This window comes from Ctenocephalides felis, unplaced genomic scaffold (assembly GCF_003426905.1).
Source record: "Ctenocephalides felis isolate EL2017-DRISC unplaced genomic scaffold, ASM342690v1 CF-g0.4_SCAFFOLD_03571, whole genome shotgun sequence".
In the NCBI taxonomy this organism is placed as follows: domain Eukaryota; kingdom Metazoa; phylum Arthropoda; class Insecta; order Siphonaptera; family Pulicidae; genus Ctenocephalides; species Ctenocephalides felis.
Genome location: NW_020539725.1, coordinates 58,073,152 through 58,217,330, shown reverse-complemented (window position 1 = coordinate 58,217,330; position 144,179 = coordinate 58,073,152). Strand labels below are relative to the sequence as shown.

Sequence of the window (144,179 nt, the reverse complement as noted above, 5' to 3'; positions counted from 1 at the left end):
TTAGTAAAGTGTAGTAATAATGTATGGCAAGTTTCATCAAAATCGAATTATGTGTTTTTAAAAACGTACAATCTCTCTCAATACTAGTATTGAGTGCATAGCCAGCCACCCATCAATCTCGCATATCTCAAAAACTAGTGAATGTCCCAACTTCAAATTTTTGTCAAATATTTAGTAAAGTGTAGTGATAATGTATGTCAAGTTTCATCAAAATCGAATTATGTGTTTTTGAAAACGTACAATCTCTCTCAATACTAGTATTGAGAGCGGAGCCAGCCATCCATCAATCTCGCATATCTCAAAAACTAGTGAATGTCTGAACTTCAAATTTTTGTAAAATATTAAGTAGAGTGTAGTAACAATGTATGTCAAGTTTCATCAAAATCGAATTATGTATTTTTGAAAACGTACAATCTTTCTCAATACTAGTATCGAGAGCGGAGCCAGCCACCCATCAATCTCGCATATCTCAAAAACTAGTGAATGTCCCAACTTCAAATTTGAGTAAAATATTTAATAAAGTGTAGTAATAATGTTTGTCAAGTTTCATCAAAATCGAATTATGTGTTTTTAAAAACGTACAATCTGTCTCAATACTAGTATTGAGAGCGGAGCCAGCCACCCATCAATCTCGCATATCTCAAAAACTAGTGAATGTCCCAACTTCAAATTTTTGTCAAATATTTAATAAAGTGTAGTAACAATGTATGTCAAGTTTATGTAAATATAAACTATGATAATGTTTATCATGATTCATTAATTCACATAATTAACTACTGACTTATTGATGAATTTTATGAGAATTTTCATTATGATTCAGAAAAGCTCAAATTTCTTTAAGAAGAATGAATCATGTTATTCTGATGTATGAATTTAAAGCATTATTTTACACATATATTTTTCAATAGCATCTCAGTTTATTAAAATTAATTTTTTTGATCAATTTTTGAAATGTTTATCTACATTGGAAAGATCATTTCGAATATTCTTAGGGGTACTTGACCCCTGAATTTTACAGCTATTTATTACATAAAAATTAAAATTTATCTTATTAGACTCATTGTCAGTTTCTGAATATCATTTCATGCTATTATTCTTCAGTTTGTATATTAAGTGTGCATAAATACTCTTCTATAAAATATGACATACTATTTTTTTATTCAAGTATCATATTATTTATTTCACTTTGTATATGAACAATACGCCATTGTATAATAGCAAAGAGCTCTTTCTCGGGTATAATACCCACGATATACATTTTAATGAACTTCATAGAAAATCTTAAAAGTGATCGTTAACTTTAATGACAGTAGGTTTTTCCATGAATAAGTGTTCTATCCGAGTTCTTAATGGTACATTTTGCATCTTGATAGCCCGTAAACAGTAAAGTGTTACAAAATATTCACTTTTTGTTTCTACTAAGGAATAATGCATTTTTACAATTTAGAATGATATTAAGAGATTTTCTGACGAGTCATTAGATAGAAAATTTTATATTATCCAATAAAGTACATAATGATTAAAATCAAACAATCATATGCGTACCTTGAAAAATATGTTTTCTAATAGTGGATGGAATGGAAACGTTTCATATTATCCCAGAAATCAATTTTAAACATCTCTGTGAAATTGAAACGTTCTCTGAAAAGCTTTTACTAGACGCAATGAATTGCAAATAAGTTTCCATATACGTTCATTCTGCAAATTATTTGCTTACCCCAAACTGACCAATAACTCATGTATTCAAATGTGATATACGGGTATGCATATGCTAGTAAATAGTTGTACTATATTCGAAAACTATTTACAGAAGCATTGAAACACGCATTGCATTACATTTAGTAATAGACCAAAAGCTGGGAAGGAATTTATCTTGATGAGGGTAATAAGGACACAGACGTACTTAGGTCCCAGACAAAACATTAAGCCAAATCATTTTTAATTTATATCCTTTTCTATTAAATTTGGCTAAATTTTTGAAGACATTTATCAATAATTCTACCCTTTGGATTATATTTGAATCTTCATTAGCACCATTAAAGATTTGCAGAACAAAGTTTACATGGGGCGGTACTTCTGATGAAAATTCAGAAGCTCTGTTCAAACATTGCTGACTTTTTTCTCAAGGAAAAATATGCAAATTAAAAGCCATCACAAACGAAAAAAATACATACAATATAACTAGTTAGAAAATAGACACGACAAAAGTAAAGTTGTTTTAAATAAATTGTTGAATAAAAATATGAATTTATCCTTCTGTTGCTATACTTTCTAGTAAGAAAACTTCAAATTTTTCATTTGGTTGTTTCCAATTTTTAAATTTCCTCTACTGATGGATAATTTTTTAAGGATTCCACTAGCGCTCCTCTTACTACATCACACCAATGTTGACCCCATATGAACTTATATATGAAATAATGCATTTTGCACACGAAGTATAACGGAAATAATGAATATGAACTAAATTCGCTTTATTGAATACTTGTAGTATGGATGGAGTCATTATGGAGTTACTTGTTTCATAATGTCGAAATCACATGGTTTTCTTTGGTCATATTTTAAATTATAGAAAATATTACCTTGGGCGAGCATAAAATGAGATTTAACTGTTTGGGTAATATTTCTTTATATCTATATTTTTAAATTTATAATATATTCATGTCATCCCTTATTTACAGTGATCCATTTTATCTGTAATGATGCATATCAGAACAAACAATTCTATCACTATTTTCTATACTAATTACTATATCATTTTGTAAAGTGCCAATATTATTATAATCATAACTAAAGCTAACTCTTGAGAATTTATTGCAAAAAAATTAACTATAAATAGTAAGATGAAAAATTGTACATCTGCCATATTTTCATATTAAATAACAACATAAAACTAAAATGCATGCTTAAAAATGTCTAACTTAATTTTCATATATAAATCGTTGAACTTTTTTCATTGTGCATTCTAATATAACAGTATCGAAGTTGATTCAATATTATTTTCCAATTAAAGTTGGACAGCTGCAGATTTTCTTAGAAATTTTATAGCTTATCTGTGGCTTTGTGATGAAGGCTTTGGTCTTCCAACCCGAATTTCCAGGCTATTTTCTCTTTTGGGGAACCTGATATCAAGCAGTTACTACGTAGTTTTTTCTTAAAAATATACATTTAAAACATGATTAGAGGTAAAAATAAGCGTTTCGTGTGTGCAAAGTAATAATAAAATATATAAAATATGGATAGTCCAATTGTTGCGTTTTCTTCTCAAAATCTACATAGTAAAAAACCGTCAACAAAGCTTATAGAACAAAAAAATAATTTTTAGAAATGTAGATAAACTAAAAGATGAAAAACGTGTTTACATACATATACACACACTCACACACACATACTTCTGCCAAATTTGGACTCATTCGATTCGAGAAAACATAAAATTAGCGAATCAGATTTTTCATATAAACCTCTCCTTCGAGAAGTTAAAAATAAGCCATTAACTATTTAACTATGCACAATGACGATTTAATTAAACAAGTTCCAAACAAAAACACGAGAATTCAACTGAAACAATGTTTCCATATTTAGAAATTAAAGAAAAAGTCTTTCAAAAAATTTAAATTTCAAAATAAAATTTTCAAAATTTAATAGTCCTGCTGACTTAAATTATTATTTTAACTGCGTTAAAAATGTTGATTCAAAATATAATATTCTGCATTCAAACTATTTTATTCATAATTATTTGTAATTTATACTTTCTTGAATTTTTTTGCAGTTATACTAGTTTGTGTTCATATAATTAGGCATCCGTGAATGAAAAATTGTTCTGTACACTTTCTTTGTCAAAAGTTTCCGAAACTGATCTAGTAATAATTTTAATTATATAAAAAAATAAAGCAATATAGGTTGTAAAACGAGTTCGATTTTGTTGAAAAATTGTAAAATAAAAGATAAAATTATATATTTACGAATTATTGCTAACTGTTGATTCACTGTCTAAATTCACACAGTGCCAATTTATTTGGCTTGGCTTACTCTAAGCATTCAGCCACCTACAAGATTTTTATTTATTTACATTCTATACCCATTTTTATATCATATTTAATATATATATATATATATATATATATATATTATATCCTAGTCTATATTCTTATTTTTCTTAATTTCTTAAATTTTTTATGTTTTCTATCAAATTACTAATTCTATTCTATCTTCAATCTATTTTTTCTTCTTCATTCTTCTTTTTAATCATTTTAATCTTTTTAATAATTTTTTTTCTTACTCCTAATACAATTTAGCTTTTCCAATTCTGTAATTCCTGTTTTTGTTAATTATTATTCAATTTCTACTTAAATACAATTTTTATTAACTTCCCGTAGGGTAAGTTATTGTAATGGGCCGAAAATCGGAATTGAAATTTTTTACATTTCTCGACGTTTTGAAGGTTTCTGAACGTTTTGGCATAACTCAGAAAAAATGGATGTGTGTGTGTGTGTATGTGTGTGTGTGTGTGTGTGTGTATGTATGTATGGATACAAATTTTCGCCCACGTTTTCGGGCGTACGGATCAACCGATTTGAATGGTTCAAAAAACATTCGATTCCTATTGATAAGGAAAAGAGCTGATTAGTTTTTGGCAAAGGCAGGTCCAGCCGTTCCGGAGATACGGAGCGAAGAGTGCAGAAAATAAAAATCAAATTTTTGAGAGAACGGAGTATCCGATTTGAATGATCTAAAAAACATTCAATTAGTAATGATTGGGAGAAGTGTTTATCAGTTTTTGGTAAAGGCAGGCCCAGCCATTTTGAAGATACGGAGCTAAATATGTAAAAAATGGCAATTTTTGAGAGAACTAAGCGCCCGATTCAAATGATTCAAAGAACTTTCTGCTTGTCTTAACAAAATAATTGATTTTGAAAAAAAAAATTTTGTTCCATTTTTTTTTTTTGTTTTTTTTTTTTTTAGTTTTTTGTATATCGAAAATATTTCAGATTTTATTTTTAATTCTGACTATAGTTCTTATATACTTTACAAATAATTTCAACTCTGCAATTCAGTTTATATAATTCTTATAAATATTATACAATATTACAATATTTATAATAATTTATTTGAAAACATTCAGTATTCCACGGTACGGGAAGTTCCAGCAATTTGACTTAAGGCACGATGCCATAATTGCCTCAAGACAGAATTCCACTTACAGCTAGTTTAATTTCAAATTAACTACACATATTTTTGTTCATGAATTTTAAGTCAATGACAGTATTTGATCCAAAGACCCCTGTCGTGTAAATGGAACACGCTACCAAGTGAGCTAAGCTCGCAACAATTTAACTAGAAATAAGCTCTGAGAATAAAAACCCACGATTCAAAATATACAGGGATATCAATTTGGCTATTGTGATAAAAATGTTATAATCCTCTTTAAAAAAATCTCAAAAACATAGTTTTTATGGCTAGTGTGTCTTTGCCACTATGAGTGCCACCAGGATATATATTGGCATGGCGGATTGTTGATGCCAAACTATATCAGTTGGGAATTGATCGAAGTCCTTTATTTCAATATTACCGTAATCTCTACATCTACACATGAATATCAATACACACAAATTGTATATTTCACAAATTTGCATTTTTTACAACCCGTTACATAAATCTATTCCCAACTTGCATCGAACTCATCGAAGCCTTCCGCACGCAGGACCTTATTATTGCTGGCAACTCGCAACCTATCTAAAGTGCAAACGGTACCTCTGTCGACCGACGGACCACATGCGCGCTCCTCATAGTAGGCGCTCCTGCCTGATATCGGTGTTCGGCCGCGAGCGTCACGGCCTTCAGTAAGCAGCCGACTTTTGCCCGCGTTAGACCGGGTTGACGGGGTTGGAACGGATACGCGAGAGAAATCGCGCGCGAAATATAAATATAATTGAAATTTGAAATTTATGAAATTAATATATTCAGCAAATGGTGATTGAGATATGATAATGATGATATTATCGTTATGCAGTGATTTAAATTAAAAAAAATCTAGACAATTAAAAGAGTACTGTTTAAGTAGTCACGACTATCTATTACTTTACACTGGAAATTTTATTCTGGAGATTCTGAGATTGTCGAATAGTGTTCTGAAAATTCACAAAACCATTGCATAATTACTGGACAGAATTCGAATTGCATTGATACAGCAGATTTTAATTTCTGCTGTATTTACAATAGGTCTCATTGTACCTATATTGGAAGTTTTATTTCAGAGAATTTGAGATTTACCAGTAGTGTTCCTAAAATACACAAAGCTGTTGCAGAATTACTGGACAAAATTCAAATTGCAGAGATACAGCAATTTTGAATATCAGACTGTGTCTAAAATAAGTCATATTGTATCTACTGGAAGTTGTATTTCAAAGATTTTCAGATTTTCCAGTAGTGTTCTAAAAATTCACAAAGCTGTTGCAGAATTACTAGAGTGTTCTAACGGCAATTTATAATTTACTGGACAGAATTCAAGTTGCAGTGATACAGCAATTTTGAATATCAGACTGTGTTTAAAATAAGTCATATTGTACCTATACAGTGGAAGTTGTATTCCAGAGATTTGAGATTTCCCAATAGTGTTCTATCAGCAATTTTCAGTTCACTGGACAAAATTCGAATTGCAGTGATACAGCAATTTTCAATATCAGACTATTGGACAAAATTTGAATTGCAGTGATACGGCAATTTTCTGTGTTTAAAATAAGCCTTGTATCTATACTAGAAGTTTTATTCAAGAAATTTTGAGGTTTAACAGTAGTTTTTTTTAAATTAGAAAGAAACTGTTGCAGAATTACTGAATAAAATTCGAACTGCAGTGATATTGCAGTTTTATATATTGAACTGTGTATAAAAGTGGAGACTGTGATTTGAAGTGTTTTAACCAAGAACAAAATAAGTGGGAAATTTTTTTAACTATAAATTGAAGAAATAAAGTTTCAAATATTTTTTGCTGAAAATTCTGACGAAAATTAAATAACATTAATTTTGAATTTTATATAAAGAACAATCGTGAGTGTCAAATATTAGTAAATATTTTTGACTTATTTTGACTTATTTAAATTGAAATCTATTGACTATTGTTTGCATAAAACAACATTAAATTTACTATTATTTGCATAAAAATCAAAGCGACTAATAAAGTGAAACTATAAATCTCGCAATAATAAGTGATTCAGTACAGGATTATAAAAAGTGCATAATTTATAAAAAATAGTGACTATTTTTAAAGAAAAAAATATTATAAATTTTTTATATCCTTGTAAGAAATCCCTCAAGTTTTTATCATAAATATAATTTCCTAAATATATGACGTGTTATATTATTGAGGTAGGTCAGAGAACAGAGACAAATTTAGTATTGCAATTCAAAATAATCTTAAATTTTTAATCGTTAAAATTTATTTCTATTTAAATTTAGATTATTAATATATTAGATTTGGATATTTTGTATCCACGTAAAAAAATTATGAAAGCATTATATTTGAAACCAAATCCCTATATATTATTATATCTAACATTTATAATCAATTTTATTTTTTTCTAATTTATTTCTGTGTCATTTATTACAATAAAACTATTCATTTTAATTGTATCAAAATTGGTTTTCTTTGCTGTTTTTAGTTAAAATTGTCTGTTTCATTTTATTTAACTTTTAGCACCGCTTTTTGATTCTAAATTTTATAATGCCACATCTGATATAAATAATAAATTTGAATTTTTGCTACATTGTGCGAACACCAAAAAATAAATAGTTCCAATATAATTTCTCATAAAAAATAAAAAAAATACGTTTTATTATAATCGCATCAAGAATAGATGCGATTTTGATTCCTTGAATCAAAAATGGTTTTCTTTGTTAGAATTGTCTGTATCGTTTTATTTAAAAGTACCTGCTTTCTGATCTTGAAAATATCCAACAATCCTTCAATTCTATACAATAAATAAACGCAATAACTCTCAATTACACTAATGATTTTTATTTCTATTCAATTCCTTGACTTTTTTACTATTTTTATTTATTGAAAACTTATGCAAGAGAATTTATCGTGCATAAAATAAAGTTTTCAAATCCACTTTTACGAGAAAATTCATAAAATAATTAATAGAGCTGCTTCATTAAAATACTTCATATCGTATTTACAGTCTGTGTGTGATATAAGCAAACATTAATAAAGGAATATTAAGGTTTTATGAGTAAAATTTAATGTCGAAATAGAGTAGGGAGATCTTATTTGAAATAATTTTATATTTTAATTACAAGCCCAAATATCAAATTCATACTATTATACTATATTAGGTGAAGAACTTTAATAGAGCAAAACGTTACTGCCCTATTTGAAAATAATTCGATTCATAAAATTAGTTCCATTCAAATGAAAGTTATTAGAAGGAAATATTGTGCTTTTGTATTTTTGAATAAATAACCACAAATTCAAGCAGTCGAGACAAAACGTCCCAATTTTGTTTAAAAACTGATTATTTTGAAAATATTTTTTCTAATAAGATTTTAAAATTCTGCACCGGCTCTGCAAGTTAATTTGCAATGCAGAGTCATGCAACGAACAACTGCGACTCTATGATTTTTTTCTTTATATTTTTTGTTTTCGTATAAGAACTGGAACGACTGTAGTTTTAATTTGATTTATTCAACTTTTTTATTTTAGTAGTTCAAGATCAGTTTGCAGTATTACTTTTGTAGAGTTAAAAATATGGATGGAAAATATTATTGTGCCAATTATTATAAATGATCTAAAAATATGTACTTGTTTGTGTATCGGAATTTATAATTGTATCATTCTAATTAATCAGTTGAAAATGTTTATAGAATTTAAATTATTTTACCTACAAATGTTTAACAATAAGAATCTAGGAAAAACCATATCGTTCAGATTTTTCTGGTTACCTTACATTCATTTCGAAAATTTTCTTCAATAGAGGAAAGCAATTTTCATATTTGAGTGAAAAAAACCTATTGACAGGGCACAAACTTGATTTTGAGCAATTATATTATGAAAACCAAATCAATTATATAACAAAAAAGAACTCATATCTAACAACAATTTGTCACTTGGTCCTAAAATATTTTCTCGATTTATTTATATCTGAGTATCATATAATTATACACTTTTTGTGAATAGGTATTTAAAATCCCAAAAACTAAAATATGTAGAACAAAAAATGTATGTTGCAATCTTTAAAAATTATCAAGACATTTAATTTAAATTACCTACAACTGTATAATAATTAATAAAAAAATCATTTTTTCTGACTAATTTTATATATAATTATTATTTGAAAGTTAATTATCTTGAAAATTATTTTTTTTAATGTATTTATATATTAATTTAGCAACAATACTTGCAACTCTAACAAATAATATTTGATTTATGCAGAATAATATCGTTATTTAGATATTTTGTTCAAAATTACTCCAAAATCGTTTTCTAGGTTAATAAAGGTGAACTCACAGAAACAAATTTAAATTTTTTTTTCAACTGCATTAATTAATTTTGTAAATGGTAGACATGACAATTGATTATTTGGTTAGTGATAACAGTTCAAAACCGACCATTCTATTTTAATCAACTTTAACTTGATGTCCAGAGCATTATTTATCTTTGAGTGAAAAAAACCATCGAAGCAAAAGTTTTGACACTGTAGATTTTAAAGCCATCATCATAAACTGTCATTTTAAACCATCATTTAAAAAAAAAATAAATAAAAAATGATTTTATATTCAAATAGCCTATTATCCAATAACAAATCGTATTTTACACCTGGACTACTCCAGCAAACCTAAAAATTCAATTAAAATCACCTAAGCTCAAAACTGCACTTACTTAGTTGCCAACCTGCTTAATTTGTCATTATTATTAGATAAAAATTAGTACTTGTTTATGTTGCATCAGTATATCAATAATACAAAATTTATAAATAAATATTACCATATCTATATGGTTTTTATTTAATAAATATTGGCAAATTTTATCAGTTAACAGAGAGAACAGTATCAACAGAGTTTAAATTGAGAGATTACGAAACATATAAAGAAAATAATATAAATTAATAAAAAATCAATAATATCGACATTAAGCATTATTTCATATAAATTTTAACGTTGTTTTATACAATACAACATATTTTTTTGTTTATTACTGTTTTCACTTTTTTATTTGAAAAACATCAACATATAAAATGCATTTCAACGACAGCACTTTAGTTTATTTTATTGTGCGTTAACTTGCACAATAAATCAATGTAGCACCCATAACATAAATTCAAATACAAAATCCTCTATTTAGATATGTCCATTACAAAAATGGCCAAAAATCTTCCTTTTATCTAGTTCTCTTTATGTTGGCATTATTTTTTCATTGTCACACAGAGTCCATTTTTATTCCAGTGGATCTAATTCGTATGATCGATGAAGTGTGTGATTGAGTTATGACCAGTGCAGCGTACAGTGACACTTTGTGAAAAAAAACTGAAAATTCGAAATAAAAATAGAGAAATATAGAACAGGAGAAAATAATAATACATATATTCGAAATATGGCTGCAGACAAATATATCAAGCTGGCGGCGCTGTTCGGCCTGATGCTGTGTGCGATTCCAGGTAAATATTATTTGTTTCAGCAGGTTTAATGGTTGATGGAAAAATGTAATAGTTTGTGATGGAAATATGAATTATGGTAAATGTATCATACTATGTTGCATATATCATATTGTAAAGGTATCCTATTATCAAAGGTTGTAATTATAATTATATTATATTACACTGTACCGAAGTAAATTTGAATTTTCGTAGAATAGTGAATAATATAATTTTTAATATGGATATTAAATTTTATGATCAACACAGTAAATAAATATTCAGTAAAACGCGTAATAAGCATTTTCCTACAATACATATGACGATATATATAATAAAAATATAATTTATATAGGTACTATATAAATTGTATGAAAATATTTCCCTCGAATATAAAAAAATATAATTGAAAATTTATAGCAATCTCTATTAGGTACAAGCCAAAAAATAAATAAAGTTTATAATAGGTATGGTTATATAAGAGTTTAGAAAATTAATTCTCATATTTTTAAGACTATTTATTATATATATCTACTATATATTATTTTCACCCTTTACAAGAATACATACGTGGATTTTTATAGAAATTTATTTTTTATAGAACTCTATAAAATTACTATTATTTTAAAAAATCAACCAAATATTTTCTTATACTCTTATTCATTATCTTGGTATTGAAAATAACTTTAAATATTTTCAAATATTTTACATATATGATTGAAGATTTTTAAGACAGGTCTCGAATTTCAAATCACCTTTTTTAATATTTCTATTACATCAATGCTTAAGATTTGTTTTTCTAGAGAAATACTCTAACAACAAACAATCTGGACTTCTATGTGGCAAAAAAGTTGTTTCATCGAGAAATCTGATTTTTTATAGAAGACTTTTTTAAAAACGACCAAAAAGTCGTACAAAATTGCATAGTAGACAAAATCATGTAGTTTTGGCTCATTCTAGACTCTAGAATCTAGAGTATCAAATTTACATTCAAACTAATTTCTGTTCTACTTATAATTTATCTCCATTTATCTCAAAGAGATAGCAAAAAAGTTTTAATACCAGATTTAAAAAAGCTGAAAAATTTATTTTACATGTTTATAAATCATTTTGAAAGTTTAAAAATAATTTAAAATATTCAAATACAAACCGCATTCATCCGAGAGAGAAAACGAGCGGTGCACTCATAAATAACTACCTGTTCTAATAACGTGGGATTTAACAAATAGGAAAATGCTTTTCTGGATAGAGAATGGTTCATGTGTTCTGCATGTGAAACGAGGAAAACTTTTCACTTTTAGATATTTCGAAATTATATGACTATTTGAATAAGAGCTAGTTAAAAATTTACATACGTACTGTTCAAATATAATATAATACGAACAAACTTAAGGACATTAATAATTTGAATTGGAACTATTTAATGTAGCACAGTAAACCTCGAAGGCATATTTATGGTTTTACTAATAATTACAAAATACTCATTTTTTAAAGTAATGAAGTATAAGTATATGTTTTAATCAGAAAATCTGATTAGCTAAATGATGTTTTCTCAAAGCCATTCTGAATCATTTGATCAAAATTGATAGGCTGCACCGATTTCAAAGTTTAAAAGCCATTTGAAGCAACGAATATGAAGAATCGTATGCTATCTATTATTTGAGAAACTATTAAGTGGCTGAGTTAATATTAAATTAAAATAATTAATTTATTATTTTTCTACAACAAATATTTCCAATTTACATCCCAGCCCTCAGACAATTCCAGCTTTTGTGTGTTTTGAAATATTATGCTATCTCGTTTTGTGAAATTGCACAGGAACTGTTTCCTGAAAAATTGTCGTTCGTAACTTTTATAATAAATTACAATATTTAGTTTGAACTCGGTGTTCGGGATGCACGAATCACACATAACAAATGTTCTGGTTTTCCGAGTTGCCGGATATTTAAAAATATTTGTGAACCAGAATTTTTTGTTATTTGTTTTGTAGTTAAATACTGATTTTTAAAAATAATGAATGCGATACTTAAAATAATTTATAGAATGCATTATTAAAAAGTTATGTGGAATAAATATCGATAAACTTTGTTATGTAATTAAACAGAGTGTGAGTCTGACTCAACTGACGAATTATACAGTGAAGGTGTTATTTTTAAATTTTGTATACATTATATTATATTTTTTACATATTATTATCTATAAATAAATTAACAGTCAATCACATTTTGTCAAAACATTTTTTTTATTAGTTTATGACATTATTTAGTTTACCATTTATTGAGAAAACGAAGTAATAAAAATGTCTATTTATCATTCATATTTCCCAATATAAGAAACACTACAATCATAGCAATGACATTATAAATTAAATCAGCAATTTCATCGGCAAAAATTTTAGAAGTTGTACTGGTAAATTTTTTTTTAAATAAAGATACTACCTAAATATAGCGAAAAAATATTACCCTAGATTGACCATATAAACTAAAAAAAATTTTTGTGACAGAAAAGTAACTAATGTTTGAATCTATTTTTAACTTCCCGTAGGGAAGTTATAGTAATCGCAAAAAAATAAAAAAATGAAAATTATGGTATGTCTTTACGATTCAAAGGTTTCTGAATATTTTGGCATACCTTAGAAAAAAATGGATGTATGTGTGTGTTAGTATGTGTGTATGTGCATGTGCGTACGCGTGTGTGTGCGCTGATACAAATTTTGTCGAGGATTTTGGGAACACTGATCAACCGATTTGAATTATTCAAAAAACATTCGATTTGTATTGATAAGGAGACGTACTCATTGGTTTCTGGTATAGGTAGGTTCACCTAAACATATTTAAACAACGTCGTCTAATCTAATAAGTTTCCACATTTTGTCTACAAGAAACAAATAATAAAAATTCAAGTTTTTAAATATTTTTTCATAGGCATTTTTGTTGAATGATTATTTATATTTTTCGAATGCTATTTACTGTCCAGGAAGCTCCAGCAATTTGCCTTAAGGCACGATGCCATACACCACTAGTTATTCTGTTCTATACTCAGTAAAGTTTCATATTCTTCACATTTAGATCTTACTGTTAAATTTTCTCCAAAATAATTGGACAAATATTTCAGTGGCAAATTCCAGCGATTTGTCTTACTAAATTTCAACAAAGTTCAAAGTTCTAAATTCTCATAAATATAATACAGATTGAAATCAAATCTCTTTGCAAGAAAAAAAATATATACTATAATAATTTTTTTTAGTGAGAATCAAATTTCAGAATTTTTGCAGTTCATTTGATAAGAATGAAATTTCAAGATTTTTGCATTTGCGTACACCACTGTTTATGACTAACTCTGTCTATTTCTATTATTATTAATAATAAGTAACCAAAAATATAATATTTTGTTCAATTCGCTCATATTATCCTAAGTAGCATTTTGGTGAGGTAGTGGCATTTTGACAGAAGAAAATGCACAAACTTCCTAAGTTTTATAAATAATCGTCCTAATCAACGAGGATTCAGATTTAGCATTTTCTAATATAGTGAGTTTGATTCAATTTTAAATAAATTTTCATAATTTAAAAAAATAAGGCTCCCATGTAAGCCGCTAATATTGTAGAATTATTTACACTATGAAACAATTATAATATTTTAGGATACGTTCACATTTTGAACTCAATGACTCTATTTCCCGTGCTTTATCAAAATCGTTATCATTTTCAACTATCAGGTTCACCATTACCATATAACATATTCCGAATTGCTCTTTAATTTTGAAAATTAGTTGAGTATTTTTCATCTGCCAGTTATGAAAAAAAAAACAGCTTGAAGGCTCATCGAGCAAAACTAATCAACGCCAACCCAGATTTTTAACTGATATCAGTGCAGATGTTTTTGAAAAAAAAATTCCAGATCAAATTGTGGTTTACATAATGCACACACATATTTATCAAATTTTATTAAACCGATCCAGAATGACATGGTAAAACATATAAACCAACAGATGGTATTTTTGGACGTTAGCATGAACTTCTCCTTCGTGAAGTCAATGACAACGTCTGCGGCCTTTGGTCTATTGATCTAGATTCTAGAATGACATAATCAGCAGATGGCATTTTCTGTCTACTACGTCCCTGGCCCTCGGTCTATTCCACAATCCATTTCACAATTCTGTCTCTACAATCACAACATTCTGGTGCAGAGTTTGTACAATTACTAGTAACATCGAACCAATGGGGATTGTTCAAAGGGTGCGCGATCAGCTTTAAATCGTCCTCTCAATATTAGCAATATTCGTGTGGCGTCCGACCAAAAGCAAACACAACAGACGGCAATATATTTGCATCAGAAATGACAATAACATATCTGAACAGGACGATATTGCCAAAGCAATGCCGTCGGCTTTTCAATAGTCGACCAGTCAGCCCCCAGCCAGGCTGGACGACTGGATCATTGAATTGTGCAGAATACTATCTATCCTCGGATTCTATAATAGTTGTACATATACAAGAATAACCGACAATGGGGATAGATAACAGATACTGGGAATGGGCCATTAAATTATAGTGTCAATTATGTGATACGGTGACTATGCGATGGATATGTCATGTCTGCACAAAATCAACTGTCTGCATAGGACGAATTAATTTTGAGTAGGCACTTAATGTAAGTTACGAGCCGGATGTGTGAGTGATCTAAAATTGGCCCAATATTTATATCAAAGATAGTTTATAGTTTACAATATTCATTTTTCAAAAAATATTCAATCATTTTTAAACTCTTTCGAATTATAATTAGTTGTTAGTTGTCCACAAAATAGAACTAGTTCAAAATTAGGGGTCAAATTGCTAAAATCGGAGAAAAATATAAAATAACGACAAAATCCCCGATTTAGTAATTCTTAAAGTAAAGTAAAATTCTTTAGTAACACTTAAATTGTACTACTCCGATTAAAATCTTATAATTATAACTTCCCGAAGGAGAAGTTTATGTTTTCATAAAAAAATTCGATTCGCTAATTTTATGTTTTCTCGACATTTCAAGCCATTCTGAATCGAATGAAACCAAATTTGGAAAAAGTATGTGTGTGCGTGTGTGAACAGATTTTTGATATAAATCGGCGTTTTCTCAAAAACGGCTGGACCGACTTCAAAAATTTAAAAGCCATTCGATGTATTTCGATGAATACTAGCGTTTCTCAGTTTTATGTGACGATTGGCCGAGCCGTTTCTTTGTAAATCGCAAAAATGAAATTTCGTCCACGTTTTAGCCCGCGATTCTGAATCGATTTTGAAAATTCAAAAACTGTTCGAAAGATATTGGTAGGGAATCGACCTGATTAGTTTTTGGTAAAGATCGGCCGGGCCGTTTTCTTGTAATAAAGTGCTAAAAAAATTTTTTCGACGATTTTAATAAATTTTTTGACGGTAGATACCATAGTCTTATAGATCACACTAAAATATTACGGTCCTACGACAAGTCGTTCAATTTTAACGTCAACGTTTGCAAAAATTAGTATTGTTTTTTTGGCGTTTGTCAAAATTGAAACTTTCATCGACTTTTGTTATAGTGATAGTGATATTTTTTTTATAGTGATAGTTGTTGGTGTCAAATATAAGATTGTATCCTCTACTAAAACTAAATAGCTGGTTACTATGTATTATAAATATAATATTGGCATACCGGTAAAAATAATATTATTTCACAATAGCAAAAAATGCATATAATGAAATAACTGCGCAATATCCGCCAATTAGTATCATCGAAAACAACATCAAAATGCAGGTTCGGTTGAATAATCGAATCCTATTCCAATGCACTTTATCCGTACTCGTATTATAACACTAATTAGACGGAATCATTGATATTGATTGAAAATAATGGCGTATTTCCCATAATTCTCTCCATTTTGTCAGTAGTACCGACCGACCGCTCTGTTGCTGTTTCATTATTATATCGAGAGGATTAATGCTTAATGAATTCCGAGCAATTATATAATATTAAATCCCATTCAGTGTATCTATGTTCTGCGGCTTTTAGAGAACACAAAGTCCACGGATATCTGTACATTCAATAGCCATTCAAAAGCCGGAGGCATTTTGCTTTGTCAATATCGGTTTAAATTTGGATGCAATATAGTTGACCGTTTTTGGTACTGATTTGATATACAATAGCATTAGCATATAGAAATTTCAATGTGAAATGTAATGCAATGAGTTAAAAGCTCTCGTTTGATTTGTCAGTATACAACTAATGCAATTAAATTTACATTTAATATCTAATAAATGCTATACGATTTTCAAATACCCAAGAGAGTTTAAGTTATCACCGCAAAACTACTTTTACAAAAAACAGATTTTTTCAAAAAGACCTAATCCATATAATTAAATTATCCCATGTCAAACCTTTCATCATTTCTTTTCATTCCTACTTTTACTGACGTACCCAAACATACCATAAACAATACAATAACATATATTTTACACCTCTTTTCACCCTGCACAGATTTTTATTTCATTCTTCCGCCAACTGTCGTATTGATAAAGAAAAACCCTTTTTCCAAGTTTTTCGTGTTTCTTATGTACGTTTTCATGTATAATTCTGTTTCAGTCTCGCCAAATAATTCTTGTAGCCCTTTTGGAAATAAAAACTAAGAAAAAACAACATAGAGAAGCGACTCGCCCGGGCTTTTGGCTCGGCGGTCGTAAAACGCGACACGGAACGCATTCAAATGAACGCGCCAAGAGTTTTTTGCCCGAATGCAAAAAGTTACGTGAAAAAAAAAATACTGGATCCGTATTTATTGAGCATAGATCTGAATAATCATACATCTGTTCAACCTGGTTATAGCAGTAATTCAATAAAATATGAAAAATATTAACTAGTTGGTATTGGTATTTTGTCTTGAGGCAAGTTACATAAACTTCAGGATATGTGTAAATAAAAAATAAATTAATTTATGAGTGATTAAAAGTATTCCGAGTAGATTTATTACACATGATTTAAAACGAATGAACACGTTAACTCGGAGTATTTTCTAAAAGCAAATTTTCAAAAATCATTAATTTTTATAATTGAACCAGTTTCCGTAGGACTTTCATGGTTTAGTATGTTCATTAAGATCAAGGACTCTATCGTTGTGCCAAGTAAATCGTCTAATTTTGATCTTAACAAACGTCAAGAAAATACTCATTTTCTCAAACTTTGATGAATTTTTATCAAACTACTTGCCATAAGGTCGTAATATTTTAGTAAGCTCTATAAGACCATGATATATATCGCCAATAAAAGTTCCATAAAAATCGGCTTAATTTTTTTTTAACAGTTAATTACAAGAAAACGGCTCGGTAGATTTTCACCTAAAAGTAATCAGTATCATTCTTAACTAATATCTTTCGAACAGTTTTTGATATTTTAAAATCGATTCTGTAGTATGGACTGAAATATGGACAAAAAACTTAACACTTTTTTCCAAGTTACAAAGAAACGGCTCAGTCGATCGTTACACAAAACGGAGAAAAGATAATCCAGATGAAAATACATCGATTGGCTTTTAATTTTTTGAAATCGGTCTAGCCATTTTTGAGAAAATATCGATGAAAGTTCTAATTTTGACAAACGCCAAATAAAATATACCAATTTTTGCAAATTTTGACGATTTTTTAAAAATAAACGGTTTGTCGTAGTGTAGGACCGTAATATTTTAATATGATCTATAAGACTATGGTATCTACCGTCAAAAAAAATCATAAAAATCTTCGAAAAAAAAATTTTAACACTTTATTACAAGAAAACGGCTCGGCCGATCATTATCACAAACTAATCAGTACGATTCCCATTATCTTTCGAACGGTTTTTGAATTTTCAACATCAATTCAGAATTGCGGGTCAAACGTGGACGAAAAATGTTTCGGTTTTCTGCTATTCACAAAGAAACGGCTTGGATGATAGTTGCGTAAAATTTTTAAACACTAGTCCTCATCGAGATACATCTAATGGCTTTTAAATTTTTGAAATCAGCGCAGCCGTTTTGGAGATAACGTCGATTTACAGCAAAAAATCTGCTCACAACACACACATACACACATAATTTTTCCAAATTTGGTCTCATTCGATTCAGAATGGCTTGAAACGTCGAGAAAACATAAAATTAGCGCATCGGATTGTTTGATGAAAATATAAACTTTGGGAAGTTAAAAATAAAGTAAATACAAATAGCGTTTCATATATAAACATAGTTGCAATCATACAGTACATGGGAATGTAGTAAAAATTATAGGTTTTACAATTGAGCATTAACAGGAAATGGTCTTGATCTTATTTATAATATATATATTTTAAAATTATTTTTCGACAATATAATTTAGTAAATACATTTATTCCTAATTTGTTGATTTTTATTTTAATATGAATAAATTATGTAGAAAATGCCATTTGCGGTGGAGCGATCTGATACATTTGTCAAAGCTGTGATGGATTCGATTTGGTGTTGGGAACTTCATCAAAATATTTTAGGTTTTTGTAATTAACTTCCGAACACCTTATCATGATAATTCAGTAATCATAAAAAAATGTCATATACTGTAATTGAATGTTCTCTTTCAATTGTAAGTTTAGCACATACTAAATTTTATATAGAAAAAGCTAAATCCTAACACAACTTTTTAAGACTAAATTTTAGTAAAAATTTCCACTGCAAAACTTGATTCTTTTATGATTCCTTTATTCTTGGCTAAATATTTAGCCTCGTACATCCCGTATCCGTGTGCTTTAGCTTGCAACGTGTATTCGCGCCGTTAACATACGGCAACATTTTACGACGGCAGGGCTTAGGGTCGGCCCTTGGTGCGCGCTCCGCGACTCTTATCTGCTAGATAATAAATTAGGAATGAAGTGTGTGACTACGAGGACGTAAATCATAATAATGCTGTTTTGTCGCAATTTCGTGCACTCACGCAAATCCAACAAGTATAAAGGTCATGTGCAACCAAAATGTGGGTTAAGATGGAATTAGGTAATACAATATAAACAGTTGCATTGTAAGAACAATAATATTTGATTGCATAAAATCCTATTTGCTAATTTTATGTTCACTCGATATTCCAAGTCATTCTGAATCAAATGAGATCAAATGCGGAAAGGTATGTGAGTCGATTTTTCGCATTTGGTCAATTTTCAAAAAGGGCTAGATAGATTTAAAAAATTCAAAAGCCATTTGATGTAACTAAATAAGAACTAAAATCTATCAATTTTGCGCGACGATCATCTAAGTCGTTTCTTTGTAATTAGAATAAAAGTGTGAAGAATTTCGTCTACGTTATAGTCCATAATCATAAATCGATTTAAAAAATTCAAAAACTGCTCGAATAAATTGGTTGAAGATCGTGCTGTTCAAATATACGTAAAGATTGGCCAGGTGGTTTATTCGTAATTAAATGTTATTTTTTTCTGACTTTTATGATGAAATTTTGTATAAAGATAGATTTCGTAGTCTGAAATAACATACTAAAATATTATAAGCCTTCGAAAAACGGTTGAATTATGAAAATTCCTCAAAGTTTAGAATTCCGAATGGCGCTTAAGCAACTCTGATCTCAAACTATAGAGGGAAAAATGTAAAACCAACTATTACATTGATTCTTACATTGCTATCAATTGTTATTGTGCCCCGCACTACCCCATTCATACAACTCAAAAATTATGAAGGACTTAAAAATATTCTATCTAGTGGCTTCATAATTTATGGTCGAGAGCACACAGATACCCATAAGTAAATAAATTGGCATTCTGTGCTAACACTATACTGATTCTTTTGAGGTACTTTTACTACAAAACTTTATCATTAAACAAATGTGTCCTTTACACGGACCTGTATTTGGACATCTCTGTTCGATCGCGAATGCAGTATGCGTACATTTTCCCACTCTTGCCCATCGCCGCCGTTGGTGGCTTCGCGCAGAGACAATAAGTTTTCAGTGGCGGGCGCGACGAATACTAAATTATTGTTTATGATGCCCATTTGAAAATTTGTAGCCCAATTGTCACGTTATACTGGCATCATATTTCAAGCCGCTAAATGCTATATGGAATTTATGATATTAGACACTGTGGAATGGATTGATGCATTGTTTTCATAGTGTGTGGGTAATTGAAAACACAAATCATATGAATAAGGTAATTGGATACATTTGAAATTCACGAAATTATCATTTTAATTTACTGAGTATGATTATAAAATAAAAGTAACATTATTCCTATTACCATTGCATTTGTTGTGTTATAAAAATGTGCTCCATGAATCCTTTCTCATCCTAGGTAATGTAATTTTCCAATCCAAAACCATTCGGAGAGTACATTCCAATCGACATAACATAGAACCTAAAACGCGAGCACTTCTTTGCTGTCAGCCGCATAAGCCTTTGAATCTGCACCGTCTTTTGGTTCTCCGATTTTCAAAGTGTCTTTGTTAGAAAAATACTCAATAAGCTGAAGGAGCTGCCTTAGAAATCGCCTCCTCCGTCGTACATTTCGAATAATAGAGGCTACTTGATTGTTTTGGGATCTTAATAAAAGGTTAATACGGAATGAAAAGGTTTTCTTACAGAATCGTCCGAGCTATCTGGATTATTTCTGATTGAGGTCGCGCTGACTTAATTGAATTGTTTGCATTGGAAATATTGCCCGAGGATGGGCGGATGAGGTTTTCTGTCTAGTGATTATTTAGAAAAGGTTGTTCATTTAGGATTAGGAGCAATTAACAGAGGAATTTAACACTTGTTTGTGATAGTAGAAATGATTGCGTTTCAAAAATATTTCTTTAGGAACTAGGTTGTAGTATAACTGCAAATAAATAAATTTATATAAATATTCAAAAAAATCTGTATTATTTACTTAAGCTTTGGCATTATATAATTCCTCAGCGACCTTATTATTTTCGCCAGGGTGTGTATGTATTTATATATCGGAACGTGTTTTTCTTAAGTTTCTAAATAAAAGAACTCGAAGGAGCAAACTGAACAGAAGGAACAGTGTAAAAAGTTCCTTTCCTTTTATATTTGTTTGTCCCTAGGAAGGAGGAACGAGAAGCCATTCAAAAAAGAACTCGGATTATAATGATGTGTATTTTATAAGTTGTCGCTTAATAATGGGAAAGAAACACATTGTTTTGTTTTACTTTGCAGATTATTGTAACATTATTCCAAAGCAAATAATGATTTTGATCATTTGTATTTTTATAAACAAGAACGTAAAAAAGACGTAGGGTAGAGTGTGGCTTGAAGGTTCGAAGGTAAAAAAAGACACCGATATCTCAAAAACAAGTAAAGTTATAAAAAATTCAACAATAATATTTGAAAGTAGAGGGAAAATATATATTCAGCCAGCACCTTGAGTCTTACGACGCTGCTATTAGGAGATAAACGGCTATGCTGCAAAATTCATAACAAAAGTATTTTCTTTTGTTGTTAGTTTTTTTGGTTGTGAGCACTGTTGTTTAGTTTACGAGACATTAATAAACTTTTAGATATACGTTATATAATTATCTTATAAGATAAAATGTTATTTTTACCTAGATTCTACAGTTTTTTATATAATCTCTATAAAAGTTTACACGAAGATGAGGTAAAAAGGATAAACTGAGCTTTTACCCTAGAAAAAAGTAGTTTTAGAAGACATAAATTAGTTGAATAGTTATTCTAACTCTGTTGATGAATATTTCTGACAATATACCAGATCGAGGTTACCTACGGTATTATTTTTGTAAAAAAATGTATCCTTAAAATTTATATTTTGCATTAGTTAAATAATATAGCTATTATTTCGTAAAATTAAAAATAAGCGATTGGATCTGATCATATGGGGTAAAAAGAGCCACGTGACAAATTTTTGAGAAACAGCAAAAAACACATTTCTACAAAGATGAATCAACTAGGACTGATCAAATAAACAACTTTCACTGAACATAGTCAGATAGTTGTTTATTTGATATGTGTTATTTGTTGTGATGCCACTGTTTTAGTCTTCACAATATAATTACTCAAAGTCAAATTGGATTTCTGCACTGAGCCCTACCCTATATACATTGTGTATATATTTTACAGCTATCATCAAATTATCTGCAAATAATAGCAATAAATTATTATGATTTTAAAATAGATCCTTTACCACAACCTCAATTTTAAATTCCAAGCCATGCCAGTAAATCAGTAGTAGCCACGTCACAAAGTTAAAGCCAAACCCGACCTGCTCCATTCTTCGTGGCGACACTCCAAGTCCCATTCGAGATGAAATAAAACGACAAAAACTGCTCCAATAAAAATCAACCGTTAAATCATATAAGAGCGTATAAAGCAGTTTGCCGTACAATTTTATTAGTTCTTAGCACATGCTCCTTTGGCATGGACCATGGACTGACTCCCCCGTTTAACGGTCGTTTAACGCAGAAATTATTAAATAAGTGCCCGAGCCAGAACTTTCTATATATCTCAATAAACGTCAACTTTCAACTTTTAGGTTCACGGAATGCACGGAACTTTACTAGATGGAGGATAATGATAAGCGGTTTTGGGGAAAGTTTAAATTTTTGGGAATTGACGAAGGTCAAGATTGAAACTGAATAACTGATGAATAGTTTCTGTAAAATAATACTATTTAAAGTATTATAAAATGATAATAAAAAATAAATATGAAATATATAGTAATATAATAATAAAACTAGTGGTGCATGCCATCGTACCTTAAGAAAAATTGTTGAAACTTCCCGTACCGTAATAAAAAATTCGAGAAATTTTAAATTGTTTCAAACAAATTATTATAAACAATGTAACTTTTATTATTAATATTTTGTAGACAACGATACAAAAAACAAATAAACAAAACTTAATCAAGCGGTGTTAGAATGAAGGACATTTAACATATTTCTAAGATTTATATAAACTGATTTGCAAAGTAAGTGATATTTATTTCTAGAATTAAAATTAAAATCCGAATCATTTTCAATATTAAAAAAGCATTGGAAATCAATATAAAAGTTTTTTGAAATTTTGAAATAATTATTTTTTACCTTCTCCAACAACTAATCGTTCCTTCATACTTTCAGCACAAATAAAATGCTTTTTGAATCATTCGAATCGGATACTTCGTTCACTCTAAAACTGCCCTTTTTTGCACTTATAGCTCCGTAACTCCAAAACGGAGTTTATAGGAGGAAAAAAATATTGTTTGAGTCATTAGGATCGAATGTTCCGTTTTTTCAAAAACTTAATTTTCATGTTCTGTACTCTTTGCACCGTATTTCCGAAACGGCTGGTCCAACCATTGCCAAAAACTAATCAGCATATCTTGTTATCATAGTAATCGAATGCTTTTTGAATAATTCAAATCTGTTGATCCGTGCTCGCGAAAACGTAAACGAAAAGTTGTATCCACACATATATAGATGCAATTGATTTTTTAAAACTTTTTTTGTGGATCCCGAAACTGCTGGACCTGCCTTTGCAAAATTTCAATATAACCTTTATTTAGTCGATACAGTTGGAACGATTTTTGTATCATTTAAACCGGTTGATTCGTGCTCTATTTGACTAAAATTTGTATTCAAACATACATACTTACATACATATATACTTATTATACACATACATCAATTTTCGCTAAGCTATGCCAAAATGTTCAGAAACCTCTGAAACGTAAATATATGCAAAAATTTTCATTTGCTTCTGATAAATATTCAAATTGAATAAGCAGGCAATTTGTACTTTCATCAAGAGAACAAATGCAAAATATGAAAAAAGATCGCTTTTACCACTAAGGTATGAGGATGGTCAAAGTTCATAATTTCGACCTTGTATTGGTTTTAGTGAACATAATAATAATAAATGGTAGTTTACCCAAAGGCAGGTCCATGGTGTGAGAGCCACAATATATAAATGATTGCCTTACCATTTGTCGTCTATCAATCACATTACCACTATCCCCCACCCTCTTTTTTAACATTTTTTTAAAGTATTTTCCTTTCTCTTCGGCTGTCAGTTCCCTGTATTTTCTCTTCTCGCGTGAACATAATCAATACTAATCAAATAAATTCCATCACATTCGAAACTAACAGGTAAATCTGCCCCCGAAACGTTGCCAACCCCTTACTTTCTTGCTCCACAAGTAGTGGCACTGCTCCGTTAAAGGTCGTTAGTTCTGCGTTGATCCCGCGCACGGCGCTCAGTTCGCTGCTAATTACTTTGTTAACTTCTTCGCAGGCAATACGAGAAATGAAATCAACGCGAATCGGGTTGAATATACTATATATAGTATATATAGTAGACGAGGAGCTACTTTAGAGGAAACTTTGACTCTCGCTCTATACAAATACCAGGAAGCGAACATGGATCAATGTACTTTTCAACGGATTCCGTTGAAACGGTGAATTATTGGAACGGATATGTTACTTTTGCAATTGTATATATGCATGGGTTATAGTCAGTAAGAATAGTATTGTTAGAATAAAATGAGTGCCAATACTTTTTTGCCTACATTGAGGTATTAATAAATCTCTAGCTTTTGTTTTAGGCTTCTCCGATACCTAACCCATTTTTCTTTGAGTTTGTATGAAGTAGTAATGCACATAAAACCGAAGCTTATAAACAAAATATAATCTAGTTGTATGTAGTATTTTGCCTTAAGACAAGTTGCATAAGCTTCCGAAAAGGTATATATAATCAAGGTAATAGGAAAAATTAAGATTGAGTTATTTAGGTAAAAAGTTTAACATGTATTTCAAAAATAAGAAATTTTACAAAGAAAAATATTACTATTTCTAACTGATGTTTAACACATTTTATTTCACATATTTCGTATTTTAAAAATGTACTCTATTAATCAACTGTAATCAGTAGATATATACAAAACAAGGTTCCAACACGAAAGATATAGATTCTGATTAGAATCGCCTAAGCGCGTGGCAAAATTATAAACTTTGATTTTTTTTATAACTCCAGCAATTATCGTATGTCTTTAATATTTTAGTATGTTATTTCACACTACGAAATTCATCGTTGTTCAAAGTTTCATCAAAATCGTGCAAAAAATTCAACTGAAAAAAGGCATAGATTCTGATTAGAATCGCTTGGGCGCGCGACGTAGTTATAAATTTTGATGATTTTTTATAATTCAATCGATTATCGTAGGCCTTTAATATTTTTATATGTTATTTCACACTATAAAATCCATCGTCGTTCAAAGTTTCATCAGAACCGTAATAAAAATTTCAACATTTAATTATGAAAAAGGACCTGGCCGATCTTTACCAAACACTTTAAAGAAATTTTCAACCAATATCTCTCAAACAGTTATTGAATTTTTAAAATCGGCTCAAGATTGTGGTTAAAAACTTGGGCAAAAATGTATAGACTTTTATTACAAAAATAGCTCGGCAACAACTCTAGTCCTTATCGAATAATATGATATGGCTTATAAATTTTTAAAATCGGTACTGTTTTAGAAAAAGGGTCTTTTGTTGAATAATCGACACATACACATACTTGTCTCATTCGATTCAGAATGACTTGAAACCTCGAAAAAACATACAATGAATCGAAATATTTTGCGAAAACAAACGTTTCCTTCAGGAAGTTAATAGATGATAAGAAAAATATCAGTCGGAAAATGGTCTGGTTAGTTTTTGGTAAAGATCGTCCGAGCCTTTTCTTTGTTGAAATAATTTTTCTTGACGATTTTGATGCAATTCTTCATGATGATAGAAGTTATGGTCTTCAAAAAAGCAATTTTCACATTATGGCTACTGTAGGACTCACGAGTAGAACTTCAAGTTCACTTTTGTGTCCATTTTGATCTACTTTTCATAGGCCTATAATATTTTAAATTGTTCGACTACTACCTTTATCACCATGCAAAGTTTCATCAAAATCCCAGAAGAGTGAACTCGAGATGCTCCTTGTTAAAATATGTAATTATATATTTCGTGGTGAATATAAATTCCGAATATCGAACAAATTATCTCCTTTAACCTTCCTGGCATTAAGAATACAGGTCATATTCAGGTTCGTGACAAAGAGTATTTATATTAGAGAGAAACATCGAAAACATCTGCCGGTATCTGGCGACATTGTTAGTCTTTCGAATAAGTTGCTTCTTCGCATAAGTATTTGCCACGTGTCAACATGACGCTGTTTGCATACGACTAATTCGTGAATTGAATAAACAGATACTATTTCAAACAGAAATTCATCATTCGCTTTAGCTTTTCTTTGGAAAACATCCATAGAGAAATAGATGAAATATAAACTACTACTGGAGATAAAGATTCTACATCTGGAGCCAATTGGTAGTTTCGATAATTATTAAAAATTTATTAATTGAACACAAGCTATAAATTGAGTTCAAATAAATAAGCAAATAAAATTTATAACTCAATATTTCACTTCGAGACGTCTTTCTCACAAAATAATTTAGACATATGTCTACCGTATTTTAATACATTATAATCAAATAAAATTCTTTGATTTTCCTTACCACATGATTTCAAATTTCACGTCTAGACATTCATAATAAGACTTTGCAAATTATTTGATATTCCGAATGCCTTTGGGATATATGAAACCAAAAATAGATTGAACTTTAATATGGTTTGGAAATGTTCACAAAAAATTGAACATTTTCTTTACAAGGGTACTCGTGTATGAAATTTTTTCACCCGCCTTCTTTTAACTTTATTTAATACGGCGTTTCTTGTCACAAGCAGTCATTTCCTTTGGTCTGAGATAAATATAATTTTAAATTAATGCAGACACAAAAGATTTGCCAGAAAAGTGTAAAAAAGTTACAAACAAAATAATGGAAGGTGTGATAGAAATATTGTGAAATAATTTGGTAGATTCAAAATTAAAAATGTTGAAGGAATGGGTACTTAAATTTGATCGAGCAAAGATAAATCAGTTAAAAATTAAAAGTTTTTCCATATTATGAATATTTTTTGTTCAAAATCCTGAGATGTAAATATTAGAAAATTGTTTATATTAGTTAATTTGAATTCTAGCAGATAATGCAAAAGAATTATTTTTCAATAACATTTCAAATTGTTACAATATCAATATTGTAATATTTTGAATATATAAATGTGTGTTACTACATACATTAATATTTATGATTGATTGGATTTACACAATAAAATCTTTTTCGCATTTTTTTTAAATTCATGCAGATTTCATAATTTCTATGATTATTTAACTTTGAAAGATTTTTTTGAAAAATAGTTTTTTTTGAAAATTTTGAATTTTTTTTTCTGTTTAAAATAAAATTAATTATTTTTAAGTTAAAAAGTTTTGGACAAGTTAAATGAAGTAAGTTATAGACATTTTTATATGCTCTTAAGAAACAAAATTAGTAAACATATACGCTTGAGAAAATAGTACAATGACCATTTTCTGAGGATTATTATTGAAAAGGGTAATTCCTATTATATAATTTTTACAGAGATGTCTTGGCTTCGTTGCCAGAACGTGGCCTAAGAAACATTTTTTCGGGGTTCGATACCCATCTCGGCCAACTTGATATCAGGCTGTAGTAATACAAGATTTTTTACCAAATATGGAGACAATACAGTTTTTACTGCGTTTGATCAAACACCTAATAAAAAATGGTCAACCAATGGGTTGCGCTCTGGTTATAATTTGGTTGGAGTTCGGACCATCTTAAAGTTAATATCAAGAACCAAAACTTTCGGAAATTTTTTTTTCATCAATTTGGAAGCATTCGAGCCCCTGGGAGTTTGAAAACATCCATATTAAGGACCACCCTAAAATACACATATACCTTTTCCACATTTGGTCTAAAATGGTTCAGAATGGATTTAAACGTCGAAGTAGCAAATTGTATTTTTTAGCAAAAACATTAACTTATCATTCGAATAGTTAATAATATAATCATTTTCACAATGCATGTGATATTGAGATGCGCCTCAGAAGTGCCCTCAAAAACATTCAGTTTTCATAGCTTTGCCGTAAATAAATAATGCAAGTAATTCAAACAAAAAACATAAGCAACAAATAATTTCCTTCTCCATTCTTTCGAGTGGTAAAAATGTGTTTTCGTTTCCTGAAATGCCTGAAATCTTCTCCCAGTATCACATCGAGTTGCCAACTTAATGTGATTCCGCGAAGGAACTGTCACCTCAGTTACAGGATTTCATAAATCCCACCCAAGTAAAGCGATTTTTCTATTCCGTGAGCAGAAAAATCATGCAATACTTCTTTCAGCAAAGAAAGATTACTTTTCTTTCAAGTATAGAGTGAATTATAAAAGTACTGTCTGCGTTTGTATTGTATTATGTCGTTTTAAAAATACTTAAGAATTCCGGATCTAAGAGATAAAGCGTTTGGAATGTCGGGATGAAGGAAGAATACTCTGTTGGTGGAAGTTGTTATGTGGAATTTGCAGATGTGATGTAAAATTCCTTATGAGAAAGTTATTGAAATCATAATAAATTAAAAATATAAATTTTTGATATGCCTATATATAAACTTTTGATAATTTTAGCATACCTTGGCAGAATAGAATTATCAAGCAAACTATTTCCCATAAGTTTCCGCATTAAATTTTGTGGATGAACAATTTTGAAAACAATCATAAAATATGTTAGTAATAATAAATAAAATATACATGGAGAAAGTAATAAAAAAAAATTACAAATATTTTTTTGCATGCTTTGAAAAATTATTTTTATTAGTAGGTACTTCCAATATTTATTGTGCAATTTTTCAAGAAAAAACAAAAACTGCAATATTTATGATTTTCATTAAAATAGTATTTTCGATAAGAGTCTGGATATTTTTTTGGTAAAAACAAACTCTCAGAACTTTTAGAAATAATCTTTTTGATTTATATGATTATATTGTAAACCCATTGGTTGACCATTTTTGATCTGAAAAGATTTTTGTCATGTGTATTGCCCCTTAACCACAACTTTGCTTTAAATACCAGAATTTATTATCAAATTCTATGCATCTATTAATCTCTTTTCATATTTTGTTATTTGAAATTATAAATACCAAAATAATTTCATATCAAAATTATTTACACCGCAAATATTTATTGATTAAATGGTAAAAATAATGAACAATTTATATTTAAATTCCAGTTATTATATTAATTTGATGATTGTAAATACTCGAAATATTGTAGTTTTGAATAAATCAATTTAAATTAACTGCATAAACAAAAATGCGAGTAATAAATAATTTGGTGAGATTTTGTAGTTTTGGCATAGGTAAATATTTTGATATTAATTTATTCTAATAATTGAATATTTGGTAAAAGCTATGAAGCTATGAATAATTTGTTGAAATATGCACTGATAGCTATCTCTATTAAATTAAATATATTTAAAATATTTTGTGAATAAATTTTGATTTCTTCATTTTGTTTCTCAAAAAAAAAAAAACAGAAAAGATCGAGTTCAAAAGAAGATAATTTATGAAAGACAAATTCAGTGATAAGTATAATATTTTGTTCAGTGAAACAATTTTCAACACTTTGTTATAAATTAAAATTTAATATGATTCCAAATTGTTAGAATAAAGTCTTTTGTCCTTATGATTATATTTTTGAAATATATAAAACTGTGCTAAAATTTCAAAAATGTCGAATATATTAATATTGTGAGACTGAGTCCATAAAAAAATTGATATGCAAAAATATACCAGTGATGGAAATATTTACATATGACCTGATTTAGAAGCTGAAAGAATATAAAAAATAGAAATAATATATAGATATCATAGAAAGATACAAACACTAATATTGAGAATGACTAAAAATATTAGAAACACATAAAATTGTCAAGTTCTATTTGTTGGCGAAAACATTAACGGGAGTTAAAAATTTATTAAAAATTATTATTATTTATGTTAAGTATTCAAATACGCCATTTGATATATTATAGCACGTATATTACTTATACTAATTAAAAGTAATGGTATTTAGATAATTTTGTAAACAGTCTATTAAAAAAAAGCCACTTATAGTCTAATATAATTCATTTTGACTCAAAATTATATATAAATACATCCTTATATAATTAAGTACAGCTAAATTGTCTTACACATTATTCTCAGAACTTAATTTTATACACCGATATGAAATTAATTAACTGCAAGTTTATTGATATTCCAGTCTATATATTTTAAGCATGATAATCAATTTAAAATGGTTGGGAAATTAAACTTTCCAATTATTTATAAAAAGGGCCATAAATATTAAACAAGGTATAAATTACCAAATGAACCATATCAAGCATCCCCTGTTCAGATATATAAATCTTCCTGAGCCCCTAACCCAATATAAAACCCGCTAATACAAATAATGGTCAAAGTTCTCCGGCGACGGTAGAGAAAGTCTACTGTATTATTCAGAAGGTCAACGAAATTCTTTTTCTGCCGTGGAATAATTAATTACGCTTGGCCAGAGAAAACGACGAGAAATTCTGTTAATTAATTAATTATTAAAAAGATGTAAGAGTTATCCGATTTGCCAAGAACGCTCTCTGTTTCCTTACTCTCTGGTCTTTGATGCGAGAAGAAATTGTCCAGTGAACGTGACGAGGTGGAAGAAATTAGGTCGATCTAAATAAAAGTTTTCAGAAATACGTTTAGAATGCATTAAATCATTTTTCCACTTCCTACTTTTCCATCCATATATCTACAGAATTATTTATTATGAATGCGAACTGTGCTTTGTCCGGTTCAAATTTCAAATGTGTAGTTAGGTATGTTGGAATAGTTTTCGGAACTCGCTTCTAGTTTTCGACTGATGACCGAAATAGATGCTCAAAAAGTTTTACTTTGCAGTCATTGATGGTAATTTTAATTACAGTGGCGGTTGCCTCTGTTCCAAATGCTGGACTTGCTAAAAGTTGCCGACGTATGTGTTGGAAATATTATGAGAGAAATATTTTTGGAAGATATTGATTTTATATATATATATATATATATATATATATATATATATGTGTGTGTGTGTGTGTGTAATGTCAATTATTAAATTTGTGCAACTGAAATTTCATCATACATCCACCATCCCGGTTCCTTACTTTTTCTAATATTTCCTTCTCCTCACAATGGGGTTCCTAGTATAAATCACATCAGGAACATTTGTCTTAATACCGACTGGGCTAATAAATATTTCATTAACGCGCCCGCGTTATACGTTATACGTTATACGCCTTTTCCACTGATAATATAACTTCGGAACATAGTAGTTCTCTGCACTACGAACAGGCCGCGTGTTAGATTATATATTATAATTTGTTTTCGAACTAATTTACTGCTGCGTAATAGGTCTACTATGGAGAAAAAGGAATTATAGAAAGAAAGCTGGTAGGATAGTTATTCAAAATGAGACAATTTTAATTTGTTGTCGAAGTGATAATTTTAGGCAATTGCTTGCGACGTCTATAAAAGTAGATGATTTTTTTACAAGCAAAGTGAGGTTCTAATCAAAAATATGTGGCCATAAAGTCAGGAAGACATCATAAAGTAATTCTGCTGATTTTTGACTATATATGACTTGATATAGACCTACGTAATGTATAAAGATTTGTTGGTTTTTAGAACTCGGTTTTTGGGATTTGTATACCGGCTTACAGTAGAAGATACCGGTTTTCAATTTGTGAATATCACTTAAAAATATTAAAATGACAAATGTATCCAAATGTAGCCGTCCTTTGTTTCACTATTACAAAAATGTTTACGCACAATTATATTAGTATAAAGTTTTGCATGAACAAACATATAATTAATTGTTCCTCAAGTAATTTGATGCTGCAGGATTATAATATTTTTAGGATTCGTATACCGGTTTTACAGTAGAAAATATCGGTTTTCAATTTATGGATATAGCTAAAAAATAAATAAAATGAAAAATGTATCCAAATGTACAAGATTGATGAAAATGCTGTTGCAAATCGACAGATTGTCTTCGTTTCACTGTTATAGAAATATTTACACACTTTTTTATAAAGCTTATGCATAAACAATAAAAAAATAATTGTTATTCATATTGTTATTCAATCCTAGTCAATTTCTGTTTGTTTTGCTAAATTGTATAAAAAATTATTTTCAGTGAATAATTTCAGCCAAACACTGCTTTTAAACACTCAAAATTTTCTGTTAAAATTTTTTGTTCTAATTATTCGAACAGATATTTTTTTTAAAAAAAGTCTAACCAGCTGAAACCGGTTTCTTTGGAAAAATATTATTTATAATACCGGTATACTATTTCTAATACGTTTTTTAAACCGGTTGTCTAAAAAGTCAAACAAAATTTTGACTGATTTGAAATAATTCTATAAAAATCCAATTTTCAAAAAAAAATTAATAGAGATTCATAGAGTTGGTGACATGTAGAATTCCATAATCATATAGATTCAAAAGGACAGCACGTTGTAGAAACTTTATGACTCAGACTAGTATTATTGGCAAAACAATTGAGTTTATATAGTATTAGAGCTTTAAAATGAATTTTAAGAAGTGTTTCTGAATTCAAGAATGTATCATCAAATTTCAACAAATGATAAGATTTCATCAAATCAAATATTTTTACGACGCTACTGTAATTATAAATAGCAAAACTTCTTGAATTATCATTTTACTAATATAAATAACGATATATATATATATATATATATATATATATATATATATATGTGTGTGTGTAAATTTCTGACATATTTCTAAAGTAATTTCTTGTAAGATAATTATGTAAGTACTCACATTGTAATGAGATGACCATTCAGATAGCTCAATTGGATTCTCTGAAACAAAAAATAAGAATTTAAATTAATTAAAAAAATAACAAATAAATTTGCATTTAGAATTAAAATTATCTGTATTAAATATGATTTAATTCAATACATATAGGTAAGACTATCGGAGTCAACTTCAAATTTGTATACAAATTAAATGAAACAGTTTTCAAGTGAAAATTATGCATAAAACCAGAAAAATCCTATTTTTCTATTATACCTCAAATCTTATTTGAGTTATAAGAAATTCACTGCTGGCAAATCTATAAAGTTTTAAAATTACAGAGACAAAGGTTAACAATTGGTTTTTTAATGTTCTGATCCCATTCGAAACATAATAAATTCATCACTAGCATATCTAAAAAAAAAAGATTATTTTTATAATTTTAAACGCAAAGATTAAAAAAACATAAATTTCCAATATTTTATAAATAAGTCACATAAAAACGTGCAATTGATATAAAGTTACACCAAGAGAGCAATTTTGTGCTTCTAAAATTTATAAGATTGGTAAAATATTATTATTACAGCCTTAAACTTTTAATACACTTTTGATCACCAGAAAAGGTTCAAAAACATCTTTAGAATCTACTAAAGAAAAAGTTTCCCATTTTTTTCATATTCAAGGATTGCCTGTAGGTGGCAGCGAGTGGACATACAATAGAAGAAACCCATATTTTATTTTGCCAACGTTCGATATTTACATCTCTTGGCACAACTTGACAAAAAGTAGAAGGCATTTTCAACTTCTTACAGAAAAAACTGATTTGATGTAGTTGCTATCTAGCTATTTTTGAAACAGGAGTAGATAGTTAAGCCAAAATCATCGAAACATATTAAAGAATTCTTAAAATCTGATTGCTGCTCAACAGATAGAAGCTTTCCTAATCATCTGAATTGAACTCATGTGAAAATTTCCAGTGTCGGCTCCTTTATTAGGTACCTGAGAACGGTCGCAGGTATGTATATCTCTACGGGAACACTATTTAGTGTTAAATAACAGGATTAACATTGCCGAGATTGGCTTGAATAACAAACAAGTTTTGTTGTTGTGTCCGCACGGCCGTGCAGTGAATGTCGTTGCAGAATATTCCATGTCCCTGCTTAAATTATTGCGTTCCGGTAGATATTTGCAAATGTATGATACTATAAAGTAATATTTCAAATACTTGTTTAAATGTAATATAACTGATAAATGATTGCATGCTAGAGTTATAGAGATACATATTGATAATCTTGAATTATCAAAATTATCATATCTAAAAATTAATTTGGCTTTTCAAGAAGAAAATGAATCACGTAGAGACGTGCGATTTCATATAAAAACATTTTTCTAATAATTCGAATTGTGTTAAATATATAAAAATATATTTTGATATTGTTTAAATTCATAATAATAGTTTGAATATACATTTTGATACAAAAATCTCATGAATACACGAATTTAAGTTCAGGAGCGACCAAACTTTAAGCGACCCTCAAACGGCACTTCTTTTCGGGTTAAAAACACAAGCTTGGGACTCGCAGGAGCCAAAAATTAAAAGATCAAAAATGATAATATTTATGATTATGAATCAAAATTTACGTATGATATGTTTTATAAATACTTTCATTTTTGTTTACTTTAAAAATATTTTGACAGTTTATTGAAGTAGAACTTACAAAAAGGACATACTAATATATGTATATTGTATATCAATAACATTTTTGTGGTTTGATGAGGATTTAATGTTACTACTAATATTTATGAAATATTATTTCAAAAGAAGAAAGATTGTATTTTTACATCGTTTTAATTGCACAGAGACAAATAGCAATTTAGTGCAAAAATAATATTTCTTTTTTATTTCTGTGTAAAGTTTTGTATATACTTCAGTACCTATTTCGGTTGATTTAATTTTTAATGTTTTGCTGAAAGATTTATAAAAAAAAAAATTATGTAATGATTGGTAATGAACATCAATCTCTCTAAAGATAATGCATATTTCACAAATCACCGTATAAAACGATTAAACAAGTAATTTTCAAACAAAATTTTCATTTATAGCATGACTTGTATAGATTGCAATTAGAAATTCATATATCTCATGCAGTTGACTTTATCAGAGGAGATTGAATTAACGGCAAAATTCATTAAATTTTGGTTTATTACTCTATCTGTGATTGACTGTGGTTAATGGAAGTCATTTACTTGGTAGCTTTGCAATTTTAATCGAAAATCAATAAGCCAGCTATAATACTCATAGGCTAATATTCCATAAATACTAATTAAAGTCAAAGGCACAATGTAATGATTGAAGTCAGCTTTGTTGAAAACTGTAGCATCACTATATGAAGAGAGTAATTGTTTGAATTTGTGTTTAGCTTATGGTGTTAGTTTGATTTGTATTTCCTTTTTTAATTTTATTTTTTCAAATAGCATTCAGAGAATATCAAAACTTATATGCTTATGGAGTCTAGTTGAACTCAAATATTTGAGTTCGTATAATATGGATTCTTTAAGTGAATTTTCAATGAGAGCCACAATTGTTAAGGATTATTTTCCATCCATTAAGTTGTCCATAATATTATTTATATCGAGCTGTTTGTAAATATTTATATTTTAAATTCGTTCATATCCAATTTCTGTATGCACGTTCACATGTTATAGTAAAAAATTATTTTGGATCCAGACAGCTAAAATATCGTCTAGGGAACCATAATTTTGATGAAACAAATTTATCAGAAAATATTTTGAGTTCGTGTTATCATCCACATTCATCATTTGGTATATGAAGAAAATTGCTATTCGTATATGACTAACGTGATCAAAAGTGATAATTTATTATTTAAAAATGCCTAGTATAATATATATACATACATATATATATATATATATATATATATATATGTATATACCGGAATTACAAAAAAATATTATAATAACTTTAAGCAACATTTATTATACTATGAACCATATTAATCATACTGTTTTTTATAAATAATTATAAATTTAATCAGATAGTCTAATAAGACTATTGTCGTAAAGAACATCTTGATGCAGTTAATTAATTCATTTCTTTACTTTCTGAATAATTTAACGACAACAATAAATGTATGATCGAACCAAATATATAATAATATATATCAAGGACTGATTATTCACAATAAATATAGTAGGTATTCTCAATACTGATATTATGTTACAATTAGTGACAAAGATGGCAATTTACAGTTTCCTTGAGAAGTTATTAATTCTTCAATATAATTATATGAATATTTAGGAAAAATTCAAACGATAATTGCCACCTATTGTGTAATAAAATTTGCTAGTTCAGCAGTTTATCAATACTATTTATGTCAAATTACGTTGGCAGTAATCCAATTTCATTTATTCATGCAAGTAATACAGGTTATTCAAATAAGTAATTATTTTAAATTACCCTAATCGATCAATTCGACGATAGCTTTAACGCATATTGTTATTTTCCGAAAAAGTGCGTTTATATTTCATCCATATATCGCGGTCGGAAAAATATTACGACGGCGACAAAAATGTTTTATACAGGTCGTGTCGCTCGCCCGTTATGTGTTTTATTTATTCATGGCCAAAAAAATAATGGAATATTTTATTAGCCACGATATATATTTGTGCGGGAAATAATTTGTTACGATGTGTTAATTCTCTGTTTTTGGGGAGTTCTTTGCGATATTTTCGAATGGCGGTACTGAATTTAATCGAGTATTCAAATAAAATATTTAAAATGTTACTTTACTTTTTTTTTAATTACATACTTCTTTTGTACAGTCATAGCCTCAAAATATTCAAGCACCTTCATATTTCAAAATAAATTTAGCTTTCTTAAAAAAAAAATTCAATAGCAAATAGTTACTGTTTTAAGCGCACACAAAATTCAGCTAGTTTTTTGTGACGAGTATATTCATCAGTCACAGTTCAAGGGTTAAAATTACCGAGTTCCAAAAATGCAGCTCTCACAAAATTCTACAAATTTTAGAATACATTCTCGCGAATCTAGTAATGCTAAATTTTTGAATAAATCCGGTTTCAATTATTACATTATGCTTATGACTTTAATTAGTATTTATTAAATTCAATGACCTATGACCTATATTCATAACCTATATCTTATGACCTATATTTTCAAATATATATATATATATATATATATATATATATATATATATATATATATATATATATATATATATATATATATATATATATATATATATATATATATATATATATATATATATATATATATATATATATACGAGTATATATATATATATATATATATATATATATATATGACCTATATATATTTTCAAATGCATATCAACAGGCAGATAAAAGGTACCAAGTGATTGGTTTTCATTAACCAGATTTTAATAAATTTTGGTATAAATTCTATCTCCTGTGACAAAGTCAACTTCACTAACTGCATGGAATACATGAACTTCCATTAAACCAACAATCGCAATAATCTACAAAATTCAAAACACAATCACTCTCCCGATCTGGAGCTAGAGCTGAATTCTTCTTCTGTCTATATTTTCTCTCGTCCGGTTTCCAGTGAAATAATAATGACAAAGTGATATATAACGATGTCGAGTCTCGGAATCTAATTCGCTGCCGTTGCAGCTCCACAGCAGCGGCAGCTGTAGTTTTGCCGCCGACGCCGCCGGCTACTCGCAGCTCGCCACTCGCCTGCAGCTGCCCACGCTATTTTAAAGCTATTTTTCTTCGCCCAGGGCAGACGCTTGACTGTAATTGCTAGAAGGAGGAATCGACACCTACAAAACTCACCAGGGGAAAGGATAGTTTTAAACGTTAGTAAGGGATACTTTGTATTAGCTAAAATTTCAATAACAAATTTGACATGGAGTAGAAAATGAGAGAGATACTTTTGCAAGTAGTGTGCACAATCTTTCTTGTGTCTTGTAGATTTTTTCATTTTAATCAAGCTGATGAATATATCATATTGCAAGTTTTAGTACTATATTTCAGTAATTATTACCAATGATTTTTGTGATTAATCTTCATATCATTGACTAAATTGAAGTAAAGATTATATGATATCTTCCTAGCTATCTTTTATCCAATAGAACGTATGTGTCGAGAACTGTAAAGCCCAAAGATAGAAAGCACAGAATAGATTCGAGAAAAAAGTTAAATAAAAAGAAGCGATAGCACAAGTAAAGACGTGGGAATACAAACACACAGAATACAATACAAGTCCTCACATTTGCGTGGAAATTGCAGAACTACTTTTCTATTGAAAACGAGTCAACTAGCGCTTTTACCATATTTTAAGAAATTCTGCGAGATAAACATCACAAAGTTTGCAAATAAAATATTTAGATCAACATTCTAATAATGTCAATTTTGAGGTAAATGCAAATTAAGAAGATGCACAGTACAATCATCAAACTAAAATAATAATAATCGGCATTGCTTTACAATTCATTTAAAAGTATATAAAGAAAAAATAAGTAGTTAGTCAATGATTTATAAAATGAGAAACTAAAGTTTTTTGCATAATTTTTTTGAGAGTAACATCAACTTTAGAAAAAATAGATATGTGTGTGTGTGTTTTGTATGTCCGCATTTGTTCGTCCATGTTTTCGGGTGAATTAGAATGGTTCAAATTTTATTCGACTTCTATTGATAAGGAGATATGCTGATTAGGTTTTGACACAGGTCCAGCCATTACGGAGATATAGAGCAAAAAGTGCTAAAAATGTCAGTTTTTAAGAGATTCGATCAACCGATTTGAATGATTCAAAAATTAAAAAAATCTGTTTTTGAAAGTTCTAGCAATTTGCCTCACGCCACTAGTTTCGTTTTTATTCGGAGCTTAAAAGAGGGTTTAAGCAGAGTTCCCACTATCATTATTAACTACTGAATTTGGAACTTTAATTTGAAATCACTTGAAAAATAGAAACTATACATCTACAATTTTTTAAATCAGGATATCATCAGCTCATATCCCGAAACTATCATTCCTATACCTTAGCCTCAAAAAATACTCAGATATGTATTTACATTACAAAATTGCCAAGAACCATTTCCTCGTGTTTTGTATTAGCGTTCTCGAGCAATCGCACATATATCTCGTATATTGTTTTTTTGCACATTTTTTCATCTATTCGTCTTATTCTTTGCTTCTATCTCTGGGTTTACGGCGTGGAAGCACATACGTTTTGCTCGGAGGAGATCTGAAAGAGAGTTTTTCCGCGGCTAATACATTACTTCGATAGTGATGGAAACCTGAATGGTTAAAACGACAGACGGGGATTTACGAAATAGCGCAGCGGCAGCATCCAGAGGAAGATTAGCAGTGAAAGATTCTTGTTTGGGAGACGTGATTTTACGAGATTAAAAATATAAATGGAGTGCATTTTGTTTATGCGGGTTTAAGGTTTTTTAATCTTGCTCAAATTGTGGTATAAAGCAGGTTGATTATAGATATACTTTCATATAGGAGCCAATTCTTGGATAAAATATAATTGTTTTGGTACTACTATGTTAAGGGTCTATTTTTGTATGAGTTGGTAGTCACAAACTGACAAAAATGTATTTCCTGTTCGATCCGGCGTTTTACACTCAAACCCTAACTTCACGTATGTGTTATAAAAAAGGCATCGGAAGGTTGCACTTACAATAAATTAATTATATAGCAAAAAATACAAGTAAAACTAGTGGGGTTTATGGCATCGTGCCTTAAGGCAAATTGCTGGAACTTCCCGTATCGTAACGAAATGTTCGAGGAATACTGAATGTTTTCAAATAGATTATTATTAATATTGTAATATTGTCTAATATTTATAAGAATTATATAAACTGAATTGCAAAGTTGAAATTAGAACTATAGTCAGAATTAAAAGTAAAATCTGAATTATATTCGATATACAAAAAAAAATTATTGAAAAAAAAAATTGAAACAAATTTTTTGTTTCCAAAATCAATTATTTTGTTAAGACAAGCAGAAAGTTCTTTGAATCATTCAAATCGGACGCTTAGTTCTCTCAAAAACTGCCATTTTTTACACATTTAGCTCTGTATCTTCGAAATGGCTGGGCCTGCCTTTGCTAAAAACTAATAAACACTTCTCCCAAGCATTACTAATTGAATGTTTTTTAGATCATTCAAATCGAATACTCCGTTCTTTTAAAAACTCGATTTCTATTTTCTGCACTCTTTGCTTCGTATCTCCGTAACGGCTAGACCTGCCTTTGCCAAAAACTAATCAGTTCTTTTCCCTATCAATAGGAATCGAATGTTTTTTGAACCATTCAAATCGGTTGATCCGTGCTCCCGAAAACGTGACTGGAAATTTGTATCCATACATACATACACACACACACATCCATTTTTTCTGAGGTATGCCAAAATGTTCAGAAACCTTCAAAACATCGAGAAATGTAAAAATTTTCAATTTCAATTTTTGGCCCATTACAATAACTTACCCTACGGGAAGTTAATAAATCGGCACCATCTTTAGATCAGAATTATATTCAACAATTAGACATGTCACAAATAATAATCTACAAAATGTATAGTAAACGGTTCGATAATTTCTTTTCTAGTAATCAAAATTAAGACATCACTATGAAGTTTTGTTCGCAAAATAATTACTTTGCAATTTTTTCTATAAAAGCTCTAAATGAAGTGAAAAGTAGAGAAATTCTAAATACAAAACCACAATCGTTTTATAAATTATAAAGCGCGACTCTTTTACCACAAAGTGGAACAAATCGATATCGTAATTAAGCGGTTGCGATATCAGATTACAATTAAGATAATTTTTGCCGACGTTGTAGCCGATCGCCTAACAAGAGATTTTGAAGTAAATTATGGGTTTCATTATCACAAAAGACTGAATTAGCTCGAATCTAATTTTAAATATGGGAAATTATGAATATATCTACATAAAACATTCTGTAATATATTCTGAGTTTAATTTTATGTATTTGAAAATAAAACTTGGTAACTTTTATTAGCCATGTTTTGTCTTTAGTTTAGTTTAATATTTGTATATCTGTACCAATTGGGACCCAAGTAAACCCAACATTTAACTATACTATAAATGTAGTGGCAATTTTCCGTGGCTCTTTGGTGATAACCTTGTTCTTGAAACCCAAGATCTCAAGAGAGAACACCTTACCCATCTTGAACAGCCTGCTATCAAGCAGTAGCAAAACAAAAATAAAAATGTTCATATATATTTATGTTTCAAAGGTTCCAGAACATTTTAGCATACCTAAGAAAAAATTGATGAATGCGTGTGTGCGTATGTGTGTATGCGGATACAATTTTTTGCCGATGATTTCGGGTACACGGATCAACCGATTTGAATAATTCAAAAACCATTCAATTCGTGTAGATGGGGAGACGTGTTGATTAGTTTTTGGCAAAGGCAGGTTCAGCCGTTTCGAAGACACGAGACAAATTGGTTTTTGAGAGAACGGATCAACAAAATTTTTTTTTAAAATATTTGATTCCTGTTTATAAGAAGTCGTTCTATTTGTTTTTGGTAAAGGTCGGTCTAGCCATTTCGGAGTTACGGTACAAAGAGTGCAGACAATCGAAATTGTTCCAGCGGTTTTGGAGATCGAAAAAGAAACTTTACGGTACGGGAAGTTTCAGCAATTAGCAATCGGCCTTAAAACGCGATGCCACGCACCACTAGTTACTCATTACATGATGTGATTTAAATTTACTCTACAACATGGTGGTTTAAAAAAACATTCTAGACAATATAATTTTTTTCCAAAACCCTCAACTTCGTTTTCAGGAAGCATTGAAAACCGTCTACCGAGGCAACAATATATATATATATATATATATATATATATATACGTATATATATTTGATAGAGCTCCTCTTTGCACCATCGGAGTTAAGTCGCGTGTTCACGACTTTCTATTCGATCGTGTTGCGGAGATCAGGAATCTAAAAATGACACGTCACGCTCTGGCCATAAAATAAAAGTGTTCAATTACGTCGTAAAAACGTAACAGACGAATGGGTACGTGTTTAACAGGAAAACTGTATCATCTGTACACCATGCCACCTATATATTGGATTCGGAATTCGGCTGCACGTGTGAGAGAAGGCGTTTGTAATACGTTTAAGAGGAAATTCGCATTTGATGAATGGCACCAAGGAACATTTCCTTTTCAACGAAATGTTCGTCTTGGAGGAAAGTAAGAGCTATTGCATTTCAAATAGATACTGATCAGAAAAATTTAACTAAATATTCAATAGGTGATGAAAACCCTTGAACTATTTTTTATAATAACAGAAAATACAATATAATGCATCAATCTTTTTAGCTTTCCGTAGAGAGAGTTATAGTAATCGCAAATAAATCGAAAATGAAAATTTTTGATATATCTTTACGTTCCAAAAGGTTTCTGAAATTTTCATTTTCAAATTTCAGACGATTACTATAATTCCCTACGGGAAGGTAAATCTGGAAAATGAAAAAAAAACTGTATTAATCGATAATCGAATAATCAACATCAATAATAAACTAGTTGTAAATGGAACTCTGTCTTAAGGCAATTAAGGCATCGTGCCTTAAGGCAAATTGCTGGAACTTCCCGTACCAAAAATTATTATTTTTTTAAAAACGATTAACATTTTTGAAAAAAAAATTACTTTGAAAAAATAAGATTTTTGAGAAACTATAAATTGGACAAAAAATTAAATTTTTTTTTAATTTTTTTTTTTGAAAAAAATTTTTTTTCTTTATTTTGACATATTGTGGAAGATCTGAACTTTTGTTTCAAAGCAATCGTACTGCTTTAACTGCATAGGGACAAAATATAAAGCGCGTAAGCGCCGCGTCGCTGTCTAACGCATAAGCATTGGTACGGAACCCATAGGAATGTTAACAAAATGTATACTTATTGTTAAAATCTCTATAAAATATCTGATAATTTGATGTGCATATGTCTAATGATCATTTTTGACCGCCAAATGGCTCATTTTTTTACTTTTTCCTCCATATCTCCGAAACCGCTAGACCTACCTTCATGAAAATTTTATCGATTCTTCATCTTATCATTAAATTATTTAAATCGGACACTCCGTTCTCCTAAAAACTGAGTTACCGTTTTCGGCACTTTTTGCCCCGTATCTTCGGAACGGCTAGACCTGCCTTCGCCAAAAACTAATCAGCACGTCTCCTTATCAATACAAATCGAATGTTTTTTGAATTATTCAAACGGTTGATCCGTGTTTCCGAAATCGTCGACGAAAATTTGTATCCGCACATACATACACACACGTACATACATACATACATACATACATACACACACACACATACACACACACACACATACATCCATTTTTTCTAAGGTATGCCAAAATGTTCAGAAACCTCTGAAACGTAAAGATATATAAAAATTTTCATTTTTGATTTTATTGCGATTACTATAACTTGCCCTACGGGAAGTTAATAAATGTTTCAAGACCAAAGCTCTTACCAGATGTGACGTTGTGCATCTTAACCTCAATTGAAATAATCAATCCAAATAAATGATTTTGGAAGAATCATATTATATCATAAAATTGGCACTAAGAATCCACTTCTAGGAGATAGTATCTAACTATTGCATTTAATTGGGAAATGAATGCAGTTGCGAATATTTTTGAGTTACATATAAAATATCAACCAGCTCCTTTATTACCATCATCTACATTTATAAATCAAAATCGCGCAACTTCATAAAAGAGATGTTCATCTTTTAAGCTTTCGAATTGAACTTGATGAACGACGTAAGAACTCTATTTTCCGTCTTCGATAAATGCATCAGTCCGCCTTCTCAAGAAGCCGTTGGATTAATTCTGGTTCGCTTAAGGCCGATATCAATCACTATCCAGCCAGGATATAAATGCATCTTAGTTAGCTTCCGGCTCCTTCAGAACTGTGATAGTATAGTTGATTGCAATATGTTGATAGGAGGAGGATCGATAACATCGAATTATCCTTGATTACAGATGATTTTGAAAATAGTATATTATGCAGAATTATGAAAAGACATCTGGAAAATGGAATGATAGAAGAAATGACATGAATAGATAAAACTATTTCGAATTATATCATTAAAACTACAACCTTTATCTCCCTGGTGCAAAATTTTCCTACTACGTACCTCGTATCATCGTTATCCAAGTTGCACATTTCACTTACGTGGAATATTTGAGGCAACAGGTCCTGTTGTTATTCCATACAGTTCTGTAATATTATCTTGGTACGAGAAGCACTGTTTGCATTCATGCTTCTATGTTGTATCCATTTACAGTCATGTTTACGACACAGTAAGGACCTACATATACTTGGATGGCGATTTTCTATATGAAGTGGCGGTAATTTTGATCTATATACAACATTTATGCGTTGAACTCAAAGTCCTAATTAAAGTTAAAATTGCTTGGAGTAATTTTTGAAGTGTGTTATTATAGTGTTTTACAGAACTGCTATAATAATTAGTGTATTTTGGTTATTCCGTCGCGTCTAGTAAGAGCTATGGTCTTGTGACATTTATTTATTTTTGATGTTGAGGATTCGATTATCGATTGATGAAGTAATTTTTTTTTGCATTTTCCAGTTTCAACTTCATGTAGGGTATGTTGAAGTAACCGTCTGAAACTTAAGAACTAGTAGCTTATAAATATCTCAAAAATAGAACATGTAGTGCTGACTGATCGCTTTTGATACAAAAAAATGTCATAGAAGTTTTATCGTGGTTTAATAAAAATGGCTTATTCCTTACAACAACAGGTTGCCAAATTCGTTACTATGAGAGTCTGATATCAACTAGACAGTCTGATATCAAGCAGAAGTTATGCCGATTTTGACTTCAAAATATAGATAAAAAATATGTTTTTATGTGTAAATAATTTCTCGTCAGCATTGTTGTATTAAATTATAAACAGCTCATCTGTGTTAGAGAAATTTTAATGAAAATATATTAAATATACAGTAATCGTCCAAAAATCGATAATAATTTTTTTTTGCACATTTCTGAGGTTTCTGAACATTTTAGCATACCTTAGAAAAAATTGATTTGTATGTATGTATGTGCGGATAGAATATTATTCCACGTTTTCGGAAATATGGATCAACTGATTTGGATTATTCAAAAAGCTGCTTATTAGTTTTTGGCAATGATGGGTCCATCCGTTTTGGAGATACGGAGAAAAGAGTGCAGAAAATGGAAATTAAGGTTATGAGATGACGAAAAATCCGATTTGAATATTTCAAAAGTCATTTTACAAGTATTGATGTTAAAAAAAAATTCTAAAAATGTCAGCGTATCAAAAATTTTTAACTTATTCGAAAATTTTTATTATTTTTTACAATTTTTTCAAAAACTATTCAAATTTTGCAACTGTTTTCAAGAATGTTCGAAAGAATTGAAAAGTTTCAAAACACTATTTTTTTTCAAAGCCTTTAAAAATTTTAAATTTTAAGTTGGGATATAGAAAGTTCAAGCAATTTGTCTCAAGGCACGATGCAAGATCTCATATGTATCTAACCAAAACGCTTTAGTTATAACCTTTTCAACTTAGTCAATGCAACATTAAATCCTTTCAAATTATTAAATCTCAAACTAAACGATTCACTACGACATCATCATTTTAAGGCAATAAATAATTCTCTTCTTCAGCGCTCCATCCATACAATCTTGATTATACGCTTTTCAGTATTTATTATACGTATTAATAACTGAAGTCAAGAAAACACAAGCCTTATACGATTTCGTATAAAAGAGATATTATTAAATTTTCTGCGAATATTAATCCAAGCTAGAGGCACAAAGAAAATTTCTGACATCCGTTTATAAATCTTATGATTCTGTGTCGCTTCTTAATGAAACTATCAAAGAGTAAAAGACTAAAAGACCCAAGATATAACAGAGGCAGGGGAGAGGAACATTCGCGATTGTTAATCTTGAGAGCGCTAATGAACACTGAGTCGCAGTATTTAATTACTTCCTTTAATGACAATTTTCTTTGCTTCACTGAATGCATCATAGAATCGGAGAGCAAGCTTACATTTCGTAATAATAGAATTATAATAAGTTTTCTTCTCGGGTAATAATGCACGCGCTTTTAGAAGTAGAAGTAGATTTGTAGGTTGTCGCTAATTTTGCAAAATTATGTAATGTATTTTAACTTTTTCGAAGGAGCAGTTTATGTTTTCACGCAAAATCCTATTTCCTAATTCTTTTGAATTCTTTGAGGAATGCAAATTTTACAAAATGTTTCGTCCAAATTTTAGTCAAAAATCTTGAGTTTATTTTACAAATTCTTTAATAGGTAGGAAGATATTAGTAGAAAATCAATAGCTGCTTAGTTTTTGGTGAAGATCGACAATGCAAATTTTTTCTAATATTTTTTTTGACAATCACGATAAAACTTTCTGTGGTGATAGGTATGACGGTTATGAAGAACTAATTGAAATGTTATGGGTCAAAGACAGTGGTTTCAAAATTTTTCAAACAATTGACCTTTAGTAGACGTTTTCTCAAGTCATTCTGATTTGGTTGAGGGATGCAAAATTTACAAAATGTTTCGTCCAAATTTTAGTCAAAAATCCTGAGTTCATTTTACAAATTCCTAAACAGTTAGGAAGTTATTGGTAGAAAATCAATGCCTGCTTTGTTGTAGGTAAGGATTGACCATGCAAATAATTCGTAATTTTTTTTTGACGATCCCAGTAAAACTTTCTATGATAATAAATATTCTGGTCCTGAAGAACAAACTAGAATGTTATAAGTCTACCAAAATTGTTTAAAAAATTCAGCGAATTTTAGGAAAAATTAGCCTTTAGTAGACGTTTTCTCAAAAGAAAACAGCCATAGAGTAATAATTAGAAACATAGACTAGCAATTACTAGCTCAGGAGCCAGCTTGATATCAAGCAGCATGATAGCAGATTAGATAGTTAGTTTTGCGAGACGATTCCCTAAGCCGTTCTAGTAAGCCGTTCAGGTTAGAAAAAGAAAGAATTGGTAGAAAAGTGCGAAATTTTTTGACAAAATTTTTGCAAAAAATTCCGGACCAATTTTGAAATTATGTGATTTTTTAAAAGATACAATTTGGTTACAAAATAGTAGCTACATTATTCAACAAACAGAAAATATAAATTTTATGTATGCATTTTTCACGGAAATAGCATTGTATATAACCTTGATCTGATATTTTGTCAGAAATATTCATCAGCAGAGTTATTTATTTTTCGTAAAATTGCTTTTTACCTTAATTTACTTTTATATTTACTATTTTTCATTGTAATCTTCTTTTCTTAAAGGTTCACTTTTCTGGTCTTTTTTACCCCACCCAAGTGTAAGCTTTTATACAGGTTATATAAAAAACGGTTGAATTTAACTAAAAGTTAGCAATTCATCTTATAAAAAATTACCTAACGTAATCTTAAAAATTATATTAAGGTCTCATAAACTAAACAACAGTGCTCACGACCAAAAAAAATACAGAAAAAAAACTTTTGATATGAATTTTTTATATGAACATTTTCGTCGTAAGAAGACTGACTTTAGCCTCCTACTTTAAATATTGTTGTTAAAAAACTCCATTAAACTTTACTTGTTTTTGAGATATTAGTGGTGGACTTTTAAGCCCCGTTCTACCTATATAAGACTTATATTTACCAAATGCATACAGAAAATCTAAATAATTTATTTTTCCAAATAAATTGTTTTACAATACTTTTTCCACCTTCAAAATTCAACAAAATATTACGGTACAACTTTGAACACACTTGAATTATTTTCCACCTTATTTTTATATTTATATTATGTAATTATTTTTGTAAACTGTGTGCTTCAAAAATTTCTGATCAGCTTATGTTCGAAACAACGACGTAGGGCAAAACACGAATAACTTATTTTTCCATCAAAAAAATAATAATGCAGATACTTTGGAAAAGATTTGAATGAAAAAACAAAAAAGAAATTATTTAACATAACAACGTCTAAAAATAAATATTAAGACTTTCGATATGGCAAGGATGGAAATCGATGAACTTTAAGAAAGATTCATAGAAAATACAAGTTTTTGAAATTTGAAAATAAATTTGAAATGATTTTATTAACTTCCCGTAGGGTAAGTTATTGTAATCGTTCAAAAATCGAAATTGAAAATTTTTACATATCTTCACGTTTCAAAGGTTTCTGAACATTTTGGGATACCTTAGAAAAAATGGATGTGTGTGTATGTATGTATTTATGCATACAATTTTTTGTCTACGTTTTTGGGCGCACGGATCAACACAGATCGATTTCTAATGATAAGGAAATGTGCTGATTAGATTTTGGCAAAGGTAGGCCCAGCCGTTTCGGGGATAACGAGCGAAGAGTGCAGAAAATAGAAATCGTATTATTGAGAGAACGGATCATCCGATTTGAATAATTCAAAAAGCATTCAATTCGAAATGAATGGGAGAAGTGATGGCAGGTCCAACCGTTTTTGAGGTACAAAGCTAAACATGCAAAAAATAGAAGTTTTTGAGAGAATGCTTGAGCTTTCAGCTTGTTTTGACGAAACGATTGCTTTCGTCGACAATTTTGGGAACACGGATCGACCGATTTGAATAATTCAGAAAACATTCGATTCGTATTGAAAAGGAGACGTGCTGACTAGTTTTTGGCAAAGGCAGATCTGGCCGTTCCAAAGGTACGGGGCAAAAAGGGCCAAAAACGGTGGCTTATTCTTCAAAAGAACGAAGCGTCTGATTTCAATTATTCAAAAAACATATTACTTATATTGACAAGATGAAGATCTGATAAATTTTTGGGAAGACATGTCCAGCGGTTATAGACTCTTAATAAAAAATAAGTTTAAAAAATGTCATTTGGCGGTCAAAAATGTTTATTAGACATAAGCCAATCAAATTATCAGATATTTTATAGATATTTTAATAATGTGTACACATTTTGTGTAATTTTTTTTTTTGGTTCCGTATCAATATTTTTAATTACGGTACGGGAAGTACTAGCAAATTGCTTCAAAGCACGATGGCATATACAACTAGTGTAATTCTTATTCTTGTATTATAAATACATAATTTTAATGCTTATTGAACTGAATCAGAAAAAACTTGTTGTAACACAAAACCCTCTTGATTCTAGACATTGTATAGTACTTGAATTGTTATATTTCCTTTACCTATAATGGACATAACACAAACTCCTCACGTATTTGAAATGAAATCCTCATATTTATTGAGTGTAACTTCTAGGTAACAAGCACTTAGTGACAATTTCTCTCTTTTATTGTAAAAGTTACACAAAACTCGAGCTGACTCAGACTCAGTCAGTCTGCCTGTCTCTCCTATATATCGGGAGACACCGAGATACGAACAAACTTATAAAAAAAAGTAATTGGTTGTATATGACACCAATCTGGAAAAGTGGAGAAACTCTTAAAGACTTACTTCATGACTGAGTTATTTTGCGGAAACTTTTAAACAGAATTCCATAAGTCACTACCTAGTTAACGTTGGAGTTTCTGTTTGAAAATGGTAAGAGTAAGAACAAATATAGAGGTTGTGCAATTTAAAAGTTTAGAAAAATTATACATAAACTTCATGAATGTTTTAACTATAAATTGAGAAAAATTTTAAATAAACAAATTTAACTGTAAAAAACTACATATAAGATTCTATTTTTTAAATCAAAATATTTAATACTTTGTGATCTCATTAACTTTCCGTAAGGTAAAAAAAGAAATGTAAAAAAAATTAATTTCTATTTTTGAACAATTACAATAACATACCCTTCAGTATGTTGCAGCTAAAGCAGAGCGATTGCTCTAAAAAAAAGGTCAAAATTACAAAAAAGTATTTTTTTTTTTCAAAATTTAAAATTTCTCAAAATCTATTTTTTTGGAACTTTGAAAAGCTTTTCAGCTTTTTTTTCAATTTAGTTTTTGGTACAAAAATTTTCAGAATTTGCCTTAAGGCAAGGTTTATTTAATAAAATTTCATAATTTGGCGGTGTTAGCAAAATTCTAACTAGGTGAAGTGAATTTTTGCCTTAAGACAAATGATAAAAAATGAATTAATATAAAAAATATTTAGTGATTTAAGTATACCTAGTTGATGTAGGGCTTTTTAATATCAGAAACTTATGCAGATAATTCATAAATTCAACTAGTTGCAAGTAGCTTTTGCCCTGAGGAAAGTTGCTCTAACTTTGCGGTTTAGGTAAAATATTTAACTGATATTTTTTATACCAAATTTGGACTCATACAATTCAGAATGAAGTAAAACAAATGTTTTTTCTTAATTTGTTAACTACTTCAACATCTGGTTTAAATAGAGATGTCAGAAACCTGTGTTTAGATGTGTCTCTAACACATCTATCCCAAGTTATAAAATAAAATCTATATCCCCCGACCAGTTCCACAAAATTTTAAATAAAATAAACTGCTCTTATATGCGTACCCAACTGAATAAAAGTGCAGTTATACGAGAGATTACTAAAAGAATTCTAGTTTCTGCACTATGCAGGCAAGTTTTGAATAAAAATACAAAAGTCTCGTTCTTGGCAGGATCTCAGTTGTGAACTCTCATCGCGATGCAAGAGGACTCTAAACCGCTGCACGATATAAGTTTATACTTCTGCACCACTAAATTTTAAACTTATTTTTATTTCACCGCTATTTTATTGCTGAAACGAAGCTTATTTTAAAACCTCTGCAAGAATATGGCTCAGTAACAAGGTTTCTCGAAGATACCGGGGGAATGGAGACATGGTTATGCACCGAGAGTTAAGTTTTATATTTTAACAACAATTCTTCTCTGGGTTATTATTAAGACTTCAAAGGTTGTAGAAATACAATGTTGCCAGTTTGTCATAGTTGATTTTGTCATAACCTGGTTAGTAAAAACTTCCTGAACATACTATATAAAATCTTACTGGATTATATTGGCAAAAAATTGTCTACAAAACAGTACAAATTGATTTTAGTTTCCGTAGTGGATACTTGGGGTAACATGTTTTAAAGTACTAAGACCCAAATTGAATTTAAGCAATTATATTTTAAAAACTAAGCCAATTACATCACAACCAATAACCTATACCAAACAAACAACCATCTGACTATGTATAGTAAAACTCCCAGATAATTCATCATTGTAGAAAAATGTTTTTTCTAATTTTTCAAAAAAATGTCACCTGGACCATTTTACCCTTTTAGTAGGCAAACAAGTCTAACGTCTTATTTTTAATTTCAAAGTGATTTTACAAAATAATGGCTACTATAATGGCTACTACTCTATATAAAATTCATGGATACATTTTTACAGAAATAACGCTGTATATAACCTTGATCTGGTAATCCATCAGAAAAATCCGTCAGCAGCATTGGAATAACTCTTTATGTAATTTATCTCTTGTAAAATTGCCTTTTCATATACTATGTTCTTGTTGTTATATCTTGTCCTTGTGAAGGTTCAAGTGTTCCTTTTCACCCCAACTACGTGTAAGCTATTCCAGGGGTTATATAAAAAATCATTAAATATAACTCATAAATAACCATTCATATCGTCATCAAAAATGTAGATTTTATTATCATTATTAAAAATTGACAAATGGGTTTAATTCTTGCACATAGTTTTTGACAACTCTTTACATGATTTATATAGTGGGTCTTCGTGCCCGGGTCATATGTCATTTATTATCTTTATTTCGAACATATCCCGACTAGTATTATGAACCTTTTATGATGATAAATAAGTTACTATGGCCTGGCAAAATTTAGAAGGAGAGCCAGTGCACATTCATCTCAATAGTGCTTTTTGGACTATTGAATTTTTTTTAAATTACACATTTAGGAACTTTCAAATAATTAACATTCTAGAGAATAAAAATAAAAATATGAAGCTTACTAAAATCATCTATCAGCGAGAGTGAAAAAAAAAGTGATTTATTTTTAGAAATAACTTATCCCAGTAATAATTGTTATGGTTTAGGTATTTATCTAAAAAAGAGGGAATATTGAATTATATATTTTAAATGTGGATTTTGAGTGTTTTTTGATATTTTTTTTATTTTCTCAGTTTATAATTTTTCAAGCAGTATTTCTACTATCAAGTGGGTACCTCTAAATCTTCTGGTATAACTTTCTTTTAGGAAGCCATGAAATTTGTTCAAAAAAGAAAACCTTTGTTCGAAACCTCGTATTATGGAAATGTTTAACAATTTCTTTTAGGCTGGAATTTGCAAAAAAACAATGAAATTATATTTAAAATAGTACACGTTTTGTCTCTAAACAGCCTGAATGTTTTTAATCTATTTTTGAAATAATGAATAAATTTTTTTTATATGATTTAAAGACATCTATATATGTTTTCAAGTTTAAATTAGACCAGCATATTACCGAAGTAAGTCTTTGTTTCTGAAAGAAAATCCGATTTGTAAATTTTATATTTTCCCGGCTTGAACTTTCAAGCCATTCTTAATAAAATGAGACCAATTATGAAAAAAATGTGTGTGTGAGCAGTTCGATCAAACTCTTTTATAATTAGCATAAAAATAAAAATTTTTGCCCACCTTTCAGTCCACAAATATAATTGAATTTTAAAAGTTCAAATACTGTTCCAAAGATGGAAATCGTGCAAATTAGTTTTTATTAGAGATCTGCAGAGCAAATTCTACGAAAATATTTGTTGATTTTTTTTGACGATTTTGATACGATATTTCTTATAGTCTGAAATAACATAATAAAATATTGTGAGTTCACAATAATCGGTTGAATTATAATTTAGTATAAATTTTATTACTTTAATTGTAATCTCATGAAGAGTTAGAAGAAAAGTCTACATTGATTCAAATTTTCAATTAAATCATTTATACAGAAATCATTTTACCAACTTTCATAATTTTATTGTGATTTAATAAAATGAAGTTTAATTAAATTTTAATACTCAGTTATTTTCTACCGGCTTTCCCACATTTTCTCTCGATATCAAAAAGTCGTGACTCAAAATTCTCGCACGCATATGGCGTCCACACGGCCGTGAGTAATGGCCCGGGGTTCCGCTACGAATACGGCAAATGCTTTTCGAATTGATATTTAATTTTAAATAATATCATATCCATTTTATTTATGCGAATAGTAGATAAATGGTTTAACAAAACTCGCGAAAACCCTGCGCGGATTTTAATGATAGTATAAAAATTACTTACAAACCACTGAAATGCATCTATGCTTATCTGGGGTAAGCAAAAAAATTAAATTTGTTTTATGTCATCCAAGACGACATCCACAACGAGAATATTCGACAATTACTAGATAATTTGCGTTGCTAAGATTTTGGATACAAACTTGGGTTTTTGAAAGAAAATTGAAAAATATTACTGTATTTTTCTTCTTTGAACACACATAATGAACAAAAAAAAAAACGGATGAAAACCAGTGACAATTTTTTTTATTTATGCAATTTAAAAAACTGAATAAACTATTATTTACATAGCTGTATCTTAATTTGTATTGATTTGGTTTATTATTTTGAATTTTCAGAAAGCTTGCCTTAAGGTGCCATTAAGATTTTATATAAAGTAAAAAAAATAAAAATCCATAGAAAAAAAATAGACTCAAATATGTTTGAAATTTTGTATAACTAATATATGAACATACTTGATTCATTTTATCAATAATTGTTAATTCACCACTATTCAATTTCATAACAAATATCGACAAGTAACCAAATTATGCAATATTATTATTAAAATTTCCGTCAATATATTTATGTAAATAAATTCTAGTAATTTCTCATTACTATAATTGCGGCATTTCATTGCTGGCAATATTATTTTAATAAAAATACCAATCATTATTTAAAATATTCAAATTAAATACGTCGGTAAATAAAACCATATGAAAAGCCTACTGTAAATTACATTGATATGAAATTGATAATTGTAGGAATAGGAATGTAATTAAAATATACTTGTTATAACTAAAATTAGTAACAAATTGTTTTAAATAAATTTATATATTACATATATTACTAAAGCTCTATTTACTATGTAAAATAATTTTGTACTAATTATTACATCTAAAGAATTTTTGATAATATATTTTAATTTTTATTTCATATCTTAAGTATAAAAAATTCGTATTTCATATCTCAATACACTTAATATAAAAGTCGATATAATATTGTGTGAAAATTTAGAGATTTGTAATTTTTTATATAGTACAACAACATGTTTTTTCTCGATTAATAACAAAATTTTTATTTGTTTTCAGGTAAGATAAAATTGAATCAAATACTTTCTCAATGCCAAGTTAATGTAAGGTAAGAAATATTATAATTTTCGTATAAAAAATTAGTTTTTGTAGTCGATACAATTTTAGTAAAAAAATTCATGATTTTAGAATTAAATGACTCTCTATATTAGTTTTCTTACATTACTGAAATTATATTTATATAATAGTTATAAGAATTATATTCTCAGTAAAAATACTAATTTGCAGTGTTCAAACAAATACTAGTTTAATGACTACTATTACAATTTTCAAACTATTGTACTACCAGAGAAATGTTTATGATTTCGATATAATTCCAAATGGTTTCAGGAAATTGATGATTTACAATAATAATCGTTTTATTATTTCATATAAATTTCAACAAAGGGAAATTCGTATGTTATTGGCATACGTACATAATTTACGATAATCACACATGTGTCAAATGGTACTAATTTGAATATTTATTATTGAACACATTATCTGTGTTTCATTTGAAATATAGTAGTGGAAATTTGTTGAAATAGACATATATGGGGAACTGATAAGCCAATAATTAAATTAAAAACATAATTACATTACTCTATTTTTTTTTAGTTAATTACAGTTATTTTAAATGTGAAGAATAATTAGTCGTTTATACAGCCATTAGAAAACCAAAAATTTACAAATGTATGCAACAAAAACAATAATTTTTGACTAATTGAGATAACTAATGATTACAAGAATCATTTTTTGTGAACAAAGTATTTGCTCAATGGAAAATTAAAATAATTGAGTATAAAAGTGAATCTTGTTGAAAATAAATTATCAATGCAATTTTTTTTAAAATATTTAAATTTTAGTATATAATGATGTTTTTGCATCTAATACAAATATTTATGAGATGCCAAAGTTGTTATGATAAATAGCCACCGAAAAAGAAAGAGTATAAGTAGGTTATTTGAAAACGACAAACACATACTAACATTTTTATTTTAGACAGATGGATAGAAGAAATTTTGTAAAAAAATATAGTACTTAAATATCATAAATAAACATGAAAACTATATAACTTCATGTGTAAACAATTTATTCAGTATATCTTTCCTATTTCAAAAAGACAAAAGTTGGTTTACACATTTTGTCTAATTACACTCTCTTCATTATTATTAAGGGACCGATTCTGCCGCAATACAGACAAATGTTATGGCAAGGCTATGTTATGAAAAACTTTTCAAACAAATTCCTTCTAAATATTAACAAAAACCATGTGGTTTACTGCACAGAGTCAGTCGATTTTCTTACATAACGTATAAACCGCACAAATGTAAAAAAAAACTATGTTGGATAACAGGGTCTTTCTGACTGACCTTCATAATAACATTCGTGTGCAATTGCAGTTTATGTGTCAAACGCCTGAATGAACAGTAAATACATATAATTTTGACAGTATTCAGTATGATTCAGTAGCATAATGTATGGTAGTTGGAGCTTAACATGGCCTTGCCATAACATTTGCCTGTTATGCGGCAGAATCGGACCCTAAATTTTCACATATTTGTAAAACTCATCTAGTTACAACTCGTCAATTTTATATTAGTTTCAGTGTGTTTGTTAGACATTAAAATACCATTGACATTTAATAATAACTGTATTAAAAGGAATCCGACTAGTAAATAATTTTAACATAACAACTAATACTATTGACGATTCTTTCAACTTTTGTTAAAAAATTCTACATTCTTTAATACTATGTTAAAAAATCACATAAAAACCTCGAAACATGAAATAAATAATTTTAACTAACGACTATCCTATATTTTGAAGAAAAATTCATCAAAAGACGTTTTGCTGAAGGTTGTTTCATTCAACTACAAAACAAATAGCAAGTAGCATTACTAACAGTTGATTTTTAGATTACCCAATGCAATATTTCATTAATGTAGTTATTACAGATTAAAATTATAAATAAATATCAATCTTTTTTCCCCTGACTATTTCTTCCAGCCATCTCATTAAAACTGTCCCAGGAAAATATCGAGGACATCAACGACACTTGTCAACGTCTCGAACCCATTTATCAAATTCGAAATTGAGCTCAGACGATATATTCAAATGAATCTCGATTTAAAATCGAATTTATTAAAATGTGAAAACACGAAGATAGGAAGAAAGTGCGGCGTTTGCAATAAGTTTTCAAACGAATATCCATCATTTATCGTATCATAACTTAGAGTTACACTTTTTACACTTTTTCATTGAAAGTTCCCTAGAGAAGACTTGTGCGAGAATAATTTGATGGGATAGATATGTAATATTTAAATTTGAATGATTTTCTTTTAGTTTTGAAAAATGGACTCAGAAAGAAAAGTTATTACTCGTAATCTATTAAAATGTTGGATCATAAAACATCAAAACATCGACAAAATATAAAACCGTTATATTTATACTGACCTTTATCTTTTATATTTTTTTCGTATTTTTGACATACTTTATTCTATATTATATAAAATTTCTCTCAAAGGATATTTCTCATTATATAAGTCTCGCAATAAATATATTGAATCAACGTCTAGTTTATATTATTTTTGTACAATCAACATCAGCTGAAATTCTTATTTGTTTTTGAGAACAACTATAAAAATGTTCCTTTCGTACAGAATTGTATCCAGAGACTCACGTAGAGAACAATTGTTCGTAAGCGCTTATTGCATCAGGGAGAATATTGTGGAGATTTTAATAAGATTTTTATTGCCAAGCTTAGATTGTTCTTTATGAAAGAAATAATCTGGAAGTGAATTCTAAATATATGATAAAACGAAAAATATAATATTTCTTCCTTTAAAAAAATATTCATTTTGAATGAGCTCATCGAATAACTGCTATAATGAATTAGTATAAAACTTCACACCAGCAGAATTTTTTGTCCATGTTTCAGCCAAAAATCTTTGAACGATTTTAAAAATTCAAAAACTTCAAAAAATCTGTCAGGAATCATGCTGTAAAAGTAGGTAAATAACTATAATATTAATGTGATTATTTATTTTCGTTGTTCTTAGTAATATAGTGAGAATCAATCACATAATAATGATTATTTGACTGTTTAATATAATATTAAAACTAGTTGGGGGCATGACATTGTGTCTTAAGGCAAATTGCTGAAATTTGCCGTACTGTAATTAAAAATCTTGGTACGGACCCAAAAAATTTACACAAAATTTGTTCATATTTTTAAAATCTCTATAAAATATCTGATAATTTGATGTACATATGTCCGATAAACATTTTTGACCCCCAGAATGAAGGAATGACCATTTTTTTTAACTTATTTTTATTGACAGTACATAACCGCTAGACCTGCCTTCCCAAAATTTTAAACAGTTGTTTTTTTGTCAATACAAGTAAAATGAAAAATGTAAAATATAAAACGTAAAATTTTTGAATTTTGCTCCGTATGTTTGGAACGGTCAGACCTGCCTTCACCAAAAACTAATCAGCACATCTCCTTATCAATACGAATCGAATGTTTTTCTTAAATATTCAAATTGGTTGATCGGAGTTCTCAAAATCGTCGACGAAAATTTGCATTGGCACACACACATATATTCATTCTTCCTATGGTATGATAAAATGTTCAGAAACCCCTGAAACGTAAAGATATATAAAAACTTTCATTTTTGATTTTTTTGCTATTACTATAACTTACCCTACGGGAAATTAATTAAAAGAGTCTTGTAATAAGATTTACTATTTTGTCGTTGTTTTCACTATGTGCCCATATAATTTTCATTAAAATTTCCAATTTTCCTTAAATGTTAGGAATCTGATGACTCGCATATAGTCCAAACCCTTAAAAATACAAAGTTGTGATATATGGCAAAAATAATAAAAATTTTAAGGCAAATCTTACTATTTATATATAGTTTCTTGACGAATTTATGAAATATTTTGAATAGTTGCTTGAAGTATAACGCAAATCGTTCTTACAATAATGAGAATGTTTGAAATAAATATAAGAGACTTGATTTATTAAATTCAAAATGCTAGACCTTCCTGTAATAGTAACAATATATTTCCAAACGCATTTGAGTAATACCGACTATGTTAAAAAATCAATTGTATCTTAATAATAAAGTTTTAAAAAATTATCATTATATACATGGTCTGTTCAAAAAGTACCCGGAATTACTAATAATTAAATTTCGCGGGTCTGGAGTGTCTGATTATCAAAATTTTTTTTTATTGTGTTGGTATACATGCCCCTAAAATATGATGAAATTTTCAGCTATATTCACTGTTTACTTTGTCTGTGGTAGTCGCTAAGGTTCGACGTGTTTTTCTGAGCTCGGCGATTTTTACAATGGAAGAATTGAAAAAGTCAAAGAATTTGTATTAAATTTTGCGTAAAAAATGAAATAAAGTGTTGCAAAGTGCAAAAATTCACCAGATATGGCTCCGTGTGACTTTTTCCTATTCCCAAAGTTGAAGAGACCCATGAAAGGACGGCGGTTTTCCTCGATTGAAGAAAATCGCCGAGAGTGCTCAAGGACATATCAAAAAGTGAATATCAAGGGTGCTTCGAAAATTGGAAAAAACGCTGGCATAAGTGTATTATATCTGGGGGGACTACTTTGAAGGGGACCACATTAATGTAGACGAATAAATAAATATTTTTTTGAAAAAACGAAAATTACGAAAACTTTTTGAACAGACCTCGTACACTGGCAATTCATAACTGTATTTGAATACGCTCCACTTATAGCATTACCACAATTCCTTATTGTGCAAATAATAAAATATGCTTCCTCACATCACTGATTCCTCCAATACCTACCTAATACCAATTTTTTCCTCAAGTGTTTCTTTATAAATTCATGAACAGATGAACTTTTAAACTGATTCGTTCAGAGAACGCTTCTGAGTTGCATGATATGGAAGTGAACGAATTGAACCGCCGCGCCGGACAAATTGCGATCGCGTGCCCGAGCTGAAAATGTCTGTGTTTAATAGTAATAGACAATTATTTCGTTTATATATTATTAATTTGTGCATTTCATGTTACCCATTTACCGGTTTTGCCGTATACCGACTATAGGTCGATCAGTCGATTGTGGAATATTAGAAATAATTAATATTTTGCATGTTGGGAAAGGGAACAGAAATAAAACTAGTTGAAGTTATTATAGCACATCCATAATAAACTTATTCAATAAAATTCAATTAAAATTCAGCCACTTAGTATAATGTTTAACGGGTATTTAAAAAATAACATGGCAATAAAACGGCTCGACCGCACGTCGCATAATACTCGCCTCTAGTTCTCTATGTACTTTTTGATAAAAATGTTCATTTTACCTAATATATAAATTTTTGTATTGCACAATAATTACTCATCTGAAAAGGTATTTTTAAACAGTCAGTTAAAATTTTATAATGGCTGTGTAATTACCGCCTACACAAAAAAGCTTACAAAGTACGTAATTAGCACACTTGAGAGCATTGTAATAATATTTCATTTAGTTTTTAAGTATGCAATTACAATGTACGTCTGTTGAGAGGAAATTTTCATTTAGCACTGTTTATGAAACGATAAAAAGTTTGACGACTGAAATACGCTAACACAATAATAATACCCGGAATAATTAATGGCTATTTTCAGCATTCATGGAGTAGTAGGAGATCTGGTAAGGTAATTACTCAAAAGAAAAAAAATTGAAGAATATTTGTTTAAGGATACCATATAAATAAGAACGGTGATCCGGAGAACTCAATTTACATACACATATTTCAAAAAATTATTTATTAGTTTACGAAAAAATTTACATGCTAAAATTTACATCCTGAAGAATTTCGAAGCTATTGCCAAAAATCGAAGTTCGTACATTAAATGAATAATCATTCATTACTTTTTACAAAAACTTACATACCATCGCATATGTTTTAAACAAAAAATCTTGTATTTTCTAGAGAAATTAAAAATGTTATAAACTAAGAAAAGACTTGCATATTTACAGGACATACAAAAAAAATCTTATTATTAGGCTAATGAAATAAAACACTTGCAGCAAATATTAAATTTACTTTCGATTTGTATGCAAATTTATTAATAATACCTTAAATCATAATAATCCATATGGAAATGGAGTTATGACATCAGTTTAAAATATTAAAGTAAAATTTGAATTATCTCTAATAAACTGATAATTTACCTTGCATAAACATTTTTTTGATTTCCCATATAATAAGTTAATTTTTCTTTATTTTAATAATATTAACCTCTGATTCCTGTTTAATTCGCATATAAACCCTCGTTTCTGTCATGCTCGGTAGACATATGCAAAACTCGTATAATAATAACATCATAAAGTGAATTTGAAATGTATGGCATTCTCCCGACAGACAGATAAATACAGACCACATCGTGGCTTATGATCATAATATTTTATATAACACATAAGTAAATATTGTGATAAACATTAGAATAAAAATTAAAATAAATATGTAACAATTCCAGAATATTAGCTGTTCCCTATGGGAAAACTGTCATAATCCTAAATTAATTATTAGCAATAGGTATTTACTCTATATTTAATATTTCTATCAATTTTTTGTAGCATAATATATTACCTCAAAACATTATATTACTATAGTGTATTTTCTTGAATTTTAATGACTTCAGTGAAAGCGGCCAGTATGGTCGTAGAACGGTCGAAACTTTAACTATTCGTCTTGTTAAGTTTTAATAACGATAATGTAACTTTCCATGCTACTATATTAAATCAAAAACTTTTAACTGTTTATATGAAATTAATGCTAATAGAATGATGAATTAGCATAACGTATTTCTACGAAAGTTAAATCTGCGGAAGTAGCTTCGACGAATAATTTAGTTGAAAATCTAAACTGTAGATAAACAATATTAGCAAAAATATTTATATTTAATTATAAATAAATATCACTACATGGCAAAATGCACTAGAAACAGGTATGCTCTTTTTATGTTTTTAATTTGTTATTAATTTTTTTTATTTTTTACACTTTTTTAAAAAAGGGCCTCACAGTTTAAAAATGGTCTCAATTCTAGAAAACTAAGGGAATTTTGTTTCTTGACACTAAAAATGTTGTTTACTATTATTAAATTAATGAAAATTAATCACAATAACCGCAAAAATGACCACCATTTAGCTAAAGTTCTAAGTTGCTCTTAAAAGCTCATAATTCTCAAACTACATAAAATATTTATTTTATATATTTTTTCACGATTTCAACGATAAGTACTATCATACAGTTTTGATTTGGGTTCAAGTTTTGAGACATTAAAACTCAATCAGTTAGTAAGTGTTAGTTTTAGTGAGAATATTTTGTGCTGTAATGGTTAAAAAATATATTTTTTGATTTTAAACGTGCACTTTTTGATAATTTTTATGTGAACCCTAAATATTAAAATCTTAGTGAAATATTCCCAAATCGACTTTAAACGTATTTTACAATTAAAAAAATACAGAATGTTTTAAATTAAAATTTTTGTTATTTAAGTTTATTAGTTGTTAACCCTACGTAAGTGTTAAATTTTATTTGTTTCTGGTGTTTTTGAGAATCACTCAAATTTGCATATTTAGAATGAATTAATATATTTATTAGTTATCTAACTTGAAGGTAATAAATCAAATTAATTGAAAACTATAGGGGATCCGTTTTCATATATTTCAAAACTGATCACTCATTTTTCACCGAAGAGATCACCAGCATCTGATTGAGTGATTGAGTAAAAATTAACGTTGAAAATTTTCAATATAATTCATTTTATCATATAAAATTCATTTGCAGTTATAACTAAACTTATTGTATAACAAAATCCCTAAATTAACTTAACCTTAATTACAACTTTTAAAATATTTATACTCATAAGACATATTTATCGAATACGGTGGAGCGATCTTGTACTTTTGTGTCATGTAAGTGTGTAAAAAAATTGAAAAAACGTTTGTTTCAAACCAATTCTTATAACTTCTAGTAATTTTAATACATTTCGCAGTCGGCACAATTCCAGGATGTCATGCATGTTCATTAAAATTAATTCCAAATTTTTATAAACAAAAATATTTCCATTTTCACAATTCCTTTATAACAGATTAAACTCGAAAGTTTTACAACATAGAAAAATAATATTTACTTTTAATAAAAATGCACGGGCAAATTTTCTCTCAAACTTTGCTCTCAAAAAAAACAAAACGATCCATTATGTAAGTTTCTGCGGAGCATCAGAAATTACATTTGCTTGCTGCAGCAGTTATTTAAGAACACTTTATTCGAGCGATTTTGTAAAATGACTTGGTGGAAATATTACATTATATTTTTATCAACGCCTCCGTTTCACGACTGTGGCGAACAAAAGCTAATAATTTTAATGGTGTCGCGGTTTCCGGACATTCTGCAAACAACATAAAACTTATTTCATACACTGGATGGACTGGGACACAAAGTTGGGCACGATGCGTGAACACTGGAGAGGATAGTTCGAGAGTCAATAGTAATAGTAATATAACGTGTAATAATAATTTCACGAAAAGTCGAGATCACGGTTTTATTAACTTTCTGTAGGGTAAGTTATAGTATTCGCAAAATATCTAAAATTAAAAATTTTGCATATTTTCACGTTTTGAAGGTTTCTGAACATTTCGACACCTTAGAAAAAATGTATGTGTATGTACGAGACGTATGTGCAGATACAGTGTAATGTACGTATGTGCAGATACAAATTTTCGAGGACGATTTCAAAAACACTGATCAACCGATTCATGATTCGATTCGTATTGACGAGATGCTGATTAGTTTTTGGCCAAGGCAGGTCCAACAGTTTCAAAGATACGAAGAAAAAAGTGCCAAAAATGTTCATTTTTTGGGCTTTTAATTTGAATAATTCAACATTTCACTTGCATTGGCAAAGTGAAGAATTTATAAATATTTTTGTGAAGGCACGTCTAGCGATTTCGGAGATACAGAATAAAAATTGACAAAAAATGTCATTCTGCAAGCAAAAGTAATCATTAGATATTATGCGCATCAAATCATCTGATATTTTATAGAGATTTTATTAATAAGTACAAATTCCATTTAATTTTTTTGGATTTCGTAGTTCGTACCAATATTTACTTGAAGCAGTTTAAAACAGTAAAAAGATTTTAAATTTTTTAGATTTTGTGGTTCGTACTAATATTCACTTAAAGCAGTTTAAAACAGTAAAAAGATTTAAAACAGGCGACTCCTTTTTAAAGTTTCAAAAAATCTAATTGTTAGAACTTCTTATACCAAAAATTTAAATTTTTGAAAAAAGTTTAAATTTTTTTTGAATACTTTTGAAAATTATATTTATGGCAATTTTGAAAATTTAGAAAAAAAACACTATAATATTGTTAGTTTGAAATTTTTTGAAAATTTTGAACTTTATGGGCCTGCTTTCCCAAAAATAGAATGTTTTTTGGATCATTCAAATCAGACGGTCTGATATCTCAAAAGTCGAATTACAATTTATGCCCCGTATCTCCAAAACAGCTGTACCTACCCTTGCCAAAAACCAATCAGCACGTCTCATTAATATAAGTAATAAGAATCAAAGTTATAGTAATCGCAAAAAAACGAAAATGAAAATTTTTATGTATCTTTACGTTTCAAAGGTCTGTGAAGATTTTGGCATACCTTAGAAAAAATGAATGTATGTGTGCGTGTATGTGTGTGTATGCCGTTCCGAAAACACAAGGGAAAAAAGTGCTGAAAATGGTAACTGAAAAAACTGATTCTAGGAAAAAACGTTTCTAGGAAAGCAGGTTCACCGGTTATAAACTCATACATTTGGCTGTCAAGACATTTGGCCGTCAAAAATGTTTATTGGACATATGTACATTAAATTATCAGATAATTTATAGAGATTTTAATAATGTGCAATACTTTTTGAGTTCCATACCAAGATTTTTAATTACGGTACAGGAAGTTCCATCAATTTGCCTCAAGGCACGATGTCATGGACCCAACTAGTTAAATTATCCAAATTGGTTGATCCGTGTTACCGAAATCGTCGACTAAATTTGGTATACCACAATGTTCAGAAACTTTCGTGTACTAAAGTTCACAAAAACAAGTAATAAATTAAGCACTGGCTCTCTTTCTAGAAAGAGTTTCATATAGTTTCGGCCAGTTTTTCCTTCCTCCGCATTCTGTATCATTTCGGCGAGTGTCAACTTGAGATATGAAATAAGTTTTTAACGCAAACATTTTCAGGAAGTACTTATGTCGACCGAGGTAAACCTCACATACCCGACACGTGTGTTGGTTTCGTTAACTTTTTGTATCATTTCTCGGAGGTCTGTGTTTACCTACAAGCTCTTTTGCGGGATTATTTTCAAAGACAACACGAAAATAGTTCTGCAAAGACAAAGAGAAAAATTTGAGAGCTTTCGCTGATATTGTACGTGCTCGCGAATAGAATTGTACGAGGGGAAAAGGAAAAGCTCGTAGTGGGATAGTGGAAAATTTTTGGTTTTGAGAGTAGATTGATTACAATATTTATTATATTACTTTAGTTGAATTCTATTGGAGCATTACAGAGAATCATTACAGATTCGATTACACTGATGACAAACATTACATTAATTAGAATCAGTTTGGATGACAGTTGCAAAACATGTTTTCCCACAGGTATTTCATAGTTTGGATCAATTACATCACATTATGTTATCCAATGCAGTTTATAATGTCATTAATTAGCATAATGGTGTTATGCTGTTATGCGGTGACGAGCTTTATGGACGACCAGCAAACTGGCAAACGGTTTGCAGTTTAGGTATTAGCATAAATTTATTGCTAAATTTAATAATTATAAGCAACGATTTAATAAATTTAAAGTTACAAACTATCCTAATTACATTTGGAATTTTTATATTTGTCAAAATAACATGTATAAGTATACGTACATCATATACGTCCGTCTATTGGCAAAAGGAGTATGGATATATTTAATTAAGGTAAGGTGGGGCACAATGGTCCAATTTGACTATGAGAAAAAAATAATTATATCACAACAAATAACACATATCAAATAAACAACTATCGTAATATGTTTAGTAAAACACCCAGCTAATTCATCATTATAGAAATGTGTTTTTTTGCTGTATTACAAAAATTTGTAACGTGGTCCTTATACTCTATAGGCGAAGTAAAATCGGATAACCATGAGGATACTGGTCTAATATCTTAATTTAAATTTTTAAAGGCATTTACGAAATAATAGCTGCACTATTCGAACTATACAAAATCATTATACTCTGATTAGGATTGGATTAACTATACAAAAATATAATAAATGCATGAGTTGTAACAATTTTATTAAAAATTTGATCATCACCAATAATGACCCTGGTTGATCTAGTTCTGTTCAGATTAATAATCTTAATGAGATACCAATTATTTCTGATCATATACTAAAAATGAAGTATAATGTACCAACATTTTTATGGTTAGAAGATAATAATCATTTTAAATGGAGTAAACATTCTCTTATCAGAATCTTATAGTCAAAAATAATATTAAATTGAAAATTTAAAGGTGTATTATTACTAAGGTTTAAAGAATTTTTTTATTTATAACTTTGAAGGTTATTCGTTTTTTTAACTTAAAACCTTTAAGTTATAAAAAGAAATATAAATGAAAATACTAATCTTAAAGTATTTATAAATAAATAAAAAAAATAATTTAATATAAATTTTTCTTGATATTTGAAAATTATTCATGATTAAAATAGAAAAGCAAATCGTAAATATATATATATATATATATATATATATATATATACATTTCAATTTTTTTTAAGAAATGCACCATGAAAATGACTATTACACAATAACTGAAGATTTGTCAAAATGTGTGGAGCGATTTGATTTTTTGATCCAAGAAAAATATAGTTTTGAAGTAAATCTTAAGACTTCAAAAATTAATTCAACTACAAAACCATGCAAAGTTTCACCAAATTCAAAGACAAGAAAACATGAAAATCATGTGAATTAATATTTAAATCTATAAGGAAAACAATCATTAGAAATTTCGCTTTGGGGCAATAGTTTCTTCGTCAAAGTTTTTCAAGAAATAGCCAAAACTTTTGACACAAGAACAAAATTTACTTGTGTAAATTCATTATGAATCCAGTTTTGACCTAAAAATTAAAAAATGTTAAAAATATTTTTTTTAATGACCCAAGGTTTGTTTCGTAATAATGAATCCATAAAGACGTCGATAGACCATGAAAGTTCGAACTCATTCAGAGGAATACAAAAGACATCTAGAAAATTACTGAAACTCACTTCCAGGAGAACTTAGCCAGAACACACCAGGGCCAAAATTGAAAGAAAATTTTTAAGCATTTGATTGTGAATTAAATCAAATAACGTTTATAAGATTTGATACGGAATATATTTTTTATAATTTCTGTAAAAATATTCAACAAAAGACAAATTTAGTTAATACCTATAATGTACAAAACTATAAACACTATCGAAACATCTAATGAGAAACTCTAAACTTAATGAACCTTAATTTATTCCACTGGACATCTGTAGTAAACCATCATAATAATTTCGCAAACCTGCTCGGCTTGTTGCCTGTAGATTGAATTAAGTTCCACCCCAGTTGACTCATATGCAACAATTTAATGTCGGGCATTAACGTAATCCACTTTTGAGCATACTATACGGAGAACCAACCCGTTTTCCTACTGACGTTATATATATTCGGCTCTGGTGGACATCTGTTCAAAATTCATATTCAAAGCTTCACTTACACCGCAGAAAACAAAGTTATAAACAAAAGGACAAAGCGCAATTATAATTTCGGTTGTGAAATACACGCGGCGACGTACTTGCTGCTCATTTTGCTATTTTATTACGAAATAGCTGGAGTCGGTTTAGTGTTGAATTTTAGACATACGCGACTCTGGTAGTAATAAGATGATGAGGTCCATAAGCACTGGATAAGAAAAAATTGATCAGGTTTTGATGATGGTAACTAAAAATTTCTGTTTTTTCGAAGTATCAAATCTTAATGTCAGAAACGTCAGAAAAAAAATTCAAGCAGTTTGAAAATTATGATCTCCCAATCATAGGGCTTTGGTGAAATTGTGACCATTTTTTTGTTCGCTTAAATCTTGGATTCGTAAAAGTAAGTAATGTTTCTAGCTTTTTCAGTGGTAGGAAATCTTAATGTTCGTACAGGGTGTTCCAGAACTCAACGTCAGGAAAAAAATCCATGCGGTTTGAAAATTATGATCTTCAAAGTGCAACCTAGGGTTTTGATGAAATTGTGACAATTTGTTTGTTCGCTTGAATCTTGGATTCGTAACCGTAAATAATATTTCTCGCTTCTTCAGTAATAGGAAATGTTAATGTTCATACAGGGTGTCCCAGAACTCAACGTAAGGAAAAAAATCCATGCAGTTTGAAAATTATTATATTTTAAGTGCAACATCTAGGACTTTGGTGAAATTTCGGTCATTTTATTGTTCACTTAAATCTTGGATTTGTAAAAGTAAATAACATTTCTAGCTTCTTCAGTTGTAGGAAATCTTAATGTTCATACAGGGTGTCCCCGAACTCAACGTCAGGAAAATAAATCCATGCAGTTTGAAAATTATGATCTTTAAAGTGCAACCTTCGGTAAAATGTTGATCGTTTTCAAATCTTAATGTTTATACAGGGTGTCCCAGAACTCAACGTCAGAAATAAATCCATTTATTGAAAAAAAATGATCATTTAAGTGCAACCTAGTACTCTGGTGCAATTTTGATCATAGTATAAATTAATGAAGCAATTGGTTTCAAAATTAGGAAACAAGTTTTTTTAAAATTACGAATTTTTTTGATCTATGATTTCAAATTTTCTGAAATCGTTTGACTTTGAGAGGTCCTCCATCAAAAATGTAATAAAGTAAGTTAAAAATTTGCCTATTTAATTAGGATTGTAAAAAAGTAAAATACTTGATAACATAATTATTTAAAACTTTTGAGTAAAAAAATAAAAACCTGAAACTAACATGATATTTGGTTGTAAGTTGTAAATAATGTGAGTCATGATTACATCAGAACAATTTTTGTTAACTATTTCATACAATTATCTATAAAACTAGAAACATTTCTAAAAAGCCATTCACTTCATTTTTAGTGAAAAATCAATTCAAGCTAAAATATTTCAGGAAATAACGTAATTGTTATCACTGAAAATAGTAAAATCACTACAAAGAATATCTAAAATTCATCCATATAGTTAGAAATTTATTTATTTCCCTGAAAATATGAATTTTGAAAAAAAGCTCACCAAAAGCAGCAAATTCTCGGGAAATGAATTTGGCTTTGAATGAACTTTTACACGCACTTATGGTGAAGATTTCAAAATCAGTTTCTTGACTTTTTATTTGATTTAGTACAGTTTATTATAGATCTATCATTTGTTACTCAAATGAAACAAAATACAGTAACAAAATCTAAAAGCAATAAAAACTGCTGAAAAAAAGCTGTAAATATTGTGAAATTATTGTATAATAAGTCATATTTTGTGCCACCAGTATTTAAACATAATATTTACGGAATCTAAAGTTTTTGGTTATTGAATAAAGATTATTTTTACTCATTTACAGTAATGAAAATTAAAATGAATAAAATTTAATAATCTATACTTTTGTTCTTTGTGATCCTTGCACAAGTTAATATGTTTCTCTCGCCATAATTATTAAACATAAAGTCATATTTTCATATATTCATCAACTCTAGTATATCCTCATAACATTTCGACATTTTATCAAACAGCTGCATTATGTACAATATTTACTATCTATTTACGCACATATTATATAACACAGAAGAGGATTCCGAAAGCAGAGCTTTATATCAACATTGCTTTTACACACAAAATCCGGTCGGCAAACATTTGCATTTTGCTGGATCGACTAAAAATTCCCGCATTTGTGCATGCATAGGTACCCATAACACTGTTCAATGATATTTTTCTAGATAATATGAATTTCAGCAACCCGATTTTGGGATATTGAATCTAGGGAAGGATGTCATATTGTGCCAACACAGATCACGACATAAAGAAAATATTTTTGGGTCAAACAAAAAGTGAAATGATGATGGATTAAATTATTTTTGAAAATAGAGATTTTCTTATAAAAGTCATAATTTACTATATAGAAAATAGAAATATACAATTTCGGCACTATTGCCACAATCAAAATTTTTGTTAGGTTTTAAAATGACTCAGAGTGATATTTTCCCTCGGAGACATTTTGATCTGTCTTTCTGCAACCACAATGAATATGCAGATCAAATTTAATATATTTATATATCATTTTACTAGTTTCCGAATAATATGTCTGTGTAAAAAACAGCTTACTAGATATTTTTCATTTTCGAACCAATACGGAAATACATTAATCCTCTCTGAAATGTTTTAGTCGCGGTTTATGATCCGATTTCCTGAGTTTATAGCGTTTTATCGTTCGCATTTATTTTACTTCATGAAAATATATTTTCTCATGAAGCCAAGCAATTTGCAATATTAGAAAAATTTATGGAATCTATCACTTTTAACATAAAAGATAAACATGGAAAATAAAATATTGGAGTTGAAGTATATATTACTTCAATTGATAGATTAATTCTTGTTGAAAGGAGGAAGATTCTTGGAAGAAGAATATTTTCAAATTGCATTATTGTTGAGAGAAAATTGATCAAAGGGTTTCTGTATTTTGGCATTTCATAGTAAGTAAGTTCAGGATCAAAACAATTTCATTTTAAATACTTGCAAATAATAAGTGTAAGGAAGAAAATTGAATTTACTACTTGAGCCTATAAATAAGTTCATAAGAATGTGTCAAACAGAATATAAGTTTTAATTTAAAATTTGTAAAGAAAATTCGTTTATTCTTTGTTTGGAAACAAGGTTTTATAAGCATTGTATTCCGGTATATAACATTTCACAAAATATTGTGTAGTACTTAAGTGCAAGTGATATTTTTCCTTAGGGCTTAAAATACATGCAGTTATGTTTTAGATTCTAATTTAAAATTTAGAAAACGCGGTCGAAATTCCGACCTATATATACAATGTTGGTCCCAAACGATTCAAGTAAGTTGAAACGTCGAGAAAAAAATAATAAAATTCAAATTTTATGACAAAACAAAAAGCTGCATATTTTTCAGTACACCAATTAAGGTTTTATGTCTAAAACCTAATTATACCAAAGTTTTTTCATACATTATGTAATGATTACTGAGAGACAAAATCAGTCAGCAAATTGTCTAAATTTATTTAGAAAGCTACTTCAGTATTAGTGCCACATCTCGCAATTAATTGAAATTGCTAATTTTATCCATTTGTTTCTGAGGTATGCCAAAATGTTTAGAAACTTCTGAAACCTGAAGATATGCAAAAATTTTCGAATTCGATTTTTGACCCATCACTATAACTCAACCTAGGGAAAGTTAAAAATTTAAAGCAATTTTCTGTTTCGGGTGGCAAAATTTTAATCATACGAAATTTTTTTACAGATACGTTCGTTAGTCCTGTGTGCAGAATCCACAGATGTTTTCGCAATTGGTACAGACGAAATTTATCCGAGAGTCGTTTATATATTTTATTTATCTGTTTGTTCCGTACTAATATGCAATATAAAAGCTAGCAGTAGATCGGATATGAAATAACTATTCTTGCAATAGCACGGTTGCGCGGTATTGATTGTACTTGCTTGCTTCAATATATACAGAACAATCTGCAGGATTGAACTAGGACCTTTGACCATGGGAAAGGATTGTGTTGGAATTATGAAAAATGTAATTTTCCTAATAGTCCTTAATTTGATAACTTTGATGGTATGTTCTTGAAAATGCATAGAAATGAATATGCGATCAAATTGATATGGGGACATCTGTAAAGCAGATGTGTATTAACGTATGTAGTCATTTTTTAGCGATGAGCTCAAGTTCAAAACCAGGAATGACTATTTATAATAAACTTAAAATATAATGAAGTATTGTGATATCTTGTCACATAATTTTGGATTTCTTTCAAATAAATGGAAGTTTTCAAAATTATACTAGAATTCTGATTATATACAAACTTGATTTAAAAGTTTCTTTCTGAGCAAACTTTACGACAGAAATTATTGAGAAATTTAAAATTTTTTAATTTTTGAAATTTTGGCATTTTGAATTTCATAGAATTTGTGTGGAATTAAAAGTAACTTCTATAAATATATGTAGGTAAATTAATATTTAGAGTCGGGCTCAAGGGTTACTAAGTCTATGTAATTGCTACTATAACAAATGATTATATTATTTAAAAAAATCTAAATTTAAAAATATAGGGTAGGTCGAAAAATAAAGGTCCCATTTGATCTTAAACAAATATATTGTGAAAACAAACAAATTGATCTATTGACAGGAGATGTGTTGATTAGTTTTTGGCAAAGGCAGGTCCAGCAGTTACGTAGATAAAGAGCAAAGAGTGCAGAAAATAGAAATCGAGTTTTTGTGAGAACGGATCATTCCATTTGAATGATTTAAGAAACATTCAGTTAGTAACGATTGGGAGAAGTGGTTATTAGTTTTTGGCAAAGGCAGGCCAAGCCATTTCAAAGATACAGAGCTAAATGTGCAAAAAATGGCAGTTTTTGAGGGAACTAAGCGTCCGATTTAAATTATTCAAAGAACTTTCTGCTTGTTTTAACAAAATAATTGACTTTGGAAAAAAAATTATCGCGTTTTTTTTTCTAATTTTTTTTTCAGAATAAATTTTTGTCGAAAATATTTCAGATTTTATTTTTAATTCTGACTGAAGTTCTAATACACATTAAACAAATAATTTCAACTTTGCAATTCAGTTTATATAATTCTTGAAAATATTAAACGATGTTACAATATTTATAATAATCTATTTGAAAACATTCAGTATTCCTTGAACATTTCGTTACGGTACGGGAAGTTCTAGCAATTTGCCTTAAGGCACGATGCCATACACCCCACTAGTTATTTACTATATTTATTGTTGACTCCTTTGCTAGGGTGAAGGTTCAGTTGGTCCTTCTTACCCCACCCACATGTAAACTTTTGTAGAGGTTATACTAAAATTAATAATACAACTTATAAAACAATTGAATAACATGTACTTTAAAATTATATTCAGGTCTTGTAAACTAAACAACAGTGCTCACACTAAAAAAGTAACAAGGAGAGAGAAATTAAGCAGTTAGTCACATGGTTACTAAATTGCAAAATAAAATATATCACAAGAATAAATTTTTCAAATTCTACTGAATCGATTTACTTGAAATATTTACAGAGCCCCTTCTTTATAAACTTTTCATCAGCATGAAGTACTGTTCATCGCCAAATTCCAATTTTTACCGAAAATCAGTTTTTTTTTAAAAAAAAATCAAGGATTTTCAAGCATGGCCGTTAATGTTCTGATAGCGATGTCGCAAGAATGAAGGTAGTGACCCTTAATTTTTACCCTCTACTTTCAAATATTGTTATTAAAAAATGTCTAAGTTACTTGTTTGTGAGATATTAGTGGTAGACTCTTTTACCTGCCGGCCTTTAAACCTCACGCTACATCCATGATTGGGCATCAGCCTAAAAACTAAATTTTTAAAATCAACTTCAGCTTTATTTTTTTAAGATAGCAGATTGTATTCACCAGTGATTCTATTATCAATTTTGTACAGCACAGAAAATATTTTCATCGATACAAGGCAAAATTGAATTAATTTATTAAATTTCGAAATTCATCCCTGGTTCTAGTCGGCTGTAGCTTTTTGAAATACTGCCAATTCATAACGGCGCGTTCCGTACGTCCAGATACACGAGAGAACACCTGCCGCTGAAGTAGTACAGAACGGAATAACGGCAAACTATCTAAATCCGTTATTGCTTTGCAGCGGATTCGATAAACAAAAGCAGCAAAAAGACGCCCACGAAAAATTGATCTAAAGGTGCGCGTCGAAGCCGGTTCGACATCGGACGCCCCGGAATATCGTGTGTGAGTTTTTATTCGATGATAAATGATATTACGAGCAGTAAGCTTTTTAAATTGATATTGCACTAATAAAACACTGATATTTACAGACAATATAGATATATCAATGTTGAAGCTGATATTTGTTCTATTTTTATGTACAGCTGCTACTCGTTTCTATCACTCTGTACTTTTATTTTGGTACGGAAGAAGAATTACTGTTGCCTCTTTACATTATATTATAAAGTGACCATTTTTTATTAGGTCAAAACCGGGACGGTAATTTTTAGTCACGCTGATACGGTACGAGGGGGGGAGGACTTTAAAATAACAGTTTTTATGAATTTTTTTTTTCAGATTCTCGTTCTCTATGCACCTAAAACAAGTAAATTTGTATCATTATTTTTTTTTGGTTATAGCAATCGTTTTACTTTTTTTTCATTAATGAAACAGCATTCATAATCATATATTACATTCTCTAAGCATTTGAAGCTAGAATTAATACCATGTATTCCTAATTACATTAATAAATAATAAATCCCTATATAATATAGTTTGATTTTTTGTTACATTACTGACTTTAATTGTAATTTTAAAATCCGATAGAAAATTAATGAAGAAGCATTTTGTTCAACAGCAAATTTTTCATTCAAAGCTTGCTTTATAGAAGATGTAGGCACGTCAAACTTGTCATAACGAGTTTTGTGTTGTGCTAAAGTTGGAATAACTGAGTACTTGCAACAAAGTACTCAATATTCTGAAACTAAAACACAATGCAGAGGTAGTGGGCTTGTTTTACACTTGAAATTATACAGGAAACAGTGAGACTAACTTTTCACGTAATATCTAAAAATTTCCCCTACACATAAGCTCTTTTACTAAAGGGTTAGCAAAGGTCCAATTTGACTTTGAGCAAATATATTGTGAAAACGAAAGAAATTATATCACAACAAATAACATATATCAAAAAAACAACTATCTGGCTACGTTCAATAGAACTCCCTGCTGAATCATCATTGTAGAAATGTTTTTTGCTGCTATTCGAAAATTTTCTTGGTCATTTTTACCCCAATGGCGGTGTAAAATAGCGCGACCAGGAGGCTAACAGGTGTTACGTCTCATTTTTATTTTCAAAGGAATAATAGCTACATTATTCAATCAATGCAAAACATAAATTTTATGGGAACATTTTTGAGCAGACATAACACTGTATATAACCTTGATCTGGTATTTCAGCAGAGTTGAAATGACTACTTATTTCATTTATTTCTTGTTTAACTTAATTTACTAAGTCAGTAAGAATCAAGGTGGTGGTTGGTTATACATCTTTTATCCTCTACTTTCAAATACTGTTTATAAAAAAAAATTGTAACTTTGCTCGTTTTTGTGGTCATATGGCTGAAGGTCGCGGACCTTCAGTGAAAAATCTTATCACATGATTCTTAAAGAAAATTCGATTTACCTGATTTATTATAATTTTAAAAGAAGCTGAATCACAAGTCTTATCGATTAACTCCGTTATTATTGCAAAGTTCATAGCAAAGTGCGATTCACCCATAGTTTAATATTTCTATTGTTAGTTGTATATGATATAAAGAAAACATGTATTTTAGTTCATCACGTCATGAATTTCACACAAATATTTATAATACCGGAATATTTAGCATTATTCGCTCATTAATTTTGTCCATGTGAGCATTACTCTCGGTGTGAAATAGTCCCAAGAAATGCCAACATACATCTTCGAGTAAGTTCCCGTTTCGTGTGCCGGCACGTAAAGCTGAGATCTTTATTACCTAATAATAAACCCGACGGCAATATTGTATAATTCAGGAAGTCTTGTATCAATTTTCATTAAACTTTTATTCCACGTTGTGTGCGCGACGGAGTTTGGCGAACGTACAAGATCGTAACTCAAACCGACATAGTTAGGAAAGGAAAGGTCGTACACGGTCTCGAGCATATGGGAAAAGGGTTATTGAGAAAAATAAGCAAAAGGGATTTATATTTTAACACTAATTGATTTATGGTTCACGAGAATCTAAATTCTGTCAGCTGTAAACTAGATTTGTAATTTAGGGATGCTTCGTGTAAAATAATACAAGAACGTTTAATTTAGATAAAGTCATAACTCTATTTTATACAGCACAAAAACATCAAATTAAATTTAGAACTTAAGTTCAATATTTTTGTTGGAAGCAAAATATTTATGCATTGGATTATACGTACAATATAATGATTAAATCTCTCAGAAGTGTAAAAAAAATTTGGAGTATAGTAAAAAAACTAATATCAGATTTTGCTCACATTTTAAAGGTCCACAGGTAAAACGTGCACAACCAATATCTCAAAAACAAGTGGAGTTAATAATTTTTAACAACAATATTTGAAAGTATTGGGAAAAAGTTATATAGCCCGTTATCATCTTGATTCTTAAACGTCGCCATCAAGGGATAAACGACAATGTGTTTAAAATCCATAAAAAAGGTTATTTATTGTTCGCTTTTGCTGCTTTGTTTATTATTTAATTGGTTTATCAGATGTATTGTTAACTTCCCGTAGGGTAGTTATAGTAATAGGCCAAAAAATCGAGAATGATTTTTTTTCATATCTTCACGCTGTGAAGGTTTCTAAATTTTTTGACATACCTAAGAAAAAATGGACGTATGTTCAATATAAATTCTATTGAATTGATAATGTTTGACTCATCACATCACAAAAGCGAATTTGACACTAAAATAATTTTTGATATGTTTTTGATTTTTTAAAATCGATTCAGAATTGAGAGCTAAAACGTGTACATAAAATTTTTAATTTTCTGCCATTTATCAAGAAACGGCTCAGCCGATCGTCGCACAAAACTGAGGTAAGATAATTCACATCAAAAAACATCGATTGGCTTTCAAATTTCCATAATCGGTCTAGCCGTTTTTGAAAAAATGTTAATGAAAGGTCTAATTTTGACAAACCCCAAATGAACGATAATAAATTTTTCAAACTTTGGAAAGTTTTTAAAATTAAACGAATTGTCGTAGGGTCGTAATATTTTAGTATGATCTATGAGACTATTGTATCAATCATTAAAAATCATAAAAATTGTCGAAAATTGTTTTTAACACTATTACAAGAAAACGGCCCGGCCGATCTCTACCAAAAACTAATCAGCGCAATTCCCAATCAATATCTTTCAACCGGTTTTTGAATTTCCAAAATCGATTTAGAATTGCGGGTTAAAACGTGAACAAAAATTTTTTTTTGATATTCACGAAGAAACGGCTTAGCTGATCGTCGCGCAAAATTGATAAACAATAGTCCTCAACGAGATACATCGAATGCCTTTTGAATTTTTGAAATTGGTCCAGCTATTTTTAAGAAAACATCTATTATATAGGCAAAAAATCTGTTCACATACACACATACACACACACACCCATATTTTTTCCAAATTTGGTCTCATTCGATTCAGAATAGCTAGAAACGTGAAGAAAACATACAATTAGCGAATCGATTTTTTTTTATGAAAACATAAACTTCTCCTTCGGAAAGTTAATAAAATCAAAAACCATCGATTACCCACTTCAACGAAATATTGAGAAAAAACTGGCTAATTCGCCATGTGTTGGTGCCTCAAACAGTGTTTGTAAGTCCTTAGTCCTGGTAAACCATTAGTGCTAGTCCGTAGTCCTTTATCTCGCACCTAACTCATGTGCTATTAATAAGGGTGACGAAAGGACCAAGATGTTAGCATGTAGGAAACACGTGTGTGTCCTGGATGGCGCCGAACAAAACCGCACGAGTATGTGCAGAGTGTGCAGGTTTACGTTGTTTTGAGGTTTTGGATAATTAATAGAGAAGAATTGTGAAGGAAATGTGGGTTGGCAATAGTGTTTGATCAATGAATAAATGGAAAGACTCAAATATAAACAAGAGGAAATTTGTATGTATGCTTGCAATAATCATGATTATGAACTAAAAGGCATAATTTTTCTTAAAAAAAAAATATTATTTTATTCAACATTTTGGAGATATGGGTAGTTCCCATCTTCAGGAACTATAATGATGACATCTATCTTATATACCATGACTTTCAGTTTATGTACCTTAATCATGAAGCTTATGTTTAAATCAGGTAAGGATTAGCCAAAAAAATTAGGATGCCATTTATAATATAAAATAATAAGTTGTTCACTTTGATACCCATATATTAATAAATAATGAATATGTGCTATGCAATGTATATTACATTAAGACAATCAAATTAATCAACAAAAATTTTTTTTGCCAAAATTACTGAAAAAACACTATTTCATATGTAACACATATATGATTAATTTGTTTTCTCCTTTTCCCAAATTGCGTATGTCAAGCATATATATCTGGTATGTCTCATGTAGAACTTCTTAGCATATTAGAATGTTAGATAAATTCTGATAATGAAGAAAATGTATCAAGTATAAGTGGTTAAAAATTGGGTTGCCAACCTAATACTGCAAAAAAGATGAATATAAAGCACAATAGGTCAGAGGACAAAAATCTGATTGATGTTAAAATGAAAATATGTATATAAGAATATCGAAATAGATTTTTGCTTTGGTTGAATACAAATTTAATTTTGTTACCAAATGATGTAGTTAGCTAACAAATATAAACCAAGAAATAAAATTTTACTTATAACTATATATTATTATTTTCACAATGATCTTTTAAAAATCTAAACAACAGTGGATCTATATCACTTGACAGCTATATTTACAGAAATTACGTTCTGACAGATCATACCACATAAAAAATCAGTATTGTTCATCTACCACAATATCTGTCAGGTTCATTAACCATTTCGCTCCAACAGAAATTCTCAAAATATGTAAATTTAATTTCAATTACCAAGTCGCGAGAGATTCGGATCTGCTTACCACCGAAGACGTACAAGGATGTGCTAAATGTAGGACGGGGTGTGAAATATGTACGGAATGCGTTATGCGGTTATATAAGGGCGAGGGCGAGGGTGATGGCGAGGGCATTGTAGCAACCATCCTGGAGGAGAACGTGATTAATCTGGATTATCCTTGATATTTAAATTAAATGATCACATTTACAGTATTTGCGAAACTCCTAAGTTATGCATGGAGTATGGCTCTTATGAGTTAATATTAGCTGCAACGGTTTAATTAGTTGTGGGAAATCTATAAATATTATGTATATGAATTTATGAATATATATATATATATATATATATATATATATATATATCATAAAAATCAGGTAAATGAGCTTGTATGCTTTGACCGTTAAACAACAAATGTAAAATATCATCAAAACTTATTTGTTGTTGAAAGTCTTTCGAATAATTATCCCCATTTCATATTTAGTCCTTGTTTTTTTGTCTCAAAAAATATACCCCTGAAATTGCAAGAAGTAAAAAAGACCAAGAGACGATTTTTTGAAAAACAGGGGAAAACACATATCTACAATGATGAATTTGCAGGGAGTTTTTTTAAACATAGTTAGATAGTTGCTTGTTTGATATGTTTTTGCAATATAAACGCCAAAAGTCAAATTTCACCTTTGTGCCCCGCCCTACCATATATTAAAGTAGGACAGAGGCCAATCGCGCCTCTGGCTAATTTATACTACATTAAAAATATGAAAATTTCACTAATAATGTCAAAAACTCAAATTTAATTACCCAAAACTAACGATAAAAGCCATCACGTATAACTTAATTATCCTCCCGACTACTGCTCTATTTCACCTCCTGCATTGTCTGACATAAGGTATTTATATATATTTTAACTCTTGTGTATTGTTGAGAAAAGCAGAATGTGTTACATTAATCAGCGGAACACCGCATCGGACTTTGTTCAGTCGTCGCATTTTCAAAAGTCGCGCCCAAACTTTGTCCATTAACCGGTATAAATCACAGCAGGGGGGCGCATCTATTAAACCACGTATATATATACATAGAATATATACTACACTGGTGCCGGTAATACCATTAATGGACGACAAAGCTTTGAGAGACGGTTTGAATAAAAATGTGAATACATTTTATTGTTCATAAATAGTCAATAAGAATACTTCACCATTATATGAGAATACGTGCAGCTTTTCGAGGCTTTAAGAAGGTTTCTTCAATGAGGGATTTTTTAGCTTAACACTGAATTATAAAAATTCTTTCAAATATATGAATAATCTGATGGATTTTCCAACATGTCGAAAAATAATGATAAATCATTATAATTAGTATTTGATAGACTTGAACCCTATCTTCACTAAAAGAATTATGTATTGCTGATAAATTAGTTTTATAATAATTGAATATAGTTAAGTTCCCGTAGGGTAAGTTATTGTAATTGTCTAAAAATCGAAATTAAAATTTTTTACATTTCTTCACGTTTTGAAGGTTTCTGAACATTTTGGCATACCTCAGGAAAAATTGATGTGTGTGTGTATGTATGCATGCATACAATTTTTTGTTCACGATTTCGGGAACTCAAAAAACATTAGATTCGTATTGATAAGGAGACGTGCTGATTAGTTTTTGCGAAGGCAGTTCCATCGGTTATGGACTCATTAAAAATAAGTTAAAAAAATGTCATTTGGCAGTCAAAAATGTTTATTAGGCTTATGTACATCAAATTATCAGATATTTTATAGAGATTTTAATAATGTGAGCACATTTTGTGTAATTTTTTTTGGGCTCCGTAGCAAGATTTTCAATTACGGTACGAGAAGTTCTAGCAGTTTGCCTTAAAGCACGATTTCATACACCCCACTAGTTAAATCTAGATTTTGACGACTTAAACTCAAAGATTACGGTTGCCATTTGACGCTTAGAATTCCACAAAATTGCGAGTGTCACATGTCGACCAATAATTATATCACTTTGCTCCGAATGACCACATCAATGACCAATGACCAATCAGTACTCGTGGCGTAACGCATTTCCGTTACATTTTCGCTGAGTTACCCCCTAGTGGCGCCTAAAAAATTTTACTTAGTCGATCTCTCAGAGTAACAAAATAAACTCAACAATTTCCTAACTCCACTGCAGCAACATATTTGAATAGTCTCGAAACTGACTTCTATCCTGCAATTCTTTCGGGCTCGATTTAGCAGTTCGGAAGGGAGCAGCTTTAAGCTTTCATGACAAAGTAAGAGACCGCACGCAAGCTCGTGTCTCGGGGCTTGTTGATGGTCGAAGTTTTCGCCTTGGGCGTATATATGTTATGTTCTGCGAGGCGTCTCACATATAAATGTATGAGAGTTGTACACATGTTGTTCTGGGATGGCAAATGTATATTAATTCATGCTTGCGGCGACCAAGTAACGTTTCTAAATGTAAAACAACTTGTCATGGCGAGAATTAGTAATGTTGGGCTTTCAGATTGTTCCTTGAAGATGGTAATAAAAATTTATGCATTTCAACAAGTTTAACGTCGACTCAATGCAATAATGAGTTGATTCCGTATAATGGTAAATTTACTAAAAAAATGTCAATATAAATTCTGGTTATATCATTTGTGCATTGTGACTATATAAATTATCATTGTAAGAACATCAAGTATTTTATACATTGAGTATACCTATTTTTTTTATTTCAGGTAAGCCTTTTGATCACTTACGAAGTAATCATGAGTGGTATGTATGAATTTTTTTTATCAAATCACAATTTGATATAGTGATTCAACAAGAAAGCTAGATTTTTACATAAATTCAAATATAAGCTGTGATTGATTAATAATTCGATTTAATTGGACTATAGTATGTATAGTGACTGAATTTCACATACTGCACATTCTGATCCACATGTGCATTATGCAATATAATGAAGTTATGTTATAATTAATATTATTGAATGATCAAATATAGTTTCCAATCTTTTGTCTACATGTAATAGAGCGAGCGTTATATGAACATTCGGTGGAATGTTGTTATATATATATATATATATATATATATATATATATATATATATATATATATATATATATATATGGGTGGTCCTTAATATGGATGCTTTCGAATTTCCTTGCTCCCAGGGGTTCAAAATTGCTTGCAATGCTTCCAAATTGATAGAAAACTATTCTCTAAAAGTTTTAGCTCTCAACATTAACATTTAGATAGTCCGCAATTCAATTAAATTTATTACTGATAATTTGAGTGTCAACATCACCAATTGAATAAATATTTTGCTGCAAAATTAATCTTGATGCCATGATGAATAAATATTTCGTTGAACAGCCCACATGGTAGTAATTTATAAAAAAATTTAAGTGTCATAATATTTTAGGTTACAAATGCTATCACAGATGGCGCAAAAATTTACTTAGTTACATATGTTAATAATAACTTTGAATTGAATCTACTATCTAAACTACTATCTAGCGGACTATCTGAATGTTAATATTAAAAGCTTAATCTTTTAGAATTTTTTTTAATTAATTTGGAGGGCTCAACCATTGGGAGCAAAGCAATTCGAAAATGTCAATATTAAGGACTACTCTAATATGTATATAGTAGAACGGGGTACAGAAGTCCAATTTGTCTTTGAGCAATTATATTGCGAATACCAAACCTATTATATGACAACAAATAACACACATCAAACAAACCACAATCTAAATGTTTTCAGTAAAACTCCCAGCTCATCATTTTAAAAATGTTTTTTGTTGTTTTTCAAAAATTTGTGGCCTGGTTCTTTTGATTCCATAGGCGGGGTAAAATGGGACAACCATGAGGCAAACATAGTCATTTTTTAATTTTAAAAGGATTTTACAAAAGAATAGCTACATTATTCAACTAATGCAAAATATAAATTTTATATACACATTTTTTACAGTAATTACACTGTATATATCCTTGATCTCGTATTTTGTCAGAAATATTCATCAGCTAAAATTGCTTTTTATGACTCACTTTTCTTTTGTATTTGATTTTTTTATTTTTCATACTTATGCCAGAATAAAAGTTTAGTTGGTCCATCTTAGCCCATCCACGTGTAAGCTGTTATATGAGTTATATAAAAAAAAATCTGTTGAATCTAAGTTCAAATTAACAAATCGTTTTATAAAACATGCAAATTACGTATATTTAAAAAATATTACAAGGTGTCGTAAACTAAACAACAGTGCTCACAACCAAAAAACCTAACAACGAGAAAAAATTCTTTTGTTATGGATCTTCAAACATAGTTGTTTATCTTTCGATATCAAAATAATTTATCAATGCGATGGCTGATTATACCTTTTTTCCCCTTTACTTTCAAATATTGTTGCTGAAAAATTCTCAACTTTTTTGGTTCTTGAGTTATTGGTGATGGACATTTTCACCCGCGGATCTTTCAGACCTTACGCAAAAATACAGTAAACAGAGAAGTATCTGAAAAATAGTAATCTAATAAATGGGGGACTATAATTCCGTGATCATTCAGTACACTGTCTCTCTGTCTATTTTATTTTATCATATTATATATCATTAATTCCGCGAGTCAAGTGTTTGTTGGCTGACCGTAAACACACAGCCCAGAGTAATTTGCATGGCGAAGCGCAAACTTCATGAATAACTTCGATACTAACTAACAACCATATATAAAATCAATTAGGATATGTACGCGAACGGTGGCTGTAAATGTATGAGAATATAGCGAATTATTAATATTGAATGTTCACTGAATACATTGACCTCTGTAGTGATAATTAGTTAAATATTTGTATTCTTTCTCATCCTTATTTTTTGTAGTACCTTACCATCCTCTTACAATTTCGAAAACATCCTACCAAAGAGTGGACATTCACCTGTTTACGATGGTTATGGTTTTATTGTTTCTATTATCATGATAGTCATCCCCAAGTTATGTGTTGCCGCAAGGGTCGTTTATTGGGGTCATCATATCCTATACCTTACGGTTACGGCTATGGGCACGATGTATCCCAGGAATAATAAACCTCGTGGGATTTAAAATTAGAACCGAGAGCTGAGCGAGGTATCGAAAAAAAAACTAGTTGGTATTGGGATATTGCCTTGAGGCAAGTTATATGGACTTTCCGATATGTGTAAATAACCGACTTAATCAATAAAAAATAAATTAATTTATGAATTATGTTCCGAGTAAATTTATTACACATAATTGAAAGTGAACAAACACGTTAACACGGAGTATTTTCTAAAAGCAAACTTTCACAAATTAATAGTTTTTATAATTGAACCAGTTTTCCTAGGACTTCAATGGTTTAGTATGTTCACTAAGACCAAGTACTCTATCGTTATATTAAGTTAATCGTCTCATTTTAATTTTAACAAACGTCAAAAAACTACTCATTTTGTCAAACTTTGATAATTGTTTTAAATTAAACTACATGACGTGAGGCCGTAATATTTTAGTAAGTTCTATAAGACTATGATATATATCGCCAAAAAAAGTTCCATAATAATCGTCTTTTTTGAATTCTTTTTCAACAGTTAACTACAATAAAACGGCCAACTAATCCCCACTAATATGTTTCGAACAGTTTTTGATTTTTTAAAAATCGATTCGGTAGTATGAGTTTAAAAGTGGACAAAAATGTTGACACTTTTTTCCAAATTACAAAGAAACGGTTCGACAGATTGTCGCACAAAAATGACAAACGATAATCCTCATCGAGATATATCAAATGAGTTTTTAAATTTCTGAAATCGATTCAGGCGTTTTTGGGTTGAATGAAAGTTCTAATTTTGACAAACGCCAAAAAAACGATACTAATTTTTGCAAACTTTGACGAATTTTTAAAATTAAACGGCTTGTCGTACGTATGTAAACTTTTAGTATGATCTATAAGACTATGGTAGCTACTATAAAAGAAATCATAAAAATCAGCAAGCAGCATCAATATAGCACTTTCATAAAACTTTTAATTTTTAGCAAAAAACTGAATCAGATGCAATTTGCCACTATCATAATCATTGAATTGTTCTCCATTCCAGCAGTTTTGTAAAATTCGAAACAAAAATTTATCTGTAGGATATTGCAAAACATTCTAACCAAGCTCCAATATTTTGTACCGAATAGTCAAACTTATAACATGTCAAAAATTTTGCATTCTTTAATTTTGTTACTTGTTCAACATTGACAACACATCATTGATGGTTTGGTTGGATGGTGAGATAGAAAGTAGACTATTCCTTTACAATCAACTGGACGACCAAACCACATTTCACCTCTGAGTGTAAAATGACCAGAACAAAATTCAGCAAACCAATTTTGATACTGCCATTTTTTAAGGTTTAGCCACGATAAACTTTTTGTGAGCTTAAGATGCCAATTTATCATTGCAGAAATTAAAAAGCAAAGTATGAGAAACATTTCTTATTTCATTTTCCATCTTCCAACGAATACCAAACCAAATCTACGCAATCGATCAAAAAATTATTTTTTACTGATGGCCATTTAAATTGACTACGATTCATTAACATTGATGTATTTTACAGTAGAACATCAGCAAAACATAAAAAGTTTATTTGAAACCATTCAAGCTGTTTTTTTTCTAATCAGCTCTTCCTCTAAAAACATGTATAGGTGCTTTCAAAATATGTAGAGAACATATCTGATTGCAAGGGTCGCAATCATAAAATTAACAAATGTATTTTGCATGCAAAGCGCTTTCATACAGTTTTGAATATACGGTTTTAGAGAAAATTGAAATATTAAGTTCTTTGCGGTCGCTCCACCGGAGCCTTTGGGGCTTTTGAGAAATACTCTTATATAGGGCAACCAGGTAAAATTATGATTGATTTTAGATTATCAATATTTGTAGAAAATAATAAAATTATAAAACTTGATGATAGGTGACAACGATATAAAATACACCTTCTTCTAACATATTTTTGTTACCCTTTTCCAGAATAAAAATGATCCACCTATATTACGAACTAAGTAAAATAAAGAGTAATAGTCCAAAATTTCCAGCAAAAGGGTAGAACGTTTTATTTCCATTTAGAGTATTCGAAGGAAATATTTCATTAATCCCGAACACTCAAACAGATCGTATTCGGAGTCTTAGAAGGAAATTTGAAGAACTGTAATGGCCCCATCAAAATTTTATGATCTGCCGGTAGGCCTCGCATTTGAATTGTCTTGGGAGATTGTTTTAGCGATTCGTGACATAACTTCTGATGACTAACCATCGGTAATGATTTTCGGAATTGTGTTAATGTACAAATTTATTCAAAAGAGTCGATTGCCAGGAAATTGAAGTCGTAGGAGGAAAGGAATTAAAAATAAGTTATTTTGGCTGATGAGGTGAAATTCTCAGATTTGAATATAATTAAGGATGGTTCATTTTGGGAGCATTCTTGTTGCCAATCTAAAACCATAATATACAAAATGATTAAAAAATTGAAAATTCGGAATTTGCTCCTTCAGATACTATTAAGAAATTATTTACAATTACTCGAAAGATAAGGTTTATTATATAACACACTAAGTATATGATTCTCTATTACAATAAAATATGAAATCATAAATCGTCTTTTTTAAATCATTTGGCTGAATACTGTTTAATGAGAATTTTCATGTTAATAATAATTCAAAATTTTCAACATTTACATTGCACGTTACAAATTAACGCCACATCACAATTTATATTAGGTATTATATCAATTATAATTAATGATGATGGATTATAAATCGATTTTAGGTCATACTTAGCAATTTTCATCATTATGATGTATAGTCATTGTGGTAAAAACAAAATTCATTTAATGATGAAATTGTTTGATTTCAGCAAAATGTAGACAAAGTTCTCATTGAAAATTTCATATAATTATTTAATTAGTATTTGTAATAGTGGTTTGAAAAATACATTTTTCTTACAATACAATTGCACCGAAAAATATGTATATTAGTACCAGATAAAAACTACAAAATAGGTTTCCTGCAAAATTTTGATATGATAAATTTGCTATAAATAAATTTCATAAGAACTTATTCAATTTAAATTGCATTGTACATTCATATTTATTTCTGTGTCTTTTGAAATTTAATAAAACTAATGTGTAATTCATTAAACTAAACTATGTGTAATTCATTTTTGACTTTCTGATCACTTTTTCTTACTTGCCCTATCTAAAAATATTTTTTTTCTGTCAAAACTATTTGTCTTTGTGCATCAAAAATAAGACATTCATGCGATACAAAGTGAAGTCGTAAAAAAATAAATTAAAGTTACATTAAAATTGATAATAATTCAAATAGAACTATGGCAAAAAATCAAAGACTTGAAGAAAATATATGACATTTTTATTTTCAATACAAAGAATTTTCACTAATTTCAATAGTATTTTTTTTTTCCAATAATTTAAATCAGTCTTAAAAAAATCTAATATGAGATACATACATCTCTTAAAAATAAAAACAATATAAAAAATATTATTTCACTTACCATTTAATTTGCAATGAGGACCCTTAGTAAACATCTGCAAATAAAAGAAATTACAATAAATAAATGACATATAATAAATAAATTACAATAAGTAAATAAAAATAAAATTAGGAAAACATAAATAATAATAATAAAATTGACAGAAAAAAAAATTATGAAAGGAGCCAATTTTCGGGTAAAATAGGAATATTATAGTAACGATAGGTTACGGGTTATCTTTGTATTAGCCCATAGTAGCAAATTGTCGAAAAGCTATGAAATACATGAAACCTAACCTTCAAATCGCACAAACGTCACACAAGACATTTTATCATAAGTGCAACTTTTGGATGTTCCATTGATATCACATGCGTGAAGTTAGGTTTTATGTTTGAAACGCCTGATCGGACAGGAAATACATAGCTTTTGTACAATTCACCACTACCAATTCATACGACGATAGACCCAAGATGTTTCCATTTTATCCGAGAATTGTCCCCTATGTTCAGAGTTCCAGGGAAATATTTTTCAGTCTTTTTTAATTAAAGTCAAAATATTTTTTGCCTTACACCTACCAGCGTACTAAAATTGATAACCCACCCCATTGTGACATAAAGTCAGGTAATTTGTATCAACTGACATGTTCCAACCCGAATTAGCGGGCAATATATCATTTGCAATTACACACGTGACAATTTCGTCCAATATAACGTGTAATGTTGCCTAAATGCCTAAATGGCTAAATACCAAAATGCGTTATATTATATGATGAAAAGCGAGTATTTATATTTTGACAAATGCATATGTTAAATGTAGGCTGGCACATGTCATAAGCAGCGAGACAAAGAGACGGTGGAACGAACGCATTGTTCTCGCACGTAAGAGAGAGAGTTAATGGGGGACCCCATTACGATTCCATTCGGAGCATCCGTAAATCTACTAAGTCATATAAATAAACTTTACTTGTCTTCACACATACTTCCCAGAATAGGCAGGTGGAGAAGGATACTTGGACAAGGCGTAAGTTGAAATTTGCTTCTAGACAAGTTGAAGCTTCCAGTTATCCAGATATCCAGTCAAGTTGAACCACAAAATATAAAATCTATACCTACAGCTTTTCAAGATGTTGATGCGTTTTTTTAATTCAAGATTAGCTTTATTTGCGGCTTATGTGTTTTTTATTTTTTATTTTATTTACAACTGTCTAGTTAAGGACATTTAATAAATTTAAAGAATTTACAATTATACTAAATGGACATGTTGGAAAAACAACTCAGTAGTTGTCAACAAAATTTTATTGATAATGACATAATCTTAACTATTTATTTATAAATAATTTCTTATAAATGATGACTATTTTGTTTCAATCTTTATCAGGAGAATTGATGACTTAAATCCAGTGGCGCTTTTCTTTTCAACCTACGTCGATAGTTCTCTGTTATTAAAGAGTTTGCTTAGTGAATTTGGGGGATGAGCTTGTTTCTATGTTTAAAGCATTTAAATGTTGACGTAGATTTCTTTAATATGCTACAAAAATTTTATAATTATTTACGTCGACAAAAATTCGTTTTTGAACAATAACAAAGGATCATCTCAGCAGATTGACACAAATAAAACTATTCTCGAAGAAAGACAGCAAACAACGATTTTGCAAGAAACTTTTTACTAAATATTACAATTCACTTGTTATTATTGAAGATTGAATTTATTGATTATTGTATAACTTCTCAAATGAGGAGTTTTTGCCGTAAATTTCTAAACTCCTTTTTGCTAGACGGTTCAAGTCATTTTTGAAAATTTAGCAGTAAAACTGGGGAAATTTTGTATGTGTATCTGATCAAAATTTTGCTGTTTCATTGGTGTTTTTTTTTTCAAAAATAGTTTCAACGATTTTAAAAGTTCAAAATTAACTTTAGAACTTTGGATAAGGACTCCCCATTTTTATCTAATACGCAGACAAGAGAAAATATTTTCTACAACGTTTTTGCCAAAAATTTTGAATCAATTAACAAGTTTCAAAAGTTTTGAAAGATATCAGTAGGAAATTGTGATAATAAGATAAATTTTTTTACTACGATCTTGGCGAAATTTTTCATAATTATTAAGTTCTTGCTTTAGGGTATCATTGTAAAGTATTACAGGCCTACCAAAAGTAGTTCCAATATAAAAATTCATCAACGTTTAGAATAATGAACGCTTGAAAATGATTATTTGTCATAATTTGTATGGCACAACAAAAATCACATATCAAACATATAACTATCTGAATATATTTTGTTTGTATGCTGTTTTTTAAAAAATAGCACCTGATTTTACCCCATAGGGTAATATGAGACAACCAGGGGGAAACAGGTAAAATGTCTTATTTTTCATTTTAAAGGGATATTTCGAAATAATTGGTACATTATTTAATCAATGCAAAATATACATTTTATGGATTATTTTTTCACAGAGATAAAACTCTGCACAACCTTGATCTAGTATTTTGCCAGAAATATTCATCAGCAGAGTTGGAATAACTATTCATTTAAAAATATCTTGTAAAATTGTTTTAACTTAATTTACTTTTCATTTACTATTTTTTATTATTTACACTTTTGCCAGTGTAAATGTTCAGTTAGTCCTTTATACCCCACCTTTATACGTGTAAGCTTTTATAGAAATTATAAAAAAAACTGTTGAATCTGACTTAAATATAACATAACATTTTAATAACGAAGACTTAAAAATTATATTGAGGTCTCGTATACTAATACGCTCACAACCAAAACGAAAGAAAATACTTTTGTTATGGAATTTCCAACATTGTTTCTTATCTTCTGCTAATGACATCATAAGAATCAAAGTGATCATAATCTTTTGCCCTCTACTTTCAAATATTATTTTTGCAAAATTCCTATCTTTATTTGTTTTTGAGAGATTTTAACTTTTTAACCGCCGACCTCTAAGCCATGTTCTACCCTATATAAATGAATAAATAAAAATTAACAAGTAAATAAATAAAGAAGAACATAATTACTAATACTATTATCCTATTTGACTGGACTAACCGTGTACGTGGGAAATAATAGACGCTAGTACCGGAACTCATTATAAAGGACGTTATATTATTTTAGATGGAGATGGAACAAACCGTAAAGTTGCTCAACTTTCATTTGTTTCAATTGTAAAGTTTGCGTTGAGAAATATGTTTTCTTGGCAATGTAACGAGTAATAGGAAAAATCTAAAGGAAACGGTTGAGTGAATTAAATTGTTATGGAGTTTCTTGATTTATAGAATCGCCTGTAATCGATTAATAATAATGTCGTGGTATGTATGTATATATATATATATATATATATATATATGTATATACTATAACAAAATAGCAATGAATAATTTTGTATAATGAAAACTGAGAACAAAACACAAAACTCCTAACATCCTGGACGTGTTCCCAACGGCAGCTACTAGACATAACCTTGCACAGATGAGCCCCACAGGATAACACATTGCATTTATAATATCAAATATTAAAGTTGCCTTTTCTTACAGTGCACAAGGAAAGGATATACAGAATATCCTCCACGGCGCCAACATTCATTTCAACGAAACAAACATTCTGCCTTCAGATTATTTTACATAAGCTTTATGTATTTATGTGTGTACGTGGAAAAAGGAGCTATAGTAATATCTGACAGAACTTAAACAGAATTCTTAGAAAATATAATGCGAAGCGTTTTTATTAAAAAATACTTAGATTGCATTGAAACAAGTTTTGAACTGGTGCATATCACGAATTGAATCAAGTCTAAAACTATTTGGTATTGTATTTTGCCTTGAGGCAAGTTACATGAACTTCCTGATATGTGTATATAATCGATTTAATCAATAAAAAGAAAATATGAGTGATTAAAAGTATTCCGAGTGGATTCATAACACACAATTGAAAACTAACGAACACTTAACGTATCGGAGCATTTTCTAGAAGCAAATTTTCACAAATCAATAATTTTTATAATTGAACCAGTTTTTGTAGGACGGTAATGGTTTAGTATGTTTATCAAGAACAAGTAATCTATCGTTATACAAAGTAAATCATCTAATTTTAATTTTAACAAACGTCAACGAAACTACTAATTTTCTCAAACTTTGATGAATTTTGATAAAATCGATAAAAAAAAAATAATTTTTGAAAGATTGAAAGTATTCCCAGTAGATTTACAATATCACACATAATTGAAAATGAACGAACACGTTAACTCGGAGTATTTTCTAAAGGCAAATTTTCAAAAATCAATAATTTTTATAATTGAACCAGTTTACACAGGACTTTAATAGTTTAGTATGTTCAATAAGACCAAGTACTCTATCGTTATACCAAGTAAATCGTCTAACTTTAATTTTAACAAACGTCAAAGAAACTACTCATTTTCTCAAACTTTGATGAATTTTTAAAATTAAACTACTTTTCGTAAGGTCGTGATATTTCAGTAAGTTCTATAAGACCATGATATATATATATATATCGACAAAAAAAGTTTCATAAAAATCCGCTTCAATTTTTTTTTCAACAGTTAATTACAAGAAAACGGCTCGGTAGATTTTCACTTAAAACTAATCAGTATTATTCCCAACTAATATCTTTTGAACAGTTTTTGATTTTTTAAAATCGATTTGGTAGTTTGTGCTTAAATGTGGACGAAAAGTTCAACACTTTTTTCCAAATATCAAAGAAATGGCTCGGCTGATTGTCGCATAAAACTGACAAGCGATAGTCCTCATTGAAACACACCAAATCGGTTTTAAATTTCTGAAGTCGGTTCAGGCGTTTTTGAGCAATCGTCGATGAAAGGTCTAATTTTGACAAATGCCAAAAAACGATACTAATTTTTGCAAACTTTGAAAAAATTTTAAAATTAAACGACTAGTCGTAGGACCGTAATATTTTAGTATGATCTACAAGACTATGATGTCTACCCTCAAAAAAAATCATAAAAATCGTCGATTTTTTTTTAAACTTTATTATAAGAAAACGGCCCGGCCGATCTTTACCAAAAACTAATCAGCACGCTTCTCGACCAATATCTTTCGAACGGTTTTTGAATTTCCGAAATTTATTCAGAACTGCGGGGTAAAACGTGGACGAAAAAAATTTCACTTTTCTGCTATTTACAAAGAAACAGCTCGGCTGATCATCGCGCAAAGTTGATAAACGCTAGTCCTAATTGCTATAGCTTTTAAATGGCTTTTAAATTTTTGAAGTCGGTTTAGCCGTTTTTGAGAAAACGTCGATTTACGGCAAAAAATGTGTTCACACACATACTTTTTCCAAAATTGGTCTCATTTGATTCAGAATAGCTTGAAACGTCGAGAAAACATAAAATTAGAGAATCGGATTTTTTGATGAAAACACAAACTTCTCCTTCGGGAAGTTAATAATTTCTAATCAATGAACTTACGTTTCGTACACGGCACAAATGTTCAATTTGTTTTATTATTTTCAAAGAACATTGTAAAATATTCTACTAATTCAGGCATTTTTTATTAAATCCAGATTTGTAGTACAAAGTAACTTTAAAATGTTTATTTATCTATATCGATTTCCTTGTTGATACCGGTACGCATACAACGACAGATCGCTATTCACATACACAACGACTAATCACAATCGACCCGTATTAAAATGATTTCATCAAAAGCGAACGACGTACAGTTCTGGCGCAACGCTATTTCCGTTGCATTTGCATGTATTCACACCCTAGTCGCTCCTAAAGAAGTTTTACTTCAAAATATTACTATCTCCAATGCTACAAATGATTAAATGAGTGTGCCATTAATACACTCTCATTTAATTTTCATGTGACTAATACATCTGACATTTTTCTAAAGCGCTCTCGAAAGAAATTTCAACTACAGAATTGCTAAAAAAGTATTCATCCCATTTATATTTTATGCAGTAGTTCCCTCGAGATAAATCTGTACGGGATGGCGTTCCATTCATTTTCCGCATGCTTGCAAGACACTGCCGCTGCTGCTGCGCCGGAGGGATGAAGATGCAAAGAGGGTAGGTAGGAGGGTGCTCTGCTGCTCTGCTGCTGCACGATGCAACTTCGCATTGCACCCGCTGACGTATCATCTTTCTTTGTTATTCTAAGCGGGCGAAGATGTTTTTCTTTGTGCTACCAGACCTAGAAAGCTCAACACATCTTTGCACTTCGACGTGAGGTGGTGGTGGATGGTGGATTGTGGACAGTTTGAAGAAAATAATCAATAGTTCTCTATTAAGGGGATATTCTAGTCGAGAAATTAAAAAAAAAACGATTTTTATTTCACATTTTCAAAGTTCAACTATCTAAGAATACGGATACAAGAAGGTTTATGAAAATTTGAATTATTTTCGGAGATATAGGCATTTTACTAACTCGGTCTACATACTGGTTTAGCTTCGCGCAAAACTTTAAATGATCAAAACAGACTTTTCAGAACTGTTGACACAATTTCTCGAGTTCTACTCGACCGATTTATTTGAAATTTTCAGAGAGTCTTGTTTATAGATCTATCTATAGTGTGAACTAGAATCATCCCGAAATTCCTATTTTTACTATTTTTAAAAAATTCGAGAAACTCAAAAAACAGTAATAAAACACTTTTTTTTCAAACAGTCGCCAATTTGTAAAAAAATTTTTTTTTACTTATTGCTAGTTCGGGTGATTGCGACATCATTGTAGATTAATAATCTTTTTATTTTTTGCATTTCCGATGGCTAAGAGAGCTGAGATCATGTCAAGACTGAGATGCCAATTTTTTGTGACCCCCCACTTCATCAGCCGCCAATTTTCAACTTTTTTTTTAAAATTTTTGTATTGTATTTGATTAATATTAGTACACAAGTGGTTTCAAAACACACTTTAAAAATTACCTAAAATTTCTCGCTCTATACTAGAATACCCCCTTAATAAAGCAATCATGCAAAAAGAAAATTTTGATATATATTTACGTTTCAAAGGTTTCTGAATATTTTGGCATACCTTAGGGAAAATGGATGTATGTATAAGTATGTGTGTGTGCATGTGTGTGTGTTTGCGTGTGTGTATGTTTGTGTGTGTGTGGATACAAATTTTCGTGGACGATTTAATAATTTAAAAAACATTTTACTTACATTGACTAAACGAAGAACTGTTCAAATTTTTGGAAGACCGGGTTCAACTGTTACGGACTCTCAATAAAAAAGTAAAAACTAGACATATGCACATCAAATTATCAGATATTTTATAGATATTTTAATAATGTGTACACATTTTGTGTCAATTCTTTTGGGTTCGGTAACAAGAGTTTTAATTTTGACGTTCAAACAAATGTCCTCGACTTTTTCGATAGTGTGGAATAACCGATTTGTATTATTGAAAAAACATTCGGTTCGTACCCGATCGCAGGGCGTTTTTGCAAAAGGCACAACTTGCCGTTCCGGAAGTATGGTGCGCAAAGGGTGTAAAAATGGTTATGCAGTTTTTGAGAGAACGGATAATCCGATTAAATTGATTCAAAAAACCTTTTGCTTGTGTAGACGCTGTGCAAAAAGTTGTTTTACAAAAAAAGTCAGTAGTTTTGAAAATTTAAAAAAAAAAAATTAAGTTAAAAAAAAAATAAAATTTTGTAAGTTTACATTTTCAAAAAAAAACTAAGTTTCGAAAAATATCAAACTTTAAAAAAAACTATTTTTTGCAAAAAATTGTGAATATTTCGAAATTTAAAAAAAATGGATATTTTCAATAATTTCCAAAATCTCAAAAAATTTAAAAAAGGCGATTTTTTTAAGAACTTTTAAAAAATTTTCAAAATTTTGAAAAAAATTCAAAATTATCAAAAAAAAATCAAATTAAAAATAAAATGAACAAGTTTCCTGTAAACATACACATAAGTTATTTGTATAATACTCTCGTCGCCCAATGAGCACTAATAAAATTGCAGTATGTTTTTATAATAAATGATCTATTTGAAATTATTTAAAACAACTATTGATTATTGTCCTTCCTCAAACTTTTAATTATGGTACGGGAGATTCTAGCAATTTGCCTTAAGGCACTATGCCATACATCACTAGTTTATAGTTCATTTTATTAATAAAAAAACAGTCTGAATTTCTTAGTCTTACTAGTTAAGCCAAAATTCATATATTTCTTATTAATACTAATCATGGCAATTATTACATAATGAAAGTATTACAAAATCTATTACTTTTATATCATACTGACTCGAATGGCTCGAATAACCGAGTGCATAAATGTTAATATCGTATGCACTTTCTTAACTCCGAGAACAAAGTGTTTGAAACTTCCAAACTTCCAATATTCCTAAAGACATCTTCACCAGGAGCAATGCGAAGAATATTATCTGAGTCACGTGAAACTGAATCTCTTTGAAATTCGACCGCCTACATTATGCGAAACAGGATAGTCGGAAAGTTCAAAAGTGCGATTGGGCTAAGATTTTATACGATATTCATAATTTCCGAGGGCGAGTGTTCTAATAATTACTTTAAAATTGATACTAATTATCGTCAACTACAGCTTTGGAAGTAGAATACATTTATGGAGTAATTGGTAATTGCAAAAATAAGGTACAACACATTTTTCGGAAATTAAAAAAAAAATTTGAGACTTAATTTTTTTTGTATCCACATATATATACACATATTTAAGATATCTTAAAACGTAGATGTCGAAAAATGTTTGTTTTCTATATGTTTGCGATTACTACAACTTACCCTACGAGAAACTAATAACCTTGAAAAGGCTAGAAAAACAATAATGAAATATTGTAATGTTAATCTAAACCACGATCAGAATACCCATTTAAATATCTCAAATTATCATCATTATCATTTATAAAGTTACATAAAACTCTTTCCACTACCCCCATGATATTTCCTAAAGTAAATTTCACTCAATTCAGTATAAATTCTGATTTATATATAATTCCTCACTATTTGGGTGACGTCGCGTTCATAAACTTGTCGCATTCTACGGTTTGGAAGAACGAACGTTCTTTTTCTTGGAGGAAAACTGGGACAGAAATAAAATGAAATCAGAAAAATATCAAGGAAATCCTGTCATGGGAAATGGTGGGAATGAACTGCAAGAAGAGGATTGGAGCTGCGTTTTACTTCTATTATGTGGGGAGGATAGTCGATAGTTTATTCAAGAGATAACAAATGTCAACTACCAGAAATAATGCAGTCATAGTAATTAATATGCGAAATTTATTGAAATATAGAAAAATATAAACAGACGGGATAGTTTTTTTTAAGTGCTACAATTATTGCTTTGTTATCAATCTCCTACCCAGATGTAAAGATGTATCAAATTACTATAGAATTTAAGAAATTAGCTATTGCATATAATACATCAGTAAAATAGATTGTTCGTGAGTGGGACTAAGCTAAAACTGGAGACTCATCGGCTATCAATTTTCATTGAAAATTTTGTTTGAATTAAAGAACAATTTGATTTAACTATAATCCCTTTTCAAAATTCAAAAATTTATTCGATATCATTGGTTGAGTTATTTCCAAAGTATATATTGTGGTGCATTACTACTATAATTTTACAGAACATTGAACTTTAATGTATTTCTGGTCAATTCTATCTTAAAGATTATACTTGATGAAAAATACATCAAATTTAGTTTTCAGAATTTACTTATACAAATGCACCTTGTATTTTTATATTTATAAATCTTTCCAATTATTTTTAAATCTCAAAATAAACAATACCATCAGCTCTTTGTTTATCTTATATATTTTGTTGAATCCAGAAGTGTTTGTGATTTCGAATGTATATCTGATGCAGTATTGTTGCTGGACTCTGAAATGTAATGCACTTCGAAAATCAGTTTTATTCTCATCTTGTGCGAACGAATTATTTGTTTTCTAGTTTTGGATTTTACATATTTATATAGGAATTGAATAAAATAGAAAATAAATTTTCCAATGCATATTTTGATGTTGAATTTTATATTAGATGTATTCAAAAAATCATTTTCAATATTATAATTAATTTTGGTCATTTATAATAATATTTTTAAATTAAAATTCAAAATATCCATCTATTATCGTGATATGAAAATCAAAGATTCAGTTAACTTCGTGACTGTGAAAACATTAATCATTTATAAAAACTTTCAAGATGTTTTCTAGAAAATCCCAACCGCGCATTTCGAAGCGTCTTTCAGCTTGAAAGGAAATGCCGACACGGAAAAACTAGAAAAAGAAAACTATCGTCTTTTTTATCACAAAGATCTGCAAAGGTTGGTAAACACGTAGCATCTTTGCGAAGAGGTGTTGACTTTGAAAACTATAATGAATCTTACAACACCTGTAATATGAATAATAAAATTGATAAAACTTTCACAATATTTAAAATATGGATTTTTATAGAAAAAACATATTTGCAATGTAAAACATGTGATAGTTTTTCTATTATATCATAATTTTATTTTATTATAAATATTTATATACGTTTTTTCTTTCAGGTGAGTCATAACTTCTAAGGGTCAACACTTTATTTTGGAGCACAACAGTATGTATACCAATATTTTAACTTTTCAAAATTTTAAATACATTAAACTAATTCATATACATTTTGTTTATAAACAAAAAAAAGTAGGAAATTTTCTTCAACATCAAGGCAATCCTAGGGCCTTAGATGAAGGGTTTCTCCACCGCCTTCTGTCGGACTTTTCCCAAAGCACGCACTGCTATCGCAAAAGCATTCGCACCTAATGAACTACGTGATCTAGCTATCCGACACACAAACTTACACACATACATAATACATACATAGTTGCATATGAAGAACTTTTGACCCATTATATTGTAACGATTCATGAAGATGTTGTGAAGCAGTCTGACAACACTGTAAATTTTATGCATCAAGCTATAATTAAGCTAGTGGGGCGCATGGCATCGTGCCTTAAAGCAAATTGCTGGAACTTCCCGTACCAATTTTTTTTTTTAAAAGATTAACATTTTTGAAAAAGTTAGATTTTTGAGAAACTATAAATTTTTGAAAAAAAAAATTATTGGAAAAAAGAGTTTTTGAAAAAACATGTTTTCTTTCTCTTGAAATATTTTGAAAGTTCTGAACTTTTTTTCAAAGCAATCTTACTGCTTCAACTGCATGGAGACGAAATATCAAAGAAACGTCAAAATTTATACTTATTGTTGAAATCCCTATAAAATATCTGATAATTTTATGATCTCCGGAACCGCTATACCTGCCTTCATAAAAATTTAACTGGTTGTTCATCTTATCAATACAAGTAAAATATTCTTTGAATTATTAAAATCAGACGCTCCGTTTTCTTAAAAACTGAGTTACCGTTCTTGGCACTTCTTGCCCCGTATCTTCGAAACGGCTAGACTTCCCTGTGCCAAAAACTAATCAGGACGTCTCTTTATTAATAGAAATCAATTGTTTTTTGAATAATTGAAATCGGTTGAACCGTGTTTCGGAAATCGTCGGCGAATGTTTGTATTTGCACACACACACACACATACATCAATTTGAAAGGTAAAGATATGCAAAAATTTTCATTTTCGATTTTTTTGAGATTACTATAACACACCCTACGGGAAGTTAATAAAGACAGTTCATAGATGACACTCGTAGCAAAAGGGTTAATTATACAATTAGACAGACCCTTGTTTTACTCAATAGTCTTTTATTTACAATCAGACCTTTCAATTAGCAAAAATGAATCGCCATTAACATTTTAATTTTATCAAAAACTAAATCATCCCTTGCTCAGATACTTACCGTACACAATTTTAAAATTCCTTCTGTACCTCGTAGTACCTACGCGGGTAGTATTCTTATAAATTATCTAATTATTTTCCGAATGCAGTAATCCAATCAAATCCTATTAATGGTGCTTGTGCATTTCTCATCGCTCTGTGCTACGACTGCTACGAATGCTACGACTTAATTCGTTTCATGGAGAAGTTGAGACGGTGATTTGCGGACAGCCCGTAACGCCTTTCGCCCTCCGAGCATTCGTCGACGAAACTACGACGTACCAAGTAGTTGTAATAGGCGAGTGTTATAATAATAGACTCAGGCATAATGGATATAATGCAGACGGATTAGAGGTATTTAAAAAGAGCTATTTATTTAAAAATTCACATTAATGAGGACATCATTTTTATACTGTTCGGGCAAACTAGGGCTTTCCGAATAAAAAAATCATAAAATATAATAGGCGATTAACAGTTTTAAAAATGTAATTACTATATCAATTAATATTAAAGATTGTCGTGGTTATATATTGTTCTAGTTATTACAGTTCTAATTTAATACCACGTTTATATTTCATTATTCATTGCTCGTTCGAAAACTTTAAGTTGAAATGATTAACATTTTCACGGGTTTATATCTGTAATCCTGAACTTTGAAAATATTTAAACCTGCAAACAACATGCTATAGTGGGTTAAATGTAGTAGAATTTAATTAACGTTCTAACATTAAAACTACTATTAAACCCAGAAGTGCGGTTGAACAATCCGTTCTATACTTAACGCACGCTTCGGCTTATTCGACTCTTAATTAAGTTTATTTGGGATAAAATGGGATTTATCAAGTTTATATGGTTTTTAATTTATTTATTTTAAAGGATTTAACATTATAGAGCAAATTTATAGAGCAAACTTATAGAGGTGCTCTTGTTTATACTTGGGTATGCATTTCTAATACCTGGAGTTTGTTTTCAACTAAACTAAAGTGCGATTTTTGTACTTTAATAAAAGAGTAATAAATGTGAAGCAAATTGAGATAAATAACATTTAACATCAGTTCACATTGATAACGTAAACTGGTGATGCATGGCATCGTGCCTTAAGGCAAATTGCTGGAACTTCCCGTACCAAAAATAATTTTGTTTAAACAAGATTAATTTTTTTTCAAAACTTTAAAAAAATTTGATTTTTGAAAAATTTTGAATTCAAAAACAAAATTCACTTTTTTGAAAATAAAGACTTTAAATAAAATGTTTATTTAAAATGAAATATTTTGAAATATTTCGGAAATTTTGAACTTTTTAATAATCGGTTGAACCGTGTTCCCGAAATTGTCGACGGAAATTTGTACCCGCACACGCACACATACATCATTTTTTTCTAAGGTATGCCAAAATATTCAGAAACCTCTGAAACGTAAAGATATACAAAAATTTTCATTTTCGATTTTTTTGCGGTTACTATAACTTACCCTAGGGGAAGTTAAATAAAATTGTATGTACAATTTTTTTACATGTCAAACATGACGGACCTGCACACTTCTGTTACTTGTGTCTGCCTGCTGGTCAAGAACTATGACAATGTTATGCAAAGGTGTTAAATGCCTAATCGAGATAAAAAATGTTTCAATATCGTTCAAGATCATATTGAAAGACGCCCATTACTTACTTATGCCCGTTTCAATATGCGCATAGCTCCTTTTAGGGAATGCAATACCGATGGAAAATTTCAATACCGGTATTTCGGTAATTTTTCATTCTAGAAGCGGAATACCGGTAAATTACCGGTATTTTTATTATCTTAAACAAACGAAAAAAATGAAATTTATCAGTACAAATATAAAAAAATATATATACAACTACAAATATATTCAACTAAACAATAAAAGCAATAAAATAAAACAATAAGTATATTTTTTTAAATAATAATTTAACAAAATTATATCCAATAATAAATTCATTATCAATATCGAGTATATTGAGTACTTTTCACCAAAAACAAACTTATGAGTAAAAGAGACCAAAAACTCATAAAATTTCATATTACATTATTATAATAAACTGTATTGTCTGTGTCCGATGTGTTAAATTAGCATAATCTCCAATATTCAAAAAAAAATTTTTTTCTACACTAATTTAAGATCGGATACTTTGTTGAGATAACTAATAAGTTACTATAATTGTTGAGTATTGTTATTTGAAACAATGTGATGCTTCTATAGTATTTTCAAACTTCGAAACGTTTTCGAAAAATAATATTTTATAATTGTAATAAGAAACAAAAATATTTAGTAATTATCATAATTATTATATATAAAGTTAGAAAAAAATAAAGATTACGCAGGGGTAATCTGTATGATATTAAATATTTTGGCGCAAATATCACTTAAAAAACCGTTACATTTTTACATAAGATGAAACAAACATCATTGTCTATCAGTCCAAATCTATTTATTGTAACACGATATGAAGCCTTTAGTAAAGCAATGAATATTCAATTGAATCACGAGTTGAGATAATATTTGACATTTGTTTATTCTATATCACTTGAAGATATAGCTGTTTATGCGATTATAGAATTTAAAGATGAAAAAAATTGTTCCAAGAAATTTAAACTTTAGTGTATTATGTATCAAATAGCGCTTATGTAAAAATACCAAAAATACCGGTATTTTTGGGATAAATACCGCCGAAAAATCGGGCGGTTTACCGAATTACCGGTAAACCGGTATTGCATTCCTTAGCTCCTTTAGTCCCTTTGTCTTTAATACCAGATCAAGAATTTACTATAAGGTTTAAATGACGATATAGTTATCCATGATTCATAATACTGATTTTCTCAATATTTCATCTATTATATTTTATTTACGTTATTATAAAAACTTTAATAACCTGACACACAAAAACATTATTATTAAGCATTCAAAGCTAATCGTTTCTTCATTTCACAACAAAACCATTATTAAACGTTTATCCATCCATTATCCATTCATCATCTTGATTTGAAAAGGTGTTTGTTGGTCGGCTCTGGCAATTTTTCTATCAATTCCCTCCGTGCTAGTTTGTGCCACACGCGCCTTCTCTGAGCCTCCACCGCATTTTACTCGGAACCTCCGCCGTAACCGCCTTCCTTGCTCATGGGTCACGACGCCTGGCGGATGTATCTCGAGCATTACCGGTAATTGCTTCGGAGTTTTCATATTTAGTTATTTATAAGTCATCGCGCAAATAACACGTCCGATCCGAGATTAAATAGTGCCGCCGCTTGTCTTCGGAAATTAATGGAGGAGAGATGGAAAATTTACAGAGTTGATGTAAACAAATGTAATAGGAATTAAGAATGGCATTTGCTCTGAGAAAGGTTACATGAATTTTACGATATATGTGAATAATTGCTCTAATGAATATTTGATTTGTATATGATCTGGCTGTATAACAACTTACTTGTTTACTTGTTACGTGACTACCTATCTATATGACCAATTATGCCGCATAACAGAAAAATATTATGGCAAGGCCATGTTACGCACCAACTTCCATACATAATGTATATACATTAATGTATGTTACAGATTATTACTGAATACTGTCAAATTGTCACGTATTTGCTGGGCATTAAGGCATTTTAAACATAAACTGCAACGTCACACATATGTTATGAAGCTGGGTCAGAAAGACCCTGTTGTCTAAGATCATTTTTTTTGACATTTGTACGGTTTCTAGGTTAGGTTTTCTATCTGACAACCTGAGAATACGTTTGACTGCATAGCAACCTCAAGGTTTATGTCAATATTTAGTATGGAAAGTTCTTTATAATATACCTTTGCCACAAGTTGTCAACTTTTCTACATTTCTAATTGTCTACATGTCTACCTATATTTCTATTTGTCTACATTTCTATTCGTCAAACGGTCTATATGCCTATCTTCATATTTGTCAACTTATCAACGTCTATACCCGTCCACCTGCACATTTATCTACCTGTCAACCTGACTATTTGTCGTCTATGTATCAATTATTCTTCATATATATAAATCAATAATAATGATTCCCGGCGGGTACGTTATAATAATCGCAAAAAATCGAAAATAAAATTTTGTGCATACCTTTACGTTTCAAAGGTTTCTGAACATTTTGGCATTCCTTAGAAATAATGGCTGTATGTGTGTGTATGTTTGGATACAATTTTTTGTCTTCAATTTTGGGCGCACGAATCAACCTAATTGAATGATTCATTAACAACGAGAACATTCAAGTTTTTGGTAAAGACAGTTCCAGCCGGTTCGAAGACACGCGGAAAAAAGTGCCAAAAACGGTAATTCAGTTGAGAGAACATAGTACCCGATTTGAATGATTCAAAAAACATTTTACTTGTATCGATGAAATGAAGAATTGGTAGGTAAGGCAGGTCTTCGGTTTTGGAAATACAGAGGAAAAAGTAAAAAAAGATATTTGACGGTCAAAAATGATCATTAGACATATGCAGATCAAATTATCAGATGTCTTATAGAGATTTTAAACATGTGTACTAATTTTGTTACAATTTTGTTAAGTTCTGCACCAAGATTTTTAACTTTTAAAGAGTACTTATACGGTTCAAACAAATTTCAAATTTTCAGATCTTTTTCAAATTTTTCAAATATATATTAATTTATTAATATACGGCAATGCACGATGCCTTGCACCACCTGTTAATAATCACTTTATTGAACGCTCATGTATAAATCAAAATCAAATTGTAAATATTTTGACTTTTCGCATCTGAAGTTGATAAAATGTTCACTTTATACCAATTTTCATGGTAAAAATCGAATAAGATGGCTACAAACATGTCAGCATGAGTTTAATAAAAATTCAAAAATTGGACTTCAACTGTCAATCTTTTAATATAACAGTAAAAAAATAAAAAATATGGAACTTTTTAATATTATAAATGAAACTTACACAAAAAAACTTGTGTAACTTGAATATTTGTAAAGATCCATATCATTTTTTTCGGTGCGCCAACTGATAAACCAAGAAATTTATATTACTTCTCTATTAATTATTGATTTCGAATTTTTCCTAGTAAATTCTAAAGACTCGTTGTTTAAAATTTTTAAAACTATGCTTTTATCAAAGCAATTGTTCAGCTCATCAAACTGTTGATCACTTGTTTCCAAAGGATTAAATTTAATTGAAACACCGCAAACTAAAGCTCGTTCAATCAGCTACTTTAATACCGGATCAAAACTTGCTTTTCAATAGTATCACAATGTAACATATTTTTAATTAACAAGAAATTCGATTTAACATTAACTATTTGATATTTGTTGTAAATAGAGACATCAGAATAATTTTAATTTTAATGGTCCTTTAAATCTCAATAATTTCCCAAATACAAGTGTGTAACAGTAATGCGGCAATTTCAAAATAATGACCAAAATTCTAAACCTAGATTTCACTCATTCCCTGAATAAATTTTACTCTGTGAAAATACGCCTTTTGAGAATTATTTGCTCAGATGAGAACTAAATGTAAAGTCTGCTACGATGACACTGAAACTTGAGAACACGTCAAACACGATCTGTAACAAGATATGTATGAGGATTTCGATAAACATTTGAGAAACTATTAAGTTTTCTTCTGTTAATTTAGTTAGAAATTGCATTAGACGATTGGAGAACTGTAATTACTATCAAGACAAATGAGGATTGAAGACTAAGTGTGTTATTCATAAATCAAATGAAAATTGAATTTAGATACATTTGATTTGTGTATTAAGATCTACTTTAATTGGCTGTATTTTGTATATCAGAAAGGCATATAAAATTTTCAAACAAAAATATGAAATTCTGCTAAAGCTATCAGTTCATGTTTTGAATACTTCTGTTATTCCTTAGCTTCATTACTTTTCTAAAAGGATGCTTTATAAATAATATGTTAGTAGTTAAATTCTTATCTCAAGTTATATTCTTACAATTTTCTCCTTTTATTGTCCTCCAATCGAGATGTCTCACTAACTACCTTAAATTCGTTTATCTAGATCTAGTTATCTAGTCTACGTTAGAGTAAAAGCGTAGGCCATGGTATTTCAAGCAAAGTATTTCGGGAATCAACGGTGAATGGCCTTTATAAGCTCCTAGTATATATTTTTTCGTTTAGTATATCGTTTTGAGAGATTTAAGTCCGCTCGCATCCCTTTTTTCGACAAACTCAGCGAAACCGAAAAAAAGCGTCGCCGCTTTTTATATTACTAAAAATATCTTCACCTACCTGGGATTTTCAAACCAGAGGGGAAAATTTGAAATATTTAAAATATAGTTTTGAAATTTAAAGAATAGACAGTAGAGTTGTTTTAGTTATCAAATTAATTAACATTCAGTAGTTTAAAAATTTGAAAAAAAAATTACAGTGACAAACTATAATTCAGTATTATTGTTAAACTACAACTCTGTTAATAAATTTCTAAAGTCACGCGCTTCTTTTCTGCATATTGACCTTCACATTTCGATATATTTCCATAGAAAGTCTTGTGAGAGAAATTCGATTACTATTGTGTAGAGACTTACAATTAGTATTCTAGCACTAATTATAACCATTATGGCATATTATTACCATCTCATAGGAAGGGTTTAGGTTTTATCCGAAAAATCCGTTCTTCTAATTTTATACTTACTCGATGTTGTAAATTTTATACCGAAATTGAAAATGTATGTTAGTGTATATGAGTCATAATATGACCTTTCATTGACGTTTCCTAAGAATTAAAATAATATATTAATTAAAATTGAATGAAAAGTTGTGAAAATCGATAAAGTCTCGCATAGATCAATTTTAACCCACGGTTGGCCGAGTCGCTTCTTTGCAATTGGCAGATGAGTACAAAATTTTCCCAAATACGTCTATATACTTGCGTTTCTGTATTTTTCCTCCATCAAAGTTAAAGAATCTTAAGCAGATGGAACATCCTCCTGGCACGGACCTTTGTGGAAAATCAGTGACGCATAATTTCGAGATTCTCCATTCAAATTCTTGCTCGTTTCGAGAGAACACCGACACAAACAAAACGCCTGGATATAATCGCATTATTTGACTTGGGGTTTTTCAGAAAAGAAGTCATATTATGAGGAGAAGTTTAAATTTTAAAACGTTATAATATACTGTAATTTTCTTATAAATGAATATACATTATGTTTTGAATATATTCCTAGATAAATAATTTGAAAATTGGTTGCAGATTTTAAATTAGCTGACTATTTATTGAATGATCACCAAGAAAATCTGAATTTTTCATTTTTGAAATTTATTTTTAACAAAATTTTATAATCAAGTTAATCCAAAGCTATAAATAAAAATACTTAAAACTGGTTTAAATTGAGAATTACTTTGTAAAGTAAACTTAAATATTCATTTTGTCAATTGACTAGATGCTATATTGTAATTGACTATCTACTTATTGCTTCTAGAGCATCTCCTATAATCAAATTATTTTACCATAATTTTACCAACACATGTAAAAAAGTGTTTCTAGATGACGTATTGTTAGTTTTGATATTCAACAGTTTTTTACATAATCTTTGAAAAAACTTACACCTGTACCTTTACCCTGGCAATGATGTAAACCATGAAAAATAGTAAATAATAAAGTGACACAAGTTGTGAAACGCAACTTCACAAGAGATAAATTAAATAAAAAGTTATTTCATCTCTGTTCATAAATATTTCCGACAAAATAAAAAATGATACCTGGTGAGAAAGAAAACAGATCAATATTATATACAGTGTTACCCCTGTAAAAAATGATTCCTTGAAATTAATTTTTGCATAGATTGAATGAAATAGCTTTTTTTTCGTCAAATCCCTTTGGATTAAAAATAAGACTTCAGATCTGCTTGCGTCCTGGCCTCCCCATTTACCCGATCTTTGGTGTAAAAAAGACCAGTTTACAAAGTCTTGAAAATAATAAAAAGAGCATAGTTAAGTTACTGAATATAGTCAGGTAGTTGTTTGTTTGTTGTGATATAATTGGTTTCGTTTTCACAATATTAATGCTCGAAGTCAAATTAGAGCTTTGTTTGACCCTATGTCAATATTGTAATTTTGTAATATGTTATTTGACACTAATGGGCAGATTCTGTCTAACAACATATCAATGTTATGGCAAGGCATTACACTCACACTTGCATGCATTTTGCTACTGAGTTTTACTGAATACTGTCAAAATGCCATGTATTAGCTGTACATAAAAGCGTTTTACACATAAACTGCAACGTCGATTGTATGTTATGGAGCTGGGTCAGAAAGACCCTGTTATCTAAAAGCATTTTTTTTACATTTGTGCTGTTTCTAGGTTAGGGTTTCTATCTGACAACCTGAGAAAAACGCTTGACTGTACAGCAACCATATGACTTTTGTAAATATTTAGTATGGAAAGTTCTTCATAACATCGCCTTGTCATAACATTGTGCTGTCATGCGGCAGAATCGGTCCATAAACCTAGATTATTGCAAATTTTATTATAAATACATAGATATAAAGATCGAGAAACATATCGAATATTCAACATATTTCCTAACCGTGCCGCCGAGTTATCCTCCCATATAATAATTTCCTCCGATTCTCCTCGAAGATTTTGCCTCCGTGGCAGAATTCAAGCCTGATTTGAGTGTAACATTCGGAGACAAATGAGGCCCGCAAGTGTGTGCGCGCGCGATTACCCGCCAACGGTATTTGATTTGATTTCACTTTGACTTTGAACATTTTATTTTGCTTACAGCGTATGAGTCTGATTCTTCTCTCGGTCGTCAGTCTCATTCAATTCGACCTCTTTTATTTATATTATTATGTGATTGCGCAATTTCATGAGAAAATATGGTGGTTCAGTATATACAAAGGTAATAAAGACTCAGTGGAATATTTCGATGTCATAAAGATGACTGATTTTGATATCTTCATTGTGGGATGGAATATGTTAAGAGTCAAAGGAATAAGTAAAATCATAATTATTGGCAAAGCTATGGAATGATTACATTCGTAATTACACTCATTAGATAATTGTGGATACATTAATTGATCAAAAAACGTGTAGGAAAATTACATGAAACTGTGGTGTATGCCATCGTGCCTTGAGGCAAATTTCTGGAACTTTTCGTACTAAATAATATCGATAATTTAAAAAAAATTTTAAAAAAAAGTGAAATAAACAAAAAATTTTTTCCAAAAACAATCATTTTGTCAACACAAGCAGAAAGTTTTTTGAATCATTCAAATCGGATGCATCCTTCTCTTAATTTTTTTTGCACCACTTCCCCACATCATTACAAATTGAATGTTTTTTTGATCATTCAAATCGGATGCTCCATTCTCTCAAACTCGTATTCTATTTTCTGCACTCTTTGCTTCGTAACTCTAAAACGGCTGGACCTGCATTTGCCAAAAACTAATCAGCACATCTCTCCATCAATATTAATCGAATGTTCTTTGAACCATTCAAGTCGGTTGATCCGTGCGCTTGAAAAAGTGGATGAAAAATTGTATCTACACATACATACACACATCCATTATTTTAAGAATTCCAAAATTTTCAGAAACCCTCAAAACGTAAAGAGATGTAAAAATTTTCAATTTAGTTTTTTGGACGATTACAATAAATTACCCTACGAGAAGTTAAAAAACTAGTGGTGTATGGCATTGTGTCTTGAGGAAAATTGCTGAAACTTTCCGTACAGTAATTGAACATTCGCAAAATAATAATTCATCATCAACAAAAAATTATTAAAAAGTTGTCAGAATTGTTTTAAATATTTTGAAATCCATGTTTATCTACAAGAACGTAAACATAAACAAAAATCGTCGACACCAGCAACATGCTTCATGAATCACTCTAATCAGATGCGCCGATCTCTCAAAGCAGCTATTCTTGGCACTTTTTGCTCTATATCTCCAAATTCACTGCACTTGCCTTCGGAAAAATGCAATCAATTATAAATTCAATCAATACGGATCAAATGTTTTCCGAATCATTCTAATCGGAAGCATCATTCTCTCAAAAACTTGTTTTTGCACTTTTTGCTCCCCATTTCTGGAACGGCCGGACCTGCCATGGATAAAAGCTAATTAGCACATCTTTTTGAATCATTCAAATCAGTTGATACATGCTCCAGATATCGTGGACAAAGTTGTATCCAAACATACACACACATACTACTTACACATTCATACACATTCATACATTGATTTTTCTTGAGATATTTATTTTACATGGACAAATGCCTAAGTTGAGATTTATAAAGTTTGAAGTAATTATCTAAGAAAAATCATCAACAGCTTTGATAATTTTGTATAATTCAACTCTTTGCCTTAGCCCTATAATATTTTGGTATATTATTTCAAAATTCAGAAAAAAACGAAGAAGATTCTGATTAGAATGGCTCAAGCTCATGGAGAAATTATAAGCTTTGATAATTTTGTATAACTCAACCCCTTGCCTCAGACCTATAGTATTTAGTGTGTTATTTCATAATACAAAATTCATTATTATACAAAATTTTATCAAAATCCTCCAAAACACGAAGAAGATTCTAATTAGAATGGCTCAAGATTACGGAGAAATTATAAACTTTGATGATTTTGTATAATTCAATTCCTTGCCTTAGGCCTGTAATATTTAGTGTGTTATTCCACACTACAAAATCTATTTATACAAAAATCATCCAAACAAAACAGCATTTAATTACGAAGAAACGACGTTGTCCATCTCACCAAAAATTAATCAACGGGATTTTATATAACGGAATATAAAGTGAAATTTACACACGAATTATTCGTTAATTTTAATAAATATAAGGTAGGTAGCAAGACCAGCTATCAATTTATTATTGACATCCAGATAGTTACAGAGAGTCATGTACCTACGAATTCCTGGTTGCAAACCGCGCTGTCAATACATTATTCCGGAGTTTTTCCGGCTATGACCTGCCCAAAGCACATGCGGTTTTCTCAACTAAAATCGATAGCGCAGCAGAAATTCGTTCGCATTCTGCTCGAAGCATTCTCGTCGTTGGCCCATTTCCCCATTTCCAACATTACCAACATTTCCTCTATTTTCCCACACTCCTTGGAATGCGATCGTGTTCCAGTTATCCCGACATGAAAATTATCATCTCGCACCCGATTCCACCGGAGTCGACGACGACGACGCCTGGATGCCGCAGCAGCAAGTGGGAATTTTTTACTGTTAACATGCTTATTTGCTGCAAAACTTGGATAAAGGAAAAACAGAATATACTTGCGAGTTGATGGCTTAGAAAGAAATAATTGACTCAATTGTAAATGAAATATTCGACAACTGACTAAGTAATATCAATGCTAAAACCTAAAGATTGTTAGATATATTTTGGGCAATTTGAAGATATCACTATCATATTTATCACAAAAAAATTTACTAACACAATATAATTTCCACTATTGTATTGAATTTCTGAAGCAACAACTGCTATTGTAGAAGACGCTCGTTTCACTTGTTTACAGAATAGCATCTGCTTTATATTGCCGTGATTTATACTTCTTTTTGTCTTGGAATTACATCTAATAAAGTATTTCTTTTTGCACATTTTGCAGTATTTCTTATCTGTGACATTTCTAGTATAAGTTATATACACTTAAACGGTCGACGTGATATATAGATGAACACTCTATAATAATTCTTATAACATTGGCAGCTATGCTCTCAAAATGAGAAGGATGATTATTTTTTCAAACTTAAGGGGCACACCAAGTGTGGAATTTTCAAAAAATCGAATTTTCAATTTTTACATATTTCGATAGGTTATACGTTTAAAAATAACATACCAAAATTTTAAATCGATGTCTTGAATAGTTTTTGAGTTACAGCCATTTAAAGGGTATATATATAGTATATAGTATAACGATCATTTAATCTTTAAACGTGTTTTTCTCGAAACAGCATTTTCCGAATTTGCTGCAGCAACTACTCAAAAACAAAATTAGAATATCTCTAATAAATTAGAAAAACTTCTTCGCGTTTATGTGCTAATTGCCTTCATACGAGCATCTATATAAATTTGCATATATATTTTTTTACTTTTCGAAGAAGCTCATCAAAATCTGTAACCAATTTTGTAACCAAACTTGCTTTCATAAGCCTTCCTTAAAAAGCGCTAAACCAATTTCAAAAATTTAAGAGCCATTTGATTAGATAATAAATAATAATTAATAATTGTCTGTCCGAATACAAGTCCATAGTGTGAAAGAATCTCAAATCAATGATTCCCTCACCATTTATTAATGATTGACCATTACCATTTCATTGCCATTAAATACTTTTTAACTTCCCGTAGGGCAAGTTATAGTAATCGCAAAAAATCGAAAATGAAAATTTTTATATATCTTTACGTTTCAAAGGTTTCTGAACATTTTGGCATACCTTAGAAAAAATGGATGTATGTGTGTGTGTGTGTGTGTGTGTGTGTGTATGTGTGTGTGTATGTGTGTGTGTATGTATGTACGTGTGTGTATGTATGTGCGGATACAAATTTTCGTCGACGATTTCGGGAACACGGGTCAACCGATTTGAATAATTCAAATAAATAATTCGATTCGTATTGATAAGGAGACGTGCTGATTAGATTTTGGCGAAGGCAGGTCTAGCCGTTCCGAAGATACGGGGCAAATAGTGCCGAAAACGGTAACTCAGTTTTTAAGAGAACGGAGCGTCCGATTTGAATAATTCAAAAAACATTTTACTTGTATTGACAAGATGAAGAATCTATAAAATTTTCATGAAGGTAGGTCTAGCGGTTTCGGAGATATGGAGGAAAAAGTAAAAAAATGAGCCATTTGGCGGTCAAAAATGATCATTAGACATATGCTCATCAAATTATCAGATATTTTATAGAGATTTTAACAATAAGTATACAATTTGTTAACATTCCTATGGGTTCCGTACCAATGCTTATGCGTTAGACTGCGACGCGGCGCTTACGCGCTTTATATTTTGTCCCTATGCGGTTAAAGCAGTACGATTGCTTTGAAAAAAAGTTCAGATCTTCCACAATATGTCAAAATAAAACATTTTTTTTTTCAAAAAAAAAAAAAATTAAAAAAAAAAAAATTTTTTTTTAATTTTTTTTTCAAAAAAAAGTAATTTTTTGTCCAATTTATAGTTTCTCAAAAATCTTATTTTTTCAAAGTAATTTTTTTTTTCAAAAATGTTAATCGTTTTTAAAAAAATAATAATTTTTGGTACGGGAAGTTCCAGCAATTTGCCTTAAGGCACGATGCCTTAATTGCCTTAAGACAGAATTCCACTTACAGCTAGTTTATGCACATTTTGCAATTTTCTCTGATTTTTTTTCAAACTTCTGCTTCCATATTTCCTGATCTTTTTTTTGGCTGTCAGTAACCTGTATTTTTTCTTTCCATGTAAGTATACATACATAAATATTTTTCGAATCGTTAATTACCAAAAAACGTCTCCAAAGATTTTTACCGCACAATTCCTAACTGATATCTTTCGATCAGTTATAAGTCAATATCGGTTTAGGATTTTCAGCAAAAATTATATAGATAAATATTTTAGCAACTTTTATGGTAAATCTGAAAAAACGGCTTGGCTGACTATTTGCAAAAATAAAAATTGCAAAAATAAAAAAAATGCGAGTCCTTATTGAGTCCATTACATGACGAGAAAAAAGATCGCAGATGACTGATGATCTGCTGAGCTCTCCAGGTAGTTAATGTTACTTGAAATAATTTTATCAATTAACACCGGTTTCCTCTATATTTACAGTCCAACTCATGCCAGAGGATATTTTACGTGAATCCCAGCTCGTATTTTACGAACACAGATAGGGCAGCCAACCGACAATGTACGTCGAACATTTTAAGCTGCTCCTGGTGTGTACCGAGCATATGTGCAGAGGGATAATAGATGGAAAGCTTGTCAACATTTTTAAAGTTTTTGATTGAAATTCTTAAGCAATTTTCTTCCGACCACGCTTCACAATTCATGTAAGCTTGTATAGCAATGATGATCCTTTGAAATCCCTTGAATGCAGGTGTATTGATGTGCTCGGGGAAGAACCCAAAAAAACATTGAAGAAGGGTAAACTTTTTTATGTATAGTTATATATTCTATACATATACATATACAATATTATAGGTAGCCGATCAGAACTTGTTTTCCAAATTCATTAATCCCTCAATTTGACTTATTAAACAAAATATTTTCATTTGGTTTCCTCTCATAATGTTTGTTTGGATTTGATAAATGTTATGAATATCCCTACCTATACATGATGCAATAATTATTTTCGCTTAAAGTATCTATTAATATGATACCAAACGTTATTCACATGTTTTAAGCAGGAAACAGTTTGCAAATGCATACATGTGACTTAAGTTTACTTTGATGTACATACGCTTGCAATAATTTACACTCAGCGTTGCGTTAATTGTGGTTATACAAAGTTTGCTAAGAACTGTTTAACTCTCTCAAATATAGGGAATCGTTCTACATTTTATTTAGAAACAAGTATGCTTTTGGAATATGTTTAGGTTGGAAAATGCTTCGATGCAAATTATTGTCATTTTTGAAACTTCTTATACTCGTCCTTTGCCTGTTCAGAATTTGAGAATTCTCAAAAATGTTAAAAATATACAAATGCTGATTAGTTCCTGGTAAACATTGGCCAAGACGTTTCTTTGTCATAATTTGTTTAAAAAAATTAGTGCCGATTTTTATAAAACATTGTATGATGATAATATTTATGGTAACGATCATCCTGAAATATTATAGACCTATAAAAAGAGATTTTCTTATAAAAATTCATCAAATTTTGATAAGCGTCACTATTTTAAAATTATATCGTCACCATTGTAAAATTTGCAAAATCTAAATTTTCATCAAATATGAAGATTATTAACTTTCATTAGGGTAAATTTTAATTATCTCCAAAATAGAAATATCTGTATGTCATTTTGTGTAAATGGTTTCTGAACGTTTTGGCATAACTTGAAAAAAGTTGATGTATGTTTGTATAGTATATGTGCTCAAATCGGCTGATCCGTGCTTTCAAAATCGTACTCGAAATTTGTTTCCAAATATACATATGATTTTGAAAGCAAGGAACAGCCGATTTGAATGATTCATAAAACATTCCTTTTGTATTAAAATAATTAATGAAGAATTGATTATATTTTTAGAGAGTCAGGTTCAGCGGTTTTGGAGGTTCAGAAAATAAGTTAAAATAAACGCCTAATAACTTAAATTAAATTTTAAAGTATTAAAATAATTGCAAAAATTTTAAATAAATCATAATATTACAAAATTTTTCAGAAAGTCAACTTAAAAAAAATCCATTTTTTTAAATCAATAATAAATATTCAATTCATATTGATAGGGAGACGTGCTCATTACCTTTTGGTAGAAGCAAGTTCAGCCGTTTCGAAGATACGAAGCAAAAAGTGCCAATAATGGTAATTCAATTTTTAAGAGAATGAAGCGTCCGATTTGAATGATTCAAAAAACATTTGTATTGACGAAATGAAGAAATGGTGAAATTTTTTGGAGGGCAGGTCTAGCGGTTCCGGAGACACAATTAAAAAAATAAAAAAAAATGCCCTTTGGCAGACAAAAACAATCATTAGACATAAGCACATCAAATTAACAGATATTTGATTTTTTTTTTTTTAAAATGTGTATTAATTTTGTTACATTTTTGTTGGGTTCTGTACCAAGATTATTATTTTTTAAAGTTTACTTATATGCTTCAAGCTAATTTTAAAATATTTAGCATTTTTTTTTTAATTTTCAAAAATATACAAAGTTTTATACTTCAAATATGAATTTTAAATTTTCAATTCATTTTGAAAATGTATATATTTCAAATGCGTTATTCTAATTGTAAGAAATATATCTTCAGATGGATTCATTTGGCACCTCTTGCTAATGTAAACTTTCTCAAGTGTTTTGTACGACAAGATCGATTGTCACTATAGATTTTATAAACGATAAAATATGTAGTGATTATAATTTTATCTATTAGAAAATCTTTTTAGCAATTGATATTAATCATTGATCAATTACTGATTTTGATTATTTTTCTCGAATATTTAATTCTGGTATTGGAAGTTCCAGCAATTCTAATGGCAACGAGCAGCAGCAAGGTACGATTCCATGCACCACTAGTTTACCTCTAATTTTTCTTAAGGCAAAATGCCATTTACACCTAATTTACTAATAACCATTTTATCCATGATTTCAAAAAAGGAAGTCAAACAAATCTACCGCAACTCTCTAGTTTCATTCTAAATTTAAAACTCCAGTTTTTTTTTCAACGCGAGTTCGAGCTTCACCTATATTTGTACCATCTGTATTAAAACAACTCAATCCGGTACCTACCGCTGCCGCAGCAGCCGCCGAGCTCGTCGCTGCGTCGGTTGTGGGCGCGCAAACTTCACTGAAAAGCGGTCGGCGGCGCTTTTGCAAGCAAACACACAACGGCGGCAATACACACAGCACGGAAAAGCACGCTGCAATGGATTTAAGTTTAGCAAAGTAGATTACATCTTGCTCAGGAGCTCTGAAAATAATTCCGAACGAGCGAAAACTAATACAAACCCCATAGTTTTAGACCAATTTTGTTTATGTATTTTCATCATGGGTAAAAGGAAAGACGAAATAGTTATTGGTAACATATATTGAGCGGTTTATTATGGTCTGTCTAGGGTTTTGTTGACAGTACTTGATTATCAAATTTTTATGATTGAAATAGATAATTTGCCTCTTTATAATATTCTCTTTCTCGTATCAACAATAGTTTTTGATGATTATTAATAAACCTACTTCCATTTTATATGTTTTATACAGGGTGTCCCAGAACTCACCGTCAAGCTAAAACAAAGTGGCAGTATTGATAATTAGAAAAAAAAAATTCCATGCCGTTTGAAAATTATGAGCTTTGTCTAGAGCTTTTTTTAATTTTTATTAATTTTGTTAATTTAAATGTTGGATCCGTCACCTTGAATAACATTTCTAGGACCACTGCCAAAATTAATGTTTAATTGACCCAAATTATCTGAAAGTAAGTATATTTGTTGAACTAGGAATTTAAAATTTAAAAAAATGGTAGAAATTATTGGTAGTAATTTCTTAACAATATTGGCAAGTTCCATCAAAAGTTCCTACATTTAATTAGGGTTGTAAAATAGTAATTCTTGATAATAAATTTCATCATATAAATGATATAATAGCCTAACTAGTTGAGAGTGTCATTTAACCTTAAGGCAAGTTGCATAAACTTCCCGAAATGTGTAAGAATTGACTTAATCAATCGAAATTGAGATTCAGATATTTGGATGAAATTCAGAAATATAGTTATCGCTTTCAATTAAATTTAAACATTGCAATTTCGAATAGAATTAATAGTAATAATATTAATTATATAGCACAGAGACAGACTAAAATTGTAGCTTATTATTTTAAATTTTAATGAACTAATAATGTTTGAAACATCACATCATAAAAACTACTTTTGGCACTATAATGACTACATTATTTTCTTAAATTTTAATGATTTTTTACATTGAACTATTTGTCGTAGTCGTAGCATTTTAGTATGTTCTATAAGACTAATCTATTGCCAAAAAAAGTTCATAAAAATCGACAAAAATTTTTTTTCAACAGTTAATTTCGAGAAAACGGCTCGGTTGATTGTTACCTAAACCAATATTTTTCGAAAAGTTTTTGATTTTTTCAAATCTATTCAGAATTGAGAGCTAAAACGTGACAAACAGATCATAATTTGAATTTTAATTACATTATTGTTTCCAAATATCATGTTTAATTAATATCATTTTTAATGCTGTTATAATAATAATTTATTATTCTATAAATGTGTATAATGGTTGACACTAATAAATGTGTGTCAAGTATGGTAATCACAAGTGTTACATATTACTAAAAAATATTATTCAAAATTGTTATATGATGTATTTATTTACAATTGAAATGCCATCCTGTGATAACAAAAAAGTTTAATTCAATCGCGTGTGAACTATACTCTTTTTTTTATTGAATCGTCTATTTTTCATAAATATTAATCATTGAATATAACTGTTAATAATAATAATATTACTTAAATTTCGTACATTTTTATTCAACAAAGTATGCAAAAATTTGGTTAATATCAATATATAAAGATAATTTTTCTGATTTGATTTGAAATAATACCTAAAAATCTAAATGAAAGAAAAAGACTTGATATGTTTCCGCATTTTAGCTGTTCTCTTCTTTCGAATATAATTAATTCGCTCTTTTACTGAAATCTATCAGCAAAAAATATTGAAACACGATACTAAGCAACTCACAAATGACTTATTCCAATGAATCCGATTGATATAAATGGGCAAGTATATAAGAAACGAAAGAGGTTTATTCTACGAGAAAAGAATTATTATACGTCCGAAATGTCAAAAACAGAAAAACTGATTCTGCGTTCCGTTTGATTTAACAAAGACATTTATTACGGTCAGTCGAACAGAAAGAATAATGACATCTGAGAAAATTAACGAACAATGAAATTGTATTACCGAAATATTTGCTTATGTAGACAGATACGATTTAGGTAGAGAATTTAGCCTGAATGGCATCTGTCTTTGTCATTTAGTGAAATAATCTTGTTAATTTAATTGAAACGATAAACTGTATGAAGCCCTTTAGCACTAATTATTCAAAATTATATAAGGAAGATGAGCAATAATTTTTCAGACTTTTAGAATATGAGCTTCCAAAAATCAGACAGATTTTTTTTCAGCCTGTCAACTAAAAATGACAACATTCGTGATGCACTTACAATAATCATATCTCAAGGTAAGATCTTTGACGAGATAGTATATGGATGTTTTAAAACTCATAATCAACACCTTATACATGTTGCATTATCTCAAGTTTTAGTGTATTGTTTATTGAAACAAGGACCAGAAATGGAATAGGAATATGGTTCAAAAGACTCTCAAAAAAATACTAAATACTTAATAATTTCACCAACTTTCTATAGATTATTTAATACAGCGCATTTGTTGGGTCGTTTTGATCTACTACCGGAAATTATTTTTATCTCTATGTATTTTTCCTCGAAAAAAGAATCTTTCGCGACTGTGCATTGCATTTGAGCTGAGTCCGCTGTTTCAGTGAAGAAATTTTATTACGAGACTCGGAAGCTATATGGCACTTGTTTTATGCAAAACTTGGCGGCATTAGTACTGCGCGTTGGCGGTGGATAACGTGCACATACGACGAAAGATTAAAAATGCAACGCGTACAGCGTTTCGCCATCGCGAAGATTAACATTAGCATCTGCACCTCAACACTTACTTCTGCATAATAAATGACGAGAATAAAAAAGTGAGCAGCATTCCGAACATCCAACTCAACTCTGCGAGGTTCTGGTGTTTCCGCTTTTTGGTGGAGAAGATATTTAGGGTTTATGGCCATGGTGGAAGAGAAAAATGTTTCTATTCTCTTAGCATTAACTGACTAAGTAACTGTCATTGTTATTGAAACTATCGTAGGGTATTTGGGCACAAAGTTTCCACTTGATTCCAAGTAATTATACTGTCTAAACCAAATTAACTACTACATCAACATATAATACGAACAACTGCCTGACTATGGTCAGTCAGTACAACTCCCAGTTATGTCGTCATTGTAAAAGTGTGTTTGTTTTTTAATGTCTTTTAAAAATGCATCACCTGCTTCATTGTACTCTTTTTTACTCCATAAACGGAGTAAAATGGAGCAGCTAGAGAAAGAAAATATTGGTTATTTTTAATTTCAAAATGATTTTACGAAGTAACAGTTGCATTATTCAACCAATGCAAAATATAAATAACAAACACAGTATAAAACTTTGATCTGCTATTTGTTCAGAATATTCATTGGATTCACTATTTATCTAATTTTTCTGTTGTTTCGTTTATGATGGCTAATAAGAATTACAAATTGCATATTTTTATAGATAATGAAGAACAAATTTATATTCAGATTTATTATTCTAAGCAAGAGATCCACTTTATAACGGACTTCTATGCAGTTTATTCATTGCTAGTGTTAATGAAATTAATCAAGATTGTTATATTACATCTGTCCACGGTCTGAACGAATACTATAGAATTTATTAATCAGCAATTACTTTATTTCTCTAATAAAGATTCAAATCCTAGATGCTAATTCCAATGACAAACCGATCATGTTGTATGACTTTAGTTGCATTATTATTTTCAAATGCTTGAAATATTATAAATATTTTGAATGCGATTATAAATTTATGATTTATTATTATATAAATATGTATAATGGTTGACACTATAAAATGTATGAATCACAAGTGTTACCATATATGGTATGTTATGGTAATATGGATATGGTAATAATGTGGATAGGGTAATATGGATATGGTAATAATGTTTATCAGTAATATATTACTGATAAACATTATTCAAAATTGTTAATGATGTACTTATTTTTAACTTAAATGCCATCTCGTACAATAGCAAAAAAGTTTTATTTCAATCGAGTGTGAAACTTATGCGCACTTTTTTTGTTTATCAAAAATAATTCAGATTTTAATTTCAATTCTGGCTAAAGTTATAAAACTCACTTATATACTTTAAAAAAATAATTTAAACTTTGTAATTCAGTTTATATAATTCTTATAAATATTAGACAATGTTACAGTTTTTATAGTAATCTATTTGAAAACATTTAATATTCCTCGATAATTACGTTACGTTTTGGGAAGTTTCAGCAATTTGCCTTAAGACACGATGCCACACACCACTAGTTATTTGCATGCGGCCCGCCGGGTGTTTTTCTGCGGCCCGCCAAGCGTTTCTAAACTAGACATTATTTTTCTAGATAATTTATCAAATACAGCTGTAAAGGCTAATTTTTTTGTCAGTTCAACAATATTGCAAGAAAAATTGAGAACTTGTCCGAGAACATAACAATAACGCATTTCCCAATTTAAAATAATTAAATAAGTAAATCTTATAAAGTCGCGACGGTGGAATTATGGTAAATTTAAAGAATTCCTGAAGAATTTAAAGCGTGTATATGACGATGTGCTTTTTAATACCAAAATTCGTTAGCTCATTAGTAATGCAATGTTTAAAGAAGTATATGACCCAAAATGGCAAACTACAATTGTTTTGGATATGAAAGAATAACTGTAGTGCTTTCGTGATTTAGGTAGTGAAGAATAATAGCTTCTGCAGAATCTTGGGTTTCACTTTCCATATTTAGAAAAAAGTGAACAAATTTTAATTGTGATTCCAAATGTTCAAAGCTAGCAGGACAGCTGTTTTCTTTGCCATTTAACATCGATGTAGGTATACTTTATGAAAACCACCACAGAAAGTGATCAGCATACAAAATTATACAGCTTAAAAATGTATCTTTTCTGTAAACATCGAATTTTTTTATAAAACTCAGGTCAGCTCTGAGAAATCTTTGCTTTGAAAAAAAAACAAAAAACAAAAATATGATAAATTATTATTTTGGAAGTACGTATGTGTGCAAATAATTACACAGGTCCACAAAAGAAAAGTCGCTGGGAAATAATTAATTCATTTAGAAAAATTTATAGATTATTATACCAGTTTTTAAATATTTTGCGTCTCAATTTTGGCTATAGATTTATCTTCAGCATTAAAAAGTACATGGGAAAACATATGTCACACACCCAATCCAGACAACTTTTTTGTGGATCCTTTCATAGATAAACAAGTATAATCCTTTGTTAATTTTTGTGGATCCTTTGTTAATTTCAACCATAAAATTCATAAAAAAATCCATCGATCTCATCTACTTTCCTCATTCAAAAAAATAAAATTATGAAAAACGGCTGATTTTAAGCATATATGAAAAAGCAGTGGCAAATTTCTCATTAAAGTTTTCAAGTAAATTAGTTTTTGCGTTTAACTATTGTTTTTATTTTGTATTAATATTTATATACACTTATAATATACACTCGTTATTATATTAAATATATACCTTTTCATTTTTGTATATTTGTTCTTTTCTTGTTGCAATTTTGTAATTTTGTTGCTTTTACATTATTCCCGCGCTCAGTCAATGAATCTTTTTGACTTAATTTTAGTTCAGACTTTTGTGTTAATGAAAAATTTTAAATTTTATTCAAAAAGAAATAACAATTAATTTTCTTATGAGTTGTACAAACGTAACAATTTTTTAAAAATTTTATTCTTCAATTTTTTTTTTTAATGCGAAATGGAAAACTATATACAACTCCAAATTTCACTCTCTTCGATCGATCAATTAACAATGATCGTCTTTTTTGTGAACGTTTTTAATTGAAATTCGATCAAGATTTTTCTGAGCTTATAGAAAAGCTTAAATTTATCCGATTTATTCATTGCAAAATTTTAAAAACGATTCTTAGATATTGGCAACGAAATGGTTACCTCCGATAAAACTAACTGTTTTTTTTTGTTAACTGTTATCCTATTGTACAAATATTTCACGATGTGTATTTTAAAATTTGAATGTCTTGCAAAAATTTGTGTATTATAAATTTTGAATGTCTTGCAGAAGAAGCAAGTTTAGCAAAAAAAATTTAGAAACTCAATATTAAAATCTGAAGATAAAACTGTTTTTAAAAAAATTTAGATTTTTATTTAAATTATTGAAATCTCACTCGTTTTGCTGAGCATAGCATAACATAATACAAATATGGATGTTAGTATTTTAGCGTTGCAGTGGGTAAATTATCAATGTGTTTTTGTGTTAGCTGCCCCTTTCATTTATATACTACATATTTGTACATTCAGAATTAGTTGGCCATTTTTTATACTAATGATTTTCTAAAAATATTTCCTGAGGCAAAACGTTCGCCGGGTCAGCTAGTATATATATTAAATCCGTGCGGCCCGCCATAAAATTTTAAAATTGAAATTGGCCCGTGGATGAAAAAGGTTGCTCGCCCTTGTTTTGAATATAGTTACAATACTAGTATGGTGTATTTTAATATTTAAGTATTCACAAATAATAATAAGTTAAATATCAGGCTTTTGTTTCAAAGGATCGTATCAGTAAAAAAATATTCATTAATTTAACATTATGTAAAAATCTAGTACTTTGAGTACTATATGCTGCCGGATTATAATTAGCTGGTGCAAAAATCCTCATCACCTATTATAAATAGCTACAACATAAAATCTGATACACTTATATTCATCGTAATAGCATATTTCATTTCCTAGTGCAGATTATACACCGCTGCCACCATAACCGTAGTAACATCGCGTACACTGTATCCTTTGGATCGCGTCCTTTTGAGTCCTGACATCTCCCGCTAACGATGCATTTATCCTTGGAGTCAAGTAGCTTCCAGGCCGCTGTATTCAACATTTTCAACGAGGTCGTATCTCATTACACGCAGCTTTGAAGTCGTTGAAATACTTTTGTAAAAAATAAACGAAATGAATAACACGGCGAAAACAAAAACATTAGTGCGCGGTGCGGTATTAAACAACGGCAGTCGGCTTCAAAACACTAATTACGCCAAATGCGCCGGTGGAGAGTTAGGACAAGGACAAAAAAAAATAAGTTAGAACACAAATTAAAATGTTCTGGTAAAGGTTTTTTTCCAGGAGTTGTGAAGTATGTGATTGAGTGCGATACGGTAATTAAAGACTTAAAGGAAATGTAAGATGTAATAAAAATCTTAACTATGACAAATTTCAGAAACTGAGGTAAGAACGTATTTTTTTGTTTCCTTCATGCTTATTCAGACTTAGGTAATGTATAATTAACTTCCGGAAGGAGTTTCTGTTTTCATCAAAAAATCCGATTTGCTATTTATATGTTTTCTCGACCTTTCAAGCCATTCTGAATCGAATGACACAAAATTTGGAAAAAGTATGTGTGTATGTGTATGTGAACAGATTTTTTGCCGTTAATCGGCGTTTTCTCAAAAACGGCTGGACCGATTTCAGAAGTTTGAAAGCCACTAGTACGAAAGTATACAATCATCAGTACACATTTTAAGCCAATAACTTGGAAATTAATTAGTATTAAAAATAGCAAGTTGTAAATTATACAATTTATATATTTGCTTAATACTTTAAGTTAGATATATTTTGAAACCACATAAATACTAATTACCGACACCAATTCTGATAAATAATAAATGCACTAACGAAGTATTTTCTCCTATAAGCATATTTACATAACATTTTTAAAACCAACAAAAAAATCCTCAAAAGCTCTTTGCTGACAAGTCGTATGCATTCTGTGTAGTTATGCATATGGGATGAGATCTTTAAAACGTAACTCTCATTAACACAAAACATAACAGAAATAAACTAGAATGAGAATATGTACTTCGTATAATATAATGACTACGTGCACGTTTTTATACCAAGTGATACCACCAACTACCATCCGGTACTGTGTACAAGAGGACAACAATGATGTCAAATTCAAAGACTTATGGGTTAAGTGAATAAAATAATTCTGTTAGTTTTTCATTTTACAAAATAATTTATAACTGTACTTAGTAGACATCTAGCAAATTGGAATTATTTTACCAGTATCACTTTACTATAAGTTTTATAATAACAAGTAGCAAAGTTGATTTTACATATAGAATAAAAGATATGCCCAAATACTATTAATAACTTGCTATAAATATTGAAAAAACACACATGAAAATAAAATACATAATAAAGTACTTACATATTTTAAGTAATTTTGAGTCAATTGATTAGTATGTAAAATAACGTGCTTACCAAAAAAGTGCGGATTTTTTTTTAAAAATAGTAAAATTAGTAGTAAAATAGTAAATAGTAAAATTAGTAGTAAATATTATTTAACTTTCCAAAGGATAAGTTACAGCGAACTGTAACGTATCTGTAATTGGAGTGAACATTTTGGCACTCCTTAGAAAAAAAAATGTATTTGTGAGTGTATGTGTAAATGTATCATTTTTATTGATGATTGAAGAAGCACGAATCAACCGATTTAAATGATTCAAAAAGCATTTGATTCCTATTGACGGTAGACGTCTTGATAAGTTTTTGGCCAGGTCCAGTCATTTTGAACATAGCAAAAAGAGAAAAAAATGACAACTCGGTTTAATTTTTTATGATTAAGATCAAGATTGATACATGTCATTGAAATGGTAATTTTTTTCTTTTTGGGGCAACAAAACCGCAAATTTGATACAATAGAATACTGAATGCCGAGAAAGCTACAAAAGCTATCCAGTGTCTATATGTATGCACTATTATTAAATTTAATTGTAAAGGGATGTACTTGTACATGTTCTATGCCACTTCGACTTTGTAATATTCGCCTGGGGTAAATTCTCAAAATACCATAGAATGCTTTAGAAGCGCGTTATTGAAAATGTTGTAGATATATCATTGCATATTTATGTTCAAAATGCGGAAGAAACAAATTGTATGCAAATTCCGCAACATGCAAAGAAAATCTATGTTTTCGAGATTGTAATTTACAAATATTTTCACATAATTTTAATAAATTATCAAGATTTAATTAAAAATATTACTATGATAATAAATTAAAAATCTTGTTATAATTGATGATATATTCATTCTTTTTTATTTAAATATATATACACCCATATATATAAATATATATATATATATATATATATATATAATGACCCAGAACTCAACATCAGTGTGTGTATGTATGTATGTTTGAATACAATCTTTCGTCCACGATTTCGGGCGCACAGATCAACCGATTTTAATAATTAAAAAACATTCGATTCCTATTGATATGGAGAGGTGCTGATTAGTTTTTTGTGAAGACAGGTTTAGCCGTTTCGCATATATGGGGCAAAAAGTGCCAAAAACGGTAATTCTGATTTTGAGAGAACGGAGAACTCGATTTCAAAGGAATGCACATCAAATCATCAGATATTTGATGAAGTTTTCAAAAATGAGTACTAACTTTTTTGTTACAATTTTGTTGGGTTCCGTACTAAGATTGGTAATTTTTAAAGTTTACTTATACGGTTCAAGCAAATTTTAAATTGTCAGAGTAATTTTTTTTTCAAAATTTTCTATAATATACAAAATTTAATACTTCAAATATAAATTTTAAATTTACAATTCAGTTTAAAAATGTATATGTAAATGCGTTATTCTAATCATAAGAAATTTATCCTCAGATGGTTTTATTTGCCTACCACTTGCTAATGTAAACTTTCTCAAGTGTTTTGAGCGATGAGATCGTCAATGTATATTTTATGAACGATAAAACTTATAGTGATTATAATTATCTATTTGAAAATGTAACAATTGTTATTAATCATTAATTAATATTTATTGATTACTAATTTTTTTCCTCGAAAATTTAATTCTGGTATGGGAAGTTCCAGCAATTTGCCTTAAGGCACAATGCCATGTAGCACTAGTTAAGCTTAATATTATAGAAATGAAGATAAATAATTATTTCAAATGTTTGGTGAAACTGATTAAAGTAAATTTTTTTTACAAAAATCAAGTTCCAACCTATCTAACTACCAAAGCAAATTAACTATATATCATAATGTACCAATATATATTCCTCCTCATCTCATCTCGGCATATTCCATATAATGTACAACGGCGCCCGTTTAGTTAGGCCGTGCATCAAAATTAATAACAATCAAACTTTGAGATGTACTGCCGACGGTATGTGTGTTAACTTGGCACGAGCATTGTTTGCGTTCGCAGAGAGTCGCAGCAGTACAAGGCCTCCTCTAGAAACGGAGGCGGCGAGAGTCAACCGTTCCGTTGCGACGGCGGAAAGGGTCGACCAACCCAGGGACTAGGGGCCCGGGTCGACCCGGGAGGCGGAGGTCAACTCCACACGCGCGGCGCGACATGTCGCATAAATTTGCATCGGTTTTGCAAACGCTGCAGGCCAACAGGTAGAGTGAGAAATGGGTAGAGGAGGATTTTCTAGGACGGGGGAGAAACTGAATTATGAGCTATAAATGATTTAATAAATGTGTATGTTGAATTTGAATTGTTTGTAGAAATCTTGGAAAATGGATAGATAAATATTGATGACAAATTTCTTTTAGTTTTATAGTTTTTTTGTGAGAAAATTTTGCCCTACCTGAGGAGGCCCCCAAAAGAGATTTTTGATACGGGGCCCCGCCAATGCACGCTACGCCCCTGATGGTAGATATAAATAAGCAGTGGATATACTTTTCAATGCATTTAAAAAAATCGACAAAACAAAAAATGCATATAAATATGCAGGAATTAAATACTAGTGCATTTGACATATAAGGCAAATTGCTGGAACATTCCATAGAAAAAATTAAATTTTTTAAAAAAGTTAAGTTTCATTTTATTTAATTATATTAATTCATTTTTTTTCAACACATTGATTTAATAATTATATAACAGATTGTACGTTTTCAAAAATGCATAATTCGATTTTGATGAAACTTGACATACATTATAACTACACTTTACTTAATATTTGACAAAAATTAAAAGTTGGAACATTCAATAGTTTTTGAGATATGCGAGGTTGATGGGTGGCTGGCTCCGCTCTCAATACTGGTGTTGAAACAGATTGTACGTTTTCAAAAAAGCATAATTCGATTTTGATGAAACTTGGCATACATTGTTACTACACTTTTCTTAATATTCGACAAAAATTTAAAGTTGGAACATTCAATAGTTGCTCAGATATGCGAGGTTGATGTGTGGCTGGCTCCGCTCTCAATACTAGTATTGAGAGAGATTGTACGTTTTCAAAAACACATAATTCGATTTTGATGAAACTTGACATACATTGTAACTACACTTTACTAAATATTTGACAAAAATTTAAAGTTGGAACATTCAATAGTTTTTGAGATATGCGAGGAGATTGATTCATCAAAACAAGCAGAAAGTTTTTTGAATCTTTGAAACCAGATGCTTATTTCTCTCAAAAACCGCCATTTATTGTACATTAGCTTTATATCTTTGAAACGGCTGTACCTGCCTTCGCCAAAAACTAATAACCACTTCTCTCAATCATTACTAATTGAACGTTTTTTAGATCATTCAAATCAGATGCTCCGTTCTCTCGATTTCTATTTACTGCACTCTTTGCTTTTTATCTACGTAACAGCTGGATCTGCCTTTGTCAAAAACTAATCAGCACATCTCTCTATCAATAGGAATCGAATGTACACATACACATTCATTTTTTCTGAGGTATGCCTAAATGTTCAGAAACATTCAAAACGTGAAGAAATGCAAAAATTTTCAATTTCGATTTTCGGCCCATTACTGTAACTATACTACGGGAAGTTAAAAATATATAATAATATATATATATATATATATATATATATATATAAATAATTGTGTGTTTTACACCCAGCATATTGTCTTAAAAAATGTATATTATTTTGATCAGCAATAAATCTATGCAAATAAAAAAAGTGTTATTTTTATAATAATATACTTTACATTATTCGTGCTCTCTAATTGCATATGATTATTGGAGAACCGCAATAAATACTTACACTAGAAGCCAAACCTCAATGAGCTGTAGCGTAACAATTCACAAATACGTACATGGTAGTTTATTTTTATCTTGTTTTTTTTTTTATTTTCACTACTATTTATTTCTATCAATATTTTAGCGTTAAGCTCGGAAAACTTATGCGTTCAAGAGGCGAGACACTAATTGGATTTTTTGCTCGTTATCACTGAACATGTCTGACAAGTACGTCACTTGTTATTTCACGCATTCTTAAAGTAATACCGTTTATTTTATTTGGACGTAATTAAGTTAGAAAAATATTAAGCTATTTATAGAATATATAACTATATATTTCTAGACTAATTTGTTGGGCAACAATGACAAATTAACGCTATAATTATTAGCAGATGAATGAAATATACCTAGATGATATTTAGACATTTGAATATTCATATGTAGTACCTGATTATTTTGGCAACTTTCAAGGGGTCCACGGCAGGGAAAACAAAAATGAGGGTCCACGGCATATCATTAAACATATATTTTTGTAATAATTATATATTCAAAACCTTATTTTTTGATGACGACAAAATATGCCTCAGCAATCTGAAATAACGAAAAAGAGTAATTTAAAATCACAATTTAGTGAAAAAGTCTCGAATGAGTTATTCGCAAAGCGCATACCGATTTATAGCGCTATGAAAACACAATAAATATTATTTAGCAGCAATAAACGCGCCATAAATTTTATTAAATTCCGACCACATTTAAAATAATAAAAAAGAACTTTACGAACAGTGCATAGAGCTTGTAACTTATTAAAAATCTGCGCTATAACACGATACCGCAGCTCTATATATTTTTGCTTATAATTCATGAAAAAAGTAATTTAACTTTGGCCACGGACAGGCGAACACACAAACGGCTCCGCTCTATATCACTTTTGCAAGGACTTGCCAGGACATTCTCTAATAATAAGGAAAATATAATTAATCCGTCTCTAACGTTTAATTATGGCTTATGATATAAATTAGAGTTTTTGCTCGAGTAATTTATTGCAGAATTTTTCATTATATGACAACCGGTCTCGTTATTGGATTTATGACTTCATGATTCAAGAGTGTTAATTAAAATGTGATATCGTAGCCATTTGATATAATGACTCGGGAAGTATCGAATGACAGAGATATATTTCATAAAAGGGAACACTGTTGAGTAAGTTTGAGAAAAATCTGGGTTTAATTGGCTTTATAGTCTTAAATTAATTATAAAACTATTATTTTCAATTAAGAAGTGAATTATTAATTTCCTGCGATGAAAATGAAATATAGAATAGACCTTTTACAAAACCCGGTATATTTCAATAATAGTTAATCATTTAATTTTCGAGTTGGTTGGCTGTTTTACAGCTATGATAAGTGAAATGATATTTTTAATTTATATTTTGATTCAAAATAGTTATCACTTTATTGAAACTTAATTTACAATTTTTTTCTTATAAGAAGTCAAACAAACTTACGTATCGCTTATCTGGGTACGGTTGTTCCACCTTTTTGATCGGCAATAATTTTGTTAATTTACTCGCTAGCTATGAGAAAAAGTACGTGTAAATGCTAATATACTGTATATAAATACAATGAATAATTAGTCATAAAACTTCCAAAAAGAGCAAAGAACACATGTCACAAAGAACCCGTACCCAAAAAAAAATGTCGCAGCCGTACCCAAAGCCCACTTTTAGAAACAAATCGTTATTACAAAGCTAAATTATCTACGCAAAAATTAGTTTCTGAACTAGTGGTGTATGGCATCGTGCCTTAAGGCAAATTGGAACTAAACCAAATATTAAATGTTTTAAAAAGTAATAAATTTGTTTTAAACTTTGAAAAAATTAGATTTGAGAAATTTTAAATTTTTAAAAACAAATGACTTTTGAAAAAAACGTTTTTTTTATTTTAAATTATTTTGAAAATTTTGAACTCATTTTCAATGCAATTGCACTGCTTTAGCAGCATAATGTAAACAAAATTGATACACATTATTAAAATCTCCATAAAATATCTGATAATTTTATGTGCGTATGCCTAACAATCATTTTTGACCTCAAAATGGCATTTTTTCACTAGATTTTCAGAACCGCTAGACCCGCCTCCCCAAAAATTTAATCAGTTCTTCATTTTGTTATTACAAGTAAAATATTTTTTGATTATTAAAATCAGACGCTCCCTTCTCTTAAAAACTGAGTCAACGGTTTTGGAACTTTTTGCCCCGTATCTTCGAAATGGCTTCAATTACCTGTCCCAAAAATTAATCGGCACTTCTTAATATTAATAAAAATCGATTGTTTTTTGAATAATTGGAATCGGTTGAACTGTGTTCCCAAAATCGTCGACGAAAATTTGTATCCGCACACACACATACACACACACATACATCCATTTTGTATATTTGCCAAAATGTTCAGAAACTTCTAAAACGTAAAGATATATAAATATTTTTATATTAGATTTTTTGCGATTACTATAACTTACCCTACGGGAAGTTAAAAATAATTACTAATGTTAAGCAAAAGAACAAACAAAGCGATTTTTCTGTTTACAAGTAAGGTAATAGAACAATGAAACTTGCTTTTGATTCTATAAATTCGATGCCGTGTTAATGTAGGGCGAAGACTCAATGCAATAATGGAAACTTGTTCGAACAAACGTACTTCATTTATCTCCCTTTGAAGCCTATCTCAAAATCAGTAGAGTTTAGCTGCTATGACGACTGTCACTATTGCACCCTGGCACAACCCAATTACCTTCACTATATAATTACCATGTGAAACCAAAAAAGACAAATATTACTCTATATTGTGAATAAATTTCTAACTTATTTATTCATACCTCAAAAATATGATTCAGAACCACCTCTCCATAGTATTATAAATACCTCGTTTGTGGTTCTTGGTAACAAAATGCACGTTGAATGTTTAATCTCATGGGCGTACCTACCTCATTATTCGTTTACAGACCCTTGTTTGACCGTTCCCGTGTAGGTAGGTACGGTTAAGTGAAGCGGCAAACACCACAGTTCGTCCGCAACGAAGAAACACTAATTTCGTATGAAATCAATTTCATTCGATTTGATAGGAATTGAATTTCACGGAATAAGAAGTGCTAATAATGAAAATATATTGGTAAAATGTTTAAGCATTACTAAAAAAATAAAAAATTTAAAATGTTTAAAATCGATGGTCTTGGAATCCTCAATTTCTCTCGGTCGGTCGTTGAATTCAATAGCATCGTATCGGCTGCAAGTCTGCACTTGCATCGAGGAGCGCACTCGATCGAGTACATTTGTATATTTAAACAGATGACCGCTGCCACCTGATTTATTGAGCAGAGCTGCAATTTCAAAACGTTTTCCAACGCTGAATACTGTCAAATAATTTATCAAGCAGTTACAATAGCTCCCACACAGATAGCTGAATCGACGGTAATTGCTTTGAGAATCCTTCGATTAATATTGGGGAATGATAATTATTTTTAATGTCGACTGAGACCAAATAAAACCCTATACATGGTCAAAAGGTTACTTGAAGTTTATACTCATTATGTGCAATATTGTAACTAGTGTGTATTTGTATTTTGCTTTGAGGCAATTTACATGAACTTCCCGATATGTGTGAATAATCAACTTACTCAATAAAAAATTAATTAATTTCGAGTGATTAAATGTATTCTGAGTGGTTTTATTACACATAATTGAAAACGAACGAACACGTTAACTCGGAGTATTTTCTAAAAGCAAATTTTCACAAATCAACTAGGACATAGGACATTAGTGGTTTTGTATGTTCATTAAGACCAAGTACTCTATCGTTATATGAAGTAAATCGTCTAATTATAATTTTAACAACCTCAAACTACACATTTTCTCAAACTTTAATAAATTGTTAATTAAACTACTTGTCATAAGACCGTAATATTTCAGTAAGTTCTATAAGACCAGGCTATATATGCCAAAAAATGTTTCATAAAAATCGGCTTAATTTTTTTTTCAACAGTGAATTACAAGAAAACGGCTTGGTTGATTTTCATCTAAAACTAATCAGTGTCATTCCTAACTAATATTTTTCAAACAGTTTTTGATTTTTTAAAATCGATTTTGTAGTATGAGCTTAAATGTGGAAAAAAAATTTAACACTTTTTTCGAAATTACAAAGAAACGGCTCGGCCGATCGTCACACAAAACTGAGAAACGATGATCCTCATCGAGATAAATCATATGGTTTTTAAATTTCCGAAATCGGTTCAGGCGTTTTAAGCAACGTCGATAAAAGGTCTAATTTTGACAAATTCCAAAAATTAATATCGTTTATATTAATTTTTGCAAACTTTGACGAATTTTTAAAGTTAAACGAGTTGTCGTAAGTCCGTAATATTTTAGTATGATCTATAAGACTATGGTATCTACCGTTAAAGAATTAATAATAAAAATCGCAGAAATTTTTTTTTTAACACTTTATTACAAGAAAACGGCGCGGCCGAAAACTTATCAGTATGATTCCCAACTAATATCTTTCAAACTAAATTTTCATTTTTTTGCTATTTATAAAGAAACGGCTTGGACGATCGTCGCACAAAACTGACGAACAATAGTCTTCATCGAGATACATCAAATGGCTTTTAAAATCGGTTCAGTCGTTTTTGAGAAAACGTCGATTTACGGCGAAAAATCTGTTTACATACACATACACACACATTCTTTTTCCAAATTTGGTCTCATTCGATTCAGAATGGCTTGAAACGTCGAGAAAACATAAAATTAGCAGATCGAATTTTTTGATGAAAACAAACTTTTCCTTCGGAAATTCAATAAAAACAATTGAACGGATATATATATACATATATATATATATATATATATATATATATATATATATATATGTGAGCTAAGGATTATTTACGCAGGCTAGTGAATTAACTGTACCTTTACGAATTGGTAAGCCATATTTCATTATTTTCAAAACAGAATACAACAAATAACTTCTATTTCCTGCATACTATTTCAAATGCCCCTATTCAGTTGTATATTTCTGCATGCAGTCATTTTCGAAATTACGTAATATATAAAACAGAAAACGGGGCAACGTCCGCCTTCGGTTGCACAAGTGACGGTGGCGGTGTGGCGGTGCATTCAAAATGCAAAGTCATCCTTACCAGGAAACGTTATAACTGTCACGTCTGTCATGTCATTCGCATATCTCAACCGGTGTCAAGGTGTCATAGTAATGTCAGAGACGCGTGAGTCTCGGAGAAAAATAAGAAGCAGGCAACTTTCGCGAATTCTGCAGACGCAGCCGATGCGGAATCGTTATCTCGAGAATGAATAAGGTGAGAGAGTGACGAAAATTTTTGAATGAGAATTTCATTTTTTTTTTATTTCAATTTCTGTAGGGCAGGGTAAAAAGCTCCAATTTGACTTTGAGCTTATACTGTGAAAACCAAACCAATTATATCACAACAAATAATTATTAAGACATACCAAGACGTAAAGTCTTAAGACATATCAAACAAACAATTATCTGACTATGTTCAGGAAAATTCCCACCTAATTCTTCAATTTACACATGTGTTTTCTGCTGTTTTTCATAAATTTGTCGCCTGGTCTTTTTTACCCTATAGGCGGAGTAAAATGTCTGTAATATTCACTCCTTTTTAAATATCTCTGAAATTCATTAGACCCCTAAATTTTCTTTATAATAATATCAAACAAAACAAAAACTTCTGTTTTTAGTTTTTAAAAAAAATGATAAAATCATATAATCTTTTATAGTGCAATCTAATTATTATTCATATTTTAGCTTACTAATCCAGTTTTTAATCTGTTCATAACAGAAACTAAGATTTAGCTTTAAGTTTAATTTATAATGCATATATGGTATCATTGTTAGTTAAATTAAATATTATATAGCACTTTACAAAATTAGTTTGAGATTTTTCAATAATATTAGTACGTAATTTTTGCCTTGGATGTAAATATACATTATTATCATTATGAAAAAAGTTTTTGTTCAAACTCGTGTACAAAATTGAACATTATGTAATAAAATCATGGGATAAAAAACAGATCTATAAATGACTTACTTCTAAAATGATTCTACGAAGTAATAAGATACCACATTATGCAACTAATACATAAATTTTATGGTTTATAACAAAGATAAAAGCCTAAATTCCCAAATGGCATTTTTCAACTATCATATGATCAATAAAATTTCCAATTAATTCCTAATTATAGAAATGTGTCCCCCATATGCGGGAAAAAATTGTACTGCCAGAGGGCAAACAGGTCTTATTCTTATTTTTTAATTTATTCATTTACTTAAATTAATTTAATTTAATTTAATAATAGCTATATATTCTAGCAATGCAACGTATAAGTTTTATGTGTGTGCATTTTTTACAGAAATAACATAGTATATAACTTCGATGTGGTATTTCGACATAAGTTTCATCAGCATAGCTGGACTAACTATTTAATTAACATATCTCTTATATATTTCTTTTTAACTTAATTTATCTTTTTTATTTACTATGTTTATGTTTATACCTTTACCAGGGTGAAGGTTTAGTTGGTCCATGAAAAAAACTGTCGGATTTAACTTAAAAATAAAATACATCTCATAAAATAATTATATACGTAGAATATTATACGTATACGTAGAATTATATTAAGGTGTCGGAGACTAAACAACAGTGCTCATAACAAAAAAAGGAATGAAATAACTTTTTTTATGGATTTTCAAACATTGTCGTTTAATTTCTGACGGTGAAATAATCAAAGTGATGACTGGTTATACATCTTTTTCCCTCTACTTTCAAATATCGTTGTTGAAAAATTCTTAACTTTACACATTTTTAAGATATCGGTGTTGGACCTTTTTTGTACTTTAAATTTTAAAATTTTATTCACTATTCAACTTGAATATTTTTTTACGTGAAACCCAATTAAAATAAATATTTTTTGTTTCAAAGTGTTTTCAGGATTTATTCATATGTGGAAAACACCACATGTTGCAAATGTGGAACATGCTGTCCGAAATAAATGTTTCACTATTTAATAAATGTTTAGCTGTGAATTTTCCATAATATTTATTCTGTTGGAACTATATTTTCTAAGCTCTAATTCACACTATACTTTATATTATTAATGATATAAAGAAAATTATTGAACATGTTCTTATTGAAAATCTGTACAATATACTATATTATCATATACAATATAAAGCAGGGATTGCGCCAAAAATAGTGAATATAGCATGAATTAAAAGAATTGGAAATATACAAAAATTTAAGAAAGACAATTACAAATGTACTAGGTTTGATAAAGGACAGTCGCACATAAATTAAATATAAACTATGTCAATTTTCTACGTCCACAGAAATCATATCCATTGGTAAGCCAGATGAATATAGTATGTCCATTAAGATAACATATCCATATGTAGTAGATTATTTTTATACAGAAAACCCGTATTTCTAATTTTATTTGTCATCGACGTTTCACATCGTTCTCAATCGTTTGCCACAAAAATTGAAATAGTTTATGCAGATGAGTATGTAAGCCAAAATTTGACCATTTATAGACTCTCAAAACAAGCTATACCGATTTAAAAAAGGGTCAACTGTATTGCCATGAATAATACTTTATAGAATAATCATCAGCTCTCTGTCTATTTCGAATTCGTTCGCAATAAATTCTGACAACAAGGCATTTGCACGGAGTAGACAACGGTCAACTGACGTCTCGTCGCTTGATATTTAGCGCTAAGTGACACTTCCTTCCAAAATGGAACTTTATTCTTGGACAAGTCACGAAAAGTCCAGGACGACGACGTGATTGCTATTATATACTTTTTATCTATAAAGTTTACTAAAAGACAAATTTGTACTTGATATGAAAAACTTCTAGATCTACTGTATTTCTATTCCAGATCAATGATTTCTGTTGACTGAACTTCTAGATCTAACTTCATATTAATAATAATATTTTAATACAATCAAAATATTCTATTAAAAGTGTTATTAATAAAATTTCCATTCTTTCGCCTTCTATTCTAATAATTAGCGTAATAGGCGTCGATGCCAAGCCACTTTTAAAAAAATTAATTGGATTAATAAGTACGGAAATAGAAATTATTGTTAAGCAGTTTATGAAACCCTCATAAAGCTGGCAGAAAAATATGCAAATGTTTGAGGCCGTTTTTAATTTGAAACCTTTTTAATTGAAATTTTGTGCCTCTTTTGACAATGAGGTATTATTACTCGTGAATAATCAGCACAGAAAATAAAACAAACAACGGTCAAAGCTTTCAAAGAGGAAGAAATTCGACAAGAAAAATATAGAAAAGGTAAATCATCAGAACATTGAAATATTGTTATATAATTTCTCCGTTTATTTAATTTGCCCAGAGTAAATAGTGCACAAAATTTTAATAGTTTTAAAAATTGTTTACTATTTGATAATGATTAAATAAAATTAAATCAGATAATTTTTTTTCGTTAATTTAGAAAATTTTAACCAGACAAAGATTATAAGAAGACAAATTTAGTCTCTGGTTTAATTGCAACATCGACAGCTCGATATCAGGATGTCATACGAAATTTGAAAGATTTATATAGTCAGATTACAAGCATACTAACTATTGCTTGGTATAAAGTCTTAATCTACTTTAATTTTCTTAGATGTTTCAAAAAGCATAAATTATGATATTTACAAGCCCATACTCAAGAATAATAATTGATATCAAAATTAAATTTCAGAATCAAAAAACAAGTTCATCACAGAAACGTTGAACAAAAATGATTATAAAATTTACTATAAAAAAATCATTATATTTAATGATTAAAATATGTTTTGCTTTGTAAGCATTTATTTAAAAATTGCACAGTTGCAAAAGACTACATTATAGAAAAGTCTACCGGTAACCACGGCAACATAAAAATAACTGATTTCATATAAACATATTCTGTTACAATGAAACATCAAAAGAGTCACAATATAAAATTCAAAATGTTTAGCAATTACATAAATAATTTTAGTCTAGAATGGATATTGAGGTAAAGTCGAATTCGTAACATCCAAACACCTCAAGAAAGCCCTATAATCAACCTCTTTTCTATAACCTCTCTCCACATAGAAACACTTCATCACAACATCCCATTCCTTCGGTGTCAACAAATGGTAAGAACCTCTCAATGACATAGCTCTCATAAATTGATGCTGAGACACAGTACCACATCTGGCACTATCAAAATCTTCAAAAACGCTTTCATAATTCAGCACTCTGTCAGGTTTCTTTGATAAAAGTTCCAAAGCTCTTCTAGCCAAACGTCGTTCATCACGATTAAGGACACAACCAGTTCTGCATCCGATATGAGGAGCAGGAACATACTGTATTGGTACTGTCAATGGAGAACGTTCTAATGATAGTTGGACAAAGGCTTGTTCAATACATTCGCCAAACCTTACGTGGTCTATAAAACCTGGTCTTTTAGGACTTGCAAAAGCTTTGGCTATTGTTTCGTGTTCGGTGTTTGTTAAGTCTAAACCGCTCATATTCAAACACCTTCTGAAGTTAAATGCAGATACACAACCTTCTCTAGTTTTATCATACTCTTTCATGAATTCTAGTACACTAATGCGTCTGGAAACAACCATGGATTTAATTTTAGCGATGACTACTGGTAAGTCTCTTTCGCAGGCTTTGGGTTGATCAATCAATCTTGGAGTGTCATTCAACTCACGCATTTCTTCATAGAACTTCTTATACAAAGGCTCTACTATATCTTGCGGTTGGCCTTCTGTTAGGAATAATCTGTAATTGAATCCACGATCATCTAAGTATCTGTCTTCAATGCAACGTAAAGACAATCCATCTATACGGGTAAAACTTAACAATACTCTACGCATGCAAGCCCTGCCTACATGTCCTGTACTTACAGGATCATATTCTTTGAATAACTTGTACAAATCCAAACCACGATTAGCAACTGTTGATCGAATCTGAGCAACAGCTTTTTCGCAAAGTAGTTTTCTATGTTCAGGAACATCATCCCAACTCACAGCACCTTGTTGAGGAATCTCCATAATTTCTCGCGGAGGACTTTCAATTACCTGGTCAGGTAGACGTTCCAAGCCTTTCACGGTAAATCCTAAACTTACATCGTTATCAAAAGTCTGCCAGCAGACTGACCGGTAATCATTTGGATCCCTATAATATTTGCAAATACAATCAATTTCGTCCTCGTTCAAATGAAGTCTATGCAGAGCTGATACACCAATCATATCCAAAATACTTCTGAATTTGGTAACACTAACCTTACCAGTATGCAAGGGATCAGCAGCGTCAAAAAAGTGAGAACAACGTATACTATTAGAAAAAACGTGTCTTTGGACTCTACGCATAATAGTCATCAAATCTTCAGTTTGTCTTGGTTGATTCACTATAGTATGAAATGCTACAGGAGGAATTTCTAGGACATCATCCACTCTGACTCTGCCAATTTCTGGACGTTGTGTTTTAGGTAACTCAGCGTTAATCAGTTTCATCGGGAATAAGTGGTTGAGTTCATCACCGAATTGTTCTAATCCTGTGTAATCCAAATAGGAAACGATTTCGTCAACTGCCTTGCAAAAGGCTACGTGGTTTATTGTGAATCTGTCGCGCTGGAATCTTTTGATAAGTAGAAGGTGATCATTGTCCGACAAGGTTAAACCACACCTGTGCAGAACTCTAGAGAAATGATCTAGAGTGGTGGCGCCTGAATCTTGAGCTACTACTTCGTAATCTTGAAAATGTGCTCTAAATAGCAAAATTGTAAGTTATAAAAGTGCTAATTTTTGTAAAGTACATTGATTTAATCTACTGGTTGTTTGATTGAAGCATATGCAACTAATAAAAAATTATTCGTAATATTATTGATGAAAAGCATTTTAGGATCATTTTGTATTATTCATAGGAATTATATATAAGTATAAAATATAAGAATAAAAATAAAGAGAGGTGGGATTTTTTTCATAAGACAATATAAAATATAATGACAGCTACGTATAATAGACCTTTATATTTCAGAGAAATATATCCTTTATTCATTTGTTATCATGGCGCATTTGGATATATGTGAAATATTAGGCAAATTAGGGTATTTCGGACCCGATTATTTTTTTTTTTTTGAATCAACATTTGAAATTTTTCTAAGTTAAATATTTAAGAATATGTGTATGGAAGATTTTTTTATCAAAATTATTTATCTATTTGACCACGATAATTCTTTGGTGACGCCATAGGACTACCTAAACATTTCTACAGTAAATGCCTATTGCACTTTTATAGTACGTACACAGTAAAGCCCAATTTTAAATAATATTTAAAGACAAACCACTTCTCACAGGACAAAAATTTAAAAGAATTCGTTTACGCTATCAAATGTATCGTCATATAAAGTTTCGTCAAAATCTCAGAAAACAAACGGGTTAGTCCAATGAGACCAATTAACTCCGACGTAAACTAATATTTTTTTCAGTTATTGCAACAGTGTATTTTTAATATGAAGGTGTATCCTTTAATAATATGACTAAATTAGATCAAATTGATGTTTTATATTTTTTATACCTAAGACAGATATCCCTGAGTTTGACTTGCATAGCGATCTTGACAATTAATTGACACAATCGCCTTTGTTCACAATCCGCAATGCGGTTGACTCGCAAAGGGTCCTCCCATTCCAAGCCAGAAACCAAGTCTTGGTTTTTTGAAAAATCTGACTCATGCAATTCCAAAACATCGCACATTTGCGAATAGTGAATTCTGCCATCGGCGACGCTATTTAGAATTGAATTACATCGTAAAAAAATTATGTTAAACTTAGACAGAAGCAAAGTTACATTAACTTTTCGATGATGATAAAACAACTATGATTTAGTAAAACTTTTGAAAAAATAAAATTTTTGATTGATAATTCTCATGCAAGACTATTGAATACATTGGAATGGAAAATAAAGAGACGAATTTTATTCTAAATAATCTAAGAAAATTTGCCAAAAATTGATTTCCAAACACTATACTGAAGTCATTGGGAACTGCAACCACAATTAACTTTCACTAGGGTAAGTTATTGTTATTGTCCAAAAATCGAAAATGAAAACTTTTACATATCTTCACGTTTCAGAGGTTTCTAAACATTTTGCCATATATCAGAAAAAAATTATGTATGTGTGTATATATGTGAAAACAATTTTTTGTCGACGTTTTCGGGAACACCGCTCAACCGAACTGAAATTTTCAAAAAACATTCGATTCCTATTCATATAGAGACGTGCTGATTAGTTTTTGGTAAAAGTTGGTCCAGCCGTTTTGGAGCAAAGAGTGCATAACATGAAAATTAAGTTTGTGAGAGGACGGGACTTAAATTAAAATGGGACACTTTTCATAAGACAATATAAAATATAATGACAGCTATGTACAAATGTAAGAAATATTTATTTCTATTACAGAAAAATATATTCTTTATGCATTTGTTGACTATGACACAGTTTATGATGGGAATGAAATACTGAACAATTCAAGGAAGTACGTAATCTGTTTAAATTTTTTTAATCGTTTTTTGATATTTTAAAGTTTAACCATTGAAGAATATGTGGGACATTCAATTTTATTGATTCAAAAACATTAGGCTTGTATTGACGTAATGAAGATTTTTTTAAGTTTTTACAAACGTAGATCCAGCGGTTTCGAAGATTCTGATTTTTTTTTTGAAAAATGCCATTTGGCTGTCGAAATATAAATATTTTGTAATTTGAATCAATCGATATTAATGAGTATCAATAAGTTCTAGAAAATTACAAAAATTTCAAAAAAAAAATAAAAAAATATTAGTTTTTGTAAAATTTTCATTCAACTATCGGTTTTTTCAAAGAGAGCATTCAACTATCGGTATTTTCAAAATTTCATTTCAATGTCCAAATATTTCAAACTTTTTCGAAGTTTTCAAAAGCGTTCAAAGAAACTCAAAATTCTCCAAAACTACTGTATGACGTCGTGCACTAAGGCAAATTTCTGGAACTTCCCGAACCGTAATGAAATATTCAAGGAAAATTAAATGTTATCAAATAGATTATTATAAACACAGTAATTTATTTATGTTTACAGAAAAGTAAATATGCAAAGTTTAGTCAATCGAATTTAAAATGAAAGACATCGTCTATTCCATACTTATAAGAATTATTTAAACTGAATTGCACAGTTAAAATTATTTATCTGAAGTATATAGATGAGTTTCAGAACTTCAGCTAGAATTAATTAAAATTTGAATAATTTTGAATATTTTGAATATTAAAGAAATTTTTTTTTTTGGAAATAACAAAAAAAAAAATTAAAGATTTTTCCCCAAAAGCAATCGATTCATCAACACGAGCAGAAAGTTTTTTGAATCATTGAAATCAAATTCTTAGTTCTCTCAAAAACTGCCATTTTTGCACATTTAGCTCGGTATCTCCGAAATGGCAGGACCTGCCTTTGCAAAAAACTAACCACTTCCCCCCGTCATTACGAATTGAATGTTTAAGATCATTCAAATCGGATGCTGCGTTCTCTCAAAAACTCAATTTCTATTTTCTGCAATCTTTGCTCCTTATATCCGAAAGGGCTGTACATGCCTTTACCAAAAACTAATTAGCACATCACCCTATCAATAAGAAACGAATGTTTTATTAACCATTTAAATCGGTTTATCAGTGCGCCCGAAAACGTGGACGAAAAATTGTATTCATACATACACACACATCCATTTTTTCTGAGGTATGCCAAAATGTTCAGAAACCTTCAAAACGGAAAAAATGTAAAAATTTTCAATTTTAATTTTTGGACGAAAATCGAGTTTTCTTTTTTGAGCTTTATAAATTTTAAATTGCGGTACGGCACAATGCCATACCCAACTAGCTTTCAATATAGTTTAGATAGATGTGTTTTATAATAATCTTGTGTTCGTGTTCTGCTCTTGCTAACCAAACAACATTAACTCCCTCGCTAATTTCCACGACTACCATTAATTTCATTCATTTACCAAAAATACTCGGCCAAATCAGCCACTTCTTGTTCGGACAGAGCGACTATATTTCTCACCGGTCCCAGGAGCACCGTTTTGAATTTGTCGAGCGTTATTAGCCCGCCCCCGGTCTTAGTCTTGGCCTCGGCATCGTAGGCGGCGAGTCGGGCCCGTAAATTGAATCCCTTTATACGGAACAGGGCGCCCCTTAGCTTGTTGCAAGTCCTCCACACATCGGTTAAGATTATAGGGCGATCGTGACCCATTGCTGATTATAGAAATATGGTAAATGATAATAAAAACTGTATGGTAAATTTTGCCCAATGTTAATTCTTGTTAATTTTATTCAAACCGCCACCCGCAAAATTTTTGTGATACGTAGTATGAAATATTGACATAAAATAAATGTGTGACATTTGCATTGTAATCACGGGTGTGTATTTTGATTTTATTTTGATGCCTTTATGTTCGAATATATATTATGCGCATTTACTGAAATGTAAATACGTGTGATGGGCGTAATTCAAAGCAAATTATAGAATGATTGATTCATAAATTATTGAAACACACGCCCTATGTTTTGACACCCACTATTCATATGATATTCATGTATATTTTGATTGAGCTTTGAAAATGAATATTAGTGGTTTTTATAATGTGTTAAATGGTAGTTTGCTCGAATACTTAAAATGTATAATTCCTGCTAGTTGTAGCATTTTGCCTTAAGGTAAATTGCATGAACTTACCAATATGTATACAGAATTTACTTAATCAATAACATTAGATATTTAGCTATTTTTGTAAAATGTGAAACTTTGTATTTGAATAATTCAACTATGTAGAGTTTAGTATGAATTTTTATAATTCAACCGCATACCGTAGGCCTATTATATTTTATTATATTATTTCAGACTAGAAGTCTATCGTTAAACCAAATTTTATGAAAATTGCAAAGAAAAATTCAACAAGCAACAGCTTGAAAGATCTTTACCAAAAGCTAAGCAACGCGATTTCAAACCAATATTTTTCTTCCTTTTTTGATTTCTTTAAATTGTTTCATGATTGTGAACAAAAACATGGACAAAAATTTTTACACTTTTTTGCTAATTACAATAAAACGGTTCGGCCGATCGTATCACAAAAATGATGAACGCTAGGCCATATCCAGTTAAATCGAATGACTTTTAAATTTTCAAAATCGGTTCAGCAGTTTTCTTGGAAAAACGTTGACAATATGTCAAAAATGTCTCACATGCATGCACACACACATTTCAGAGCATTATATAGTCGCTTATAAAAAACAACAAGTACCTCTTCATTTAATATTAACTGCATGGAAATTTTATTAATATTATTCTAATCTTTTTTTTTCTATTTCAGGTATGTTGTTCGTATAATCATCACTCTTATTTCATTATTTGGTAAGTCTTTTCAATAAAATTAGTTTACAATAAATGTGGAAGCAAAAAAATCCTGTATCATTATCACAACACATTAAAAATTAAATGAAAATATTTAATTTATAATAAAAATCATAAAAATTATATATAGTTTGCTTTGCAGATATTTATTCTATTATTGATTTGGTTTATCATAGAGATGAAACTAAAAAACTAAATATAAAATCATACGTCTTTAATAAATACAAAAAGTAATTTATACATGCAAAAATAATTATAATAATACTTATACATATAAAAAATATATGTCAAACTTAAAATGATAATGATGTAGATGAAGAAAATAACAATACATTTTTAATTTAATTTTTTTAAACTTCTTATAGTTTTTTCTTTCATCTTCGTATGAAATTTCGGTATATAGTTTTTCTATTTAATCTTCTACAAAACTTTCATATATAGTTTTTTTTATTTCATCTTCGTATAAAATTTCGGTATATAGTTTTTCTATTTCATATTGTACAAAATTCGAATATCTAGTTTTTCTATTTCATCTTGTACGGAATTTAATTATCTAGTGTTTCTATTCCATCTTGTATCAAATTTAATATCTAGTTTTTCCACTTCATCTTGTACGAAATTTAAATAAATAAAATTGGGATTTTTTCCAGAGCTAAATAAATATATTTTGACACAATCACTGCTGCGCACGCATATGTTGCGTGAGACCGTTATCAATGGCCAAGTGCAAAACGCAACACGTTAAATTTGCCAAAAAATATTGAAACATTTTTATTTTTTGTCAACACATTTTTGTTTCAAATCTCAAAAAATTTGAAACACCAAAAAATTTGGTTTGAAGAAAATTAATTGCATTTAGTTTGCATCCTTGAACTTTAAGTGTTTTTAGTAAAATTAAATTTTTAAATTGAAATATTGTACTGTAATTATTTCAAATAGAAACATACTTATTTCTACTATTTTGCTACAATTTTTGACCTAATGTTCAGAAATGGTTCTATTTAATAATAAAAGAATAGAACAGTTTAGCACAGGCAGAAGTATAGCAAGTTAGATTATTTTATTATAATTTCAATAACAGACAAATCTAATCATGAAACCCGCATTTCCATTATAAAATGATATAATAATTTTAAGTCAGATATGAAATATGAATAAATTTTCATCTTGTGCAAAAACTATTTTAATTTACTTTGAGAACG

General features: G+C 29.7%; 1 protein-coding gene across 1 annotated transcript; it reads right to left on the bottom strand.

The window, feature by feature from the left end:
- Window positions 1-136,553: 136,553 nt before the first annotated feature.
- Window positions 136,554-141,822, bottom strand: LOC113386378. Its single transcript, XM_026624161.1, has 3 exons — window positions 141,575-141,822; window positions 139,126-139,335; window positions 136,554-138,315 (listed from the first exon to the last, which is right to left on the bottom strand). The coding sequence occupies exons 1-3, from the start codon at window positions 141,820-141,822 to the stop codon at window positions 136,554-136,556; spliced, it is 2,220 nt and encodes a 739-aa protein (XP_026479946.1).
- Window positions 141,823-144,179: the final 2,357 nt, after the last annotated feature.

What these genes read in the sequence shown, in the direction of transcription:
- LOC113386378 (XM_026624161.1), bottom strand. Translation starts at nt 141,822, where the DNA reads ATGGGTCACGATCGCCCTATAATCTTAACCGATGTGTGGAGGACTTGC. An exon ending in GATTTGGCCGAGTATTTTTG is followed by an intron (nt 139,336 to 141,574) that starts GTAAATGAATGA and finishes AATTCTAAATAG; the next exon opens with CGTCGCCGATGGCAGAATTC. An exon ending in CTCAGGGATATCTGTCTTAG is followed by an intron (nt 138,316 to 139,125) that starts GTATAAAAAATA and finishes TTTGCTATTTAG; the next exon opens with AGCACATTTTCAAGATTACG.